The sequence below is a fragment of the Molossus molossus genome, unplaced genomic scaffold (genome assembly GCF_014108415.1).
Source record: "Molossus molossus isolate mMolMol1 unplaced genomic scaffold, mMolMol1.p scaffold_m16_p_2, whole genome shotgun sequence".
Lineage (NCBI taxonomy): Eukaryota > Metazoa > Chordata > Mammalia > Chiroptera > Molossidae > Molossus > Molossus molossus.
The window spans coordinates 20,515,660-20,659,838 of record NW_023425355.1 but is presented as its reverse complement, the minus strand read 5'-3'; positions in this window follow the sequence as shown (position 1 = coordinate 20,659,838).

Genomic DNA, 144,179 nt, shown 5'->3' with positions numbered 1-144,179 from the left:
CCCTCACCAAAACTTGTTTGTGGATTTATTGATGGCAGCCATTCTGACAGGTCTGAGATGATATCTCATTGTGGTTTTAATTCACATCTCTCTGATGATTAGTCATGTTGAGCATTGTTTCATATGTCTATTGGCCATTTGTTTGTCTTTTTTGGAGAAGCGTCCATTCAGGTCCTTTGCCCATTTTTAATTAGATTGTTTTTTGTTTGTTTTGGTGTTGAGTTTTATAAGTCATTTATAAATTTTGGATATTAACCTCTTATCAGATGTATCATTGGCGTGTATGTTCCCCCATTCAATGGGCTGTCTTTCATTTTATTCATTGTTTCCATCCAGGACCCTGTGTATTCTCCCTATTCTGTAGGTCAGGAGTTGGCATGACAATATACATTCACATGTGCTTGTATTTTCATAAAGAAACAAAATAAACTAATAACAATGATTACCCATAGCAGGCATAGAAAATTATGGTCAGCAGACGTGCTGCCTATTTTTATAAATACAATTTTACTGCAATCCAACCATACCATTCGTTTCTGTATTACCTATGGCTCCTTTTGTACTATAATTTCAGAACTGAGTAATAGTAACAGAGACCACACAGCCTAAAAGATCTTTGCAGTCTTTTGGGATATATCTCATATATATTGAGTTCTCATTACATGTCACTTACTGTTTTTAGTTCTTTTTATACATTGTCTCAATCTTCACATCATCCCAAATTTAAAACTTCAGACCAGTCGTCTTTCTGAACTCCAGGCAAGAGCCAAGATTTGGAAGCAACCCAAGGGTCCATCTGTAAAAAACCCGTGGTGAATTTATAGAACTGCCTACTCAGCTTCTCCACTCAGATGTCTAATAGACATCTCAAACTCAGTTCCTCCCAAACTGAACTGTTGATTGTTCTCACACATACCCCTGCTCCATCCACAGCCTCCTTCACCTGGTTGGATAGCAATTCCATCCTTTTAGTGGCTTATGGGGAAACACTCAGAGTCCACCTTAACCTGTCTTTTCCTTTTACGTGGCATAATTTATCTATAAAATTGTCTAGAATCTGACCACTTCTACCATAGCCACCATAACCACCCTGTTCTGGTATTCTGGGCCACCATCATCTCTCACCTAGATCAATACAATAGCCTCTTCACTGATTTCCTTCTTTCTCCTTTTGCTCCTTCACAATCTATATCCACATTGTCATCAGAATTATCCCTTTGAATGCATGTTTGATTATGTCACTTCTATTCTAAGTACACCACAATGGCTCCCATTTTCATTCTGAGCAAAGGTTATTGTCCAAGTCTTTATCCATCGTAGGCCTACTCTGACCATCTTATTTAAAAGAAAAAGTATAGCCCAGCCAGTGTGGCTCAGTGGTTGAGCATCGACCCATGCACCAAGAGGTCACTGGTTCGATTCCCGGTAAGGACACATGCCCAGGTTGTGAGTCTGATCCCCAGTGAGGGGCATGCAGGAGGCGGCCAATCGATGTTCTCTCTCATCCATGTTTCTATCTCTCTCTCCCTCTCCCTTCCTCTCTCTCTAAAATCAATAAAGAAAAATATTTAAAAAAAAAAATTCTGTCTTTCAACTCCCACCCCAGGAGCACCCATCCCCTTACCCTGTTCAATAATTTATTTTTTCATTATCATTTTATTCTTTTAACATTATATTATTTCCCTATTTATGTTTTTTGTTTAGTATCTGTCCATGTGGTAAAAAGTAGACTCTCAATTAATTGTTGAATGAACGATTTCTGGAGATAGAGTATCATTTCTTTTCTTTTTTTTAGTCTTTTATTTTTTTAATTATTTTTTTTTATTAATTTGTTTTTGTTACAGATGTTTCTCCTTTTTCCCCCATTGATACTGTCCATCCCATGCCCAGCTTTGTTGTCTATGTTCATTGGTCATGCATACATGCATATAAGTTCTGTGGTTTATCTCCCCCCCACCCCCTCCTCTGAGGTTTGTCAGTCTGTACCCCACCTCTATGTCTCTGGGTCAGTTTTGTTCATCAGTTTGTTTAGTTCATTATATTCCAAAAATAAGTGAGATCGTGTGATATTTTTCTTTCTCTGCTTGGCTTGTCAGTATTATTTCTTCCCCCATTGTACAGAAGAGAAAACAAAGGTTCAGACAAGTTAATTGATTTGCCCCAGTGTCAGAAATTAATCAGGGACAAGGCAATAAATTAAACCCAGGTACCTCAGACTCTAAAGCTCATAGTCTAAACCACCTAATAACCTCATGCAATTTATAATACAGTGCTAGTCATGTTAACCTATGTGTATAGGTCAGACACAAGGGTCAGTAGTTGTCATGGAACTTGAATATAGCTCTCCAGAGAATACAGCAAGCAAGTGATGACATGGTGCCTTTTAGGGTGACAGTTTCTGATTTACCCTTACTGAGATAATGAGAGGAAGGCATACTTGAAGTTTTTTTTTTTTTTTTTTTTTTTTTACCATGAATGTACATTTTCTTTTTCATCTATTCACACAATAATGTTAATGATACTTACACCACGTCCAATAAAACATTTCCCACTTCCTGAGTTACAGAGTTATTTCATGGGTCAACATCCATTCCAGTTTCATGCCAAGGCATGGTGGAAGTGTTTAGGTAGCATCCTAAATAGAGCCAAGGAAATAGAAAACTGTTAAAATGTTGAGAGTAAGCCTTCAGCACCCCACTTTTAGGTGGGCTCCAACGCCTAATGCAGCCAAGGAGGCAGAGAGTGTACTGAAAGAATTCACAAAGTTTTCAAAAAATTACTGTGACCTAGCAATTCAGCTGTCTTACAAATGCCTCTAATGTTTTGCTCTGTCAACGCACTTACAGGATGGTGGCACTCAGAATATGTCCACAGTGTAGCTCCTCCTGGGATAGGGGGCCAGTGGGCTCTAGGGGAATGTGACCTTCATAGTTCCATGTGATTTTCAATTATCTGCTCAATGCCCAGTGAGAGTATACTAGGCCAGAGCCTTTTAAACTGGGTTCTAGGGTCCCTAAGGTGCTAAGTTCTGCATGATTTTTACAGGTGAATTTAAGACTATAGATACTTTCTAGATGTGCTAATATTTTTAAAAATGTTTTTATTGATTTTTTAGAGAGAGTGAGGAAGGGAGAGAGAGTCAGAAACATCAATGTGAGAGAGAAATATCCATAGGATGCCTCCTGCACGCCCCCTACTGGGGATCGAGCCCACAACCCAGGCATGTGCCCTGACTGGGAATCAAACTGGGACCTCTCAGTCCACGGGATGATGCTCAATCCACTGAGCCACACGAGCTGGGCAAAACGTGTTAATATTTTTAAAAATAACTTTTTGTGATTGCTGATTCTGTATCTAGTTTTTTCCTCATCTGCTCATCTCAATATTAGAGTCTTTTCTTTTGCCGAAAGTACAAGCAATATAAGAATATAGTGGTTTAGAAAACTGATTCTAGAATAAAATACCAGAATTCAAATCGTGACAGCCATTAGTTATCCTGATTAATCTGTTCAGTCATTGGTAAAATAGACAACTTCGAGAATTTAATTTGAGGATGTATTTAAAATGTTTAGTACAGTATTGACATTCTCTTACTTTTATATGCTCGCCAGTATGAGACAATACAATGAGGGGAAGCAGAGACTTGGAATCAGCAGGCATGGTTCTAGCTCCCCCGCTTTGCCATGGACCACTGTGAATCTTTAAATTAAGCAACTTAATTCCCCATCACCAGTTTCTTTCATCAGGATATCAGATTACTGAACTAAGAAATCTCTGAAGTTTCTTCCAGTTCTAACTATGAGCAATGTTAATATGATAGTCTATAATAGAGACCAATCCAGAACAAAGTTATAATATAATATTATTTCATTCTAGGCCTAAAATATATTTTACTTCATAAGAAATGCTGTGAAAAGAAAAGAGAAATTTTATTATAACACACATAAGATCTATTCCTGGATTTACTCTCTTGATTTTTGTCTTCTTATTGCAAGTTACACCACTTCCTTGAAGGGGCTAATTGGTTACCAACCAGCATGGATTTTGCTTCATAAAAAGAGGTGCATTATTGCCCGGCCCATGTGGCTCAGTGGTTGAGCGTTGTTCCATGGACTGAGAGGTCCTGGTTCAATTCCCAGTCACGGCATGTGCCTGAGTTGCGGGCACGATTCCCCATGCAGGAGGCAGCCATTTGATGTTTCTCTTTCTCATTGATGTTTATATCTCTTTCTCCCTTCTTCTCTCTCTAAAAAATCAATAAAAACCATGTCTATGCCCTGGCCAGTTTGACTCAGAGGTTGGAGCATCGGCCTGCGGACCAGAAAGTCCTGGGTTCAGTTCCTGCTAGGAACAAAACAAACAAACAAACAAACAAACAAACAAACAAAACCTGTTTAAAAAAATATGCATTATCAAACTTTCCCACTCATAATTAAATATGTTTTTCTCTTCAATATAAAGGTTATTTCACTTCAAAAAGTGCAAATCTTTAAGTTAGCAAAGAAAAATGAGTATTGTTTTATATTGTCACATGAGGATAGGAATTTACCATCTATTAAGTTTAAGGGGAACAAATGAAAAATTTGGATTGAGACAGTGCTCATAGTGAAAGTGACCTGATCCAACTAGAGACAGAAATGGAAAGAAGAATGTCCTTCTAGGTAGGTCTAAATGCCCAAATTATTCATAACTGGTCACCTTTAAGAATAAAAAAAATGCTGTATTAGTTAGCTTTGCTTTGTAACGAATGACCCAAGAATCTCAGTGGTCTACAATGCCAAATGTTTATTTATCAGTTATATTACATGGTAGGTGCAAATTGGAAGCAGCTCTGGTGCTCTTCCATGTCATTTATCCCTTCCTAGATCCAGGCTGAAGAGCCGCCCCCAAAACTGGACCGACTCTCCTGGCACGGTGATGGCAAGAGAGCTTGTGAAACCAAACAGTGGCTCTTAGAGATCTTTCTTAGAATTGGCACACTTTCAGTTGTGTTCATGTTTGTTGAGACAAAGCAAGTCACATGGTCAAACCTGATATCAACAGAGCAAGGAAGTATACTTCCTTCACACAAAGGTACAGTATTGACATCACATGGAAATGAGCAGCTATATAACTCCTCTTAAAAGGAAGGAACCAGGGAGTAATTAAGAACAAGGATACTAATGACAACCCTTTGCTTTCTGAGTCAGAAATGTTTATTTTTCTTTCTTCCACGTGCCAAATATGATCATAAATCTAGTTCACGTATTTTCTTTGCTAGCTGGTAAACTGCATGAAGACAAGGCCATGCCTATTTTACTAATCTGTTCTCAGCATTGTGCTTGAAAACATTGTAGCTGCTTAAAAATATTGTTTAATTAAAGAATGAAGGAATAAAGTGAAAATAGCCTGAATGAATAGCATATTTCCTTTTTACTTGGAAGGGTACAGGGAAAGTACCCATGAATTGGCAAAAGGCTCCATAAAGTTCAAGCATGGCTCGGAAGTGGATTTAATGACGTCGGTCTACTGGATTTCCCCCTCTGAATTGACATGTTTGTGTTCTGTAAGTGTCTGTGGAGAAATTGGTTTGATTCCAATGAAGGTTATGGTTTGTAGTGATATGTAGATCTGATTAATGATTAACTCCTCTCATCAGAAATAGAACATCTCAAAGTTCTTTCCTGGGTTGCAAATAAGTTCCCACGTAGCCTTGACAAAACAAAAGGAGAAAAAGCTTTCTGGGCCAATTTCTCCCCTCAATAAACTTCAATATACACCCACTGAAAGAGAAAATTTTGAAATTAGTACTTGAGGGTTTTACATTTTGTTGGCTTGATGCTATTCTGGAAAACAATAGACTTTTACCCACAAGATAAGAACAAACTGCCAAAATTTTTTCAAGAGAAGCATTGTCTTTGTTATATCTTGAATGTTAAGGCATTTTCCGCCCATGGTTTTTTTCGACCTTTTGAATATGTATTAATCACCGATAGATCCAAGGAGACAGAGATCATTATCTCCTTTGTAGTGATGATAATGCCAAGGGAGACAAAATGGCTTGCTGCGGGCAGAGTGAGACAGCTAGTCAGCAGCAGAGTCAGAAACAAAGTCCCTCTTTCCTAATTAACAGACTGCTGGTCTTACTTCCAAGGATTATGGTTTTGATATCCGTCGAAGTGCGGGGGTTCCTCTTCCCCACTGAGTGCTGCTGGGGGTGGACCTCTGATGATACCCTGAGATAAAGAATTTTCTGAGACTCACATGGGAGAATGCATGATTTTTATTTGCGTGGAATTAAATCCCTGTGTTTCAGAAGTCCCATTTTCCTTAGTCCAGTCATAGAAGAAGTACAGCTGAGGTTTCAGTAGAGCTAGAAGCAAAGCCAGTGTCCAGAGCTTCCTTTCCATGTTGGAGCTGGGTCCAGTTCAGCATCAGGCTAGTTGCAGTCCATTAGTCCATTGCATGTGGGGGCCCACATGGCTGTGGGCCACATGGAAGAATACCAGGAAGCCAAGTGTGAGCCATGAGCAAAGCGTGCTAAAAGGAACCAACAGAGTGAACTCCTTTGTTCAGGGGATTATATATTCCACAATTTCTGCACGCTTCTAGTGGCCACGTCCATTCTGGTCAATGACCTCTGTTCCTAGGTGTGACTGACAGCACATACCTTCTCTAGTCATCCCAAATTTACTGGACATGTGTCTCTCTTCCCTTTGTCCAGTCCCCTTCCTCTAATGTTTTGCAGAGAACATGTCTATAATGTCTGGTCTTCCCTTTGCTCCTTTCTTATTATTAATAACGAGTTAATTACAATGGTATCAGCTTCATCTCATGTTCCTTGGCACTGTTGGAACAGCTTGGATAGGGTAATAATATATTTTACATTATTGCAGGTCTGGTGAGCCCTTACTGCCTCAATGTAGTTGCTTACTATAATTGCATATTAGTAATCTTGAAAACTAGCAAAAGTGGGAATGCATATTCATATAATAATTTGCTACATTGTTTATAGCTTCTTTATTTGTTTGTTTTTTAAAATTTTTGTATTGCTTTTAGAGAGAGAGGAAGGGAGAGGGAGAGAGATAGAAACATCGATGAGAGAGGACATCGATTGGCTGCCTCTTGCATGCTCTCCACTGGGGATTGGGCCCATGACCTGGGCATGTGCCATGACTGGGAATCAAACCAACGACCTCTTGGTACATGGAATGACACTCAACCACTGAGCTACACTGGCCAGACTTTCTCTTTATACATAAGGACAGTTGAAATGCAAAGAAAGTTGCTGTTGGCCATTTTCACCAAGCCAGAAATGTGCTTTTCCTATGAGCATGCTATAATAATCAGTTCATTTCCACTTCACCCTTTGGTTGTTCAATCCAGAATGAAGAAAAGAAAATTTGTAGTGAAAAATAGGCAGCTTTTTGTTTTTGTATTGTTGCTACAGAGCAAAGATGTGAGTGTCTCGTTTTCTCTGTTATCATCAGTTTCTCTCTACTGGATCTTTCCTGCCATTAAAACATTTGAGAGAGAGAGAAAGAGTGGGGGAATATCCTGACCATACTTTCTAGTACAACTATGCCTAATTTTTCTCTCATTTTGTAGGAAAATACCTCAAAAGTGTTAGCTGTACCAGCTCTTTCCAATTTCTTTTCATTTTATCTTGAACCCATTTTAGGCAGGCTTTGCCATGAGCTGTTCATTAAATTGGCTGTGTCAAAGTTACCAGTAAAACCCATATTGCTAAATCCAGTGATCAATACTCAGTACTCATTTAATTGAACTTTCAGCAGCATTTAACACCGTTGCTAGTCCTTTCTCCTCTAAATACTATTTTTTAATTTGTTTTCAGAATGCCAAACACTTAATTTTCTTCCTACCTCGTTGGCCACCCCTACTTCATCTCCTTGGCTTATTCTTCCTCATCACCCAGATCTTAAAACACTCAAGTGACAAAGGACTCGGTATTTGATCCTCTTCTATCTAAACTCATGTCTTAAAATAAGATTCTATATATTGAATAACTTCCAAATGAGTATCTCCAGCCAAGACCTCTCCTCTGAAATGCAGGCTAATACAGTAAGCTGTATATTCTATGCCTCTACCTGGATGTTTTATAGGCAATCTACAACTCATCATAGTCAAAACCAGTACCCCGATAAATGCCCCCAAAATTGCTATTTCAGAAATCTTCCTCATTTTAATTAGTGGCAAGATTATTCTTCCAGTTTCTTAGACCAAATCCTTACAGTCGTCTTTTACCTTCTCTTTCTTCCACACACCAAGTTCAGCTTCCTCAACAAGCAAATCCTGTCTGCTCTACCTTCAAAATATAGTATATTAGGAATCTTACCATCTCCCATCGCCTCCACTGCCAGTACGTTGGTCCTTTATTATCGCTATAGCATCTGACCTGATCGGCCTGCTTCCCCCTCTCTCTCCTTTCCATCTCTTCTCAGCAGAACAGTCTAATGACCTTGTCAAAGCTGAAGCCAGCTCATGTCATGGCTCTACTTCAAAGTCTTCCAATGAAAGGGGTAAGTTAAAAACATCTTGAAAGACTTCTAATACTACCCGGAGTATAAGCTAAAGTGATACAGAATCTAGCTCCCTTTCGCTATCTGACATCACATCATATTACTCTCCCCATTCTTCACTCTATTTCAACTGTTCCCAAGAATGTGCATGCACCAGGCACAGATCTGCCTAATGGCTTTGCTGTTATTATTTTCTCTATCTGAGAATCTCGTATCCAAATATCTAGTAATTCACTCCCATACTTCATCCATGTCTTCATTCAACAGTCTACTTCACAGTGAAGCCTTCTCTGACCACCTGATAAAGAAAATGTAAAATTTCTTTTTTCCCCTCTGAACGTATTACCACCTAGAATATTATATATTTTGATTTTGTTGTTTACTCTCTGGCTTTCTCCACTAGGCTCAGAAAGTTAGAGATATTGTTTTGTTTTGCTTAACTGCTGGCACATAGAAGTGCTTATTCATATTAGTTGAAAGAGTGACCACATAAATGAATTAATTTGAGGGTAATAACAAACTAATAATTTATATACTATAACAATGAACTCTTGTTGACTATAAACCACCCCAAAATTTAATGTTTTAAAACAACAACTATTTACTTAGCTCATGATTTATTTATTTATTTTAAACTTTTTTTCTTTATTGATTTTAGAGAGGAAGGGAGAGGGAGAGAGAGAAACATCAATGAGAGAGAACATCGATTGGCTGCCTCCTGCATGCCCCCCACTGGGGATCGGGCCCACAACCTGGGCATGTGCACTGACTGGGAATCTAACCAGCGACCTCTTGGTGCGTGGGTCGATGCTGAACCACTGAGCCACACCAGCCGGACATGATTTTATTTATTAACAATTTTGTCTGAATTCAGGCTAGACAGTTCTGGTCCTGGCTGGGCTAACTATTGCATTTTAGTCATCTGCAGGCCAGCTAGGCAGTTTTCAGTCTTAGATTTAGGCTGCTGTGAGTGAAGCAAACGGCATCTGGACCACATGCTTGTCATCCTTGAGAAGGCTAGTCCAAACTATTCACTTGGTACCTGGACAGGGTTCTGAGAGAGAGAGAGCAGATGTGTGCAAGGCCTCTCAACACTAGATTTGGAATAGGCACAATTTCAGTTCAGCAACATCCAGTTCATCAAAGACAGTCCAAGAATTACCCAGATTCAAGGGATGGGGAAATTACCTCTTCTTAATGGAAAGTTTCAAAGTCACAATGCAAAGTTGCATGGATACAGGGAAAGGAATGAGCTCAGCCATTTTTGCAAATAATCTACAACTGCAGGCTACCAAGGGAAGAACAGAAATCCTCTCCAGGTCGCTTTCTGGAATAGAAACAGATGACCAACTCTCCTGTGTGGTTTAGTCTAAAATAAGAACCAAGCCCTGGCTTGTTTGGCTCGGCGGTTAGAGCGTCGGCCCACGGACCAGAGAGCCCTGGGTTTGGTTCCTGCTAAGGGCACGTACCTCAGTTGCAGTTTGTCCCCGTTCCCATAGGGTTGTGTAGGTGGCAGCCAGTTGATGTGTCTTTCTCACATCGATGTTTCTCTCTCTCTTCCTCCCTCTCTCCTTCTCGCTCTATCTGAAGATAAGTGCAAAAGTGTCCTCGGGTGAGGATTAAAAAATAAAAAAATAAAAATAAAAAATAAGAAATAAATAAATAAAATAAAACAAGAACCAATACTCCCTTAGTATCCATGAATCTTTCAATGAGACCATACTTTCCACTTAAGTAACCTGATCATACATTTTTTTTTTTTTATGTCACTTATGATTCTGGATCAATATTGTGAAACAACATAATAGAATGCAATAATAACGGCCATTTGTTAGCACTGACTCTTCCATTTTTAAATTCATCTCTTTCCGCACACATTTATGTGGAAGATAGTTCTCCATGGGTCCCTCATGTTTGCAAGTCTTCTGAGCAGAAGCACTATCACCTTTTATTCTAGCCCACATTCTCAAGTGTGTGTGTGTGTGTATATATATATATATATATATATATATATATATATATGGCAAATGCCTTTGGAAAATAAAAATACTGACTCCTTCCACAGCAAAGAGCAGGTTTGTTTACTCTCCAGTGTAATAAATGTAATGTCTCCTATTAGGGCAAAGTTCAAGCAGGTCTATTTACTACCCAGTGTAACAGATTCTGGTTCCCTAAGCTCAGTGCTCTTCAGCTCTGAGGCAGAGCAGGTCCATGTGCAGAATTCACCCAGGGCCACTCCATATCACCCCATGGAATCTGGAGGCCAGGGGAACTGATGTGAGCCCGAAAAGCACTGTGTTGTGAATAATAAAGTCATGACTCTGACCCAGTGATCCTTTGTTTTGTGCCAGTGTCCACGAAATGTAGCAAGCTAGCTCATATTGGTTAGCTTGCAAGTATGGTAAAATTCCAGAGCCTTCACAGTTTTTAATCATATGCATCATTTAAATAAATATGTATTTATTATTTAAAACAAATGGGCACACACCAGGTTATTTACAAATATGCTGAACATAAAAACATTACCACTTTTCTTTGATTCTCTACATTATAGTCTATTGTGGTTTGGCTGCCTTGGGAAAAATATCTTACATAAAAGTGAACTGTTCTAAATTTTTCTGTATGAATGGCCAAGAGACATATGAAGAAATGCTCAACTTCACTAATCATCAGAGAGATGCAAATTAAAACAACTCTAAGGTATCACTTCTCACCTGCCACAGTGGCCACCACAAATCATCAAACAACAAGTGCTGGCGAGGGTGTGGAGAAAAGGGGACTCTAGTGCACTGCTGGTGGGAACGCAGACTGGTGCAGCCACTATGGAAAACACTACGGTGTTACCTCAAAAAATTAAAAATTGAACTTCCATTTGACCCAGTGATCCCACTTCTAGGAATATACCCTAAGAAGCCTGAAACACCAATCAGAAAGAATATATGTACCCCCATGTTCATAGCAGCACTATTTACAATCGCTAAGACCTGGAAACAGCCCAAGTATCTGTCAGTGAAGTTAATATGACTAAGAGAAGTTTAACAAGGTCTGTACTCAAGAAGACATGAAAATTCAGGAAACTTTTCATATTTGGGGGAAGAAAAATAATAATAGAGTGTATATGACTAATATAAAAGCAAGAAAGAGGAGAAAAAGCAAGGTGATACAGTTGGGTTAAATATAAAACTAATAAGACATAGATAGAAGCCAAATATATCAACAACTACTTTAAAAGCAATTAATAATATAATTAAAAAACTAAAATTGTCAGAATGGATCAAAAACATATGTTCTTTAAGTGGAAATCGAGGGACACATTAAATATAAGGAAAAAGGGGGACATCTGTAATAATTTCAACAATAATGATAAATTAAAAATAAATAAATAAAAACGATGGTGAAAGACGTACCATGTAAGCCATAATCAATAGAAAAATTGATATGGCTACAGTAACATGAAACAAAAAGAGTTTATGGTAAAACACTTTAATAGAGAATTAAATGGACATTGAATAATACTAAAAAGTCCCAAATTCCACTTGAGGGACATGTGTAAGTACTTGACCACTAGTCCTCAGAATTGTTAGGTTAATTAAAAACAAGAAAATTCTAAGAAATTGTCATAGCCTAAAGTAGTTTAAGGCAATATGATGACTAAACTGTAAGGTGGTATCCTGGATGAGATACTGGAACAGTAAAAGTATGTTAGGGAAAAATTAAGGAGATATGGACAAAGTATAGAGTTTAATGTATCAATCTAGGATCATTAATTATAAGAAATGTACCATACTATTATAAGATTTTAATAATAGGGCAACCGGGATGTGGAAAACTTTCTGTACTATCTTTTCAATTTTTGGTAATTTAAATTATTTGAAAATGAAAATTTTATCAAAAGTGATACATAACACAAATAACTCATGTCCAGCTTTAAAAAAACACAAAAAAAACTGCTAAAAATCCATAAAGAAAAACACAGTGAAGATGGCAGCAGAGATCAATGCAGTACTCACCTCCTCCCACAACCACATCAAAATTACAACTACACTACACAACAACTGCCATTCAGGACCACCTGAAGTCTAGCTGAGCAGAAGCCCTACAACTAAGGATATACAGAAGAGGACACATCCAAATTAGTAGGAGGGGCAAAGATGCAGAATGGGCTGGTCCCACACCAAAGCTGGTTAAAAATCAGCAGGGACATCTCAGCTGCAGAGGTACCCCATGAGGAGTGAGGGATCACAGGCCCACACCATATGCCCAGGATTCCAGTGCCAGGAAGAGAAGTTCGCATAACTTCAGGCTGTAAAAACCAGAGGGGCTGTGGGTGAATGAGACGGAGGGCTTAGAGTCCCAGGCAGTTCCTCTTAAAGGGGCTGTGCATGGACTTGCTTGGACTCACTCCCACTGAGCTCTAGCACTCAGCCAGCAGCTCGAAAAGCACCAGGGACATAGAGAGAGGAAATGCACTGTTTGACTTCAGGGAGAGAGCTGGAGAAGCAGCTTTCTCCCAGACAGATGTGCTGGCAGAGGCCATTGTTCCTTTTCTTTCTTTTTTTAAAAATTTTTTATTTATTTTTTTGTTACAGATATTTCTCCTTTTTTACCCCATTGGCACCCCCCCTCTCCACCCTACCCCCGCCCCGTCCCCGGCTTAGTTGTCCATGTCCATTGGTTATGCATACATGCATATAAGTTCTGTGGTTTATCTCTTCCCACCCTCCTACCCCCTCTTCTGAGGGATGTCAGTCTGTGCCCTACTTCCATGTTTCTGGATCTACTGTATTCCTCAGACTGTTATGTTCATTATATTCTGTATATAAGTGAGATCATGTGGTATTTGTCTTTTTCTGCTTGGCTTATTTCACTTAGGATAATACTTTCCAGGTCCCTCCATGTCATCTCAAAGGGTAATAGATATCTCTTTCTTACAGCTGCATAGTACTCCATTGTATATATGTACCACGGCTTTTTTATCCATTCGTCTACTGATGGACACTTGGGCTGTTTCCAGATCTTAGCTATTGTAAATAGTGCTGCTATGAACATAGGGGTACATATATTCTTTCTGATTGGTGTTTCAGGCTTCTTAGGGTATATTCCTAGAAGCGGGATCACTGGGTCAAATTCCTCCACAGAGTTGGTAGGCAGGTGTCATATTTGAGTCTCTGTCAGTCTGGCTCACACTGTACAGCCCGCCCTGGTGATTCCCTGAGAACCATCCCCACCCAACTTTTGGGCCCACTTGAGGTCTTTCCAGTGGATTTTCCCATAAGAAAGGCCTGTCTTGGCTCATGCTTCAGATTTTCCTAAAATCTCTCAGACAAGCAACATCTTACTTTGGTGTGCCGCGTACCTCTCACTAAGTGGCCCCAGCCCCAGCGCTATTGGCAGCTGGCCTTGGTTTGTGGCTTGGCCTCTTCTGGGGCCCTCAAAGCCCAGCACATGGAAAGAAACACAGGGAAGCAGCCAAAATGAGAGCAGAAAGAAACATGTCCCAAATGAAAGCACAGAACAAAACTCCAGAAAAAGAACTAAACAAAATGGAGACAAGCAATTGACCAGATATAGAGCTCAAAACACTGGTTATAGCCCTGGCCAGTGTGGCTCAGTGGTTGGAGCATTGTCTTGTACACTGAAAGGTGGTGCGTTTGGTTCCTGGTCAGGGCATTTATCCAGGTTGTGGGTTCAAACCCCAGTTGGGGTACTCATTTTCTTCTCACTAGTATTACAAGATGAATTATACATTTGAAAAAGCAGTATACTTATTTGCTCCTGTGGTTGACCTTGGGAATGCTATGCTAAGTGGAAAAGTCAGAAAAAGCTAAGAACCATATGATTTCACTCATATGTGGGATATGAAACTGAAACTCATAGACACAGACAACAGTATGGTGGCTGCCAGAGGGAAGGTGGTTGGGGGCTAGTGAAGGGTAAAAGGGGCCAACTATATGGTGATGGAATATGATTTGACTTTGGCTGGTGGGCACACAATGCAATATACAGATGCTGTCTCATAGAAACGTACACTTGAAACCTATATAATCTTATTAACCAATATCACCCCAATGAATTTAATAAAAAAGTAAAAAGAAATATTCATGCCAAAAGGAATTCTCTTTTAGGGGGCAATTTTATATTGGATTCAGTGATACATTCTTTAGCTGGTGATTTTATTTTATGTATGTATTATTCTTTAACTACAACTTGAATGTGCATTACATCCACTGTCAATAGATAGCAATTACTTGTCTGCCAAGTTTATTGTAGAAGCATTTAAAAGGCAAATAGATTAAATCATAAATGCATCTGTTTCCCTAGAACCCAGTGAAGCGTAAAAATCTTGTAAAGTTGGATGAAAGTCTGACAAACATCAATATTTAGAAAGAAGCTCCACATTTCTGGCCTTTAGTCATTAAATTTCTAGCCATGCATTTCAAATGGTATATACAGTGAGTCACTGTGAAGTATCAAGCAACATATAAAATCTGTAATAGACTTCTGAGGTAAAGAAAATTCAATCTCGCCGTGCACGGCCTTAGAAACTCTGCAGCCGGCTAGGCTAGGCTCTCCGCTGGAGCCGCACAGACTCGCAGCCGGCTAGGCTAGGCTCTCTGCTGAAGCCGCACAGACTCGCAGACCCCAGGCAAATCGGTGGGACCGGGGAACGCGGTGGAGATTTAACGCTACCGCCTCCCTCCCTGCCGTGCACGGCCTTGGAAACTCTGCAGCCGGCTAGGCTAGGCTCTCCGCTGGAGCCGCACAGACTCCTGGCCCCCAAGGAACTGGGCGGGACCAGGGAACTCGGAGGGACCGGGGAACTAGGCGGAAAATTAATTCTGCTGCCTCCCCTCCTGCCGTGCAAGGCCCTGTAGCCGCTGAAGCCGCACAGACTCCTGGCCCCCAGGCAACTCGGTGGGACCGGGGAACGCGGCGGAAAATTAAGTCTACCGCCTCACTCCCTGCCGAGCACGGCCCTGGAAACTCTGCAGCCGCTGAAGCCCCACGGACTCACGGCCCCCAGGGAACTGGGCGGGACCAGGGAACTTGGCTGGAAATTATTCCCACCACCTCCCTTGCCACCCTGCATGGGCCCTCCTAACGCTATAGCCTGCTAAACTCTCCGCTGGAGCCACACAGACTCCCGGAGAACAGGGGACTTGGCGGGATTAAAGTGGGTCCTCCCTGGTGCATCCAAACCCAGGAGAGGGAGCCACAAACAGCAAAACACGAACACCCACTGGGAAAACTTGGCAGACTCCAAAGCCCACTGTGATAACCAAAATGGTGAGAAACAGAAACAAAAGCCAAATGAAAGATCAAGAGACCTCTACAGAAGATGAAATAAATGAGGTGCAGTTAAGCAAGTTAACAGAACTAGAATTTAGAGCCATGATGTTGCGGAAGCTCAACAGCATGTGTAAGGACATGAGCAACATGAGTAAAGACATAGAAATGTTGAAAATAAACCATCTGGAAATGAAAAACCAACAGGAAGAAATGAAGAATGACATATCAGAAATAAAAAACACACTGGAAGGTCTAAAAAGCAGAGTAGGGGAAGCTGAGGACCGGATCAGTGAATTAGAGGACAGGCTAGAAGAAATCAACCAATCAGAAAACCAAAAGGAAAAAAAGATTAAGAAACAAGAAGAGAGCTTAAGAGAATTGTGGGACAACTGGAAACGTAATAATATTCGTATCATAGGAGTCCCTGAAGAAGAAGAAAGTAAGCGAGGGCTAGAGAATATATTCAAAGAAATAGTGACAGAAAACTTCCCTAATTTGGTGAAGGAAGAAGGCATTCAAGTTCAAGAAGCTCAGAGAGCCCCAAGTAAGAAGAACCCAAACAGGCCCACACCAAGACACATAGTAATCAAACTGCCAAAAATTCAAGACAAAGAGAGAATCCTAAAAGCAGCAAGAGATAAGCAACAGGTTACCTACAAAGGAACCCCCATAAGGCTCTCAGCTGACTTCTCACAAGAAACATTACAGGCTCGAAGGGAATGGCATGAAGTAATCAAGGTCATGAAAAACAAGGATCTGAATCCAAGACTACTCTACCCAGCAAGGCTATCGTTCAAAATAGAAGGTCAAATAAAGAGCTTCCCAGACAAAATAAGGCTAAGGGAGTACATTAGCACCAAACCAGCACTGCAAGAAATGTTAAAAGGACTGCTGTAATTACCAGGAGAAATGGGGAGAAAAATAGAACCACACTAACAAAAATGGCAATAAATAAGTACATATCAATAACCACCTTAAATGTAAATGGACTGAATGCTCCCATAAAAAGACACAGAGTAGCTGATTGGATAAGAAAGCAAGACTCATCTATATGCTGTTTACAAGAAACCCACCTCACAACAAAAGACTCACACAGATTGAAAGTGAAGGGATGGAAAAAAATCTTTCAAGCAAATGGAAAAGAAAAAAAAGCTGGGGTAGCAATACTGATATCTGATAAAATAGACTTCAGATTGAAGGCCATAACTAGAGACAAAGAAGCCCACTACATAATATTGAAAGGATCTATCCAACAGGAAGATATAACATTGATAAACATATATGCACCCAATATAGGAGCACCAAAATATATTAAAAATCTTCTGGAGGACTTCCAAGGAGAAATCGATAGCAATACAATCATAACAGGGGACTTCAACACCCCGCTCACATCACTGGATAGATCCTCTAGACAAAAAATTAGCAAGGAAACAGAGACTCTAAATGAAGCACTAGACCAAATGGATTTAATAGATATCTACAGAGAACTACACCCCAAAACTACAGAATTCACATTCTTCTCAAGTGCACATGGAACATTCTCAAAGATAGACCACATGTTAGGGCACAAACTAAGTCTCTACAAGTTCAAGAAGATTGAAATTATAACAAGCATCTTCTCAGACCACAATGGTATGAAACTAGAAATCAATTGCAAGAAGAACATACAAAGACATTTTAACACATGGAAGCTAAATAGAATGTTATTAAACAATGAATGGGTCACCGAGGAAATCAAGGAAGAAATCAAAAACTTCCTGGAAACCAATGAAAATGAGGACACAACAATACAAAATCTATGGGATGCAGCAAAAGCAGTTCTGAGAGGGAAGTTTATAGCACTACAGGCCTACCTCAAAAAAGAAGAAAAATCTCTAATAGACTACCTAACCTCACAACTTAAAGAACTAGAGAGTAAACAAAAAGAAAACCCCAGAGCAAGCAGAAGAAAAGAAATAGTAAGGATCAGAGCAGAAATAAACGACATAGAGACCAAAAAAACAATCCAGAGGATCAATAAAACAAAGAGCTGGTTTTTTGAAAAGATAAACAAGATTGATGGACCCTTAGCTAGACTCACCAAGAAACAAAGAGAGAGAACCCAAATACATAAAATCAGAAATGAAACAGGAGAGATAACAACTGACCCTACAGAAATACAAAAGATCGTTAACAACTACTATGAAAAATTATACGGCAACAAATTCGAAAATCTAAGCGAAATGGACAAATTTTTAGAAACACATAGCCTCCCAAAATTGGATCAGATAGAGATTGAAAACTTGAACAGACCAATAACAACAGAGGAAATTGAAGATGTAATCAAGACTCTTCCAGCAAACAAAAGCCCAGGCCCAGATGGCTTCACAGGGGAGTTTTACCGAACATTCAAAGAAGAACTAATACCCATTCTCCTCAAACTATTTCAAAAAATTCAAGAAGAAGGAAGACTGCCAAACTCGTTTTATGAAGCCAGCATAACTTTAATTCCAAAACCAGAAAAAGACACAACAAAGAAAGAAAACTACAGGCCAATATCCCTGATGAACATAGATGCCAAAATCCTGAACAAAATACTAGCAAATCGAATCCAGCAATACACCAGAAAAATTATCCACCATGACCAGGTGGGATTCATCCCAGGGATGCAAGGCTGGTACAATATTCGCAAATCCATAAATGTGATACACCACATAAATAAATTGAAGAATAAAAACCACATGATCATATCAATAGATGCTGAAAAAGCCTTTGACAAAATCCAGCATCCATTTCTGATAAAAACGCTCACCAGTGTGGGAATTGAGGGATCATACCTAGACATAATAAAGGCCATATATGAAAGACCTACAGCCAACATCATACTCAATGGGCAAAAACTAAAAGCATTTCCCTTAAGAACAGGAACAAGGCAAGGATGCCCACTTTCGCCACTCCTATTTAACATAGTACTGGAAGTCTTAGCCACAGCAATCAGACAGGAAGAAAAATAAAAGGGATCCAAATTGGAAAGGAGGAAGTGAAAGTGTCATTATTTGCAGATGACATGATACTGTACATAGAAAATCCCAAAGACTCCACCAAAAGCTTACTAGACTTAATAAATGAATTTGGCAAAGTAGCAGGATACAAAATTAACGTCAAGAAATCGATGGCATTCTTATACACCAATGATGAACTCACAGAAAGAGAAACTAGGCAAACAATCCCATTTACCATTGCGGCAAAAAAATTAAGATACCTAGGAATAAACTTAACCAAAGAGATAAAGGACCTATTCGCAGAAAACTACAGATCTTTGAAAAATGAAATAGAGCAAGATGTAAAAAAGTGGAAGAACATACCCTGTTCATGGATTGGGAGAATTAACATCATTAAAATGTCCATATTACCCAAAGCAATCTATAGATTCAACGCAATCCCCATCAAAATACCAACGGCATACTTCAAAGAATTAGAACAATTACTTCAAAAGTTCATATGGAACCAAAAAAGGCCTCGAATAGCCACAGCAATCTTGAAAAGGAAGAACAAAGTTGGAGGGATCACAATACCAGATTTCAGGTTATACTACAAAGCCACCATAATCAAAACAGCCTGGTACTGGCACAAGAACAGGTATATAGACCAGTGGAACAGAATAGAGAACCCAGAAATGGACCCTAGGCAATATGCTCAATTAATATTTGACAAAGGTGGCAAGAGCATACAGTGGAGTAAGGACAGCCTCTTTAATAAATGGTGCTGGGAAAATTGGACAGCTACTTGCCGAAAAATGAAACTAGACCATCAACTTACACCCTACACCAAAATAAACTCAAAATGGATAAAAGACTTAAATGTAACCCATGAATCCATAAAAATCCTAGAGGAGACTGTGGGCAACAAAATCTCAGACATCATACGCAGCAGAATTTTTACTGACACATCACCTAAGGCAATAGAAACAAAGGAGAAAATGAACACATGGGACTACATCAAACTCAAAAGCTTCTGCACAGCGAAAGATACAATCATCAAAACGGAAAGGCTACCCACTGTATGGGAGAGCATAATTGCCAATGATATATCAGATAAGGGGTTAATTTCCAATACATATAGAGTGCTCACACAACTCCACAAAAGGAAGACAAAGAATCCAATTAAAAAATGGGCAGAGGAACTAAATAGACACCTCTCCAAACAGGACATACAAATGGCTAAGAGACATATGAAGAAATGTTCATCATCACTAATCATCAGAGAGATGCAAATCAAAACAACAATGAGGTATCACCTCACACCGGTCAGAATGGCCGCCATCAACAAATCATCAAACAACAAGTGTTGGCGAGGGTGTGGAGAAAAGGGGACTCTAGTACACTGTTGGTGGGAATGCAGACTGGTGCAGCCACTATGGAAAACAATATGGTGTCACCTCAAAAAATTAAAAATTGAACTCCCATTTGACCCAGTGATCCCACTTCTAGGAATATACCCTAAGAAGCCTGAAACACCAATCAGAAAGAATATATGTACCCCCATCTTTGTAGCAGCACTATTTACAATCGCTAAGATCTGGAAACAGCCCAAGTGCCCATCAGTAGACGAATGGATTAAAAAGCTGTGGTACATATACACAATGGAGTACTACGCAGCGGTAAGAAAGAAAGATCTCTTGTCCTTTGAGACTACATGGAGGGACCTGGAAAGCATCATCCTGAGTGAAACAAGCCAAGCAGAGAAAGACAAATTTCATATGATCTCACTGATTTCTGGAATATAATGAACATAACAGTTTGAGGACAATCCCCTAAGGAGTGGGGAGCTGAGAGAGGGATGAACAACAGAATTTATATGCATATAGGCATGAACAGTGGACATGGACAACAATCGGGGGAAGGGGCGGGGAGGGAAGGGGGAGGGGGGAACCACTGGGGGAAAAAAGGAGAATCATTTGTAACAAAAATTATTCAATAAAAAAAAATAAATAAATAAAAAAAAAAAAAAAAAAAAAAAAAAAAAAAAAAAAAGAAAATTCAATCTCCATGGAAAAGAAGAAAATAGAAAGGCCCGAAAATAGATAAAAGACAGTAGAGCTCACTATAGAGATTCTAATTCATTTGCTGCTCCTCAAAGTTCAATGAAAGAACTGATAGAAAAATATCAAAAATCCCAAAGTAAAGCTAAGCATAACATATATTTGGCTGTACTCTAAAAGATACATGGGATACCTTAATTTATTTTCAAAAGAAAAAAAAATGTGTGGCTTAGAGTGGCAAATTGTGATTTTTATCTTTCTGTCACTGTTTTTTTCTTCGTGGAAGAAAATAATTTGGAAAGAAAGGTAAATTATTGGAATTAAATCTAATATTTACATTAGATTTCTTACATAAGAAGGCAATTCTCTATATATAGATTATATTATTTGTTTCTTTATTATGTATAATATGATAATATAACAATAAATATGCATTATATTTATCATATAATATTTAAGAATATTACATATTATTCTTATATTTATATAGGATTTTCCCTCAAAATCCATGTTCATGTGGTTGTGTGCTAGGATCATTAATTATCAAAACAGGAAATGTGTTTAATTAGTGAATATGTTAGAAAGCACTTTTTAGAAATCACAATCTATTGACATACATTAAAATAATGTCAGTTGAAAATACTATACAGAACATAAGCTTAATTTCGAATTGAAATTCTGGCCAAAAAAAAATATTCTTTCACATGACGTAAGAGTGAAAAAGTAAGAAATATGGATAGTATTATGCTAAGTAAAATAAGCCGGTCAGAGAAAGACAAGTACAATATGATTTTACTCATATGTGGAATCTGATGAAAAGAAGAAATTAATGAAATAGAAACAGACTCATTGATGCAGAGAGCAGACTAACAATGTCAGAGGGGAGGGGGTTGGGGGGCTGGATAAAAAAGGTAAAGGTATTAAACAAAGGAAAAATACCACATGGACACAGACATCAGTATGGTGATTACCAGAGAAAAAGGGAGGTGGGGGGAGGTAGAAGAGGGTGAAGAGGGGATAAATGGTGATGGAAGGAGACTTGACTTGGCGTGGTGAACACAATACAATATACACAGGGTGTATTATAGAATTGTACCCAATAAATTCAATAAAAATTAAACAAAAACCAAATAATAATAAACATAAATTTATTTCCATTCCCTTGCCCTGAAATAGTAGCAACTGCCATAATCACCACCACTAGTACAAAAAAAAAGAAAGGTCAGTTGAGGGTGATTCTTCTATTGTGGCTAAGGTGGGTGTTACGTATTTATTTCTGCACTTCCTAAATTTGGAAGATTATGTCGACATGGATGCACACAAAGGATTTAGGAGGGGCCTCCAGTAATTACATATGGGACCATATGGAATGTTCATTTCCCCAGCTTAAGCATAAGCTTTAGTGAAGATATCCAAAATGGAAATGTCTAGTGAAGAAAGTTTCTGTTATGGCAAAATGTCTCACCCAGTGACAAGAAAAAAGGTAAACTCACTCTACCAAAACAACAACAACAATAATAGTAGAAAAAGAAAAGAAAGGTACTATAATGTCTAAGATTTATAACTCATAGAAGTCGATTGTTAAATGAATGCAGCCTGACCTATACTTAAAGCTCCGTCGTTGCAAATGAATGAAAGCTATAGAATCGGGGAGAACGGTGATCTTGAGCTGTAGCATGAAAACGAGGCTAATAAATCAATGCATACTTTTTTTGTTCTTGTGCGTCATCTCAAATTGCACACTGAGTCAGAGCAGCTGGGCTGTGATCTAAATCGGATAGTTAAACAGCCCAAAATAGCAGATCAACAGATTTCTGAGCCAGTGTTATTCATCATACAGACACAGTCATTAGATCAATGAGACACGAAGCTTGTATTTACAGAATAATAAACTTCCAGATGAAAGCTGGAAAAATTCAGTCTGACTCACAGATGTTTTGCCTATGTGAGGATATACATGGGGATATTTGGAAACATTCAGATGATTAACTATATTCTTTCGTTTTCTTGCAACTACTTTGCATTGTATAAACAGTCTTGGGTCTTCCTTAAGTTCTGATGTTCCCTATAATTTGCAAATGTTAAAACAGGGAGCAAAACCCTCCTAGGGAACATTTGGCAATGTTTGGAGACATTTTACTTGTCATATGTGGAGGAAGCGACTGGCTTCAACTGGTAGAGGCCAAGGATCTGCCAATATCTCACAATGCTCAGGACAGGCCTCACAACAAAGAACATTAGCTGAAGAACTAGATATCTAAAATTAACTGGCCATGCTCTATCCAGATGTGTCCAGATTAGAAATCAAAGTGCAAACAATGGAAAGCAAGCTTTACTGTAGGCTACTGTTTGGTAGCTCGAGTATTAATCTAAAGAATTAGGAAGACCCAGATGAACTGAAATTCTAGTTATTCCTGGGTTAGGAACACTGATGTTCTAGAGCCAACTGGTATGGGCTTGAGGTGACTTATATTTTCAGGAATTTTGTGAGCTAAGTGGCGTACCCTTAATTATCCTGAAATTGTCTGTGTCAAGAGTATTTCACATGGCAGAAACAAGTAAACACTACAGTCAGGATGTTACCCCTCCAACAGGGAAGCAGTTGTCAATCATTTGTCAGTGTACCACTGGTTAGATATTGTAAGATCATCTACCATCTACTTAACTCTATAAAAAAACCATTTTGTGTGTTCGATTTTATTTTATTTTATTTTTTTATTAATTTTAGAGAGAGGAAGGGAGAGGGAGAGAGATAGAAACATTGATGGGAGAGAACACTGACTGGCCGCCTCCTGCATGTCCCCCACTGGGGATCGGGCCCACAACCTGGGCATGTGCCCTAACCGGAAATCTAACCGGCAACCTGTTGGTGCATGGGTCAATACTTAACCACTGAGCCACACCAGCCAGGCAATGTGTGTCCAATTTTAAATACTATTTGTCAGTTTTTAGAATAATCTATTCTAATGCTGCTTTATATTTACATATGAAATATGAGTGTATTGCACTTTGACAATCAATGCCAACCTCCAATTACACCATCAATCCTAACAAAAGCTTTAATTGACCACTTTTTACAAAATAAGGCTAATGAAAATATTCTGCACTTGATTAGCCAAAGGCTAATTGTATAAATGCCTGCCATTAACTGGCACTATCAGTCTTGAAAAAGTGAAGATAAGTTTTAGTTAAGAAGAAAAAATTAGTTATTCTTTAAAAACTCAAAGTTGACAAATTCAAGCTATAAATTAGGCTATGATGAAGCTAAATTAATTTTCTCCCAAAAGGAAAACTCAGCAGCAGTAGAATGCCTATTTTACTCAAGAAATTCAAGTTCCAGTTATCTTGATTGGGAGATGAATAGAGAATTATAGCAGTTTCTCTTGATTTACCATATTAGCTTCTTTTCTCTCAAGCAAATATTAATTTCCAAATTCTATGACACATCTATGAAATACTAAGGCATCAGTATTTAAACTGACTATGTTAGGATTCAGAGATCTTTTTGAAAACCTGTTGCAAAGCAGTTGCTTGATCAGATAGTCCATTTTTGAGCTGAAAATATTTTGCTTTTTCCCATCAAACTTGGCACATTCTAATAGAATGTGAAATAAGAATAATTATCTTCTACAGCCTAACTTTTCACTGCTCAAGATTAAAAGTGAATTGAAAAATCTTATTTTTAAACAATTTTCAAAATGTCAGTTTAAAGAATCAATGTGCTCTGTAACTTCTAAACTGAATAAATGTAATCTTTATCACAACCCACATAACATGGCAGAACCCCTGACCCACTAGTATGCACTGTTATTCAAACAGGTGATAAAGAAACTATATATGTGTGTGTGTATTTATCTATCTATCTATCTATCTATCTATCTATCTATCTATCTATCTATCTTCTATATCTATATCTATATCTAAGTTCTAACAATCTTAGAAAAAGCATAGAAAATCCACTTGATTTTGTGAATTTACTTTAGTTAGCTGTAACAGTCTGTCTTTCTATATAGCTAAGAGATCTGGGATCATAAATAGAACACTATGCATAAAAGATCAAAGATCTATTATAGTTAATTCTATTGCTTACCATAAAAGAAGGGTAACTGATAGCAAAATTAGAAATCAAGCAAGATAATTGTCACCATATAGAATAATGATTAGGGGCTTGGATTTGAATATCACATCTGCCTGAGTTTAAATATTATCTTCACCCCTTATCATATGCCATGTGTAAGATGCTATCCATTTCAAGATGCATCATTATTTTATGCACCACTAAGAAAGAAAATAATAAAATTAGCAATTATACTTATTAAAGCCAAAGATTTTAAAGACATATCCCAATTTTAGAAATGTTAAAACATTAAATGTATCTTAGAATCAGTTTAAAATGGTCTTTAGTCCAGTCGGTGTGGCTTAGTGATTGAGCATTGACCCATGCACCAAGAGGTCACCGGTTTGATTCCCGATCAGGGCACATGCCCAGGTTGTGGGCCTGATCCCCAGTGGGGGGCATGCAGGAGGCGGCCAATTGATGTTCTCTCTCATCAATGTTTCTATCTCTCTCTCCCTCTCCCTTCCCCTCTCTCTAAAACCAATAAAGGATAAAATAAAATGGTCATTGATGCTCAGAGGTGTGACTCAGTGCATTGAGCATTGTCCCATGGACTGAGAGGTCCCAGTTCCATTCCCCATCAGGGCACATGCCCAAGTTGTGGGCTTGATCCCCAGTAGGAGGTGTGTAGGAGGCAACAGATCCATGTTTCTCTCTCACAGTGATGTTTCTATCTCTCTCTCCCTTCCTTTCTCTCTAAAAAATCAATAAGAAACCATATTTAAAATAATAAATAAATAAAATGCTCCTTGCTGTGTGACCCCAGTTTCATTATTTGTAAAATACAGCAGGTAGTACTTACCGTTATGCAGTTGTTGTGAGGACTAAATCAGGTTATATATGGATAATGTCTGCCAACAACTGAGAGCTCACTTTAGCACAGCAGAAGATTTATTACCTTGCAGGTAATTTTCATTATATTTCATTCAGTGCTCTGAATGCAAATACAAAATTATGAATTGCATTGTGGTCCATTAGCAGTTAAGACACTATTTGAAATATTGATATCAATATACCACTTTAAGCCAATAAGTTTTCAAGTGACACGCATTGAACCTCTATTACCAGTGAGAGGCAATATAGTATAGTAGTCTGTTTTTGAATCTTCCCTTTTTTACTTACTAGATTTGACTTTGGACAAGTTAAATAATTTTGCCTCATTTTTTTCTTATCTCTACAGTAGAAATACAGTTTGGGGGATTAAATGATGTAATGAATACAAAGTTTTAGAAAATGCCTGATGCTTTGTAAGCAACCTATAAATGATAAATTTGATTTTTCTATGTGCCAAGCACTGTTTAGAGGGATACACATACATCATTGAACAACAACAAATTCCTGCCTAGTGAATGTCATAGTACAGTAAAGAAAGACTGTAAAATAATAGGTAGTGTTATGTGCTATGAAGGAAAATAAAGCAGGATCGGGAACAGAAAGTGGTAGAAGTGCTATTTTTAGAAAGAGTTGTCAGAAAAACGATCTTGGAAGAGGCAGATATTTGAAAAAGCTGAATGAAGAGTAAATGCAAAAGTGCTTTAGGAAGGAATCAACTTGGCACACTGGAGAAAGAGCACAGTTGAGGTAGCTGGAGTTCAAGGAACTAGGTAAAGGGTGGTTTTCTGGAGAGTTGAACACTGAATATTTTTTATCAACTTTATTTTCAACTAGGTATGGATTTTGTCCCCAGAGGTAGTTCTCACATTACTCAGACCATATCCACACGCTCCATTATTGAAGGAGCATTAAAGCAATGCCACATTTTAAAAAATACAGTTTTTTTCTTTATTGATTTTAGAGAGAGAGAGGGAGAGAGATGAAAACATCAATGAGAGAGAACATCAATTGGCTGCCTCCTGCACGCCCCCCACTGGGGACTTGGCCCATATCCTGGGCATGTGCCCTGACAAGGAATCAAACCAGCGACCTCTTGGTACATGGGTCGATGCTCAACCACTGAGCCACACCAGCCTGGCAGCAATGCCACATTTACTACAAAAAGGCTGTAGCCCTGGCCAGTTTGGCTCAGCAGTTAGAGCATCGGCCTGCGGTCCAGAGAGACCTGGGTTTGGTTCCTGCTGAGGGCACGTACCTCGGTTGCAGTTTGTCCCCGGCCCCAGTAGGGGTTGTGTGGGTGGCAACCAGTCAATGTGTCTTTCTCACATCGATGTTTCTCTCTCTCTCTCTCCCTCCCTCTCTCCCTCCTGCTCTATCTGAAATGCAAAAATGTCCTCGGATAAGGATAAAAAAAAAAAAACCCTGTAAATAATATTGCTTTTCCTGGGTGCTTGATTCAGAAGAAATAACCCAACAGGCCAACATGGCTGAGCAGTACTAGATTTTTAATGAAAGCCATAAGCTCTGCATGCTTATTGGTGGAGGAAGGTGTTGATCAGCATCAACATTTTTTCACATGTTCAGTGTAACAAAGGTCCACATCACACTTTTTGTCATGGTCTCACAATTGAACTGTCATGCACCCAAATAATGATGGTTCGGTTTACAACAGACTGCATATACAGTGGTGGTCCCATACTTTACAATGAAGCTAAAAAATCCTATCACATCAGTGAAACTGTGGCCATCATGTCATAGTGTAAGTCATCACTCAGATGTCTGTGATGATGCTGGTGTAAACAAGCCTACTGCTCTTCCAGTCATGTAAAAGTATTGCATGCACAATGATGTACAGTGCATATCACATGAGAATAATAGTAAATAATCATGTTACTGGCTTACATATTTACTATACTGTACTTTTTTTTTTTTATCCTCACCCGAGGACATTTTTGCATTTCTCTTCAGATAGAGTGGGAGGGAGAGAGGGAGGAAGAGAGAGAGAGAAACATTGATGTGAGAGAGACACATCAAGTGGTTGTCACCCACATAACACCAACCAGGGCCGGGGACAAATTGCAACGGAGGTACATGCCCTTAGCGGGAACCAAACCTGGGACTCTCTGGTCCACGGGCCAACACTCTAACTGCTCAGCCAAACCAGCCAGGGCTATACTCTACTTTTAATAATTATTTTAGGGAGTATTCTTTCTGCTGATATAAAAAAAGCTTGGCTGTGAAACAGTATGCCATGTTCCATCGAGAGCTATTCCCAGTCCTCAAGCTCTATTCATGATCAGTGCCTTATGCAGTCACATCATTTTGTAATCTTTTATACCATATTTTAAAAAAGATTTTGTTTCCTTTATTGATTTTAGAGAGAGAGGAAGGGAGAGGGAGAGAGAGATAGAAACATCAATGAGAGAGAACATCGATTGGCCGCCTCCTGTATGCCCCCCACTGGGGATTGGGCCCACAACCTGGGCATGTGCCCTGACCAGGAATCAAACTGGTGACCTCTTGGTGCATGGGTTGACACTCAGCCAGTGAGCCACACCAGCTAGGCATATATACCATATTTTTACTGTACCTTTTCTATGTTTAGATACACAAGTACTTACCATTGTGTTACAATTGCCTACTATATTCAGTACAGTAACGTGTTTTATGGGTTTGTAGCCTCACGGGGTGGGGAACACCTGGCCCATGCATCGTATAAGGCCCAAGAAATCAATGCCAGCTAACATCACATGCCTCACCAAATTAGTCTGACCAAATATAGCAGCACATTTTTTTTTTTTAAATCCTCACCTGAGGATATTTTTCCATTTATTTTTAGATAGGGTGTGAGGGAGAGAGAGAGAAACATTGATATGAGGGAGATACATTGAGCAGTTGCCTCCCGCATGACCCCGACCAGGTCCAGGGACCGAACTGCAACTGAGGTATGTGCCCTTGACTGGAATTGAACCTGCAACTCTTTGAACTGAGAGCCGGTGCTCTAACTGCTGAGCCCAACCGGCCAGGGCTAGCAGGCTAATTTTTAAATTCATAAGTTTGTATGGTCTGCAAATAATGTTATAAATGTCCAAATGGCCCTTGGCAGAAAAAAGGTTCCCTACTCCTGAGAACAATATGTTATATCCTCTAGGTTTCTATAAGTGCAGTCTATGATGGTCACACAACAAAATCACCTAAAGATGCATTTCTTAGGTGGCATGCTATGTGAAATCAGTCAGGTGAAAAAGGACAAGAACCATATGATTTCACTCCTATATGGGATATAAAAACTGAAATCAACAAATAAACAAACCCAAAAAACAAAGAAAAACTCATAGACATAGACAACAGTATGGTGGTTACCAGAGAGGAAGGGGGTTGGAGGATAGTAAAAGGTAAAGGGAGTCAAATATGTGGAGAGGGAAGAAGATATGACTTTGGGTGCTGGGCACACAACAATATACATGATGTATTATAGAAATGTATTATAGATGATGTATTATAGAAATATACACTTGAAACTTATATAATCTTATAACCCATGTCACCCCAATAAATTTAATAATTAAATAATAGGAAAAATGCAAATTAATCAAATGAGCACATATAAAATCAAATAAAACAATTGTAAACATTCAAAAACCACCAGCACCCTGGTCGGTTTGGCTCAGAATGTCAGCCCATGGACCAATGAGTCGCAAGTTTGATTCCGGTCAAGGGCATGTAACTCGGTTGCAGTTCAGTCCCCGGCCCTGGTCGGGGTCATGTGGGAGGCAACCAGTCTATGTGGCTCTCTTACATCAATGTTTCTCTCTCACGTCGATTTTTCTCTCTCACATCGATGTTTCTCTCTCTCTCTCTTTCTCTCTCTCTCTCTCTCTGCCTCCCACTCTATCTGAAGATAAATAGAAAAAACAAAACAAAAACCACAATGTAAAAACCACCAGCTACTGTCTGGTACTGGTCCCTCAGCAATGGGGTATCTCAATCCAAGTTGCCATCATCGGCCCCTGTTGTTCCGGTGTTGCCTTTTTTTGTTGTGTGAACAGTGACCACAGGGAGCTGGCAGATTTGGCTAGTCTTCTTTCTCTGCCTCTTTGAGTAATAAACTCTTGTTGTATCTTTAGCCATCCATCAGAAAACTAAATAGATGCATTTCTCAGAACATATCTCTGTCATTAAATGACACATGACTGTAATTCAATTTTATGTCATCCTTACCTTTGAACTTCCTCTTATTATTTCACTTCTCTTTTGCCACTCCTCATTTCTCAAGGCTTTCTTTTACTTTCCTGGCTGTTATCAAAAAGTAAGATTCACTGATAAATCAAAACCATTCTTTCAGCAACTTCTTTTCTTCCCCACCAACCATTGTACAGGGGCTAATATGAGGGGAGGAAATAAAGAAAAACTAAGGATTTTAGTACAAGGGTTGATAAACAATGAAACAGCCTAAAGTTCAGAAACAGTAATCATCCAGGTTATTAAGGCAACAAGAATTGTTCCTGTTAAGACAAATATTTAGGCCTGCCCGGTGTGGCTCAGTGGTTGAGCATCGACCCATGCACCAAGAGGTCACCAGTTCGATTCCCAGTCAGGGCACCTGCCCAGGTTGTGGGCCCAATCCCCAGTGGGGGGCATGCAGGAGGCAGCCAATCCATGTTCTCTCTCATTGATGTTTCTATCTCTCTCTACCTCTCCCTTCCTGTCTCTCTAAAATCAATAAAGAAGACAAAAATTAAAAAAAAAACCATAAATATTTAGCTATAAATTTAGTGATTTTCAAAAATTTATCAATTAGTCTAAACATACTAGATCACTTTTTTTTGTTGTTTTTTTTTATCCTCACCCGAGGACATTTTTCCATTTTTCTGTTCAGATAGAGTGGGAGGGAGAGAGAGGAAGAGAGAGAGAGAGAAACATCGATGTGAAAGGAACACATCGAGTGGCTGCCACCCGCACGACCAACCAGGGCCGGGGACAAACTGCAACCGAGATACGTGCCCTTAGCGGGAACCGAACTGGGTCTCTCGGTACCGCAGGTCGACGCTCCAATCGCTGAGCCAAACCGGCCAGGGCTAGATCACTTTTTATCTCTCCCTTCCCAGCACCTCCAAATGAGGCTTTCCTTTATAATTTCTTAGCTCGCAAATATGTTTGTTACTGCTCCCTTCTTGGCCTAACCTCTCCTGGCCTAATCTTACGTACTCAAAAGCACACTTCTAATACTGAAGCAGGAGTCATCCTGTCAGAAGAGGACGCCCAGTCAAATGTGTAAACCATTAATAGGGAGCTAATTGAGCCAATTACTAGCATTTCTTAGATCTTCCACTTACCTATTCTTTCAAAATTGTTTGCTGTCTTACAAGTGGAAACACGCCGATTTCACATTTCCCTAGTGGAACTGCTCTCCTGCCGTAGGCTGAATATTTTGCAGATCCCTAGGTCATCAAATATGTCATTCTCTTTGCTTTATATAGTTAAGGCCTGTTTGAACATTTTTTAGATTTCTTCCATTAAATGGGTTTTGTATGAGACTATGGGATCTTGAGCGAAGAACCATGTATGTATTTTAAGAAAGTTGTTTTTAGGCAGACATTTTTTTTTAAACATATATTTTTTTCCTTTATTGATTTTAGAGGGAGGAAGGGAGAGGGAGAGGGAGATAGAACCATCGATGAGAGAGAACATCGATTGGCCGCCTCCTGCATGTCCCCCACCGGGGATCGGGCCCACAACCTGGGCATGTGCCCTGACTGGAAATCAAACTGGCAACCTCTTGGTGCATGGGTCGATGCTCAACCACTGAGCCACACCGGCCGGACTAGGCAGATATTTTATTTTATTTTATTATTATTATTTTTTTATCCTCACCCGAGGACATTTTTCCATTTTTTTGTACAGATAGAGTGGGAAGGAGAGAGAGGGAGAGAGAGAGAAAGAAATATCGATGTGAAAGGGACACATCGAGTGGCTGCCACCCGCACGACCAACCAGGGCCGGGGACAAACGGCAACCGAGGTACGTGCCCTTAGCGGGAACCGAACCCGGGTCTCTCTGGACAGCAGGCCAACGCTCTAACCGCTGAGCCAAACTGGCCAGGGCTAGGCAGATATTTTAAAGAAATACTCATTCTATGTTATTCAGGTTTAGAAAGATCCTCCAACTTCATCTTTCAATTTAGGCGTAGGATGACATAATTCACTAGCAAAATAATTATTTTGGTTAGTGGTAAACAACTGATAAATAGTTGTCCAAATGCGAGAGTATGATTTGGTCAAATACAGGTGCAAAAATGCTTTATTACTATTTATGGATTGTGTAGTTAACTTGGTTTACTTTTTACAGAAATCCCTGAAATTGAATTTGCATGTGAAGGTTGTTCATTATAGCACTATTTGTAATAGAAAAAGAATGGAAATGAGTCAAATATTTGTCGACAGGGTAAGATTAAAGAAACAATGCTAAATTGCACAGTAGAGTACTATGCAGCTGTAAAATGTAGTGAAGAATATCTCAGTCTACACTTATATAGAAATAGCCAATACACAATGTTATATATATATTTAAAAATCACTATAAATAACATGCCTCAACAATTCCATGATATCTTTATATTCTACACAGAACATTCCATTTTCTTTTTAAAAATATTTTTTAAAATGGAGTTTTAGAGCGAGAGGAAGGGAGAGGGAGAGAGAGAGAGAGAAACTTCAATCTGAGAGGGAAACATGGATTGGCTGCCTCCCACACACACCCTACTGGGTATTGAGCCTGCAACCCGGGGTTGTGACCTGACTGGGAATCGAACTGGCAACCTTTTGGTGCCCAGGAGGACACCAAACCAACTGAGCCACACCAGCCAGGGCCAGATTATTCTACTTTCTTGCACTTGCCACCTCTTCTCTCTTTTGTATGTATTTTATTATTGTTGCTTTTGTTTTGCTATACAGGCAGAGAATCATACTGTATCCCTACACCACTTTTTAATCCAGCAACACCTTTCCACTTAGATTATGATCATGTTACAAAAACGAATTGCTAAAATGAAGTATAAATATTGTTAACAGTTATGGTGTACCATGTGCTAGACAATGTACTATCTGCTGGGAAAAGAGATTAATATAACACAGACTCTACCCTCAAGAAACTCACAAACCAGTAGTATACTATTCGCAATATAGACATAATATACAAGTTTCAAAAATAGTTCAAAATAAGGTCTAATTAATTCTAATGGTGAAAGGCAGTGAGAATGATTAGAGAAGTTCTCCTAGAAATGACATTTGAGGATGAATAAATTGGTGTTGTCGTGATCAAGGGAGCATTCCCGACAGGAGTCGCTCACACACATTTGTGTCTTCCCACAATGCCAGGTTTATTAGGGAGAACTCCCCAAGGAGCCAATAGAGTAACACACAGGTTACACCAAGAGAGGGGAGTGATACATATACTCACTGGGAGAAGATACGTATACTCAACTTTCCCAAATCAGTGCAAACCAACCCAGGAAATCACTAGATGAAGAAGATTTTCTGGTGAACTTGTAGCTAAGGGCATTCAGAACAAGAGGATGTGAAGAAATACCAAGAACTAAACTATACAGGATACTGCAGCAATTTTCAAATGATGTGCTACAAGAATTTTGAAAACATGCAATACCTGACTATTTAATTAAGAGCACTGACGTCTTTTCCTTTAGACTGTCAAATAAAAAAATGACAGCAACCAATACAACAATAGCCATTCGGTGTGAATGAATCATTACACTGATATTTTAATTTTTTTTTTTTTTTTTGCAGATCAGCAAAAAATATAATATATTTCTTGTTGTGCCACAGAATGTTAGTAATTACTTTAGTGTGCCATGAAATGAAAAAGTTTGAAATCCCTGGTATAGAGACGCGATGACAAGAGGGCTGAAGATTTAGTCTAGCTATCAATCCATGAGATGCTCAAGAGTTTGGACTTCTTCCAGAAGTAGTGGAGAGTGAGTAAAGAATATCAAATAGGTCAGAGACAAACGTAGATAATTTTTGCAAGGATGGACAATAAAGAAGACCTATTAAAGAGAAAAATATGAATGACTGATAAATTAATAAAGATTAGTAGTATATAGTAACATATACTACACACATACACACACACACACATATTAGTATATAGTAGTATAGGAAAAAGATGAAGAACACATTTAAAGTAGCAGTAGTGGGAATGGAGAGGAGGAAATGAACTTGAGAAATATTTAGAAGGTAGATTTAAAAGGATATTGTGCCCTTGTAGATGTGGCAATGAGGAATAAAAAGGAGTTAAGGATAACCCTAAAATTATTGAGTGAGCCCTGGCCTGTTTTGTTTAGAGGTTGGAACATCGGCCTGTGGACCAGAGAGTCCCAGGTTCGGTTCCCGCTAGTGGCACGTACCAAAAAAAAAAAAAAAATTATTGAGTGAATAATTGCTCATAATCTTTTAATACTACTGTAGTAATTATTTGACTTAGTGTCATCTGATATGACTGAGATTAATCTGACACAATTTAATGTATTTATACTGGTGTAGTGCCTAGGGAATGCCAGCATTTACAGGCAGTGCAGATGAGCCTCAAAAGGTGCGTGCAGATAGGCAGGAGAAGAACCAAAAGAGAGCAAAGCTGTGAAAATCAACTGGTGAAATCAACTGATGACGTTTCAAGGAGCAGGGAGTACTCATGCAGGTTGAAAGCTACATCTGTTCAAGTAAATTCATTCATTAAAAAGTGATTGTTTTTGCCTGGCCGGTGTGGCTCAGTGGTTGAGCGTTCCACCCATGCACTGAGAGGTTGCCGGTTTGGTTCCCCATCAGGGTACGTGGTCAGGTTGTGGGCCCGATCCCCGGAGGGGCGGGGGTGGGGCAGTGTGCAGGAGGCAGTCAATCAATGTTCTCTCTCATCGATCTTTCTCTCTCTCCCTCTCCCTTCCTCTCACCCTAAAATCAATAAAGAAAAACTTAAAAAAAAAAAAAAGTGATTGTGTTTTGTTCAGGATCCAGGAATCACAGTTAACTGTAGCAAGAGTAGTATTCATGGAATGAAAAAGACATGGCGCTTTGTGCTAAGTTTTGAAGAGAACAGATGAACAGGAGAGAGATGAGCTCTAATGTGAATAACTCTATCTGGACCTGAGAGTAAATTAAGGGGTCTGGAAATTTCAATACATTTTTCTCCCACCCCCCTACTACTTGACATTTTAATTGCCTGATAGTTTCATAATGGCTTCATGGTTTTCCCATTTCTATCAATTAGGGTAAAATGTGTACATTAGTGGCTTGATAACATTTGCTTTAGAGTGAGTTTGAGCACTCACAGCTCCATCAACACAACGTAACACACACACACACACACACACACACACACACACACACACACAGAAAACTGTAATCAGAGAAAGTGAAGAGGAATGTTCACTTATCTTGCACATAATATTGTGGGAGCGGTGATTTTTGGCTTCAGCCTGGGGCTTTAAGGAATCTAGTTCCAGCCTATTTGTGTTACCTAAGGGTGAGGCAGAGATCACTCAGAACTGAAGGCAGAGGTTGGTTGTAGCAAGGGCCCAATTTATTGTTTGTCTAAAAGCTTCCCCCGTTTGTCTCTTTCTCCTCATGGGTAATCCAGAGATAGTGTTGAAAGGTGATATACATAGAAAAAATTTTCTGAAGTTACTGGAACATATATAATCTATAAAAATCCTTCTCTTTGATTCAGGCTGGGCCAGAACATTCCCTGACTTCCACAGCATATGCCTATGTCATGTCTGCAATAAAATATAAAATTCTACCTGCCAAATAGTCTCTGTTTTAATATACATTTCCTCAGGCCCCTAGGAATCATGGGCAGAAAGGGGAATGAATCCTGGTAGCTGTCAAGATATGCTGGAGGTGAGTGGGCAGATACCACTGAAGTGGTATGAGGGAATGAATGGGCTGGGAAGAGGGCTGAGTCTGTGGGATCAGTGAGTGGTCTTTGATATGTCTTGAGCTCCCACAGATGGGACCTGCTAAATCCTCTCTTTGAATTATTTAGTAGAGTGATTTCTTTGTTGAAGGAAGGATCCTGCTAGGTTTCCCAGGATGGATAGCAAGGATCCAAGGGATTGTCACTCTGAACTCGAAATACTCTGAGCCCAAAAGGCTTTGATCAGTCAGCACCAGCCTGAGAGTGTGTGTGTGTGTGTGTGAGAGAGAGAGAGAGAGACAGAGAGAGAAACAGAGAGAGAGCACGAGCCTGTGCATGTGTGAATGTTTATGTTGGGGAAGGGGTATTCAGGACATCCTATGAATTTTCTCAGTTCTAGTATGGAGGAGGGGATCTATGCCAAACACAACAGGTGGACAGAATAATTTGTGAGATAATTACACCAACTGTGTTCTCACCAGAAGTAAGTGACTATGGCCGTCTCTAACCCCTAGGAATAAAAGGAAACAGACTCTATGTTTACACATAGATAGATTCGTTAAAAAGGCAGGGGCTTTGGGGGTTCTGGGGACTTCAGTTTAGTTGAAAGGATGCCAAGGTGATTCAGAGGAGGAACCATTAAGGTGAATATTATTAATGGATCTAATTAGAAAAAAAAAAAAAAAAGAAACCACAACTGGTGGGATCACTGGAGAGTAAATTAATGCCCCAGGTCTGGGCATTGTGAACTGGGCTCATTTCTTTTTTTCTCTTTCTTTTTCTTTTTCTTTTTTATCCTCACCCGAGGGCATTTTAGAGTGGGAGGGAGAGAGGGAGGAAGAGAGAGAGAGAAACGTCAATGCAAGAGAGGCATATTGACACATCGACTGGCTGCCACCCACGTGTCCCCAACCGGGGCCAGGGCCAAAGTGCAACTGAAGTATGTGCCCTTAGCAGGAACCAAACCCGGGTCTCTCTGGTCCACGGGCCGACGCTCTAACTGCTGAGCCAAAGCAGTCAGGGCATTAATTGGGCTCATTTCAAGTTTTAGTCTGAGTAGTCTTTATGCATGTGCCAAACAAGTGATAGAGGAACCTTGAAAAATCTTCGCAGGAGGTGTGTGTGTGTGGAGACGTGGGTAGGCTAAACTTGAAAAGTTTCATTTGGCTGACAGGTAAAGATATATTCATTCCTTGGGCATTGAAAATGAATTCTTTTTAGAATTAACCCCTGCCTTGAATAATTATATTGTAACATTGGCAAAAGCAGATCTAATTTGGCGAACCATAAGAATCAGGTACGAATGTTCATTTCAAAGGTGCGAATCATTGTAAAACATTCCTTCATGAATGGCTAGTTTTGTAATTTTGGGGAGTTAACAATGTGTGCCATTTGAATCCAGTGAAGTAAGTCCTTATTAGGAAGAAGGTTATTACTACATTTTTGGAGGGTCATACAAGTGAGTAAAGGGCTCACAAGATTTGAATGGGAAACGTTCAGTCCTGCGTAGGTTTGCATTGATTCTTTTAACAGAAATATTACTACTTTTCAATTTTATTGTATGCAACTCCATTGCCATTTCTTTGCTATCAAAATGTGAGTCCTTATATATTTTGAACATTAATCTTTTATGAGATATACGGTTGGCAAACATTTTCTCCCATTCTGTAGGTTGACTTTTTACTCTGTTGATTGTTTCCTTTACTGTGCAGAAGCTAGATTTCTCCAAAGAAGACATACAAATGGCCAACAGATGTATGAAAAGATGTTCAACATCACTTATCAGGGAAACGCTAATGAAAACTAAAGTGAGCTATCACCTCACACCTGTTGAGATGGCTGTTATCAAAGAAACAAAAGGTAAGTGTAGGTGAGGATATGGAGGTATTGGAATCCTTATACACAGTTGGAGATCATCTAAAATGGCACAGCTGCTATGAAAAACAGTATGGCAATTCATCAATATTATAAAATAGAAATACTATGTGTTTCAGAAATTCCACATGTGGTTATATAGCTAAAGGAAACAAAATCTCTATCTTAAAAAGACATTAGCAAGCAGAACAGAAACAGACTCATAGATACAGAGAACTTTTTGTTGCTTGCCAGATGGGCAGGCGCTGGGGGGATGGGTGAAGAAGATGAAGGAATGAAGAAGTACAAATTGGTTGTTAGACTGATGAACCGCAAAGGGAAGGGGGGAGAGGGCGGGATGAGATAAACCAAAGAACTTCTATGCATGTATGCATAACCAATGGACACCAACAATAGACAATAGTGTGGGGAAAGCAGGAGGGGGACAGGATTGGGGAGGAGGAAGGTACATGGGGAAAAAGGGGGGACATCTGTAGTACATTCAACAATAAAGATGAGTTAAAACATTTTTAAATGTAAAAAAAAAGACATTTGCATCCCCATATTCATTGCAGTGTTATTTACAATAGCCAAGACATGGAAATGACTTAAGTATCCATCAAAGGATGAATGGATAAAGAGAATGTGATAAAGAGAATGTGATATATTATATATTTAATAGGATATTTTTCATGCATAAAAGAATAAAACCCTGTCATTTGCAACAATAGGAATGGACCTTGAGGACATTATGCTAAGTGAAATAAGTCAGACAAAGACAAATACTGTATGTAGAATCTTAAAGAAAAAAGTCATAGCAACAAAGAACAGATCGGTGTTTGCCAGAGGTCAGGGAGCGGAGAGTAGGGGAAATGAGTGAAGGTGGTTGAAATACAAAAACTTCTACTTATAAGATTAATCATTCTGGGGATGTTAACTGCAATTACCCATACTGTTTTGTATGTTTGAAAATTGCTAAGAGTGTAGATCATAAAATTTCTCATCACAAGAAAAAATGTAACTATGTGAGGCTCTGGATGTTAACTACATTTATTGTGTTAACTGCATTTTGCAATACATGCATATCTGCAAATCATTATACTGTATACCTGAAACTAATACAATGCTATATGTCAATTCTACCTCAATAAAATTTGGGGAAATAAATGCAGCTGATCTAGCGGGCACCCTGGAGGATGGAAGAGTGTAACACCAAAAGAAGGGATTATTTTGCATGTGTCTTTGCCCAAGTTTTTTTTATCCTCACCCAAGGACATTTTTCCATTTTTTGTTCAGATAGAGTGGGAAGGATAGAGAGGAAGAGACATGGACACATCGAGTGGCCAGGGACAAACTGCAACCGAGGTACGTGCCCTTAGCGGGAACCGAACCCAGGTCTCTCTGGTCCATGGGCCGACACTCTAACCACTGAGCCAAACCGGCCAGGGCTCTTTGCCCTACTTTTAAACCTTGGTTATTAATTCAATTGGTAAAACAATCTGACGACCAAACACAACTGATTTTCTGGCCATATTTAACAATCTAGCTGCTGGTTGGAAAACTGATAGAAGGGATGAAATAGCCACAAAAAAGCTATCTGAAGGTCAGGATGAGAAGAGTAATGTTTAGATCTTAAGTGAAACTTCACCCTGGCTGGTTTGGCTCAGCGGCTGGAGAGTCGATCTGCGGACCAGAGAAGCCCGGGTTTGGTTCCCGCTAGGGGCACGTACCAAAACAAAAATAAGCAAACAAAAAAAAAGTAGATTTTAAGTGAAATTTGAATTGCCAAAAATATTTGAGTAACACTTTGGAAGCTCTGAGTTAAACTTCTGATTTTTCGTCGGGCAGGTGTGTCTCAGTGGATTGAGCATGGTCCCACGGACTGAGAGGTCCTGGTTCACTTCCGAGGTCAGGGCACATGCTCAGGTTGTGGGCTGGATTCCCAGTAGGGGGCGTGCAGGAGGCAGCTGAGCCATTTCTCTCTCACTTGGATATTTCTATCTCTCCCCTCTCCATGTAAAAAATCAGTAAAAAAGTATTAAAAACAACCTGATATGTCAACTCATACAAAAGTAAAGATGAATATGTAATATAAGAAATTTAATATTTTTCAGTCCTGAAAGATATTTTTGTTATTCATTATCCTGACAATCTTATATAGACCAGGGAGAAACTTGTATTGAGTATTTTAATCTCTAGTATTTTTAAATAATGGGCTTAAATTAAAAGTAGCATGTTGTTAATCTCTGGCATATTTTTAATTCATTAAAAAAATCAGATATTTAAACTGAAACGGAAATAACTGAACTTTTTGGATTTCCCGTGTTACTTTTATTCAGAAAAGCTGAAATGAAACCAGAGATTACTGAATTATAAAGGCATGGAGACAGCAGCGTCTATGGAAGCGCTAACTGGAATCCCTGAAATTAACAACACACAACAGAGACACTACCTTGAAATAAGCAATGAGAATGGGGGGGGGAATGTAGAGGAAGGAAATAAATTTCAATTATGGGGGTCTCTTCCCTGAAGAATCGAGTAGGGTTAGGGGATAATTAACAGAGGAATGTAGGTGAATTTCAGTGTAAAAAGTCCTTGTATTAGCAAAGGTGAGGAAAAGGGAGCAACTTAGAGGAGGGAACCCAGGCAATGCGAGAAATGGAGAGGTCGAAGTAAAGGTATTACCAATACTTAGAGCCTTTATAACAAGTATGAAGAGTTTTAAGTCAACCAACTTATCCTAAACCCTATTCACTGATGTTTAAGACAGAATAGCTTTGAACGGTTGTCATCTGTATAACAGATGTCTTTTGTTCCTTTCATTTACTGCAAAAAGTTACTTGTGTCAAGTTTTGTAGGAAGGGAAAACATTTGCTTAGGATCTCTCCAACCCTCATCTGTATCTTCCATTACACACACACACATGCGTGCTCACGCATGCGCACACATGAGCACAGAGTATATAAACAAGAAGGTTAAGATTTGGCCAAGGCACCAAAAAAGTCTGTTTATGAACAATGTGAAGAGTCTAAGAATGATTCAAGATTAAGCAGATACAGGACCTGGATCCTCCCAGGACAAAGTGTGTGGGTTGCAGCAACAAGATCCTTCATCTTATCTCTCCTCTTAAATATTTCTCTACCACCTTTTGGTTAAGATGTAGTATTAAGCCCAGCTGGTGTGGGTCAGTGTTTGAGCATCAAACCATGCACCAACAGGTCACCAGTTCGATTCCCGGTCAGGGCATATACCCAGGTCGTGGGCCCAATCCCTAGTGGGGGGCATACTGGAGGTGGCCAATTGATGTTCTCGCTCATCGATGTTTCTATCTCTCTCTCCCTCTCCCTTCTTCTCTCTCCAAAATCAATAAAACTAAATAAAATAAAATAAAATAAAATAAAATAAAATGAAAAAGATGTAGTATTAAGTGAGTGGAAGGAATTAGGAGACATTTTAGGAATATTATATTTAGAGCTGGGTCTAATGGTTATGCAAGTTTCTTTTCTGCGGCTGACATGAACCAGAACATCACTGAATATCCATGGCTTATGATTTGCCCAATGCCAACAAAATTTCCTCTGGTTCTCCCAGGCAAACTGTCTGTCTTAAATCACTCTGGCAGATAAGGAAGAGGGGAAGAGCTGTCTGACTCAAATAATGGAGACAGTATAGTGTAGAGATCAATTAAGGATTATAAAAGTAATACCTACCTTCTATTTAGAATAATCTCTGGCATTGAGTAAGTACTATCTGTGTGTTTGATACATAAAAATTATGCTTAATGGACATCTTAAGTATACACTATTACTTCTAGAACCATAGCAAGAAAGGAGAAAGAGATACGGTGTGGAGGGTGGGAGTAAGGAAGTTACAGAGATAATGTTTCATTATATTTTTGTTTGATTTTGTTTCAAGATTGAATATATCCACAGGTTTATGAGCCAGAATGAATAAGTCAATGGACAGAGGTACAGACTCCTAAGCCCCAGTCATAGATAACAAATTTGAAATTTTATAGAGAGTACCACAATTCATATATATGCTTCTAATAACTTAATAAGGCCTACTCTGACTTTATTTATCCTCACCCAAGGACATTTTTACATTTATCTTCAGATAGAGTGGGAGGGAGAGAGGGAAGAAGAGAGAGAGAGAGAGAAACATCGATGTGAGAGAGACACATCCAGTGATTGCCACCCACATGACCCCAACCAGGGCCGGGGACAAACTGCAACTGAGGTACGTGCCCTTAGCGGAACCGAACCTGGGTCTCTCTGGTCCATGGTCCAATGCTCTAAGCGCTGAGCCAACCCGGCCAGGGCTACTCTGACTTTATTGGTCTCCCCACTACACTCAGCTCATCTTGACCTGTTCTTTTTCTTTGCTTTTTAATCTTTAAAGAAAGCAGTCTACCACACCCCATACCTCATTTATATGTGTCTGGAGTCTTGGAAGCTTGATGCCCTATGTTCTCCTATAAATGAACCTTGAGACTGTGTTAGGAGGTTCTAGTAGGGACGCGCAGCTCCTTGTATACCCTTGAAGGAAGAACAGGCCTCCTCTGGGAAGCTGGTCCTTTCCAGCCCAGCATGCAGCTTCAGGAGGGGCATCCATGCAACAGTGAGGGACACCCATCTAGGTGGCCAGATCCGCCGAATCAACCCTGAAGATTGATGGGGTGACAGATGTCACAGTCAGGTTGCCCTCACATCTCTCTTATTTTCACTTTTAACATAGAATCACTTTTTAACATACTGCTAGGGACTGAATCTCTTTCTCTGCCATGTGAGGATGCAGTGAACAAGAAGGAGGGCCCTCACTAAAAACCTGACCTTACTGGCACCCTGATCTCAGACTTCCAGTCTCTAGGGTGCTGAGAAATCAATTTTTATTGTTCAATCTTCCTATCTCTGATATTTTTATTACAGCAACCCAAGCTGACTAAGACATATCCTATGTAGTTTATTTTATTTTATTTTCCTTTATTGATTTTGAGAGAGAGGAAATGAGAGGGAGAGAGAGGTAGAAACATCGATGAGAGAACATCAATTGGCCACCACCTACACGCTCCCCACTGGGGATTGGGCCCACAACCTGGGCATGTGCCCTGACCGGGAATCGAACTAGTGATCTCTTGTTGCATGGGTCGACACTCAACCACTGAGCCACACCGGCCAGGCCCATGTAGTTTATTTATTTTTTTAAATTTATTATCTGTCTCCTCCTACTAGTATGTAAGCACCATGAAGACATGCTTTCTTTTTTCAATGCTGTATCAACACCTAGTTATAGTAGATGCTCAATAAATATTTGTTGAATATTTATTCCCATATCAGGTAGGAAAGATAGAAACCTCAATAGTGCCAGGAAGGAGGGAAAGGTAAGAGAGACTGGTCATTTCAGAAGTGGTCACTGTATCACGGAGAAGTGGCTGTCGACTTTTCTGCCCAGTGGAGCAACCATGTGTCTGTATTGACAGCGGGAGAATTGCAAAGTCTTTTAACTTCTTTGTGCCTTAATGAGTTATTTTGCTTCCCAATGTGGAGCGTTTTGTTTTTTTTTTCCTTCTTAATTCAACCCCATTTACCATTTTAATTCCCTCCCCCATATTTTTTTCCTGTAATTTTCTTTTTTAATTTTTAAAAAATGTGTTTTTATTGATTTTTTTAGAGAGAGAGGTAGGAACATTGATGTGAGAGAGAAACATCAATTGGCTGCCTCCCGCACGCCCCCTACTGGGGTTGAGCACACAACCCCGGCATGTGCCCTGACTGAGAATCAAACCAGGACCTCTCAGTCCATGGGATGACGCTCAACCCACTGAGCCATACCAGCTGGGCTCATCCTTGTTTTAGTCAAATACAAGTTTGTGTTCTTCGTTAAGTCATCAGTGAGGTCTGTTGGACCTGGCTTGGCACACAGTAGCCAAGAGATGACAAGGTGCAGAGAAAGAAATGTGTTGCTGGCAATAGGAGGCTATTTTTTAAAATATGTTTTTGTCTTTCTTTTTTTTTTTTTGATATTTTGTTCAGATAGAGTTGGGGGGGAGAGAGAGAGAGAGAGAAACATCGACGTGAAAGGGACACATCGAGTGGCTGCCACCCTAACAACCCAACCAGGGCCAGGGACAAACTGCAACTGAGGTACATGCCCTTAGCGGGAACCGAACCCGGGTCTCTCTGGACCGCAGGCCGACGCTCTAACCACTGAGCCAAACCGGCCAGGGCTTAAAATATGTTTTTATTAATGTTTTTAGAGAAAGAGACAGAAACATCCATGTGAGAGAGAAACATCCATCAGCTACCTCTTGCACACCCCGCATTGGGGATCAAGCCTGCAACCCGGGCATGTGCCCTGACCAGGAATTGAACTGGGACGTCTCAGTCCATGGGACGATGCTCCATCCACTGAGCCACACTACTGGGCCTGTCATTATTTTCATTAAATGTTTCATGTTTTGATCTTTTTGTATATCTGATTCAGTATGTTAATGAAGAGTGGAGCAGGCACAGCTGGCATTGATATCATGTGATAAAGTTAATCTGGAAATACAAAAGGGCTAATTTAAAAATATTTTATGATTAGAATTATTTGTAAGCCCATTTAAGATTCTCAAATAATTAAGATAATTAAATAATTGATTTAAGTGTTTTTATCTAATTTGCTTTTTACCTCTTTTCCCCAAATTGCATCTAATTCAACTATGTGAGATTTCAGAAAACAATAAGGAATTGTAAATTGGTAGAAAAATAAAATGAAATAAAAATAAAAAAATATAAAGTACAGAATAGGGATTATAGTCATTAATATTCTAACAACTATGCATGGTATCAGGTGGGTACTAGACTTATCAGGGTGATAACTTCGTAAGGTATATAAATGTCTAATACTATGTTGTGAACCTGAAACTAATATAATATTGTAATTGGAAAATAAATAAATTTTAAAAATATTACCTGAGTCAAACCAGAATGAACAGCGGAAATCAAAATACTACTCAATTTTCAATAATGTTACTTGAGTAAAACAAGTGATTTGATGAAGATTGATCAACCACTTACCATGTTTCTTAAATAAGAAAAAATAATTTGTAGCTTTTGTATACTGCTGAAAATTTAGACATAACACCTAAATAAAATAACTTACTGCATACACAGAGACAAAGAAAACAGAGGGAGAGGTAAATTGGTATGTGTGTTTAGGGAGCTGATTTATGAACAGTGCAATTAATGTTTTGGAATAAATCTATTTTGAAATAAAACCATTACTGAATTAGCCTTAGTATCCATCCATTGTGGATTATATTATAACAGGAAGACATCTGTGATGGTGAATTTTATTTATCAACTTGGCTAACCTATGGTGAGCAGCTGTTTAGTCAAACACTAATCGAAGTGTTTCCATAAACGTGCATTTAGATGTGCTTAATATTTACTTTAGTTTAAGTAAAGCATCTTACCGTGCATAGTGCCAGTGAGCCTCATCAAATCAGTTGATGGTCTGAAGAGCAAAGGTTTCCAAAGAAGAAGGGATTCTGCCTCCAGACTGCAATATAAAAATTCTACCTGAGTTTCCAGCCTTTGGACTCAAGAGTATCACGTGAACTCTTACCTGAAGGCTCACCCTACACCTTTCAGACTTCTCAGCCCCCGCATTTATCTTAACCAATTCCTTAGAATAAGTCTCTTTCTTTCTCTTTCATATATATGTAGATAGATATACTATATTAATGTCTATTCTATAAATATATTTATAGATTAATTAATACAATGTTATATTAATAACATTATATAATTATTAATATAGTAATAGTTGTATATAATTTATTAATGTATGCACAGAGAAAGACAACCATGACCACTAGAGGATCTTGATATAATTTGATTAAAAAAAAACATTGTTCCTGAATGTGACTATGTACCAGACACTGTGCTATATAGTTGGGATGTGGTGATGATGCATATAAATAAAAATGGCATGGTGGTAGGGCTTTTGGGCTGTTTCGTCCCCTGATGTACCCCAAGTACCTACAATAGTGAACAGGACACAGTAATCACTCAATATAAGTTTGTTGAAAATATATAGTTCTTGCCCTCAAGGAACTAAGAAATAACAGAAGAGACCAAAAAGTAAACAAGTAATTATATTGCAGTATATGTGTAACAAGGTTACAGTATAGTTCTGTATCTCCTTTAAAAACAAACACAAACTGCCCTGGCTGGTTTGGCTCAGCGGTTAGAGCGTCGGCCTGCGGTCCAGAGAGACCCAGGTTCGGTTCCCGCTAAGGGCACGTACCTCGGTTGCAGTTTGTCCCCGGCCCTGGTCGGTCGTGCGGGTGGCAGCCACTCGATGTGTTCCTTTCACATCGATGTTTCTCTCTCTCTCTCTGTTCCTCTCTCTCCCTCCCACTCTACCTGAACAAAAAATGGAAAAATGTCCTCGAGTGAGGATAAAAAAAAAACAAAAAACACAAACTTATTTATAGATCATGTCTGGAAGGAACCATCACAAAACTTGCTTTTAGGGGAAGGACCTAGATGACCAGGCATTAGGGGTGGATTTTCAATGAATATCCTTTTGAATTTTTTAACCACAGCAACTATTAATTTTTCAAAAATATTTTTAGAATCATAGATGCAATTGTTCAAGATTAAGTTTTTCTGAAGCAATATACTGTAAAACACCCGAAAAGAAAGAATCTGACAATATATGACTCAAGTAACTCACCATAACTGAAATTAAAAGGGCTTTATTAATGTATTTCTTTAAAATTTTTTTTCTTTTTCTCTATTGATTTTAGAGTGAAAGAAAGGGAGAGGTAGGAAGAGATAGAAACATGGATGAGAGAGAACATCGATTGGCCGCCTCCTGCATGCCCCCCACTGGGGATCCGGCCCACAACCTGGGCATGTGCCCCAACCGTGAATTGAACCGGTGACCTCCTGGTGCATGGGTCCGATGCTCGACCACTGAGCCATACTGGCAGGGCAAATTTCAAGTTCATATTATGACAAGCAAAAACTTTCAAAGTAACATAAAGGTTTAGGGTCATTAATGTATTTCTTAAAATTAAATTTGTTCAGTTAAATGACACAGTATCAGAGGCTATGCAAAACAAAATTATTTTACCAATAATTGTTCTACTTACTTTAAAGGTAAAAGTCAAAAGAAACTAACAGATATACTTATTTATTATCTAGCTGTTTCTTTTTCATCATCTCAAACAAAACATAATTCCCACATTCAGATTTTGGCATGAGTTTTAACCAGTGGAAATGTACAAAAGGAGCCCAGCAGCTTTCAAAGTCTCACTCTACATTATTTAATAACCTTGGAAAATTAAAGACACTGCATTTCTGAATGGAAATTGACAATGTGAATATTGCTTCAGTTTTGCCCCATTCTTAAACCATCAAGCGGAAAACTGTATGTATTATTTCCTTCCACTCAGGCAATCACTTTTGTTCACTAAATATTTATGCAAATGCTCCACAGAAGTTATCACACCAAATAAACAGTTTTATACTCCAGATTAACACTGCACCTTTTCAATGTCTTTGAAAAAAAGTTGAGTGTAAATTGGCAGTAATAACAGGCTTCCTTTAACTATTCTTCAGCAATGGTGAGGATCAGAATTATTTTCACAGGATCAAATAACTTCAGCCTTTTATGATAACCCATGAAAAAAGAGGTTAATGATTTGGAAAATTAAAAATAGAATTAAGCATATCAGTTGGATGAAAATCTACCATCAATGTTAAGTCACTAATAATGATATCTAATTACGTTCTTTAGGCTCCCAAGGAATTCAGAATTCTGAATCATTGTCTATGAATAATTGATTGTCCGATACAGGCTCATGCTAGTTTTATAAGATGTGAAAGAGTAGGAAGTAAATGAGCCCTCAAAGTGAGGGGAGCAGTAGATATTGCAGAACTTGGGCTATGGTTTTAGGGCTATTTCCTGCCAAGAGTCCATGCTTTCTAATTTCCTAAATGAAGGTTCATTGGATAGCCTTTACAAAGTATTTATTTTTTAAAATTCCTTTTTTATGGATTTTTTTTTGTTTTGTTTTAGAGAGAGAGGAAGGGAGAGATAGAAACAATGATGTGAGAGAGAAACATCAATCAGCTGCCTCCTGCACGCCCCCTACTGGAAATCGAGCTCACAACCCAGGCACGTGCCCTGACCTGGAACCGAACAGGACCTCTCAGTCCGTGGGACAATGCTCAATCCACTGAGACACACCGGCCTGGCAGTATCTATTTTTCAATAAATTGAAATCTCTTTCCATTTGGACATGAGTTTAACCACACCCAGGTTTTAACACTATTCGGTTTCAATATTCCTCTGCTACCTTAAAATGTTGTGGCGCGAGAGAACCAAGAGCCCACCAGAGCCAAATTAAAGCGAAATAGAGAGCAAAGCCAGCCTGCAACTGATCCCGAGTTCTCGGAGATTAGCCTCGACTTTCAGCTACTTTTTTTATTTTACAGGGGGCTTGTTACAAACTTCTGCAACTGGCATTTCTTGTTGGCCTTGAGGGGGAGCAAGTAAGCAAGTCCAGAAGCAGAGGCAGTTAGCGATAAGCTGGAGGGAATGGAGGTGGGAGGGAGCTGAGGCAGAAGGGAACTGGGTGAACTGGGTTGGCACGCATCTGTCCCGCTATTCATTCTATTTTCTAAGTTCTGAAAAATAACAAATTTGCTTAGAGGACAAGTACATTTAGAGGAGTACCAGACCAGCTGGTACTTCCTCAGTTTGCCTCTGAAAGCTTCATAGTTGGTCTTTTGTATTATTTAATCAGGACAAAGTGATATGAGCAGGCCAGTACAAGAAAAGAGTCTTAAAATCATCGACTGGTTTTTATTAGTTCATATAGCGTTAGTGTCCCTGAGAGGGTTAGAAATGATACAGAAAACCAAAGCTTTCCCCTTAAACTATCTATTTTCAGGGTAGTTGTATTCTTCAAATTCAGAAATCATTACCTTTACAATAAAATTAAAAATTTGCACTCTTAACATGTAACCAAAGAAATGTCCATTGAGTTAAAAAATAGCTCTCAAATGAGTATACTTTAAAAATAAAAACTACCTGGTGCTGACAAGGATGTAAAGAGACAGAATTGCTGTCATTTACTGCTGTTAAGAGTGGAAAATTAGACCACTTTCCTGGAAAACACTTTATCAAAACATATTGTCTTAGAAATAATCATATCTTCTGGCCCCAAATCTGTCTTATGGTAAATTCGAAGAAATAATGACAGATTACCTAAAACATGTGGGACAAAAGATGTTCAAGGTAATGTGATCAGTCTTAGGAAAGAAAAACATTTTCTTTTTCTTTTCTGATTCACACTTTGCTGTATCTTTTATAAATATCACATAATATGTAGCTATTACACTGAGATGTTGGAAAAGTAAACACATGGGCAATATAAGTCTTTCAGGTTCAACCTAAGTTTTTCCTGGAAAAGTATTTTAACTACTATGATCCCAAAGAGTGGGATATGATAATATTTAAAAAAATTTTTTTCTTTATTGATTTTTAGAGAGAGAGGAAGGAAGAGGGAGAGAGAGATAGAAACATCGATGAGAGAGAACATCAATTGGCCACCTCCTGCATGCCCCCCACTGGGGATCGGGCCCACAACCTGGGCATGTGCCCTGACTGGGAATCGAACCAGGGACCTCTGGGCATGGGTTGATGCTCAACCACTGAGTCACATGGGCTGGGCTCACTTATCTTTTCAAGCAATACCTTCATTTTGGTTTAAAATATGATGTAGTTTTTATTTTTTTACTAAACAAAGAAAGAGAGCTTCTTTCTACTAGTGACATTTCCAGAAAGCATTCTGATGATTCACAGAGAATTTCGAGCAATAATCTATAGATGAACCAATGGATAACACAGAGCCGCAAGAAAGGTGGGCATAGTCTATTTGGAAAATTAAATGAAAAAGTATATATTACAGTTTATTCTAGACCTGCTCTCAAGTTCACTAGACCTACTCTGATTTCTTTTTAGTTGTGGGCTCCTGGGCCTCTGATTTTCTTTAGGTCCTTTTTTTTTCTTTTTAATATATTTAAAAATTACAGTTGACATATTAGCCTGGCCAGTGTGGCTCAGTGGTTGAGCATCGACTCATGCACCAAGAGGTCACCGGTTCGATTCCTGGTCAGGGTACATGCCCAGGTTGTGGGCCCGATCCCCAGTGGGGGGCATACAGGAGGCAGCCAATCAATGTTCTCTCTCATCAATGTTTCTGTCTCTTTCTGCCTCTCCCTTCCTCTCTCTCTGAAATAAATAAAGAAGAAAAATTTAAAAAATAAAATAAAGTTACAGTTGACATATTAGATTAGATTTAGGTGTACATAACCCAGTGATTAAACATTTATATAACTTATAAAATGATCACCCTGATAAATCTAGTACCCACCTTCCATCATGCATAGTTATTACAATGTTATTGACTATATTCCCTATGGTGTACTTAATATCCTGTGACTATTCTGTGCCCCTCATACCAGTCTCGATGTGGGTCCTTCTTTATATTTTTAGTTATAGGACTTCTGATCAGATAGATTTCTGGTGATTATGAATGATGGCTCTTCTGTAGTTTGCTTTTTTAAAAAATATGTTTTTATCGAAGTTTTTAGAGAGAGAAGAAGGGAGAAAGAGATAGAAACATCAATGTGAGAGACAAACATCAATCATCTGCTTCCTGCACGCCCCCTACTGGGGATCAAGCCCTCAACCTGGTCATGTGCCCTGACTCGGAATCAAAACTGGACCTCTCAATCTATGGGACGATGCTCAATCCACTGACCCACACTGGCCAGGCTGTAGTTTACTTTTACTTTTGATGTTGTTATGGGAGACGGCAGGTACTGTATTTACTTACTCTACCATCTTGACTGGAAACTCTATTTTTCTGAGTGTATTTACATATATGTATAAATACACACAGATACTAGGTTTATTTCCAAGAAAAAAATACCTATCTTTATTCACACAAAATATTGTGCATGAATATTCATAGCATCATTATGTATAATAGGTAGTTTTGGATATAACTCAAATTCCATCAACTGATGAGTGGGTAAACAAAATATATCTATACAATGGGATATTATGAGGCAATGAAAAAGAATTAAACACTTATATATGCTTACAACATGGATGAATCTTGTAAACACTATGCTAAATGAAAAAAGCCAGACACAAAGGGCCACATATTGTATGTTTCCATATATATGAAAATCCCGAATATGGAAGTCTGTAGAGACAGAATGGTTATCTAGGGCCTGCAGAGGGTGAGAAGTTGAAGGGACAATGGCTAATCATTTTAAGGTGATGAAAATATTCCAAAACTGAGTGTGGTCTTGGTGGTACAAATCTGTGAATAAATGAAAGGCCTATGAGTTGTATGAATATACTAATTAAATCCAGGAGAACTAGAAATGTCTTATGATATGCCATAAAATTCAAGCCAACACCATTTCACAATTTTTTCATCCCATGAGACCTCACTTGGGGTTTACCTCCTGTGTCTGCTGGGCACAAAGTTCAAAATGGTTGGTTGTAGATTGGTTTTATTAATAAACAACTGATTAGTCTGCTTAAGCTGGATTTCCATCTTAGGTTTATTATAACTTTTGAATTCTCCCTGGTAATTATTTAGAAATTTGGGAAAACGAGTTTCCTTCCTTTAGGCCACTGTGTTACCTCAAAGGAATAGGTGAGCTCCAGTGGAGAATAGAGGTTAAAGAAATAGGGAATGTCCTATTTTATGTGCATAGGAACAGTAATTCTAAAGAACATAAGGAGGCAATATGGAAGGTGTTCAGTTAAGGTAATATGAAATTATTTCCATAGGTCATATGGAGATCCAGAGCATGATTGGTATGTGGCTACATGCCTTAAATCAGTTTTGTGTGAAGTATGTATATTTTTTCTAGTCCTTACACAATGCATGACACATAAGTCATCAAATGACTGTTGAATAAATTAAAAATTTTTTTTTTCTTTATTAATGTTTAGAGAGAGGAAGGGAGAGGGAGAGATAGAAACATCGATGAGAGAGAACATCGATTGACTGCCTCCTGCACGTACCCCACTGGGGATCAGGCCCAAAAACTGGGCATGTGCCCTGACCGGGAATCGAATTGGTAACCTCTTGGTGCAGGGGTCAATGCTCAACCACTGAGCCGGGCTCATTTTGTTTCTTACAATACTAAGAGGTTGATAATCTTATCCTTAATTTTAAAATGGAGAAACAGAGGCTCATAAATGTTCTACAACAAGATCACACAACTAGTAAGAGCTGGCATTTTAATCAGGCTTCTTTGTCTCCAAAGCACGTGCACTTTAACCAGTGGTCAAGGTCAGTTAAAGGAAGAATACATTCAGAAGATGTGAGAGAAATAAACAGCACCGCTTCAAGTAGCTGTTTTGCTCAATTACGATTGAGAAATTTTTCTTATGTCTGTGTGACTCATGGAAACTATAACTTTGTACTGGTATACTGCATACTCATATTGAGATATAAATATTGCTTTTGCCTCACTTCAAGACTCTCTCATAAGCTTAAATGAATCATTTCTGAAAATAGCACTTCAGTTTCTCTTATGATGTTACCTGAAGTGATTTACTCATGCATGCATTCAGTGACTCATTTATTTATGCATTTCAAAAGATGTATGTTAAAAAAAAATCTATGATCACTTATTATGAGTCAGGCATTGGGATGCCAAATTTTCTTTAGCAGTTTATCAGAGGCTAAAAGAAAGATAACATAGGCACCCTCTAAACTTTTCAAATCTAGCAGGGCACACATTACTGAAGAAAATAATTTGAAATATGCTCCCTCAAAATACTGACTATAACAGGGCAAGCATAAAAGATGTCACAGCACAGGAAAAACTGTAATGTGATATGTGGTACTGAATTTATATTATAAAATATTGATGTGAATAGAATAAGATCTTCAAAGTCAGGAAAGAGAAGCCAGAAGAAGAAAAATAGTTGAACTCACTAGAGTATTTGAAATTCTTTCTTTCTTTCTTTCTTTCTTTCTTTCTTTCTTTCTTTCTTTCTTTCTTTCTTTCTTTCTTTCTTTCTTGCTTTCTTTCTTGCTTTCTTTACCATAATTATGCTTCAGTTTATTGAGAACAGTTTTAAATATTACATTTTTTAAATTTATTATTATGATTTTTTTGTTACAGATGTTTCTCCTTTTTTACCCCATTGGCACCCCCCTTCCCAACCTCCCCCACCCCATCCGCAGCTTTGTTGTCCATTGGTCATGCATACATGCATATAAGTTCTGTGGTTTATTTCTCCCCACCCTCACACCCCCTCTTGTGAGGGATGTCAGTCTGTACCCTACTACAATGTTTCTGGGTCTACCGTATTCCTCACACTGTTATGTTCATTATATTCCACATATAAGTGAGATCATGTGGTATTTGTCTTTTTCTGCTTGGCTTATTTCACTTAAGATGATACTTTCCAGGTCCCTCCATGTCGTCACAAAGGATAAGAGATCTCTCTTTCTTACAGCTGCATAGTACTCCATTGTGTATATGTACCACTGCTTTTTTATCCATTCGTCTACTAATGGACACTTGGGCTGTTTCCAGATCTTAGCTATTGTAAATAGTGCTGCTATGAACATGGGGGTACATATATTCTTCCTGATTGGTGTTTCAGGCTTCGTAGGGTATATTCCTCGAAGCAGGATCACTGGGTCAAATGGAAGTTCAATTTTTAATTTTTTGAGGTAACACCATAGTGTTTTCCATAGCGGCTGCACAAGTCTGCATTCCCACCAGCAGTGTACTAGAGTTCCCTTTTCTCCACACCCTCGCCAACACTTGTTTGATGATTTGTTGATGGCAGCCATTCTGACAGGTGTGAGGTGATACCTCATTGTTGTTTTAATTTGCATCTCTCTGCTGATTAGTGATGTTGAGCATTTCTTCATATGTCTCTTGGCCATTTGTATGTCCTGTTTGGAGAAGTGTCTATTCAGCTCCTCTGCCCATTTTTTAATTGGGTTCTTTGTCTTTCTTTTGTGGAGTTGTATGAGTACACTATACATTTTGAAAATTAACCCCTTATCTGATGTATCATTGGTAATGATGTTCTCCCATAGAATGGGTTGCCTTTCCATTTTGATAGTTGTTTCTTTTGCTGTGCAGAAGCTTTTTAGTTTGATGTAGTCTCATGTGTTCATTTTTTTTCTTTGGTTCTGTTGCCTTAGGTGATGTATCAGTGAAAATTCTGCTGCGTATGATGTCCGAAATATTGATGCCTACATTTTCTTCTAGAATTTTTATGAATTCACGGGTCACATTCAATTCTTTTATCCATTTTGAGTTCATTTTTGTGTATGGTGTAAGTTGATGGTGTAGTTTCATTTTTTGGCATGTAGCTGTCCAATTTTCCCAACACCATTTTTAAAGAGGTTGTCTTTACTCCACTGTATGCTCTTGCCACCTTTGTCAAATATTAATTGAGCATATTGCCTTGGGCCCATTTCTGGGTTCTCAGTTGTGTTCCACTGGTCTATATGCCTCTTCTTGTGCCAGTACCAGGCTGTTTTGGTTACAGTCGCTTTGTAGTATAACCTGATATCTGGTATAGTGATCTACGTTGTCCTTCGTTTTCAAAATTGCTGTGGCTATTCGGGGTCTTTTTGGGTTGCATATGAACTTTTGAAGTATTTGTTCTAGTTCTGTGAAATATGTCACTGGTATTTTGATGGGGATTGCTTTGAATCTATAGATTGCTTTGGGTAGTATGGACATTTTAATTATGTTAATTCTTCTAATCCATGAACAAGATATGTGATTCCACTTTTTAATATCTTCCTCTGTTTCTTTTTTCAATATCCTGTAGTTTTCTGAGAATATGTCCTTTACTTCTTTGGTTAAGTTTATTCCTAGGTATCTTAATTTTTTGCCACGATGGTAAATGGGATTGTATTTTCAGTTTCTCTTTCTGTGAGTTCATCATTGGTGTATATGAATGCCCTCGATTTCTTGACATTAATTTTGTATCCTGCTACTTTGCCAAATGCATTTATTAAGTCTAGTAGATTTTTGATGGAGTCTTTAGGGTTTTCTATGTATAGTATCATGTCATCTGCAAATAATGACAGTTTCACTTCCTCCTTTCCAATTTGGATCCCTTTTTTTTTCTTCCTGTCTGATTGCTGTGGCTAAGATTTCCAGTACTATGTTAAATTAGAGTGGAGAAAGTGGACATCCCTGTCTCATTTTTGTTCTTAAGGGAAATGTTTTTAGTTTCTGCCCATTGAGTATGATGTTGGCTGTAGGTCTTTCATATATGGCCTTCATTATGGCAAGATATGATCCCTCTATTCCCACATTGCTGAGCGTTTTTATCAGAAATGAATGCTGGATTTTGTCAAATGCTTTTTCAGCATCTATTGATATGATCATGTGGTTTTTATTCTTCATTTTGTTTATGTAGTGTGTCACAGTTATTGATTTGTGAATATCGTACCAGCCTTGCATCCCTGGAATGAATCCCACTTGGTCATGGTAAATAATTTTTTTTGATGTATTGCTGGATTCGATTTGCTAGTATTTTCTTCTGGATTTAGGCATCTGTGTTCATGAGGGATATTGGCCTGTAGATATCTTTCTTTCTAGTGTCTTTATCTGGTTTTGGAATTAGAATTATGCTGGGCTCATAGAACGAGTTTGGAAGTCTTTCTTCTTGGAGAATTTTTTGAAATTGAGGAGAATGGATGTTAGTTCTTCTTTGAATGTTCAGTAAAACTCCCCTGTGAGGCCATCTGGGCCTGGGCTTTTGTTTGCTGGGAGAGTCTTGATTACCTCTTCAATTTCCTTAGTTGTTCTTGGTCTGTTCAAGTTTTCTATCTCTTTCCGGTTTAGTTTTGGGAGACTGTGTGTTTCTAGAAATTTGTCCATTTTGCTTAGATTGTCGAATTCGTTGCCATATAGTTGTTCATAGTAGCTGTTAACAATCGTTTGTATTTCTGTGGTGTCGGTTTTTACTTCTCTTTCATTTCTGATTTTGTGTATTTGAGTTCTCTCTCTTTGTTTCTTGGTAAGTCTAGCTAAGGGTCCATCAATCTTGTTTATCTTTTCGAAAAACCAGCTCTTTGTTTCATTGATCCTTTGGATTGTTTTTTTGGACTCTATGTCATATATTTCTGCTCTGATTTTTATTATTTCCTTCCTTCTACTTGCTCTGGGGTTTTCTTTTTGTTTGCTTTCTAATTCTTTAAGCTGTGAGGTTACACAGTCAATTAAAATTTTTTCTTGTTTCTTGAGGTAGGCCTCTAGTGCTATGAACTTCCCTCTCAGAACTGCTTTTGCTGCATCCCATAGATTTTGTGTTGTGTGTTCATTTTCATTGGTTTCCAGGAAGTTTTTAATTTCTTCCTTGATTTGCTCGGTAACCTGTTCATTGTTTAATAACACACTATTTAGCCTCCATGTGTTGAAATGTCTTTGCATGTTCTTGTTGCAATTGATTTCTAATTCATGCCATTGTGATCTGATTAGATGCTTGATATGATTTCAGTCTTCTTGAACTTGTAGAGATTTAGTTTGTGTCCTATCATGTGGTCTATCTTTGAGAATGTCCCATGAGACAGAAAATCTCCTGAGAAGAATGTGAATTCTGTAGTTTTGGGGTGTAATTCTCTGTAGAAATCTATAAAATCCATTTGGTCTAGTGCTTCTTTTAGAGTCTCTGTTTCCTTGCTAATTTTTTTGTTTAGAGGATCTATCCAGTGGTGTCAACGGAGTGTGGAAGTCCCCTGCTATGATTGTATTGCTGTTGATTTCTCCATGTAAGTCCTCCAGAAGATTTTTAATATACTTTGGTGCTCCTATATTGGGTGCATATATGTTTATCAAGGTTATATATTCCTGCTGGATAGTTCCTTTCAACATTATGTAGTGGCCTTCTTTGTCTCTAGTTATGGCTTTCATTTTGAAATCTATTTTATCAGATATGAGTATTGCTATCCCAGCTTTTTTTTGCTTTCTGTTTGCTTGGAAAATTTTTTTCCATCCCTTCACTTTCAACCTATGTGAGTCTTTTGTTGTGAGGTGGGTCTCTTGTAAATAACATATAAATGAGTCATGCTTTCTTATCCAATCAGCTACTCTCTGTCTTTTTATCAGAGCATTCAGTGCATTTACATTTAAGGTGATTATTGATATGTACTTGTTTATTGCCATTTTTGTTTCGTGTGGTTATTTTCTTTTCTATTTCTTTTACTAATTACAATAGTCCTTCATTCATAAATGTCCGTTGGAAATGCTTGACATAAAGGTACCAGATGTTTACGATGTTTTTACTGGTGAACATCACTGAGATTGATTCATATAGTACTGTTTTTTAAAGATTATAACTGAGACCTCATCAGTACAACCATGAAATAATTGTAACAAAAAGATTTTGAGCACCAAGTAGCGTTTAAGAAAACGAGTTGCATTGGGATTTCGAATGTCAAATCTTAAAAATAGATTTGAAAGGTTTTGAGGGAAGGAACACAAAACCACTGACAGTTGGAAATCTGCTATTTCGTGCTCTTTATTCTTCACAGAATAACGATGAGTCGGAAACATGTATTTATCACCATAGCAATTCTAATGTTCCTGACAATGGACTTACCAGGCACACCAGAGTGATTATATCACCTCGTGCTTGTTTTGTGCTAATGTATTCCCTTAGCCTTTTTTTTTTTTTTTTTTTTTTTGTCTGGGAAGCTCTTTATTTGACCTCCTATTTTGAATGATAGCCTTGCTGGGTAGAGTAGTCTTGGATTCAGATCCTTGCTTTTCATGACCTTGTTTACTTCATGCCATTCCCTTCTGGCCAGTTGTGTTTCTTGTGAGAAGTCAGCTGAGATCCTTATGGGGTTTTCTTTGTAGGTAACTTGTTGCTTATCTCTTGCTGTCTTTAGGATTCTCTGTTTGTCTTTAATTTTGGCATTTTAATTACTATGTGTCTTGGTGTGGGCCTGTTTGGGTTCTTCTTACTTGGGGCTCTCTGTGCTTCTTAAACTTGAATGCCTTCTTCCTTCACCAAATTAGAGAAGTTTTCTGTCACTATTTCTTTGAATGTATTCTCTGACCCTTGCTCATTTTCTTCTTCTTCAGGGACTCCTATGATGCGAATATTATTACGTTTCCAGTTGTCCCACAGTTCTCTTAAGCTGTCTTCCTGTTTTTTTAATTGTTTTTTCCTTTTGGTTTTCTGATTGGTTGATTTTTTTCTACCCTGTCTTCTAATTCACTGATCCGGTCCTCAGCTTTCTCTGCTCTGCTCTTTAGACCTTCCAATGTGGTTTTCAGTACTGATACGTCATTTTTTATCTCTTCTTGGTGGTTTTTAATTTCCAATTGGTTTATTTTCAGCATCTTAATGTCCTTAATCATGCTGTTGAGCTTCCTCAAGATCATGGCTCTGAATTCTAGCTCTGTTAACATGCCTAACTGCTCCACATTGATCTCATCTTCAGTGGAGGTCTCTTGTTTTTTCATTTGGGTTTTGTTTCTGTGTTTCACCATTTTGGTTATCACAGTGGGCTTTGGAGCCTGCCAAGTTTTCTCTGTGGGTGTTATTGTTCTGCTGTTTGTGGCTCCCTCTCCTGGGTTTAGATGAGCAAGGGAGGACTCACGTTAAACACCACTGTCAAATCTTACTTTCCTGGTTAAAGTTGCTAGCCCTGGAAAGGTGCTGTTATCCTCTAGCTTTTTGCTTGGACGCTTGCAGTCGAGGTTACTTGAAGAGTTTTTGGTTGTCAGTGGATTGAGAAACTCCCTCAGGTGCTCAGCATAAGGGTATTTCCCGAGGGTGGGGCAGATGCTGGTTGTTAATGAGCCTCAATTAGCATTTCAATGGCCCACAGGGTGGGGTTGGATCTCCAAGGGAGGGGCTGATGCCTCTCCCCAGAGCCCTGGGAAGGAGCTACCAGGATCAATTCAGTGTCCCTGGTTATATGGTCCTTGCAAGCTGCTCTTGTTTTACTTTTTCCCGTCGGGTTGTCTGCGTTATAGTTGTAATTTCAGTTTGGTTCTGGGAGACAGTCTGTGTAGCTTACGTTCACTCTGCCACCATTTTGGAATCCCTCAAATTTATTATTTCTTAAAATGAGTGTGTATTTATCTTATTTATACAATCTTCATCAAATGTTGCCACAAATGCCAACTTTCTCTTCTTCCTTTATTATAATAAAGTATTATCCCAAGATATTTTAATGACTTTACAGTTTTTATGTTTAAGAAGCATAATGAAAACATGCCCTACATTACCTTTTTAATTTAGCCACTTACAGAAACCATGTGGAATATTTCTACAATTTCCTCAGTAAAGGAAACCCAAATAAATTAAGTCATATCGGTGTAGGGGTGTGTGTGTGTGTGTGCTCTTAAAATTCAATATTTACTATATAATTTCTTTCTCTTGCCAGCATGGAACATATAAATGTGACTTGATTTTTGCTTTATAGCATCTGATTTAAAGAGTCAAACAAAAACAACCTTGAGAGATAGTCAATAAAAAAGAATGCATTCTAAAACATGCTTCTGTTATTTTCCTCTGGGGCTGTTTATACTTTTGAAGCTTTCTTCAATGTCCTTTCAGGTCAGTTCCATTGTATAATGCAGGGATAGTTCTGTGTCCTACTTGAGTACATAACTGAACAGGGTCCATCACAGGCCAGTGCAATATGACGTTAGTCCTAAAGAAGAGTCCTGTTGTTGTCTTGGATTTGTTTTTCCTGAATAACAGTGTAAGAGTCCACTAGAGAAAACTGGTGCTTTTGCCTTCAGAGGTGATGTAATCACTCTAGTGTCCTTGGTAAGTCCGTTGTCAGGAACATTAGAATTGCTATGGTGATAAATACATGTTTCCGACTCATCTTTATTCTGTGAAGAATAAAGAGCATGAAATAGCAGATTTCCAAATGTCAGTGGTTTTGTGTTCCCCCCTTCACTTCAAAACCTTTCAAATCTATTTTTTAAGATTTGACATTCCAAATCCCAATGCAACTCATTTTATTAAACGCTACTTGGTGCTCAAAATCTTTTTGTTACAATTATTTCATGGTTGTACTGATGAGGTCTCAGTTATAATCTTTAAAAAACAGTATTATATGAATCAATCTCAGTGATGTTCACCAGTAAAAACATCGTAAACATCTGGTGTCATGACATTTATGCCAAGCATTTTCAACGGACATTTATGAATGAAGACACCTGACATATGAAAAACTTTAAATAGTCAAGGTTGGATTAAATAATGGAGGAAAAATAAGAACCTTTACTATGGCACTTGAATTATGACCAGTAAAATGGTTATTTCATTGATGTTGATTGTTAAGGATGGTGACATTTGACAATTCTTGCGTTGACAACTGACTCACATTTCCTTTGTGAGACTATATGGAAGATGTGGACATAAAAAGGAAGGGTAGATAACTAAAACTGAAAACCCAATTTAGTGATTAGGGGAGTGCATATCAAATACACGTTGAACTTGTATTGAAATATACAAAGAACTTTTAAAGCTCAACAATAAAAAAACAAAGAACCCAATGAACAAATGGACAAAACATCTGGATATCTCACCAGAGCAGAATACTGGTGGCAAATAAGCATAGAAAAAGATGCTACCCATCATATGAAATCAGGGAACTGAAAATTAAACCTATGACACAGTACTACTACCTACTAGAAGGGCTAAAATCCAAATAACTGACAAATACTGGCTAGGATATAGAAGAACAAAAACACACATTTATTGCTGGTGGGAAGTAAAAATGGTACAATTATTTTGGAAGACAGTTTGGTTGTTTCTTACAAAACTAAACATACATTTACCATACAACCTCACTCTTTGGTATTTACCCAAATGAGCTGAAAAGTTCTGTCCAGAAAGAATAGCTGCGCACAGATGTTTATAACAAACTTATTTACAATTGCCGAAACTTGGAAAAACCAAGACATCCTTTGCTAGTTGAATGGGTAAACAAAGTGTGGTACGTCCATGCTTAGTGATGAAAAAGGAAACAAGCTATCAAACCACAAAAGTCAAGTAGAAACAGTCACAGCATATTGCTAGGTGAAAGGTGCTAATCGGAAAGGCTACATAATGTATGATTCCAACTATATGACACTCTGAAAAAGGCAAAGCTATGGAGAAAATCAAATAATGTGATGGTTGCCCTGACTGATTTGGCTAAGCAGTTAGAGCATCAGTCCATGGACCAAAGGGTTGCAGGTTCGATTCCTGGTCAGGGCACATGCCCAGGTTGTGGGCCAAATCCCCAGTAGGGAGCATGCAGGGGGCAGCCAATTGATGTTCTCTCTCATCAATGTTTCTATCTCTCTGCCTGTCCCTTCCCCTCTCTCTCTAAAATCAATAATGAAAAAAAATAGTAATAAAATGTTAATATTGGTTATATTTGGATGGTGGGATTCTAAGTTACTGTATTTTTATTTTCATCTTAATGTTTTTATTTGTATTTCTTATTTTCTACAATGTACATGTAATGTTTCTATAATCTTACAACGGTTGTTAAAAAAGGATTAAAATGTTTATAAGGTCTTTATGATCGTTTGGATGACTGTTTTGTTTCTTACTGTTGTCTGCTTTTATTCCACAGGTTTTATTTGAGTGCTTTTGTGTACCCATTATTGTGAACACTTAGAGACATTTAATGTACATGCAGCATTTTATCTTCTCTCTCTCATTCCCTCCCTCCTTCCTTTCTTTCTTCTTTCCTTCTTTCCTTTCTTCTCGGCTATATGTCAGACACTGTAAAAAGTATTAGATTTACAAAAGAGCATACCCTTAAAGGTCTCTGCTCTCCTGTAACTCACAGTCCAGACAGGTAACAAACACCTACCCAGACATTTATAATACAGTATCCAGGTGGTATTTCACAGCATGGTAGAAATAGACATTTCTCAAGTAATAAATAAAAGTCTCAGAGAAGAAAGCAAAGGATGTACATAAATAATTAACCACCCATTCCGCACCAGGCAATGTACTGAATGCTATATAGGTATATAGCATTTAACTTAAGTCTCAGAAACATAACTCTCCCAGTTTTCCCCATCTCAGTAAAGGGCAACCCCATCCACCTGATTCAAGCCACATAAGATTTCTCTTAATTTCTCCTCATATCTCTCTCTGCCTGCCTCACATCCAATCCACCAGCAATCTCATCAATCTGACTTCTAAAATACATAGAACCCAATTCCACCCCTTTCTCTCCATTGTCGTCACTACCACTGTAGTCCAAAATGTCATCATCTCTCACCCGGATGATGTCATCTTCTCTCATCTAGTCTCCTTGATTCCATTCCTTATCCTCTTCCAATTCATTCTCCATATAGTACCCAGAGGCATCTCATAAAATGCAAAGTAGATCATGTCTTTCCTGCTTGAAATCCCTCTAATGATGTTTCATTAGACAGACCATATGACTTGGCCTCACTTACCTCTTCAATCTTAGCTTCTTCCATTGATCCCTTAGTTCACACATCTCTAACCATATTGGGTTTCTTCCTCTTAGTTTGTTTCCACATTAGGGCCTTTGCAGTTGCTGTTACTTCTTCCTGGAATGCTATGCCTGATGATTTTACCATATTAGCAAGCCTTCTTTTTACTAAGGTCCAGCTCAAATGCCATTTTCTTGTGTTAAAAAAAAAATAAGTGCAGACAGCCGATTGTATACTATTCTTCCTAGTTCACTGGTTTGAAGGAAAGGCAAGGTAGCTGGAAATAGAGACAAGGTCAAATAAATATTTTTTTTAATGTGGATGGAACTGAAGTATGCCATGGTTAAGTTTAATATGAGGTTCAATTTCTTATTTTCTTTTCTTTTTGAAAAAATTTTCTTCATTGATTTGAGAGAGAGAAGAAGGGAGAGGGAGAGAGAGAGAGCAACATCGATGAGAGAGAGCATCTACTGGCCGCCTCCTACATGCCCCCCACTGGGGATTTGGCCCACAACTGGGCATGTGCCCTGACCGGGAATTGAACCGGCAACCTCTTGGTGCATGGGTCGATGCTCAACCACTGAGCCACACTGGCCGGGCAAGCGTCAATTATTTAATTTCATACGTTTGTTATTGCTTCCACTCTTTATATATTTGTTTTTTTTTTTATCTTCAGAAGTTATAAAAGAACAGTTGGTATTTTGTGTTTATGGTTACAAACCCAATCTAAGAAATCCAAGTCATCAAGATTCCCCACACTGAGCTTCCATAAACTTTCATATTATGTACAACAGGGGTTCTCCAGGCATGGCAATGAAAGAGATCACTCTATCTGCCTCGAATGACCATCACCATGAAAAGGTATTACAAAAGATAGCTTATTCTCTTCTTTCTTATAGAAACCCCATCTCTTGTTCCTGTTTTCAAAGAGGACACTGTAACATATGGAAATAAAGGAAAAACAAAACAAACATTTAAATTAAGAAAATACTTAGTTTAAATAAGTCATAGAATATTACGCAAAATACTACCTGTTTTGGTTGTCTGCAGTTTGTAGGGGGAAAAAATCAACAAGATCTTCATGTGGAAAAATGAAGACTTTAATGCTTACTTATTTCCTCGCTGCCAGGGCCCAAGAACTCTATCTTGTACCAGGTTCCTAAATGCCAAGCTGGGATATGGCAGAGTGGAACTGGAACTTCTGGCAGAAAAAGGGAAGGATGATGAAAGCATTGTCTTAGCCAAACAGGAGTGGTCTGGTAGACTGCTTCAGGGAGATAGAAGATTAAAGACCTTTACAGCTCAAAACCTTGATGTGAGGTCCTAGAGAGGAGAGGGCACAACCTAAACAAGGAAAATTAGGGAGTTGCTAAGTCACCACTTTCATTAGGCTCTCAACTCAGTGGAGAGAAATTAGTTGTGACATGAGCAGTTCCTCTAGACTGTTCCAACAAGCTCACCAGAATTTTAAGATAGGAGAGATAACTATTTATTTTCATTCATGAATAGCAAGAAAAGCACAATGAGTACATTGCTCTTGATTTTCTTCTAAAGAGATAATGTACTTTAAGAGGTCCAGTAATCAGCTTAGCTGGTGTGGCTCAGTGGTTGAGCATCAACCCTTGCACCAAGAGATTGCCGGTTCAATTCCTAGTCAGGACACAGGCCCAGGTTGTGGGCCCAATCCCCAGTGGGGGGCATGCAGGAGGCAGTCAATTGATGTTCTCTCTCATCCATGTTTCTAGCTCTCTGTCCCTCTCCCTTCCGCTCTCTCTAAAAATAAATAAAGAAAAAGTTAAATAAAAAGAGATCAGTAATCAAAGTAGAGCATTACATGCATGGAGAATCTACACAGTCTTTCAGTTGGACAAGCTCGATTTTAATATTGAAAAGAAAATTTACAATACAAAACAGATATTCATTTCAAGTTTTCACAAATGGATTTTTTTCAAGTGCCTTAATGTCACATCGCTTTTTTTAAAAGAAAATTATAAACAGACATAGGGAGTTTGTGATACACTAAAAAAAAAAAAAAAAAAAAAAAAAAAAAATCTGGCTTTTAAAAAATGTGTGAGTATATATCTAACACACAAACGTCAATTTTTAAAATTGTCATTAAAAATCAAAATCTATAACTATCCACCTTATTCTGGACATTAGGCTGCCACATCATTACAAGAAGACTCTATAATATAAATAGAACACAAAAGTCCACGAGTAATTTGAACAAGGTTGAAGCTGTAACTGAACTAAAAAGTTAAAGAATATCAACAACCTAGATATTATTATATGCATCGATTATTAAAGCTGATATAGGACCTGTCACATTTTACACACTCATTTAGGGTTCAAGTGATATTTGCGCAAGAGTAAAACGTGTTGAATAGGAATGAACCAGTAGAAACAGATACAACATACTTTTCTGTTTTCTCATGGGATTTTCTTTAACTAAATATAATATCTTATTAAAATTTGGTGTCTTCCATATTGAGAAGAGTAGGTACGTTCTTCATTGTATTTGGCAGTAATGGTCTCAACAACTTCAGACTGGCCTTCTTTACTTTTTTTAAAAATTTTTCTTTATTTATTTGAGAAAGAGAGGAAGGGAGACACAGAGAGAGAGAAACATCAATGATAGAGAACATCGAATGGCCGCCTCCTGCATGCCCCCCAATGGGGATCAGGCCCACAACCTGAACATGTGTCCTGACCGGGAATCAAACTGGCGACCTCCTGGTGCATGGGTCGATGCTCAACCACTGAGCCACACTGGCTGGGCTCTCCTTCACTTCTCCATGGCTCAAGTGTCTGTAGGTTAAAATGAAAGAAACAGAAAACTTAAAACTAAATATTTTGGGGGGTCTGTCAATTATCAAGGTGTAGGGCTAAGTAAGTGATGAATTCTATGAGCCAGTCTGCTTCCGGGGGGCTGGAAAGCCAGGCTTTGGCCAGGAGTACAGAAAAGCTAACTAGCCCTCCTGGGGACTGAATCCTCAACTTCTGCTTCATTAAAGCACAACTCAAACCAAGTGAACTAACCAGCCCCTGGAAAAGGTTCAGTCTCAATGAACAAATTCATTTTACATTTGGAAAATGCTAAGAGTTGATGTATGAAACCCACAGAGATTAAATGGAAGCTGTTCAGAATCAGCCAAGAGGGAATCTCACAGGAGCCCCAAGAGGTTAGAAATATGGTCAGGAGATAACTAAAATTCATCTTGAGTCAAAGCCAGACAACCTCATAGATCTGCAGCCAAATCCTCCCAGACAGAAGCAATTGTGAAATGAGAGGCTTTTGTAGAACAGCAAAATCCAAAGACCAAGTGGCAGGAGTTTTCAGCTAATATGCAGCGATATAGTAAGGGCTTAAAGTGGGTTCTATATTTAGAGATGAGTTTAAAGGACGGTACATTGGTCAGAGGAATTGAGAGACTCAAAGGAAAAGAGATTTCCGTCTATCAGAAAAACAATAAATAACACTGCATTGTCAAATAATCACAAATTAACCATTCACCCAAATTGTTCTTATTTTGGTCACTGTTATTTTATTATTATAAAAAGTAGAATTGTGAGTACTTGTTATGTACCAAACACTGCAGGAAAGCTTTGTCTGAATGGATCCTTAAAATCGTCCTGTGATGTAGGCACTGTTTTAATCCTATTTTATGGATAAAACTTCAGCACGGAGAGATGTAACACAGAGAAAATGGAAGTATATGTTTTTGTTAACATAAGAAATTTATCTTTAGTGGAATGTTTATTTAAATTAAAATTTTATTCATTTCATATAAGAAACATATTTCTTAAATTTTATGTGTTCAAGACTATGGCTCAATAATTGTTTTGAAAACATCAAAGTCTCTAAAATAACTGATATTATGAAGGTGATCTTAAAAGCAGGAGGAAGAGAAGTTAAATATAGACTCAGGTGGCCCTGGCTGGTTTGGCTCAGTTGTTAGAACGTCGGCCTGTAGACCAAAGAGTGGAGGGTTTCATCCTGGTCAAAGGCACGTACTTTGGTTGCGATTCATCCCGCTGTGGTCAGGGTCATGCAGGAGGCAACCAATCCATATGTGTCTCTCTCACATCGATGTTTTTCTTTCTCCCTCTTTCTCCCTCCATCCCTGACATTCTATCTGAAGATAAATAGAAAATAATATCCTTGGGTGAAGATTAAAAAAGTATTCATGGTCATGAAACTTCTCCTTACCAAAAACGAATAATTGAAACTTCCAAAAGTTCCTTCAAAGCGCACCCTTTCCAGCTCACCCTCCCCCACTGGACTTCCCATTGTACCTCTTGAGGTCCCCTATCCCATCTGTAAAGTATGCCTTTTAGAAGTAGTCAACAAACTAAATAAATGAAAAAAACACATGCTCTCAAATATTTTCATTCCAACTTCTAGCTTAAATCATAATTTTATAACTTTTCCAATAATCCAAATAATTTCTATTAGCTTAAAATTTCTCATACTGGCCAGTCCACAATGCCAACACAATGACGCATGTTGGCACTCGGCAACACAAAAGAGGACTTTCACAAGATGATAACCATGCTGGCACCCTGATCTTGAACTTGTAGCTTCCAGAACAATGAGAGCTGGATGTTACTTGCAAAAGCCTTCAAACATCTTTCTTTAGACTTTTAAATTGTGGCCTGGGATTCCAAAATGGCGGCGGAGTGAATGGAAGCTACACAGACCGTCTCCCAGGACCAAACTGGAATTACAACTAAAACACAGACAAATCGAAGGGAAAAAGCAACAGAAAAGCAGCTTGTGAGAACCATATAACCAGGGACACTGAATCAATCCTGGTAGGATTGGGAAGGCACGAGATGGGGGCTGGGAGCCTATGGTTGGCAGCTTGGCAGTGGCCTTAGCTGTGAGCAGCAACCTCTGGTTAAACTCCCAAGTGGCTCCTCAGTGTAGAGCCAGAACAGAGGCAAAAATAGCCTCAGCCACTCACCTTGGGTTTCAGGAGAGGGAGGGTGGACTGGACTGGAACTGTGTGTGGACACTCGGGATTTGGAAGGGGCTCAGAGTTTTTGGTGAGTTCCAGCCATGCAAGACGGTGGCCATCTTGCTCCTTCTCAGGGCTCTGGGGAGAGGCAGTGGCCCCTCCCTCAGAGATTCAACCCCCACCCTGAGGGCCACTGAAATGCTAATTGAGGCTCACTAACAACCAGCATCAGCCCCACCCTCAGGAAAACCCCTTATGCTGAGCACCTGAGAGAGTTTTTCAATCAACTGACAACCCAAAACTCTTCAAGTAACCTGGACTATTAGCCTCCAGGCAAAAAGCTAGAAGATAGCAGTACCATTCCTGGGCTAGCAACTCTACCAAGAAAGTAAGACTTGACAGTGGTGTTTAATGTGGGTCCTCCCTCACTCATCTATGCCCAGGAGAGGGAGTCACAAACAGCAGAACACCAACACCCACAGAGAAAACTTGATAGGCTCCAAAGCCCACTGTTATAGCCAAAATGGTGAAACACAGAAACAAAAGACAAATGAAAGAACAAGAGACCTCTACTGAAGATGAGATCAATGTGGAGCAGTTAGGCATGTTAACAGAGCTAGAATTCAGAGCTATGAATTTGAGGAAGCTCAACATCATATGTAAGGACATAGAGATGCTGAAAATAAACCTGTTGGAAATTAAAAAACACCAAGAAGAGATAAAAAAATGATGTATCAGTACTGAAAACCACATTGGAAGGTCTAAAGAGCAGAGCAGAGCAGAGCAGAGGAAGCTGAGGACCGGATCAGTGAATTAGAAAACAAGGTAGAAAAAAAAAATCAACTAATCAGAAAACCAGAAGGAAAAAACAATTAAAAAACAGGAAGACAGCTTAAGAGAACTGTGGGACAACTGGAAATGTAATAATATTTGCATCATAGGAGTCCCCGAAGAAGAAGAAAATGAGCAAGGGTTAGAGAATATATTCAAAGAAATAGTGACAGAAAACGATTCTAATTTGGTGAAGGAAGAAGGCATTCAAGTTCAAGAAGCACAGAGAGCCCCAAGTAAGAAGAACCCAAACAGGCCCACACCAAGACACATAGTAATTAAAATGCCAAAAATTAAAGACAAACATAGAATCCTAAAGGCAGCAAGAGATAAGCAACAAGTTACCTACAAAGGAAACCCCATAAGGATCTCAGCTGACTTCTCACAAGAAACACAACAGGCCAGAAGGGAATGGCATGACGTAATCAAGGTCATGAAAAGCAAGGATCTGAATTCAAGACTACTCTACCCAGCAAGGCTGTCATTCAAATTAGAAGGTCAATTAAAGAGATTCCCAGACCAAAAAAAAAAAAAAAAAGGCTAAGGGAATACATTAGCACCAAACCAGCCCTACAAGAAATGATAAGAGGACTGCTGTAATTAGTAGAAGAAATAGGAAGAAAAACATAACCAAACTAAACAAAAATATAGCAATAAATAAGTACATATCAATAATCACCTTAAATGTAACTGAACTGAGTGCTCCCATAAAAAGACACAGAGTAGCTGATTAGATAAGAAAGCATGACACATCTATAGGTTGTTAACAAGAGACCCACCTCACAACAAAAGACTCACATAGGTTGAAAGTGAAGGGATGGAAAAAAATTTTTTCAAGCAAATGGAAAACAAACAAAAAAGCTGGGGTAGCAATATTCATATCTCATAAAATAGATTTCAAAATGAAGGCCATAACTAGAGACAAAGAAGGCCACAACATAATATTGAAAAGATCTATTCAACAGAAAGATATAACCTTCATAAACATATATGCACCCAATATAGGAGCACCAAAATATATTAAAAATCTTCTAGAGGACTTCCAAGGAGAAATCAACAGCAATACAATCACAGCAGGGACTTCAACACCTCATTGACACCACTGGATAGATCCTCTAGGCAAACAATTAGCAAGGAAAGAGAGACTCTAAAAGAAACACTAGAACAAATGGATTTAATACATATCTACAGAGAATTACACCCCAAAACTACAGAATTCACATTCTTCTCAAGAGACATTCTGTCTCATGGGACATTCTCAAAGATAGACCACATGATAGGACACAAACTAACTCTCTACAAGTTCAAGAAGATTGAAATCATATCAAGCATCTTCTCAGATCACAATGGCATGAAACAAGAAATCAATTGCAACAAAAACAAGCAAAAACATTTGAACACATGGAGGCTAAATAGCATGTTATTAAACAATGAATGGGTTACATTGGAGATCAAGGAAGAAATTAAAACCTTCCTGGAAACCAATGAAAATGAACACACAACAATACAAAATCTATGGGATGCAGCAAAAGCAGTTCTGAGAGGGAAGTTCATAGCACTAGAGGCCTACCTCAAGAAACAAGAAATATTTCTAATTGACTATCTAAACTCACAACTTAAAGAATTAGAAAGCAAACAAAAAGAAATCCACAGAGAAAGTAGAAGGAAGGAAATAGTAAAGATAAAGATCAGAGCAGAAATAAATGGCATAAAGACCAAAAAAAAAAAAAACAATTCAATGGATCAATGAAACAAAGAGCTGTTTTTTCGAAAAGATAAACAAGATTGATGGACCCTTAGCTAGACTCACCAAGAAACAAAGAGAGAGAAGCAAAATGCACAAAATCAGAAATGAAAAAGGAGAAGTAACAACTGACACCACAGAAATACAAAAGATCGTTAAAAGCCACTATGAACAATTATATGGCAACAAATTTGACAATCTAAGTGAAATGGACAAATTTCTAGAAACACACAGTCTCCCATAACTGAACCAGGAAGAGATAGAAAACTTGAACAGACCAATAACAACTAAGGAAATTGAAGAGGTAATCAAGACTCTCCCAGCAAACAAAAGCCCAGGCCCAGATGGCTTCACGGGACAGTTTTACTGAATATTCAAAGAACTAACACCCATTCTTCTAAAACTATTTCAAAAAATTCAAGAAGAAGGACGACTTCCCAACTCTTTTTAGAGGCCAGCATAATCCTCAGTCGCAAACCAGAAAAGGACACCACAGAGAAAGAAAACTGCAGGCCAATATCCCTGATGAACATAGATGCCAAAATTCTGAACAAAATACTAGCAAATTGGATCCATCAATACATCAAAAAAAAATTATTCACCAGGACCAAGTCGGATTCATTCCAGGGATGCAAGGCTGGTACAATATTCGCAAATCAATAACTGTGATACACCACATAAATAAAATGAAGAATAAAAACCACATGATCATATCAATAGACATTGAAAAAGCATTCGACAAAATCCAGCATCCATATCTGATAAAAATGCTCAGCAATGTGGGAATAGAGGGATCATGTCTCGACATAATAAAGACCATATATGAAAGACCTACAGCCAACATCATACTCAATGGGCAGAAACTAAAAACATTTCCCTTAAGAACAGGAACAAGACAGGGGTGTCCATTTTCACCACTCTTATTTAACATTGTACTGGAAGTCTTAGCCACAGCAATCAGACAGGAAGAAAAAATAAAAGGGTTCCAAATTGGAAAGGAGTAAGTGAAACTGTCCTTATTTGCAGATGACATGATATTATACATAGAAAACCCTAAAGACTCCATCAATAATCTACTAGACTTAATAAATGCATTTGGCAAAGTAGCAGGATACAAAATTATCGTCAAGAAATCGATGACATTCGTATACACCAATGATGAACTCACAGAAAGAGAAACTAAGAACACAATCCCATTTACCATTGTAGCAAAAAAATTAAGATAGCTAGAAATAAACTTAACCAAAGAAGTAGAGGACCTATTTGCAGAAAACTACAGATCACTGAAAAAAAAATAGAGGAAGAGATAAAAAAGTGGAAGCACATACCTTGTTCATGGATTGGAAGAATTAACATCTTTAAAATGTCCATATTACCCAAAGCAATCTATAGATTTAATGCAATCCCCATCAAAATACCAATGACGTGTTTCACAGAACTAGAACAAATACTTCAAAAGTTCATATGAACCCAAAACGACCTCGAATAGCCACAGCAATTTTGAAAACAAAGGACAAAATAGATCACAATACCAGATATCAGGCTATAGTACAAAGCGACTGTAATCAAAACAGCCTAGTACTGGCACAAGAATAGGCGTATAGACCAGTGGAACACAACTGAGAACCCAGAAATGGACCCCAGGCAATATGCTCAATTAATATTTGACAAAGGTGGCAAGAGCATACAGTGGAGTAAAGACAGCCTCTTAAATAAATGGTGTTGGGAAAATTGGACATCTACATGCCAAAAAATGAAACTACACCATTAACTTACACCATACACAAAAATGAACTCAAAATGGATAAAAGACTTGAATGTGACCGGTGAATCCATAAAAATTCTGGAAGAAAATGTAGGCAACAAAATTTTGGACATCATACGCAGCAGAATTTTCACTGATACATCCCTAAGGCAACAGAAACAAAGAAAAAAATGAACACATTGGAGGACATCAAACTGAAAATCTTCTGCACAGCAAAAGAAAGAACCATCAAAATGGAAAGGCAACCCACTGTATGGGAGAACATCATTGCCAATGATAAGTCATATAAGGGGTTAATTTCCAAAATATATAGAGTACTCGGACAACTCCACAAAAGGAAGACAAAGAACCCAATTAAAAATGGGCAGAGGAGCTGAATAGACACCTCTCCAAACAGGACATACAAATGGCCAAGAGACATATGAAGAAATGCTCAACATCACTAATCTTCAGAGAGATGCAAATTAAAACACCAATGAGGTATCACCTCACACCTGTCAGAATGGCCACCATCAACAAATCATCAAACAACAAGTGTTGTCGAGGGTATGGAGAAAAGGAGACTTTAGTACACTGCTGGTGAGAATGCAGACTGGTGCAGCCACTATGGAAAACACTATGGTGTTACCTCAAAAAATTAAAAATTGAACTTCCATTTGACCCAGTGATCCCCTTCTAGAAATACACCCTAAGAAGCCTGAAACACCAACCAGAAAGAATATATGTACCCCCATGTTCATAGAAGCACTATTTACAATAGCTAAGATCTGGAAACAGCCCAACTGTCCATCAGTAGATGAATGGATAAAAAAGCAGTGGTACATATACACAATGGAGTACTATGCAGCTGTAAGAAAGATAGATGTCTTATCATTTAAAATGATTTGGAGGGACCTGGAAAGTATTATCCTGAATGAAACAAGCCAAGCAGCAAAAGACAAATACCACATGATCTCACTTATATATGGAATATAATGAATATAATAGTCTTAGGAATAGGGTAGACCCAGAAACATGGAAGTAGGTTATATACTGACACCCTCAGAAGAGGGGGTGGGGAGGTGGGAAGAGATAAATTACAGAACTTATATGCATGTATGCATAACCAATGGACATGGACAACAATGCTGGTGCTGGGGTGGGGTGGATGGGGAGGAGGGTGTCAATGGGGTAAAAAAGGAGAAACATCTGTAACAAAAATAAAATAAAAATAAATAAATCCCCCCCAAAATTTTTCTCATATTGTTGAAAATGTAACACAGATCCTAGAAAATAATAATAAAACCTGAACACCCTATTTTAGTTAGCTGTAAATGTACATTAATGGACAATTTATCAATTGGGTGTATTGATAGTATACATTTTTATACATGTTTTCATGATTATTTTGTTTGAATTCAATGACTTGGTATCCAGAGTATTTTACAAAAGAGATGCAAAAGTTACAAACCAGCCCTGGTCATTTTTGCTCAGTGGTTGGAGCATCGGCCTGCAGTGCAGAAAGACCCCGGTTCGGTTCCTGCTAAGGGCGCGTGCCTCAGTTGCAGTTTGTCCCCGGACCTGGTTGGGTCATGCGGGTGGCGGCCACTCGATGTGTCCCTTTCTCGTCGATGTTTCTCTCTATCTTTCTCCCTCTCACTCTATCTGAACAACAACAACAACAAAAAGTTACAATACAAAGAGTAAAGAGTATTATTCTTCACATCACTGTCTAATGTCAAATATCCTACTTAATGTGGCCTTCCCTACTTTGCAATGCTTATTATTTTGCACAATTTAGCATGAATTTTAATGTGGAGCATTCATCCAAGTTATAGGATATATCCTTATTACAAAAAATGTTCACTTATAAATAACAGAAATATTTTAAATGATCATGTAACAAGAACAGAATAAAGGAAGAGTATAGAGAAATGTTAAAAATAAAGATAATATACATGCCCTGGCCGGGTTGGCTCAGTGGTTAGAAATTCGGGCCCAGGGACCAAAGAGTCACGGGTTTGACTCCTGTCAAAGACATGTACCTGGGTTGTGGTTCATTTCCGGCCCTGGTTGGGGTCATGCGGGAAGCAACCAGTCAATGAATCTCTCTCACTTTGATATCTCTCTCTCTCTCTCTCTCTCTCTCTCTCTCTCTCTCTCTCTCTCTCTCCCCCCCCTTCCTCTCAGTCTATCTGAAGATAAATGGAGAAATACCCTCAGGTGAGGATTAAAAACAAAGATAATATACATACTGAAAAGACTTTGGCTAATTTTCATTCAGAGATGTGCACCTCCTTTTGACTTGAATGTGTTGTACATGAATATATAAAAAGCATTCTACGTAGTCATATTTCTACAAGGAATATGGAAATATGCAGTGTCCATCTGTAATAACACAAACAACTTCACAGGGCATAAATGAACAATTTCACTTCTTGATACTCTTAAGAGTTACAAAGTAAATTTCCACCTCAAAATTCTCCATGTAGTAAAATATAAGTATATTTACCAACATACTTAATGTTTCCATTCGCTCACTCATCCTGCTAGAAACATACTGGTAGGAAATAGATTGATATCAATTATTAGATACACCAGGCAAATTAACTAATCACCCAGATTTATTTCAACAAATATTTATTTAGAGCCTCAGCTTCATCATTTGTTAAATGGTGATAATAATAGGGCCTACCTAAGAAAAATTTGGTAAAATTAAGAAAAATAATGCCTGTAAAGATCTCAGTACAGTGCCTGGCATATAATAATTGTTCAATAATGTTATCTATTATGACTGTTATTCTATTTAATAAAATAATACAAATAGAAAGTAGAATATGATAAATATGCCCCCAAATATACAAAGTTCTAGGGGATTCAAAGGATTGTGACAAGTTTTAGGATTGGGAAAAAAAAGGTATTTAAAAAAAATTTATATATGAAATTCAAATTTCAATTCCATATAACCCATCAGGGATGTAAAGGAGTCTGACAGGTGGTAATGAACATGTCTATGGCCATTTCTACACAGGCAGAACAAGAATGATCAGAGTTCAGAAGTGAAATATACATAGTATAAGTTGGAGATGATAAATGTTCCATTCTTGTTGGATTCCTGGGTAGTAATGGAAGAAGGAAAAGACAAAGCAGAAGAGGTAAAATGGGTCATTATGAAGCAGCGAATTCAATTCAAATGATAAGCGTCTTTGCTTAATTTGAGATGCAGTGGGAAAGGTACAAAAGACTGCTGAGCAAGGGAGTTGCAGGATCAATACAGCAATTAGTGAGGTGCATTTTAAGAAAATAGATCATGGAAAAGATATTGCAACAGTCTATTACAGAAAGGATATGAGGGTCTAACCAACAAAATTGGTGATAAGAATAAAAAGTACAAGAAAGGAAAGACAGATTTTGTTAGGGTAAATCCTGCAAGATTTGACAACACATAAGTAGACATGAGGGGTTAATTTCCAATATATAGAGAGTGCTCATACAACTCCACAAAAGGAAGACAAAGAGCCCAATTAAAAAATGGGCAAAGGAACTAAATAGACACCTCTCCAAACAGGACATACAAATGGCCAAGAGACATATGAAGAAAGGCTCAACATCACTAATCATCAGAGAGATGCAAATTAAAACAACAATGAGGTATCACCTCACACCTGTCAGAATGGCTGCCATCAACAAATCATCAAACAACATGTGTTGGTGAGGGTGTGGAGAAAAGCGGACTCTAGTACACTGCTGGTGGGAATGCAGACTGGTGCAGCCACTATGGAAAACACTATGGTGTTACCTCAAAAAATTAAAAATTGAACTTCCATTTGACCCAGTGATCCCCTTCTAGGAATATACCCTAAGAAGCCTGAAACACCAATCAGAAAGAATATATGTACCCCCATGTTTGTAGCAGCACTATTTACAATCGGTAAGATCTGGAAACAGCCCAAGTGTCCATCAGTAGACAAATGGATAAAAAAGCGATGGTACATATACACAATGGAGTACGGTGCAGCTATAAGAAAGAAAGATCTCTTATCCTTTGAGACGACATGGAGCGACCTGGAAAATGTTATCCTAAGTGAAACAAGCCAAATAGAGAAAGACAAGTATCATATGATCTCACTTATTTGTGGAATATAATGAACATAACAGTCTGAGGAATGGGGTAGTCCCAGAGACGTGGAAGTGGGGTACAGACTGACAATCCCCAGAAGAGGAGGTGGTAGGGGAGAGATAAACCACAGAACTTATATGCATGTGTGCATGAACAGTGGACATGTACAACAAAGCTGGGGACAGGGCGGGGAGGGAGGGGGAGGGGGGAATCAGTGGGGGAAAAAGGAGAAACATCTGTAACAAAAATTAAGTAATTAAAAAAATAAAAAGAAAAAAAAAGAAAACCAAGTCCCTAAAAAAAAAAAAAAAAAAAAAGATAGACATGAGGAAAGAGGAGAAGGGGGATAGATGTAAAATTTCTTCATTTAGAATCACAAATTATGTTGAAAATTGTTATTCCCAACATTGGGAGAAATCTCAATCAAGATCTAAGGGACATGATATTAAAATAGAAACCAGGATCAAAAGTGAGAACTGCAGTCTGGCCAGTGTGGCTCAGTGGTTGAGCGTCGACCCATGCACCAAGAGGTTGCTGGTTCCATTCCTGGTCAGGGCACATGCCCAGGTTGTGGGCCCGATCCCCAGTGCGGGGCATGCAGGAGGCGGCCAATTGATGTGCTCTCTCATTGATGTTTCTGTCTTTCTCTCTCTCTCCCTTCTTTTCTCTCGCTCAAATCAATAAAGAAAAAAATGTTTTTAAATGAGAACTGCAGCCCATGAAATAGAAGATGGTTCATCTTAATGACCTATACCAGCGAAACAAACAAACTATAATAAATGGGCTGGGAAATTAACATAATATCTGTATTTTCACTGCTAGCATACAAAGATAGTGCATATTTTTCAGGAAACTATAATTTTTTTATTAAACCATCATTTAAAATAAGTTAATTTGTGGTCTTCCACTTCTCCTATTTCTATACTGATTAGAGATCCTTTGGCAATATATTATAATAAATAGTGGGTCCAATGATCATCAAGCTCCAGAATTGCTGGACCAAAGTGTGAGATGTGACAGTTTTAACATTCACATCTAGTGTGTTTTTAGCCACATTGGCACTTTCCCTTCTCTGTAATGCCGGGGGGAAAATTCAAATTAAAAAAAAAGGAAAAATTATTTCCAGTGCTTCCATAGAAATTATTTTCCAACGTCTAGGAAAATGTTATTTGTTATAAAAGGCAGTGACATTTGGAAGGCATTATCAGTGAAAACTTTACTCTTAAATATGTATCTGTAGCCTCTTCCATTCTTTAGCACAAATGATACATGTATAATAAAATCCTAAAATGTGTGACCATAGTTACTTGTGAATGTTCACATTCTTATCAAATAAATAGTTGCATAGCAGATTCCAATGATTACTATGAGCATTTTGTACTCAATAGAGAAGTGACGAGAAACCATTTCTAAATTAAATTACAAATAACTCTATATTCAATATATCATCTTTCCCTTATATTTTTTTGCTAGATAACAATTCTTTTTGATAACTATACCTTAAGCTATTAAAGAATAATTGAATAAATATTTAGCCATCTTTATTGGTTTGGTTATTATTAAACACTTTGTAATTAAAATGAAAGGAAATGTTATCCAGATGAAATAGAATTTTAATATAGCTATATAAATGACATAGAGTCTACTATCCATGATTTTAAAAATATAATAGATTAACCCTGGCCAGCTTTCTCAGTGGTTAGAGCGTTGGCCCGTGGACCAGAGAGTCCCGGGTTGGGTTCCCACTAAGGGCATGTACCTCAGTTGCAGTCTGTCCCCGGCCCCGGTTGGGGTCGTGTGGGTGACAGCCCCTCGATGTGTGTCTCTCTCACATCGATGTTTCCCTGTCTCTCTCCCTCCCTCTCCCCCTCCCACTCTGTCTGAAGATAAATGCAAAAATGTCCTCGGGTGAAGATTAAAAAAAAAATATATATATATATATAAAATAGATTAATATTCAAGTGTTCAAGTACATTTTGTCATCATTTAGAGTTCATCAATATATTATTCACAAATTACACTTTTAAAATTAGCATATTCACACAGTAACAGTGCATTTTAAAAGGTTTTGCAAGGCTAATATAAAAAAGAGCATAAGCAGAGATGAATCTAAAAATTTCCAGTAGCTCCAATACTTAGAGTTAAGATCAATAATTAACTGTCAAAGCAGTGATAAAAAATTAAGATCATCATTTGGGTGGCTTTTTAAAAATTATTTATTTATTTATTTTTTATCTTCACCCAAGGACATATTTCCATTTTTTTGTTGTTCAGATAGAGTTCGAGGGAGAGAAAGAGAAACACCACCCGCACGACCCAACCAGGGCCGGGGACAAACTGCAACCGAGGTACGTGCCCTTAGCGGGAACCAAACCCGGGTCTCTCTGGACCGCAGGCCGACGCTCTAACAGCTGAGCCAAACCTACCAGGGCTTGGGTGGCTTTATATTTAATCCACCAATATATTTTCTTTTCCCTGGAGCATCCATTTTGGTTCATATAATTTCCAACTTTTGATGCATTACTAAGGTAGATCGAATATCATCTTTAGTTGTCTGTCAAAATTGTGTTTATGGCCCTGGCCAGTTTGGCTCAGCGGTTAGAGCATTGGCCTGTGGTCCAGAGAGACCCAGGTTCGGTTCTCGTTAAGGGCACATTCCTTGGTTGCAGTTTGTCCCCGGCCTGATTGGGTCATGTAGGTGGCAACCACTCGATGTGTCCCTTTCACGTCGATGATGTCTCTCTCTCTCTCTCTCTCTCTCTCTCTCCCCCCCACTCTATCTGAACAACAACAACAAAAATGTGTTTATGTTTTTTTCTTCCTTTTACTCTAAGGATTCTACGTTTCCATTCTGTGCCAGAGTCTTCTCTTCCATATTTTTTTTCCATGATCTATAAAACAGATTATGCTTCTGATGATGTAATGGTATTTCTGTCTTTTAAACAAGTAGGTGCCATGGAGATACTTAGCATTCTTAGCATTAGAATGCTAAGTATTATTCTAATATTATCTGGATTGTTGCCTATATTCCTCCCACAGTTTCAGGTTCTCTTTCAAGTTCTTCTGGCTGGTTCTTTAGCTAGGCAGAAACAATGGTTTGATTCATTTCAATTAGAAAACTGTTTTATAAATCATCAAAATGACCCATCCCACATGGCCATGATTCCATTGTGTTACTAAGATAGCTTCAATGATAATCAAGTTACTTTGTGGTCAATTCTAGTTCTTTTAAGAAGGTTTACCCAGTGGAATATTGATCACTGTAATGTAACATAGGTGTCATTTGTAATTTTGGGTACATTTTGCTGGCCACATGGGTAGATTTTTATTAATTTTTTGTAACCAAATTTGGAATTGATATGTAGCTCATTATAACAGAAAATTGTGCAGATGTATCTTTTTCAGAAACAATATGACATTGGTTTATGCCTGATGATATTAGACTCATTACCTACTTAAATATAAATCTAAGACATCCAACACTTGAGGGAGTACCACATAAAGCCAAATAAAACAGACAAAAAACTAGAATTTTGCAGCTCTCCAAATGTGTACACAAGTGTACATAAAATTGTTGGCTGCCATACTTGATAGAAATTTCTGTAATTTTGCTATTATGTATAAGTAACAGATTTAATATAAAACTTTATTAAATGTATCCATTTCTTCTAGGTTATTCCATTTTTTTTCATGTATAATTGTTCATATTCTTTTATTATCCTTTGTTCCTCTATGGTATCAGTTGTAATGTGTCTTCTTTCATTTATAATTTGATTTGAGCCCTAATGCTATTTTCTTAGACTAACTAGGTATTTGTCAATTTTGTTCATCTTTACCAAAAAAAAATATTAATTTTGTTGATCTTTTCCATTGTCTTCTGAGTCAACTATTTCATTTATTTCTGCTTTAATCTTTAATATTTCTTCCTTCTGCTAGGTTCGAGCTTAGTTTGCTCTTTTTTCCTAGTTCTGTGAGGTGTCAGGTTGGTTTGTTTATTTAAGCTTTTTTCCTGAATGTAGGTATTTATCACTATAAACTTCTCCCTTAGAATTGCTTTGGCATATCTCATAAGTTTTGGCATTATGTGTTTCCATTTTCGCTTGTCTCAAGATTTTTTAATATCCTTTCTTGAATTTTTTCCTTTGAGTCATTGGTTGTTCGGAGGTGTGCTGTTTAGTGTCCACGAATTTGTGAAATTTCCAATGTTCCTGCTGTTATTGGCAGCCCATGTAGGCCACTGCGGACAGCACACTAATATTAGCAGCCAGGCCATCTCTGCTGGATTGGGGGAAGGTACACAGCTTTAAACACTTGGACACTCCTCTGAAGACAGCAACACCCAAGGTTAAAATAAACTATAGGCTCTTAGCACCCAGCCTGGCTTTGGAGGATTTGAGAGAAGGCACAAAATCCTCCCAAATGCAACAAAATGCATGAACCTGGAGGCCGTTAAGCTAAGTGAAATAAGTCAGTTGCCAAAAAATAAATCCTGTATTATCTTACTGATATGTGGAATCTGAAACAGTCAATCTCACAGAAGCAAACGGTAGAATGGTGATTTTCAGGGGCTGAGGGGGGTGAAACTGAGGAGGTGATGATCAAAGGGTACAGAGTTTCAGTCCTACAAAATAAGTTCTGGAAATATACCTTACAGCATGTGCCTATAGCTAACAATATTGTATTATATACTTAAAGTTTGCTAAGAGGGTATATCTTATATTAACTATTCTTAAAATAAGTTTTTTTTTTCCTTTGTTGATTTTTAGAGAGAGAGGAAGAAAGAGATAGAAAGAAACATTGATGAGCAAGAACATCAATTGGCTGCCTCCTGCATGCCCCCCACTGGGGATCGGGCCCACAACCTGGGCATGTGCCCTGACCAGGAATCAAACTGGCAACCTCTTGGTGCATGGGTTGATGCTCAACCACTGAGCCACAGCAGCTAGGCATATTAAATATACTTAATAGACACACACGCACACAAATAATAGTGAAGAGGGTGGGAGGTATTACTGGGAGGTGATGGATAAGTCTGCAACCTTGATGGTAGTGATGTTTTCATGAATATATTTATATGACCACACCCATCGAGTTGTATGCAATGAATATATACAGCTTTGTACATGTCAGCCATACATCAGTAAAATAGCTTAAAAAATAAAATAAAACTGGAAAAAAACTTTACCAAAATAAATCTAAAAATATTGTATTGACAACTTTGTAATAAAAATAATAATGCATATGGCAGAAAATCCAAACAATAAACAAAATACTTTTTTTTTTATCCTCACTTGAGGACATTTTTTCATTTTTTTGTTCAGATAGAGTGGAAGGGAGAGAGAGGAACAGAGAGAGAAAGAGAAACATTGACGTGAAAGGGACACATTTAGTGGCTGCCACCCACACAACCCAACCAGGACCGGGGACAAACTGCAACCGAAGTACGTGCCCTTAGCGGGAACCGAACCTGGGTCTCTATGGACTGCATGCCAAAGCTCTAACCGCTGAGCCAAATGGGCCAGAGCTAAACAAAATATTTTTAAAACTTTATTTTTTAAATTTATTTATTTATTTTTTATTGGTTTTAAAGAGAAGAAGGGAGAGGGAGAGAGAGATACAAACATTGATGAGAGAGAACATCGATTGGCCGCCTCCTGCATGTCCCCCACTGGGGATTGGGCCCACAACTTGGGCATGTGCCCTGACTGGGAAATGAGGTGGTGACCTCTCGGTGCATGGGTTGATGCTCAACCACTGAGCCACCCTGGCCAGGCAACAAAATATTTTTAAAAGTTCTATTTTTTCCCCTCCCTCCCAGAGAAATCTACTATAAATAATGTGTGTCTCATGCTAAATAATTTGTGTATTGCAAATATAGATACAAATATATACATATTAAAGAAAAATATACAAGGTGGACATATTTTACATATATATATATATATATATATGTAAAACAGGACTGATCCGTACTGATTATTATATACACTGTTTTTTCACATAATGTATTGTGGGTATTTTCCTGCAGCAGTGTATATAGATCACTCTAATTCTTTCCAAAGATTATTGGTATACATTTTCATGAGTATACTAAATTCATGTTTTCAATCACTCATTTACAAACAAGTTATTTTCAGCCTTTATTATTTCAGTAATAGAACAATACTTGCACAAGTATGTTGACGTACATTTGTGAGTTTATTGCACAATGATAAACCAGAGCAACTTCGTAATGGAGGGATTTACATGAAACTTTTGAATTTAAATTGACATATATTGAAATATTATCCTCTAAGATTGAAGCAATATGTAATTCCACAAAGAATATACGAGTGTTTATTTTCATACATCCTCAATAAATTTAGGTAGGATTAAGCGTTTTTTATTTTATAACTTTTAACTTAAAATGGTATCACGTCATATCATTGGTTTTAATTTGATTTTATTTATTAATGATTGATGTTGAGAAAAATTTTAAACATTCCTTGTTTATTGATACTTATTTTTCTAGAGCGCTATAAACATACCCTTTGCCCCAGTTTTCTATTGTATTATTCATATTGTTATGTTTTTCATTTATAAGCACTCTTTGCTCATTCAGGAAAATTTATCTTAACATATAACATTCTTCAGTTTGTCATTTGATACTTTAATGGTATTTTTCAATTAAATACATTTTAAGTTGCATTGGTCAATTTTATAGAATTTTATTTATGGCTTTCGAACCTTATGATACTCTTCCTCAGGCCAAGTTAGAAAGAAAATGCCTGTGTTTATTTCTGGTACTGTTTTCTTTGTTTTAACAGCTTTATTGAAGTATAAATTACCTACAACAAACTGCACATTTTAAAAATATACATTTTGATAAGATTTTAAATATGTATACACCTGTGAAATCATCCCCACAATCAAAATAATGAATATATCCATAACCCATAAAAGTTACAAAATAGTTATGGGATGTAAATTACTGCATAGGAAACACAGTCGATAATATTATAATAATCATGGATAGTGCCATGTGGGTACTAAATATATTGGGAAAATCAATTAGTAAATTATATAATTGCCTAACCACTTTGCTGTACACCTGAAACTAATATAATATTGAGTGTCTACTGTAATTAAAAAATAAAATTTAAAAACCTTTTCAGGTGACCCTCTTTCCTCCACCTCCACCTCCCATTTCCAGGAAACCAACTACATGCTTTGGGTCAGCATAGATTAGTTTGCATTTCTAGAATGTTATGTAAGCAAAATCATCCAACATATATATTTTTGGCATAGATACTTTCACTCAGCATAATTATTTTGACATTAATTCATGTTGCTGTGTGTAGCAATAATTAATTCCTTTATATTGTTGCATGATATTCCATTGTATAAATGTAAGAAAATTGGTTTATCAATTCACCTGCTGATGCACATTTGGTTTTTTTTTGTTTTTTTTCAGTTTTTGATTATTACAGAACAAGCTGTAAAATGTACATCTCCATTTATGAACATATGCTGTCATTTCTTTGGATAAATATCTAAAATTGGAATGGCAGAATCATAATGTAGGTGTATGTTTAACATTTTAGAAACTACCAAAATATTTTCCAAAGTAGTCACACAATTTTATATGTCAACTATCACAGTATAAGAATTCTATTTTTTCTACATCCTCATCAACATTTGCTGTGACACTCTTTATCATTTTAGTTATCCTAGCATATGTGCAATTATATCATATTGTGGATTTAATTTGCATTTCTTTAAAGAATAATGACATTGAGCTTCTTTATATATGTATATTGTCATCTGTATATTTCTTTGATGAAATATGTTTAAATATTTTGCTCATTTTTTAAAAACTTGGTAGTTTTCTTATATTAAGTTTTGAGAGTTCTTTGTACATTCTGGATACAAGTCCTGTATTAGCTACGTGATTTACAAATACTCTTTTTCAGTCCAAAGCTTGTATTTTCATTCACTTAAGACTTGTCTTTAAAAAAATAGAGGTTCTTAACTTTGATGAAATCCAATTTATCATTCTTTTATTTTATAGATTGTGCATTTGGTGTTATAGTAATTTTTGCTTAACCCAATATCACAAAGATTATCTCAATTTTTTATTCTAGAACTTTTATAGATTTAGGCTTATAATTTATACTGAGTTAAGTTTTGTATTATACTATGAGGTATGGATTGAGGTGTGTTTTTTCTTTTAATGATTTTTGAGAGAGAGGAAAGAAGAGGGAGAGAGAGATTGAAATACCAATGAGAGAGAAACATCAACTTTGATCCGCTGCCTCCTGCACAGCCCCTATTGAGGATCAAGCCAGCAATCCAGGCATGTGCCCTGACCGGGAATCAAGTGACTTCTTGGTCCATGGCTTGACACTAAACCACTCAGCCACACTGGCCAGGCTGTTTTTGTGTGTTTTTTAATTCTCACCTGATGATATGCTTTTATTTATTTTTATTTATTTAATTAATAAATTTATTTTTGTTACAGATGTTTCTCCTTTTTCCCCCACTGATTTGCTCCTCCCCATCCCTCCCCACCCTGTCCCCAGTTTTGTTGTCCATGTCCATTGTTCATGCATATAAGTTCTGTGGTTTATCTCTCCCCCATCAACCCCTCTTCTGGGGATTGTCAGTCTGTACCCCACTTCCACGTCTCTGGGACTTCCCCATTCCTCAGACTGTTATGTTCATTATATTCCACAAATAAGTGAGATCATGTGATATTTGTCTTTCTCTGCTTGGCTTGTTTGGCTTAGGATAATACTCTCCAGGTCCCCCCATGTCGTCTCAAAGGATAAGAGATCTTTCTTTCTTACAGCTGCGTAGTACTCCATTGTGTATATGTACCACTGCTTTTTTATCCATTCGTCTACTGATGGACACTTGGGCTGTTTCCAGATCTTAGCTATTGTAAATAGTGGTGCTACGAACATGGGGGTACATATATTCTTTCTGATTGGTGTTTCAGGCTTCTTAGGGTATATTCCTAGAAGTGAGATCACTGGTCAAATGTTTTTTCATTTTTAATGTTTTGTTTTTTTTTAAGAGAGAGAGAAACATTGCTGTGAGAAGAAAAATAGATCAGGAGATGCCCCAACTAGGGATTGAACCTGCAACCTTTAGGGTATAGGAATATGATTCAACCAACTGAGCCACCAGTCTAGGGCTGGATTGAAGTATTTTTTAAACATCTTGTAAATTAACCTTAATTTGTTTCAGCACCATTTGTTGAAAAGCCTATTCTTTTATTTGTTGACAATTTTGCAAGTGGTTTAACTACCTTTCTACTATTTTCTATTTGTCTTATCTCTCTTTTGTTATTTTTCTCCTATTTTCTACCTCTTTTTTATTAACTAATTGTTATGGTTCTACTTTATATCCTTTGTTATTAGTGATACTTTTTCTTCATTATTCAGTTATTTCAGGTTTTATAGTATACTGCTTTAACTTACCCTACATTCAGGAAGTGTTATACTACACATTTACTAACCTTTGGGCTACAGTACATTGTTACTATTTTTGCATTGAACAATCAATTACCTTTTAAAATAAATTTAAATAGAACTATATATTTATTTTTGCCCACATAGTTACCATTTCTGCTGCTCTCAATTCCTTGTGGAGATCCAGGTTTATGTCTGGTATCATTTTCCTTTTGCTCAAAGGACTTCATTTAACATTTTATGTGGTGCAGGTCTGAGTCTGATGTGATAAATTCTTTCATCCTTTCTATATCAGAAAAAGTTTTATTGTTCCTTTGTTTTGAAAGCATTTTCATTAAGTTTAGAATGATATAGTTGAAAGTTTTCTAAATATTATATTGATACGTTTGCTTAGGAGTTGGTCCCTCTTACTAGTGTATAATACCCTCAAGGTTAAGGACTGTGCATTGTACATCTTTGTACCTCCAGTATTTTAACCTGCTCATGGCAGATACTCAATAAATATTTGTTGAACTAATAGATACATTTTCTTTATGTACTTTAAAGATGTTCTTCCACTGTCTTCTTGATTGCTTGTTTCTGATGAGAAATCTGCTACCCCCATCCCGTAGCAGCTGTTAAGATTTTCTCCTTACCATTGTTTTTAAACAATTTGAGCTTGATATATCTTGGTGTGTTTTCTTCATGTTTCTTGTGTTTGAAGTTTGTTGAAATTCTTTAATCTCTAGGATTAGAATTTTTATAAAATTTGCATCATTTATCGCCTTTAACCCTTCAAGTAATGTTTCTGCCTTACCTCCTTTGAAGACTACTTATACACATTTATTTAGCTACTTGGAAATTATACCACAGTGCAATGATGATGTGTTAATTGTTTCCATCTTTTATTTTTCTGTTTCATTTGTGATAGTTTCTATTGAAATAGAAACAGGCTCTGTATTCAGGTTCACTAACATTTTCTTCTAAATATCTTATCTGTAATTAACCTCAACTAGCATATTATTATTATTTTTACTTCATACACTATATTTTTTAACACTAGCCGGTCAACTTGGGTCTTTTTAAAAATATAACTTCCATGTCTCTACTTAACAGGGGCAGTCTTTCCTCTAACTTCTTGCACATTAGAAATCTACCCATGTCAAATAAATATTCTTATCTACAAAATTTTTCATGAGTGTAGAATGGATTTTTTTCCTAATTATAGGTTGCATTTTTACACTTCCTTGCATGCATGGTATGTTTTATTAGATGCCAGATATTGTAAATTTTTTCTTTTAGAGTGATGTATATTTTTATATTTCTATAAATGTTGTTGATCTTTGGGCCAGGATAATAACATTATGTAACCACAATTTGATCCTTTTGGTTACTACTTTTAAACTTTGTTAGGCAGGAATAGAATTATGTTCATTAGTCTGGGGTTGTGTTTTTCCAAGTACTATGCAGGTCCCTTCTTAATAATGAGAATTAAATGAAGAAAAATGTCAAGCAATTTGCTAGGAATGGCACGATTCCCATATAGAGGGGAGTAATGTTAGAGATATACTGAAATAGGCAGGCCATTCTTTATGATGCAATAATATGGTGAGACATACCATATAGAAAACACTACTACAAAGTGTGTCTGGATTCAATATCACCAACTAGAAGGCAGAAGCCGAACTAAGTTCAGATATGTTTTGCTTAGACCAGAAGAGATTTTTTTTTTCTGAATTCATTGACAATATTTTTAAATGGTAGGTTTCAATGAAAAACATTTAATGTTTTACTTCTCTAGAAAAGTATAAGAAAATATAACAGTGAATTCTCCTCACATATCAATATTTGGTTAGGGTACTTCATTTCAATTTTTTAATTCCTGGCCTTTATAAGCATTTCAGTTTGTCACCACTGGTCTAGTGGGGGAAAGTGGGTTAATCATGATAGTAAAGCAGAATAGTAAGACTGGAAAGGCATGACTAACTCAGAGCATAAATATACATATGTAGAGAAAAGGGAGATTAGTATGTATTGAGTATCTATTATGTCCCAGGTGTAAAATTTAGTCATCCCAACAGTATTATAATTTAGATAGAAACATCACCATTGTAGAGTTAAGAAAACTGGGGCCTATAATAATCAGAAAACTTACCTAAGACTAGTTGGCAAGTTGCTAAAGCACATTTTAAATACTTGTATAACACCCCCTAAACACTTCCCCTTTTTATGGATTCCCAAATCTGTTTATGGTAACAGATTCATCTGTTTGACTATAAAAATGCTTGCTTGCAGCTCTGGTCAGTGTGACTCAATTTCTTGAGCATCTTTGCTGAACACTGAAAGGTCAGCAGTTTGATCCCAGGTCAGGGCACATGCCCACATGTTGCATCTTAATCCCTGGTCAGGGCATGTATGGAGGCAGCTGATAGATGTTTCTCTCCCACATCGATGGTTCTCTCTCTCTTTCTTCCTCTCTTTTCCTCTTTGTTTAAAATCAATACAGACTTATTTTTAAAAATGCTGGTTTCCAAGCACTGTCCCTGGACTTAGAGTCAGTAATTCAGTAGATCCGTGGAGGTTCTTTAGTGAGAACCTGCCTTTTGCAAAGTTCTTAGGTGATTTCTGATGCAGCTGGTCTACAAACTAATATTTGGGAAATAGTTGTTTTACCTTTCATGAAGAAATCTGATTGCAAGACATTCTTTGGACTCAATCCTGTAGGATCTGAGGAACTAAAACAAGTTTCTAAGCAAATGAATGATATGAACAAATGTGTATTTCAGAAATATCATTCTAGCAGCAGCCAAGTGGAGAACAAATTTGAGGGCAGAGACTGGAAACAATCTCAGTAAGAAGATGACTGCAGTAGTCCAAGCAAGGAATGATGAGTTTTGAATGAAAGCACTACTGGTAGGACTCACTTCAGTGTTATCCTCAGACTCCATTGTATTCAGGCAAGATTGTGTTCTGACAAGATCTTTTTGATATTTACACTTAAAAAAAAAAAAAAAAAAAGCCCATAGTGCAATGTGTCTCACATCTGCTGGGGAGAGCCCAATTGGACACGTGACTTCCCAACTCTGTTTTCCATGACAGTATGTTGGTAGTTTAAAATCAGCTATGGTAGAAGTATTTACACAGTGGAAATAGTAAATACTACAAATCAGAACTTTTATTGTTTTGGAAAGTCAGCTGGCTATTAAATATTTACCAACACACCTCTGAATTTAAGCTCCCTTGGACAGAGACCAAAGTAAATTTTGGATAATAAATCCTCAACCCTAATGTGGTTCCAATATTCTCTTCCATGAAAATACTGTGTATGTTGAAAGTTAATTTTGCACAAAATTATTGAATTTCTCTACTTAAGTTACTTTATGTGTCTATTATTATAGATGCATTTTAGGAATTTTGAGTGGGCTAGCCTCCACACAAGAATTAAAAAGAAAAAAATAACATTGGTGATAAGCCAGTAGGCTCTTGATTCTCATTAAATAAATTTGTTTCTAGCCAAGTGGCCTGTAAAATCCAAGCATGAGGTCATTCAAAGCACTTTTATTAAATTTAACACTTAAATAATTACACATTTTGTTTTATTTTTCTTGTCTTTATTTTTTTTTATTAATTAATTTTTGTTACAGATGTTTCTCCTTTTTCCTTCACTTATTCCCCTCTCCCTCTTCCTCCCTGCCCTGTCCCCAGCTTTGTTCATGCTTACATGCGTATAAGTTCTGTGGTTTATCTCTCCCCCATTAACCCCTCTTCTGGGGATTGTCATTCTGTACCCCACTTCCACATGTCTGGGACTACCCATTCCTCAGACTGTTATGTTCATTATATTCCACAAATAACTGAGATCATGTGATACTTGTCTTTCTCTGCTTGACTTGTTTCACTTAGGATGATACTTTCCAGGTCCCTCCATGTAGTCTCATAGGATAAGAGATCTTTCTTTCTTACAGCTGCACAGTACTCCATTGTGTATATGTACCACTGATTTTTTATCCATTTGTCTACTGATGGACACTTGGGCTGTTTCCAGATCTTAGCTATTGTAAATAGTGCTGCTATGAACATGGGGGTACATATATTCTTTCTGATTGGTGTTTTGGGCTTCTTAGGGTATATTCCTAGAGGTGGGATCACTGGGTTAAATGGAAGTTCAATTTTTAATTTTTTGAGGTAGTACCATATTTTTTCCATAGTGGCTGCACCAGTCTGCATTTCCACCAGCAGTGTACTAAAGTCCCCTGTTCTCCACACCCTCGCTAACACTTGTTGTTGGATGATTTGTTGATGGTGGCCATTCTGACAGGTGTGAGGTGATACCTCATTGTTGTTTTCATTTGCATCTATATGATGATTAGTGATGTTCAACATTTCTTCATATGTCTCTTACCCATTTGAATGTCCTGTTTGGAGAGGTGTCTATTTAGTTCCTCTGCCCATTTTTTAATTGGGTTCTTTGTCTTCCTTTTGTTGAGTTGTATGAACACTCTATATATATTGGAAATTAACCTCTTATCTCATATATCATCGGCAATTATGCTCTCCCATACAGTGGGTAGCCTTTCCGTTTTGATGATTGTGTCTTTTGCTGTGCAGAAGCCATTGAGTTTGATGTAGTCCCATGTGTTCGTTTTCTCCCTTGTTTCTATTGCCTTAGGTGATGTATCAGTGAAAAATCTGCTGCGTATGATGTCTGAAATTTTGTTGCCTACAGTTTCTTCTAGGATTTTTATGGATTTATTAAAGTCTTTTATCCATTTTGAGTTTATTCTTGTGTAGGGTGTAAGTTGATGGTCTAGTTTCATTTTTCTGCGCGTAGCTGTCCAATTTTCCCAACATCATGTATTAAAGAGGCTGTCCTTACTCCACTGTATGCTCTTGCCACCTTTGTCAAATATTAATTGAGAATATTGCCTTGGGTCCATTTCTGAGTTTTCTGTTCTGCTATGCCTGTTCTTGTGCCAGTACCAGGCTGTTTTGATTACAGTGGCTTTGTAGTATAACCTGAAATCTGGTAATGTGATCCCTCCAACTTTGTTCTTCCTTTTCAAGATTGCTGAGGCTATTCAAGGTCTTTTTTGGTTCCATATGAACTTTTGAAGTACTTGTTCTAATTCTGTGAAGTATGCCGTTGGTATTTTGATGGGGATTGCATTGAATCTGTAGATTGCTTTGGGTAGTATGAACATTTTAATGATGTTAATTCTTCCAATCCATGAACAGGGTATGTGCTTCCACTTTTTTATATCATCCTTTATTTCTTTTTTTAAAGACTTGTAGTTTTCTGCGAATAGGTCCTTTATTTCTTGGGTTAAGTTTATTCCTAGTTATCTTAATTTTTTTGCCACAATGGTAAATGGGATTGTTTTCTTAGTTTCTCTTTCTGTGAGTTCTTCATTGGTGTGTAAGAATGCCATCGATTTCTTGACATTAATTTTGTATCCTGCTACTTTGCCAAATTCATTTATTAAGTCAAGTAAACTTTTGATGGAGTCTTTGGGGTTTTCTACGTATAGTATCATGTCATCTGCAAATAATGACAGTTTCACTTCCTCCTTTCCAATTTGGATCCCTTTATTTTTTCTTCCTGTCTGATTGCTGTGGCTAAGACTTCCAGTACTATGTTAAACAAGAGTGGTGAAAGTGGGCATCCTTGCCTTGTACCTGTTCTTAAGGAAAATGGTTTTAATTTTTGCCCATTGAGTATGATATTGCCTGCAGGTCTTTCATATATGGTCTTTATTATGTCGAGATATGATCCCTCTATTCCCACATTGCTGAGCGTTTTAATCAGAAACAGATGCTGGATTTTGTCGTAGGCTTTTTCGGCATCTATTGATATGATCATGTGGTCTTTATTTTTCAGTTTATTTATGTGGTGTATCACGTTTATTGATTTGCGAATATTGTACCAGCCTTGCATCCCTGCGATGAATCTCACTTGGTCATGGTGGATAATTTTTTTGGTGTATTGCTGGATCAGGTTTGCTAGTATTTTGTTCAGGATTTTGGCGTCTATATTCATCAGGGATATTAGCCTGTAGTTGTCTTTCTTTGTAGTGTCTTTTTCTGGTTTGGGAATTAGAATTATGCTGGCTTCTTAAAACGAGTTTGGAAGTCTTCCTTCTTCTTGACTTTTTTGAAATAGTTTGTGGAGAATGGGTGGTAGTTCGTCTTTGAATGTTTGGTAAAACTTCCCCATGAAGCCATCGGGGCCTGGGCTCTTGTTTTCTGGGAGAGTCTTGATTACATCTTCAATTTCTTCTATTGTTATTAGTCTCTTCAAGTTTTCTATCTCTTCCTGGTGCAGTTTTGGGAGACTATGTTTTTCTAGAAATTTGTCCATTTCGCTTAGATTGTCGAATTTGTTGCCATATAATTGTTCACAGTAGTTGTTAACGATCTTTTGTATTTCTGTGGTGTCAGTTGTTACTTCTCCTCTTTCATTTCTGATTTTGTGCATTTGGCTTCTCTCTCTTTGTTTCTTGGTGAGTCTAGCTAAGGGTCCATCAATCTTGTTCATCTTTTCGAAAAACCAGCTGTTTGTTTCATTGATCCTTTGAATTGTTTTTTAGGTCTCTATGTCTTTTATTTGTGCTCTGATCTTTACTATTTCCTTCCTTCTACTTGCTCTGGGGTTTTCTCTTTGTTTGCTCTCTAGTTCTTTAAGTTTTCAGGTTAGATAGTCTATTAGAGATTTTTCCTGTTTTTTGAGGTAGGCCTGTAGTGCTATGAACTTCCCTCTCAGAACTGCCTTCGCTGCATCCCATAGATTTTGTGTTGTTGTGTGTTCATTTTCATTGTTTTCCAGGAAGTTTTTAATTTTTTCCTTGATGTCCTCGGTAACACATTCATTGTTTAATAACATGCTATTTAGCTTTCACGTGTTCAAATGTCTTTGAATGTTCTTCTTGCAATTGATTTCTAGTTTCATGCCATTGTGATCTGAGAAAATGCTTGATATGATTTCAATCTTTTTGAACTTGTAGAGACTTAGTTTGTGCCCTAACATGTGGTCTATCTTTGAGAATGTCCCATGTGCACTTGAGAAGAATGTCAATTCTGTACTTTTGGGGTGTAATTCTCTGTAGATATGTATTAAATCCATTTGGTCTAGTGCTTCATTTAGAGTCTCTTTTTCCTTGCTAATTTTTTGTGTAGAGGATCTATACAGTGATGTCAGTGGGGTGTTGAAGTCCCCTGCTATGATTGTATTGCTATTGATTTCTCCTTTGAAGTCCTCCTGAAGATTTTTAATATATTTTGGTGCTCCTATATTGGGTACATATATGTTTATCAAGGTTGTATCTTCCTGTTTGTTAGATCCTTTCAATATTATGTAGTGGCCTTCTTTGTCTCTAGTTATGGCCTTCATTTTGAAATCTATTTTATCAGATATGAGCATTGCTACCCCAGCTTTTTTTTGCTTTCTGTTTGCTTGGAAGATTTTTTCCATCCCTTCACTTTCAACCTATCTGAGTCTTTTGTTGTGAGGTGGGTCTCTTTTTAACAACATATAGATGAGTCATGCTTTCTTATCCAATCAGCTACTCTGAATCACACACATTTTAAAATGTAGAATGAAAACTCAATTGAACCATGACAGTTACTTTTTATTTATTTAATTTTTTAATTAAAATTTTAAATTGATTTTAGAGAGAGAGGAAGGGAGAGGGAGAGAGAAATAGAAACATTGATTGTCCACCTCCTGCATGCCCCCACATTGGGGATCAGGCCCACAACCTGGGCATGTGCCCTGACCAAGAATTGAACTGGCGACCTCTCGGTGCATGGCTTATGCTCAACCACTGAGCCACACCGGCCAGGCAATAGTTACATTTGAAGTAGAACACTTTTCACTGTATTGTCTCCTAAAATCTTACACTGAGATTATCAATGTCAACCTATATACACATACGACAGGTATAAATGTTTAAGACAATGTAAATTCAAATATTAAATCTGCATCTCTTGGATTATAACACTGTTTTTCAATATTAATGATATCTACTTACCTAAAAACATTAGTCTCTTGAGGAATAGCTATTGCATAAAGGCATGTTAATCAGATTTATGATACACTATACTATTTTGAATTAACTAAAGCACTCATATTGCCAATACTCAATCATTCAAAATGGGGAGAACCAAATGAATTATGTATATTTCTAAATTTGTAGCCCAACACTGCCTCCATTTAGCGATGTAATCTTCAACTAGTTACTTTACCTTTCTGCATTCTCATTTAGAAAATAAATAATAGCTATCTTGTAGATTTATGTTAATTAAATGAAATACATATATAAGCCATGTAACAGAGTCTGACATATGGTAAGTGCTCCATAAATAGTAGGTGATATTTTTGAATTGGTTATCATTGTTGTTACCATAGTAAAATAGGCTTTTAGGATGTCAATTTAAACATCCAGAGACTATTCTTTAAATAAATATCGTCAATATTTATTTCTTAGTCAATAGAGCTGGTAGGAGGTGGCAAGTCTAAGTGGTTAAGAGCGTGTCCTCTAGAGCTAGGCTACCTGGATTATTATCTTGGCTGTCCTATTTGGTGGCTATGTGGGACTCTTTTCTGCACTTTAATTTCATCAGCATAATTGTATTTATCACAAACAATTATTGTGAAGAATAAATTATTCATTATTTAAAATAGTTAGCAATATTCCTGGCACATAATAAGTACTCAGAAGTGTCAAAATATTCAAAACTGTAACAAGTTGATGATATTTCAAATACTTTTCATTTTTAATTACAGTTGACATACAATATTATAGTGTTTCAGGTGTTTTGCACAGTGGTTAGACATTTATATAACATTTATATAATTTACCAAGTGATTGCCTCAAAATACATTCTTTTTTTTTTTGGTACATGCCCTTAGCGGGAACCGAACCCAGGATTCTCTGGTCTGCAGGCTGATGCTACAACCACTGATCCAAACCGGCCAGGGCAAAAAAATATGTTTTTTTTTATTCAGAACAGCTGGAGTATATCATAAGCTGATTAATGCATTTAAGCTGCTATAGCAGTTCTTAAAGGGAATGTTGATTTGAGATAAAAAGTGTTTTTGTAAGTATCATTAATAGTAGATTGGAGCATTGTTATTATTATCTGAAGTTGCTTGCTCCCTTGTTTTCATGCACTACTTCCCTTCTTCATCCCTGGACTGGTTACTTCTGCTTGATGAGGACCAAGAATGATACCAAAATGACAATTTTGTCCAGGCTTTGGGAGATATTTTTAATTTAGACAAATTTCCATGGCCTGTGGACAGGATCTAGTTTCAGAAGTTAGTAGGAGTTGAGTAGTTTAATTGGGCCTACTGCCAGACTGGAAAAAAGCCCAAGACCCAAGGAAGAAACTAAAATTTTAGTAATGATGTAACATATATAAATTTGAGTCTGAAGGTAGGTATCTTTATAAACTGGATCAAAATAAGAGTGGAATAAAATTGCTGATATTTAGGGACTATACAAATAACTAAGTATCACACCTTGTGGACTCTATATTCTAGGTGCTAATTGTTTAGTAGATGAGGATGGCTAAACTATTTAGAGGATGAGGATGGAATGGAAGGTTGGAAAGAACAGAGGGACCCAACACTTATAATTGGACCACTAGATCATGAAATCTATTTAATGACTGGCTACAGCTGTTTGTATATTTTCTGTCTATGTATCACTAGCAAATAGAATTAACCAACAGACATATTTAGAGAGAAAAACAAACACAAAGTAAATAAGACAGCAATTTAAAAATCCACTTCTTGGTTCTCCATGAGTTTATCTAGACAGGAGACCTGTGTGATGCCACTTGATACATTCAAAAGCCCATTTCTTCTAAGAATGATGCTATCCCTTCGTTCTGTCCTACTGTGCCTATTTAAGAAAAAGCTATTACCTAAAAAGTAATATATTATGGCCATAGTTTTCTAGGTGTTCAGTAAAAAATATTATGCTGAATAAATTTAAGATGATGAAATCATTCATTCTCACTTGTCATTTAGATATCTCTTGTGAACAGAAATAAAATTGGTTTGATAAGATTAACTATTCAGAAACTTGGTCCATGTTTTCATGAGCCAAAGAATGAAAAAGTATTAGTTTCTTTGCTAAATGGGTCATCATAACCTAGTGCAACAACTAAGACAGGCAAGGTTCTTCAGTAACATCTAATTCAGTCATAATCACATCACCACAGATACAGTGAAGATGCATAGGTGATAGTCTTTAAGAATTAAATGTCTTTCTTAGTATTGTGATTTACATCTCAACTATCTAAAATCAATTGTGCTTTTTAAATGAAATATCTTTAATTTATAAGGCATTTACTAAAGTTAAGAATATAAAAATTATTTTAAATTATTCAATTAAAATATTGTCATTCTAATATATTTCTTTTAGGTGAGCATGCATGCATATAATTCATATAGATAATTATATGTACATGAAAATATTCTTGATTATAATTAAGAAAATATTTTAAACCAATATTATATTAGATTAAATTTAATATGTTGACATGATCTTATTGCTATTCTAACTTTCCCTAAAAATCTGTTTTCTAAACAGATTAAGAATTCTATTTTTAACCAACAATGAAATTAAATATAAATCAGGACTTATACTTGAACCAAGATGTAATAACAGTAACTAGATTTACCTACCCGCATGAAACAACCAAAAGTTGAATAAGATATATGAAAGAATAATTTTCAAGACACTGGACATCAATCAACAAAGAACAATGATTCATAAGAGACATGAAACAAATGAGATCTATAATTGTCTCCATGTATTGCCTTAAGAGAGCGTCTAGACCATAGGACAGAGACGCAGATTCCAGACTGAGTTCAGTAGACTTTCTAATTTGGGGAGATATTGTTGAGAGCAACTAAGACCAAGTTGGCTAGAGTTGATAGGACAGACCAGAGAAAAGAGATTTGGTACATAGGGAAAACTGTGGAGACATTCAGAGTTTTCCTCAAGAATTCAGCCGATATGTGCACAATGATTAGTACATATGTGTGATTCAAATACCTATGTCCAGAGAAAGAATCATCAGAAATAATTAGAAGTATTGATGGTTGGCACTCACATAGGGCTGAAAATAGCGACTACTCCCATCAAACTGGAAAATGTCTTTATTCATGGGGCATTGGGTAGAGTACCCAGAATAATTTTGTCTCAATAGTGGGATATAGTTATACTTAGCCTAAGATCTATTCTTGTCATACCCAACAAATCTGAAGAGCAAGACCAAAATAATCAAACTGCTCTCAAATAACTTAACTGTGACCAAGAACAAACTTTTTGAAGATTTACGGGAACAAAAAATCCCAATAGGGTATTACAACGTCTGGCATCCAATAAAAAAAATATAAGGCAAGCAAATGGCAAAAAAATGTAACCCATAAAAAGGAGAAAATCTGACCACAGACTAACACAGATGCTGGAATTAGGTTAAAAGTAAATTGTATATTTATTTATTTATTTGATATTTATTTAATATGTATGTATATGTATATTTATTTAATATGTTCAAAAGTAAAATAGAGACAAGGAAGATAAAAAAAAAAAAAGCCACCCAGCCCTGGTCTGTGTGGCTCAATTGGTTGAGCATCGCCCCATGCATTGGACACTGGTTAGATTCTAGGTCAGGGCACATACCCTGGTTGCGGATTGGATCCCCTGTTGGAGCGCATGTGGGAGGCAACCAATTGATGTTTCTCTCTTACATCAATGTTTTTCTCTCTCTCTCTCTTTCTTTCTTTCTCTCTCTCTTTCCCATTCCTTAAAATCAATAAAAAATATCAAAACAAACAAATCCACCCAAATCAAACTTTTAGGAATAAAAATGACAGTATGTGAGATGAAAAATACACAGATAGGATTATAATGACAGTTTAGGAAAGGAAGGACTGGTGAATTTGAAAGTATAACAGTAGAAACTATCCAAATGAAACACAAAAAGTAAAGAGAATTTAAAAAATAATAAACAGAATACCTGTAAACTTTGGGACAACATCAAATATATATATGATTGGAGTTCCTGAAAAAAAGAAGATAAATGAGGGACAGAAAAAAAATATTGAAAATATACTAGTTAAAAATTGTGCAAATTTAATGAGAACCCTTGTATTTGTTTACTAAAGCTGTGTCAGTCTGTTCAGACTGCTATAACAAAAATACCAGAAACCGAGTGACTTAAACAACAGTTTTTCATTTCTCATAGTTCTAGAGGCTGGAAAGCCAAGATCAAGGCACCAGTAGATTTCGTGTCTGATGAGGGCTCACTTCCTGGTTCATGGATGGCTGTCTGCTTGTTGTATCATCACATGGTGGAAAGAATGAAAGAGCTCTCTGGAGTATCTTATATAATGGTACTGATTATTCATGAGGGCTCAACCTTCATGATCCAATCACCTCCCAAAGATCCCACTTTTTTTAAAAAATTTTTTCTTCATTGATTTTAGAGAGAGAGGAAGGGAGAGGGAGAGAGAGATAGAAACATCCAAGAACATCGATTGGCCGCCTCCTGCATGCCCCCCACTGGGGATCAGGCCCACAACCTGGGCATGTGCCCTGACCGGGAATCGAACCAGAGACATTTTGGTGCATGGGTCGACGCTCAACCACTGAGCCATACCGGCCGAAGAAAAGTCTCACTTTTTAATACCATCACATTTGAAGTTAGGATTTCATTTGAATTTTAGTGGGACACAAATATTCAGTTCATATTTTTCTGCCCCTAGGCAGAATATTACACAATTATTGAGGCTGAGAATTGCCAAGATCTTCTGTCTGCAAATTGGAAATCCAGGAAAGCTTATAGTTTAATTCATTCTGAGTCTGAAGGCCTGAGAATTAAGATAACCAGTGGTGTAAATCCCAGCCCAAGGGCAATGAAAGATCAAATAAGATGTCCCAGTTCATGCAGTGAGGCAGGAAAAGGAGTGAATTTTCTTCCTCCAATTTCTGCTCTATTTCAGCCAGCCCTCAATGAATTGGATGATGTCCAATCACATTGGGGAATTCAATCCACTTTGCTGAGTCCACCAATGTGGAAGCTAATCTCATCCACAAACACCCTCATGGATATACCCAGAAATAAAGTTTAATCTGCCCTCTCAATTGCCAGTCAGATGGACACAGAAAATCAACCATCACGAGCTTTCATAAGAGAATCCCACAAACAGGGTGGTTTAAAAAACAGAAATTTATTTTTTTCACAGTTATGGACTCCAGAAGCCCAAGATCAGGCTTGGTTCCTCCTGAGGCCCCTTTCCTTGGCCTGAGGATAGCAACCTTCTCAGTGTGTCCTCACATGGGTTTTCTTCTGTGGGCACACATTCCTGGTATCTGTTCGTGTCTCCAAATTTCCTCTTAAAAGAACAGCAGTCAGATTGGGTTAAAGCCCACTCTGACAGCCTCGTTTTAACTGCATCACCTCTCTGAAGGATCTATCTCCAAATACACTCTGAGGGACTGATGGTTAGGGTTTCAACACACGATTGTGGGGAAAACAATTCAGCCTATAACAACTATAAACCCACAGATCCAAGTTCAATAAACCACGAGCTCAGATAAAACAAAAACAAAAAACAGAGAAAACTATACCAAGGCCAAAAAATAATTATACTGATCAAAAATAGTGGTAAAAAGAAAATCTTCAAAGCAGTGACTGGCAAGCAAAACAATACCTAGAGTGGAAAATAAGAGAAGAGTTATGGCAAGTTTATTTTTGGAAATAAAAGCAAAGGATACTGAAGCAAGAGCATTAAAGTACTGAAACAAACACACTGTCAACGTACAATGCTATGCCCAGAGAAAACACCTTTCAGAAATAAAGGTAAAATAATGAGTTTTCCAGGGAAGGACTTCATCACCAGCAGATCTATACCACCAGCAAAGTAAAAAAAAAAAAGGCCTTTGTGCAGAAGGAAAATATGGGTTTTCAGAAAAATATGAAGAGTACAGAAAATGGTAACTGCATGGGTGACTACACAAGACTGTTTTTGAATTATTCAACTCTGTTCAAAAGATAATACACTCTTTTTAATTTTATCCTCACCCTAGGACATTTTTGGGTTTCAGATAGAGGGGGAGGGAGAGAGGGAGGAAGAGAGACAGAAATATCAATGTGAGAGAGATACATCGACTGGTTGCCACCCCCAGGACCCCAACTGGGGCGGGGACAAACTGCAACTGAGGTACGTGCCCTTAGGGGAAACCGGACCCTGGACTCTCTGGTCCGCGGGCTGATGCTCTAACTGCTGAGCCAAACCAGCAGGGCAGATAATACACTCTTTAAACAAAAATTACAGCAATGTAAATAAAGTTTATAACCTAGGCAAAAGTATAATGTATGACAAAAGTAGTATAAAATATACCTGAAATCATGTATCACTTAAAGTTAAATTGTGATAAATTGAATATGTATGCTGTAAAATCTACAAAAACTTCTAAAATAAGAAAACAAATAATTATGTGTAATAAGCCGAATTAAGGAAAAAATTGAAGCATAAAAATATTCAATCTTAATAGGAAATAGGGCAAAGAGAAGAGGGAACAGAAAACTAGGAAGAAAGTAGAAAACTAATAGTAAGAAGAGACAAGAGCTTTAAACCCAACCATGTAAATAAACTCATTAAATAAAAATGGTCAAAAGACCCCAAATAAAAATCAGAGAGATTAATTTGGATAAAAATGTAAGACCCAATTATATGTTGTTTATAAGAAACCCACTTTAAATGAAAAGATACAGCCTGGCCAGTGTGGCCCAGTGCACTAAGAGGTCACCAGTTTGAATCCTGGTCAGGGCACATGCCCAGGATGTGGGCCCAATCCCCAGTGGGGGACATGCAGGAGGTTGTTAATTGATGGTCTCTCTCACTGATGCTTCTATCTCTCTCTCCCTCTCTCTCCTCTCTTTTAAAAATCATAAAGAAAAATAAATTTTAAAGTAAATGGAGGGAATAGATAAAGCATTTTAATAGTAATCAAAAGGATACTCTTGTGGTTAGATTAACAACAGATGAAAGAGATTTGATAACTTTATAATAAATTATACTTTTTCCTTTTTATTTAATTTATTTGGGTGACACTGGTTAACAAATATACAGGTTTCAGGTGCACAATTCCACAACATATCATCTGTACACTGTATTGTGTGTTCTCCACCTCAAATCAAGTCTCCGTCCATCATCATTTATCCCTCCATCTCCTCCTCCGCCTCATTCTACTTCCACCTTCTCCAGTAATCACCACACCATAGTTTGTGTCCATTAGATTTTTCTCCTTTTCTTTTTGGCTCAATCCCTTCACCTCCCGACAACAACCCCTCCCCCCACCAGAGCTGTCTGTCTGCTCTCTCTGAGTCTCTCTCTATTTTGCTTAGTAGTTCAGTTTGTTCATTGAATTCCATATGAGTGAAATTATATGGTACTTGTCTTTCTCTAACTGGCTTATGTCACTTAGCAAAATGTTCTCTAGGTCCATCCATGTTGTCACAAATGTAAAATTTCCTTCTTTTTTATGGCTGAGTAGTATTCCATTGTGTAAATGTACAACAGCTTTTTTTAAAATGTGTTTTTATTTTATTTATTTATTTTTTAAAATATGTTTTTATTGGTTTTTTAGAGAGAGAGAGGAAGGGAGAGAGAGAGAGAAACATCGATGTGAGAGAGAAACATTGGCCATCGGCCTCCTGCATGCCTCCTACTGGGAATCAAGCCCACAACCCGGTCATGAGCCCTGACCAGGATTGAACTGGGACCTCTCAGTCCCTGGGACAACACTCAATCCATTGAGCTTTTCTGTCCACTCATTTACTGATGGGCACTTGGGCTGCTTCCAAATCTTGGCTATTGTAAACAATGCTGCAATGAACACAGGGGTGCATATATTCTTTTGAATTAGCGTTTCAAGTTTCTTCAGATAAAGTCCCAGCAGTGGAATTGCTGGGTCAAAAGGCATTTCCATTTTTAATTTTTCGAGGAAACTCCATACTGCTTGTTCTTGAGGACCTAAAACTCTCTCATATCACAGTGGTTTATGATGCTCTAAAGGGCCACAGCCCATAAACAGATATACAGTATATCTGTGGTATGAAATGTCATGGGAGGTGGTAATTATAAAAATGTATAAGTGTATTCTTTGGGGAAAACATAATTTTTAAAAAGTTGGAAAACACTGCACAATGAGATTGCAAATCCAGTTTCTGGTACAAGGAATAGGAAGATGACCACCTTATCTCTGTGAGTATTCCTTTTCGTAATAGATGGTGAAATTGGGTATTTCATTTGGTATGCATATCTTTTTGGTTTCCTGAGATAAGGAAGGGGTTAGGAATAGGAGTGGAATAAGTGATCCATTTAACTTATGGTGCTAGATTAATAATTCCCCCAACATCAATCCTCCACATCCTTCTCTACACCACTCTATTGAATTCATGTGGCTGATTATTTATTTGAAGATAAAACACTTCAAGTTTTGCCTGGTACAAGAATATCAAATCAACTGACAAGAATTCCCAAAGGTAAAGGTAAATGGTAAGACACTGAGGAAAAACTCTGGGAAATGCTGAGAAAATTCTGCAAAACAATGCCAATGTCAAAGATGTACACTATTTTTTTTCTAAGGGTCATTCTCCAAGTAGTGTTGTCACAGCCTTCCTTAACATGCTCAAAATTGAACAAGAATGGTACAGGTAAAATAAATAAATAAATAAATAAATAAATAAAAAATAAAGCCCTGGCCGGTTTGGCTCAGCGGTTAGAGCGCCAGCCTGCGGTCCTGAGAGACCCGGGTTCGGTTCCCGCTAAGGGCGTGTACCTTGGTTGCAGTTTGTCCCTGGCTCTGGTCAGTCGTGCGGGTGGCAGCCACTCGATGTGTCTCTTCACATCGATGTTTTTCTCTCTCTCTCCTTTCCTCTCTCTCCCTCCCACTCTACCTGAACAAAAAATGGAAAAATGTCCTCGGGTGAGGATAAAAAAAAAAAAAAAAAAAAAAAAGAATGGTACAGGTGCCAGCCATTTGGATGGTTTATTAATGAGCCAGGCTTTCTTGAAGAAGTCCTTCCTCTGTTCCAGCTGTGGACCTGAGCCAAGTGACTGATGTATATAAAAATCTCTTCCTGGGCCCCATAGTTTCTGATCCTCACATTAGGGTCTCACAGAGCAAATGCGATCTGAAACCGAGAAACACAAATAGGGTAAGGCAAAGCCATGCTTTTTCTTTTTAAGATGTAGTGTATTAACAATATGCAGATAATGGTTGCCAACTTCAGATTATATATAACAGAACAGCAAATAGCCAGGCTTTTAAGAAATGCTTTCAAATGGACTTCAACAGCATTCATGGTTAGTTCAGGGAAATGACAACGGTTGGCTAGAGTGGAAATGGCTTTAAAAGCATTGGAGTGCAAACCCTGATATAAATGATCTCCAATAATTGCACTGTAAGTGAAAAAAAGCAGTTCAGTCCAAGCTCGGTAAATTCCTGATTATTCAGGACAGCATTATTCAGATGAATAATTACCAATCCTTATTAATCTCCCTCTTTTTTCCCTGCTTCTGCTCATTTCCCTTTTTATTATTACCTTCACCCTAGGTGAAGAAGAAGCACAAAAATAGGTGAGCTGCAGTTCCATGCATTTTGCCTCTCATTAACAGTCCTTTTCAAAAGGATAGACTAAAACAACAGCTAGAGCCTGGCCGGTGTGGCTCAGTGGTTGAGGGTCAACCCATGCACCAAGAGGTTGCTGGTTCGAATCCCAGTCAAGGCACATGTCCAGATTTTGGGCCTGATCTCAGTGGGGGGCATGCAGGAGGCAGCCAATAAATGTTCTCTCTCATCAATGCTTCTATCTATCTCCCTCTTCCTTCCTCTCTCCCTAAAATCAATAAAAAAAAATATTAAAAAATAAATGAAACAGCTAGAGCACTAGCAGAAGATGAAAAAAATTGTTTTCTTTATTGATTTTTAGAGAGGAAGGGAGAGGGAGAGAGAGCTAGAAACATGGATGAGAGAGAACATCTATTGGCTGCCTCCTGCATGCTCCCCACTGGGGATCGGGCCCACAACCTGGGCATGTGTCCTGACTGGGAATCTAACCTGCGACCTCTTGGTGCATGGGTCGATGCTCAACCACTGAGCCACACCAGCTGGGAATGAAAGATTTTTATAATTTCCCTTTATCATGAATTTTTAAAAACCTTTTTTTGTACTGGATTTCATTGGGATAAGTGTATAATATTTTTCATATTGCTTATGATAATAAAATGATAAAAAATAAACCTTTTTTCTCATCAGAATATAAATATAAAGGTATGTTGGTAACATCACATTTGCTAGGGGTCGAAGCACAGCCAATGGCACCTTTAATAGCTATGTATGATATTAGATTAAGATAAAATAAGAATTTTTTTTTCCTGTCATTGGGTGGTGATAGAAATACAACTTTTTTTTTTTTTTATTCAGGTCAGTGGGAGGGAGAGAGAAAGAGGAACAGAGAGAGAGAGAGAAACATCGATGTGAAAGGAACACACCGAGTGGCTGCCACCCGCATAACCGACCAGGGCCGGGGACAAACTGCAACCGATGTACATGCCCTTAGCGGGAACCGAACCCGGGTCTCTCTGGACCGCAGGCCGACGCTCCAGTCGCTGAGCCAAACCAGCCAGGGCAGAAATACAACTTTTTAAGGAAATTATATAAATGTAGTAATCCCTTGGGTGCACAAGAATTGTGGTGTTATCAAATATTATATTAATGTATTCAAATGTACATTCAATTTGAAAAGTGAAAATGATCATCGAGTCCTTAGTTTTTAATCTCACATCAATTAATTAAAATTGCACTGCCCTTTGAGAAAAGAAAATATTAAGCATTCTTTTTATGATAGTAGATTATGCCCATTCAATAAATTATTTAAACAATGACAACTACTCAAAAGAAACTTGGAGGTGGCTTAGGAGTCTGTAGAATTTCCAAGTAGCACTATGTTTAGTTTGGTAATACTGTCAAACAATTTAAATTGACTTCATCCTTGTCTTAGTTAAATTTTTTTTTTCTTTATTGATTTGAGAGAGAGGGGAAGAGGGAGAGACAGAGAGAAACATCGATGAGACAGAACATCGACTGGCTGCCCCCCACTGGGGATCAGGCCCACAACCTGGGCATGTGTCCTGACCGGGAATCGAACCAGCGACCTCTTGGTGCATGGGTGGATGCTCAACCACTGAGCCACACAGGCTGGACAACTTTATCCTTAGCTTATTAAAATCTAAACTTTACATCTTGCTCTAGAACTATGTATTAGTTACCTCTTGCTGTTTAAAAAATATTGTCTCAAAATTTAGTGGCTTAAAACAACAAATATTTGGTATCTCTCAGTCCCTGTGGGTCAGGAATTCAGGTTTGCATAGCTGAGTCCTCTGGCTCTGGGTCAGAGTGTGGTGTGGGCAGAGGCTAAAGTCACCTTAAGGCTGGGCTAGGGTGGGTTGGGGGGAGGTCTGATGCCAACCTTACCCACATGGTCGTTAGCAGAACTCAGTTCTTCTGGAGTTGCAAGACTGAGGACCCAAGTTCATCCCTGGAAGTTGGGTGAAGGCCTTTCTCAATTTCCGTACATATAGGCCTCTCCAGAGGGCAGCTCAAAAGATGGCAGCTGGTTTCATCAAAGCAAATAGTGATAGAGCAGCTAAGGACAGCAAGAGGAAAAGAAACTAGAATCTTTTTCTATCCATTCTCAAAAGTATCACTTTTGCCGTATTCTATTTATTAGAAGCAAGTCATAAGGTCCAGCCCACATTTAAGGGGAAAGGAATTCACAGGGACCTGAATACCAGGAGATGGGGACAATGAAAACTGTTTCAGGAGCTGCGTTCCACAAACTGATACAAAAATGATGTTAAATTCTATTTAAGAAAATAGTAATCAAATAGTAAAACAACTACCTTAGTTTTTCTTGATGTCTGGCTCTAAAATAAATAAAAGGTAAAGCCTCTGGTGAAAGTTAATAGTTCATCAGCCAGGCCGGCGTGGCTCAGTGGTTGAGCGTCTACCCATGCACCAAGAGGTCACTGGTTCGATTCCTGGTCGGGGCACATGCCCAGGTTGTGGGCTCAATCCCCAGTGGGGGGCATGCAGGAGGCAGCCAATTGATGTTCTTTCTCATCGATGTTTCTGTCTCTCCCTCTCCCTTCCTTTCTCTTTCTCTAATATCAATAAAGAAGAAAAATGAACATAACAGTCTGAGTAACAGGGTAGACTCAAAGACATGGAAGTAGGGTACAGACTGACAATCCTCAGAAGGGGGGGGGGGATAAACCACAGAACTTACATGCATGTATGCATAACCAATGGACATGGACAACAAAGCTGGGGATGGGGTGGGGGGAATGGGAAGGAGGGTGTCAATGGGAGGGGCAGGAGAAACATCAGTAACAAAAATAAATAAAACAGACAAAAAAAAAAAAGAAAATATGTGATTCCTTAGCTCAGGTAAGTTAAAGTGGACATGATAAAATAACTAGCTACTAATGAGAAATTTGGATACTGTGGTGACTCATGGGGAAAATGAATGACCTCTCCCTGACTTTACCTTCATTTATCAAGGTACCAATTCAGTTCATTTTCAATTAGTTGAATTCACAATCGTGTTGATGAGTTATTCTCAAAACATTCATAATTTCTCTTGTTCCTTTTGTCCCTTATAAAACACTTTTGTGAGAAAAATTGAGTTAATGACAGAGTCTGTGTTTATTGACTAGTTTCCCTTAGAAATTAATTGGCCCGAATAAGAAAAGGAATCTTTAGCAGATTCTAAGAGGTTCCAAACTTTCTTGGTTCATTCTGCCCTTCGTAGCTCAGTAATTTTTGATAAATCTTTAGGTCAAAATAAATATCTATTATACTTATTGAGGAGATATACATATTATCATGAATGAATATATAATATAATTTAATATAAGAGTTATAGTGAGGATTTACTATTTTTATCCTACAAACTTACTGGCTATTTAATAAAACAATACACATAAGTTGAAAGAAAAAAATAATATTGTTATTTAATTCTGAAATAACCACAATTACTTAGTAATGGGGTGTAGGTGCCTGTTGGCCAAGCTGTAATTTCTCAAATCTTGAAATTGAATCTATCACTGACTCCTTCATTTTCTGTTCCACGTTGACTTGTGAATGGTATTTGCTATTTATCAGAGCAACCACTGAAAACTTGGTTTTCACTTCTTTGTATATACTTTGATTTAATTATTGTTCTTTCTAATTAGTTTTTAAATTGAATTTATTGGGGTACAGGTTTCACATGTACAACCCAATAAAACATCATTTGCACACTGTATCATGTGCTCATTGCTCTAATCAGTTTCTTCCCCATATTCTCTGCCTTTGCCCACCTCCTCCTACTCCCTATCTCCCTTTTTCAAGATATGATATCATGGGAAAGAATGGAGTATGATCTAAAGTTGAAATGATGAACTACTTCACGCAGGTAGTTTACACAGTGTGAGACTGATACTGGGTTTTGCTGTGTTTCTCTTGAAAATGTATAACATTCTGCAGCATCACAATGAGTTTTATGCTTTGCTCTTTGGTGTCTTGGTGCACAATTCAGGACTGATGAGTACAAAAAAAAAGTTCAAATAGCCGCATCAATAAGAAGAACGCTAAGTAGACCCTCCGGAGTACCTCAAATAATTAGGAAAGTCACCTAAAATGATTTGAAGCTTTACAGGAGTGATCACAGAAGTAAATCACAGAGATCAATGAGAAAATGGTTTGGGGTATGACAAAGATTGCCACTGAATGATACAATCATTGCTCTCCATTGTACTTGACCTCAGTCAATCCAGATCAACTCTCGGTGATACATCAAAAGGCTTTGTGGTACTTTGGAAAAGCAAAGGTGCATAGATTTCACCCCAGATCAACTAAATCTGATTCTCCAGGAGTAAAGCTTAGACGTCAGTATTTCAAAATAGTAACCCTTGCTGTGGCTTCAAGATCGCTAACCACTTCTAGATACATGTGGCCAAAGATTTATCCTTCTATCTGACACATGCCTATCTCTTCAGCTTTTTCTACCATACTACTTGTTACTTTCTTATGCTTTATGTTCTAACCACCAGTGATATACTCTCCCTATAATGCCATGAGATCTAGTTCCTGAAATAATGGAATCCATGAAGAAATTTGCAAACATGTTAAGTATATTCCACACAGTGTTGAGGAAACAACCTCTGGAAGCCATTTAATGCACACTGCTGGTCTATGAATCTTTGACTCATATGAATAATTGGTATTAGGTGTTTAAGAGCATAGACTTTGGAGTTAAACTTGGGATTGAGTATTTCAGATTGATTGTCCACTAGCTATGGACCATAGGCAAGTTACTAATCCTCTCTGAGACTGCTTCCTTCTGAAAATCATTTCTCTCTAAAATTGATCCTCACCCTGGCTGGTATGGCTCAGCAGCAAGAGCATCGCCCACGGACTGAAGAGTCCCAGGTTCAATTCTGGCCAAGGACACGTACCTCGGTTGCAGTTTGTCCCCGACCCCAACTGGGGTCGTGTAGGTGGCAACCAGTCAATGTGTCTCTCTCACATAAATGTCTCTCTCTCTCCTCCTCTCTCCCTCCCACTCTATCTGAAGATTAATGTAAAAATATCCTAGGGTGAAGATAAAAATAAATAAATAAATAAATAAATAAATAAATAAATAAATAAATAAAATTGATCCTCATTTTTTACAGATTCTATATTTGCAATTTCACCTACCCATTACAGTTCATTTGTAACCCCAAAGTCAAAACTTGTGGTGCTTTTCTAGTCATTTGTGGATGTGTGAAGAGGGATGAAATATTTGATTCTCCTGATGTGCATGTAGTCAGCTGAGGTTGAACAAGGTGGTGATCTGCCTTTTTGTTTCAGCTCTCACCCTGTAAACATGTCTTTTTCGTGGTCTATTCAGTGCCACACTCTTCACATCAGTGTGCTGAAGTGATGTCTAGTGTTCCTAAGCACAAGAAGTCTGTAAGATGTAAGAATTAAGGAGGAAATAGTTCATATCTGAGTTGTAGTGCTGTTGGCTGCAAGTTCATTGCTAATAAATCAACAATATATATTAAGTAAGGTGTCTTTAAACAGGAAAACACAGTCTGGTCGGTGTGGCTCAGTGGTTGACCAAGAAGTCGCCAGTTCAATTCCTGGTCAGGACACATGCCCAGGTTGTGGGCCCGATCCCCAGTGGGGGGCATGCAGGAGGCGGCCAGTTGATGTTCTCTCTCATCCATGTTTCTATCTCTCTCTCCCTCTCCCTTCCTTTCTCTCTAAAACCAATAAAAGAAAAAAAAATTATATAAACAGAAAAACACAGAAAACAAGATTATTTGTTGATCAGTCGATGAGTATTCTGTGACCAGGAAAACTAATCCTACATTTTGCCTAGGCATGGCAATTCAGAATTTGCTAATTCAGTGTTTGTAGTGATTGTATAGAACAAAACTACCATAAATAACTAGAATCAACTGTATACCTAAAGGTTATTGCTAAGAATAAAGAAAATCATGTACAAAATACTTAGCATTGTATTAATAGTGTGGGTAGTTTTGCAGACTAAACTGTTTCCAGCCAGTGCAGAAATCTTTCAGGCCATTGGAAAAGCATATTTCCACCTCAATACACTAAATGACTCTTTCTTGCCTCAGGCAATATGAGAATGTGGCTCAATGGCACATATATAGAAGTAGCGTTATACCAAGCAGTGACCTACTCATAAAGAAACATTTCAAGTTCAATGCAAAGCTGTTGTCCCTTGTCAACTTTTGTCCTAAACCACACATTCTGCAAACTCCATTGGATAGCTTTTCCTGTAGGTGCATTTATTTTTCTGACTTTAATTTCAGTGGCCCATATGCATTTTCTAACATTCCTACAGGTTTGCCTTTGTTCCTCAGCAATAGAAGTAACACAGGCTAATTTAACAGTCACTGATGTTTATTCCTAATATCATAATTTAAAATAACATCCTATTTATTTATCAATTCTTCCAGACTTCAAAAATACTTATTAAATGCAAACACAAAATCAAAATAACTGTTCAAAAGTTATCCTTTTGCATATGTGAGTTTGCAGATATGTGTGCATAAGATTTTTCTAGTGATATACCTAACTGCTATAAGGAAATGCTGTTCTTGAATTTTTCAAGAGATTGATGTTTATACATACATGTAACCGACTGCTGCCAAGATAATTGTCAAAATTCTTCAGATATATGTATTTTTGACAGCTAAAACCCCAGAACTTATTTTTACTGATTTTCTAATTTGCAACATTTTATATTCCTGACATTTATTAACTGCTTTGTTATATATTTTTAGTGGCACAGCAAGGCTGAGAAACCAGCGCTCTCTGGAAAGGCCACAAAATAATGACTTCTACAACAAAAAGCTAAATGCTGCCCATATTTTAGAGAGAAAAAAAACAAAAACATGAAACCTCCATTCGAGCCTAGAAATCATGTATACAAGATTTTGATTTTGTTTGTCACTCCCACACAAATTCTAAGAACTGCTAGTCTATACCAATCAAAAGACTCTTGAGTGTTTTTCTCAAGTGTCTTGGAATATTGCTTTGAATCTAGCCATGGCAACCAACTGTGAAAACAGAAACTTAAAAGCTAGCTAGTTTACCACTTTTTACGCTTCAAACTAAAAGTTTTAAGTAATTAATGCAAATATAGAGGACACAAAATATTTTGCACTTGATTTAATTTCCACGTCTAGCACTAGTTCAATGTTAGTCCTTATTTCTAAAACATTGACAATGGACAGCGAAGCGCAATCTAGTCAACATTAAAATCAAGTCAAATTTAGCCAGCTGTGTGGCTCAGTGGATTAAGCATGGTCCTATGGACTGAGAGGTCCCGGTTTAAGTCCCGGTCAGGGCACATGCCTGGTTTGTAGGCTCCATCCCCAGTGAGGGTCCTGCAGGAGGCAGCTGATTGATGTTTCCCTCTCACATGGATGTTTCTATCTCTCTCTTCCTTCCTCTCTCTTTAAAAAAATCAATAAAAACATATTTTTAAAAAATCAAGTCAAATTTATACTCTGTCTCATTCCTTCCACTCTATTTTTAGAATCAGTCCTCATCCACATGTGCCTACTGTCCCTATGTTGTACCTGTTCCCTCTTTAGGACTCTCCATTGTCTTTGAACCTTTATCAAGTACATAAAGATGACCCCCTTTCACACACGGCAGTGGGCTGAATGAAGAGGGAGAGATAGCTACGCTGACAATGACCAGAGAAAAAAACATGATTGCAGTTCCTGAGTTCTGCCAAGGCCATTTTCAGGGACATGTTCAAGGACACAATGATGATCTCCCTGAAATGTAAGACTTTTGTTCCCAGGCAATCCTACCAAGTTGAAGAAATCCGTTTCTTAAAATATGGAAGACTGAATTCAACGATATGATTTGTTCTCTACATGACATGTTCAAGGATCACATAATTATATTCGAATGCATCTTTTATGTACAGAGCAAAATGAGAAAGTAAGGAAGATGTAATTACAATCAACATAAAGCTAGGTGTATTTAATTTAAAGAAATGTATTTTTTTTCTGAAGCAATATTCTTTGTATATTTTCAATGTTCACACATTCTTTCCTTGTGAAGTTTGTAATAGTGACATTTTAAAATATCATTACTTAGAAAATAAATGTTGACAACTTCATATGAAATATAAACATCTGTGTACCTTAGTCCGTGCCATGCCAACTGACCATGGAAACACACACACACATGCACACACGCACACACTCAACAAAAAGGATTAGGTCCATTTAGGTCTTTAACACCATACAGACAAAACCAACTGGTTAATAGGAGTTTTGCCTACTTATAAAGGCATTAAATATACACATTATAAATATCCCTTATCTATAACTATTGAGCAACAATAACAATTTTAAGACAAAGCCATGATTTCATTAACATAGATACTGATATTACCCTAAACATCACCTCTGTTCTGCTGTTTGGTTATACAATGTTTAGTCAAGCTAACATCATATACAACCTAAAACAACCACTAAAATAATAAAACACAGAATTATATCTAATAAGCCAACTAAAGAAAAAAATGAGTTATTACAATATTAAATTAATTCCAAATAAGTCAGAAAAAGGGGAAATAAGAACAAAGGTCACATGAGAAATATAAAAAGACAAATATCAACAGGATGGATTTAATCCTACAGATATCAATCATATCCTTAAATACAATGGTCTAAATGCCCCGATTGAAAGTCAGACATTGTAAAAAAAAATAAAGAAGCCAGAGATTTTCATATTGGATAAATAAAGCAAAACTTAACTATATGCTGCCTAATTGGAACCTACTGTAAATATAAATACACACATATATTCAAAGTAGCAGCTGGTCCAGCCAGTGTGGCTCAGTGCATTGAGTGTCATCTCATGGACTGAGAGGTCTTTGTTCAATTCCTGGTCAGGGCACATGCCTGGGTTGTGGGCTCGATCCCCAGTAGGCGGGAGGCGGCCAATTGATGTATCTCTCTCATATGGATGTTTCTATCTCTCTCTCCCTTCCTCGCTCTCTGCAAAATCAATAAAAACATATTTTTTTAAAAAGTAAGAGGATGTATATTAGTTTGCTGAAGCTTCTGTAACCAAAAGTACCGACATTTAGTTGACTTAAAACAACAGCAATACATCATCTCATAGTTCTGAAAATTAGAAGTCTGTAAACAAGATGTGAACAGGGCCATGCTTCCTCTAAAACTCTGGGGAAAGTTTTTCCTTGCCTTTTCCTAGCTTCTTGTGGTTGTTGGAAGTCCTTGGCATTCCTTCGCTACAGCAGCATCAGGCCATTCCCTGCTTCTGTCTTCTGTCTGTGTCTTCACATCATCTTTCCTCTGTGTCCACATTCCTCTTTTCTATAGGGACTGGTCATATTGGATTAGGGTTCACTGTAAGAACCTGACTTGAACTCTGTTAAGACCCTATTTCTAAATAAGGTCACACTGTGTCTTCTGGAGTTTGGGAGTTCAATCTATCCTTTTGGGAGGACGCAATTCAACCCATAATATGTAGGAAAAGATATACCATGTTAACATTAATCAAAAGAAAGCTGAAGTGTCTATATTAAAATCAGCCAAAGTAGATTTCAGAGCAAAGGATATTACTAAAGGTAAAGATGGTAATTTTATAATATTAAAATCATTAACCCATAAAGAAAACATAAAAATTCTAAACATTTATATACCTAATAACAGGTACCAAATACACCAAGCAAGAATTCATAGAAAAGGAAGGAGAAATAGACCCATAATTGCAGTCAGAGTTTTCAATTCTTCTCTCTTGGTAATTGATAGAACAATTAGAAAATGAACAACAATGTAACAGATGAACAATACTACTGATCCACTGGGCCCTATTGACAATTATAATATTCTCCACCCAACAACAGCAAACTATACATTATTTTCAAATTTTCATGAATATTGACCAAGATAGACCATATTCTGGGCCATAAAATAAGTCTCAGTGAATTTAAAAGAATTCAAGTCATATCAAGATGCCTTCTGACCACACAGGACTAAAATAGAAACAAATAACAGAAAATTCTCTGGAAAATCTTGAAGTATTTACATACTGTAGGGGAGGAAAATGTTTTCCTGAACTATCTCACAGTCCCTGCCTGGGTCTGAAAATTAAACTCACAAAGACAGATTGTCAGGAGAAAAGAATACAAATTTTATTTATTTTTTACAAGGACATGGGAGTCTTTATAAGAGAATGAAAACCAGCGTAGGAAGTTTTTATACCTTCTAGACGAGGGAAAAATAAATTTGTGAAGAATAACAAGACAAAGGGGTTTGGGCTAGGGGTAGTAAATGGTGAAAAAGTAACCAGGAATATAAGTATTTACTTAACAAGGTTTGTTTATACAGATCCCACCCACCCCCAAATTAGGAAAGAAGGGTGAGGTGTGTGGGTGAGGTCAGAGTGACCTTCTTGCTTCTTCATTTTCTCAGAATCCTTCAGCTTAAGATGTTCAATGTGTCAAGATGACATATTTTAGAGTAGTGTGTCCTGAACTCTATCAAAACTAAACACCACACTTCTAAATAGCCCATGTGCAAATACTGATTTCAAATGTTACATTAGGAAGGATTGTGAATTAAATAAAAATAAAAATATAGCATATTTGTGAGATTCCACTAGACCAGAACTTATGGAAAAATGGATAGGACTCAATGCTTATATTAGAAAAGAAGAATGGTCTCTTTCGAAGGACCTCTAGAAATATATATATATATATATATATATATATATATATATATATATATAAAGTAAATGCATGCCAAATTATATATAAGGAAAAATATATTAAGATCATCATGGAAATCAATATAAGAAAACAGAAAAACAATAGACATGAAAGACTGTTATACTGAAAACTTTGATAAATACCTGAGACAAATTAAAAAACAATTAAATAAATAGAGAGATACACCATGCTCATGGTTTGAAAGAGTCAATATTGTTAAGGTTTTTAACAATACTGTTAACAATATTTAATGATAAGATTGTTGATATTCTCTCCAAATGGGTCTATAGAGTCAACATAATCCCAATTAAAATTCCAGCTGGCTTTTTGCAGAAATTGACAAACTGATCCTGAAATTCATATAGAAATGAAAATAATCCATATTAGTCAAACAATTTTTTTTAAAAAAAGAACAAAGTTGGATTACTAATGCTACCTTCTTTCAGGTCTAATAAAGCTACTATAATCAAGACCATATTCTTTGATATAAACTAGATCCATGGAACAGAATAAAGAGTCTAAATATAAAATCACACACACACACAACTTTTTTTTTTTCCCTTCACCATTTATCAACCCTATACCCTCCTCCACCTCGAACCATATCACTCCCCTAACTTAATTTTGACATGCTTTCTCAACTCAGTGGAGAAAGAATCTTTTCTTGTTTTCAGTTAATGGTGAGGGACCAAGTAGCTATGCATATCTTTAAAATTATACATATTCCATTTATATGGTTCAATCATTACACGCCTGTTTTTTTTTAATCCTCATCCAAGGATATCTTTATTGATTTTAGAGAGAAGAAGGGAAAGAGAAATATTGATGTGAGAGAGAAACATCAACCGGTTGTCTCCCATACACACCCCGACTGGGACTCCAACCCACAACCCAGGCATGTACTTTGGCTCGGAATCAGACCAGGAACATTTTGGTGCACAGGACGATGTTGCAACCAACTAAGCCACACCAGCCTGGGCTCCACTCCTAGGTTTTTATCCAAGAGTAATAAAAGCATGTGTTCATACAAAAACTTATACATAAATATCCATACATTTTTCTTTGTAATCCAAGAACTAGAAACAACTCAAATGTACAGTGAGTGTGTAAACAAACTGTGGAATTCATATACTATGGAATACTGCTCAGCAATGAAAAGTAATAACCTGTAAATTCAGGTTATAAAATAGGTGAATTTCAAAATAATTATGGTTAGTGGAAAAAGTCAGAAAAAGTAAATACTACACAATTCCATTTATTTAAAACTCTAGAAAATGTAAAACATTCTTCAATGGCAAAAAGTAGGTCAGTGGTTGCCTGTGAAGGTTGGGGGTTAAGAATTACAAAGGGATACTAGGAAACTCTTGGGGGAAGTTGGATATATTCTTTATGTTGACTTTATGATGGTTTCACTATTGTAAATAGATGTTAAGACTGGAAAACTGTATATTTTAAACATGTGCAATTTATTGTATGACAATTTCATCTCAATAAAACTATTGTTTCTAAAAGATTACAGTTATTACTGTTTTTGTAGTTTACAAAGGAATTTTTTATTGTTGACACTATTACAGATGCCCCTTCCCCGCCTTTGCCCACCTCCGCACACCCCCACCCCCGCCCTCTACAGTCATTATTTCTAACAGCTGCTCAGATAGTTCTACTATGTACATAGGGTTGACAACCAGAGATCTAGTTCATCCCAAGGTAGAATACTGTTGACTGCTTAGGCATCCGCATAAAATCTTTCCCATTTTTTTAACTTAAATTTTTATTTTGAGAAATGTTAAGTAAGACCAGTTCCTGCTATTTATTTTATTAATTTATTTTTGTTACAGATGTTTCTAATTTTTTCCCCATTGACACCCTCCTCTCCATCCCCTCACCCCGTACCCCACTTTGTTGTCCATGTCCATCAGTTATGCGTACATGCATGTAAGTTCTGTGGTTTATCTCTTTCCTCCCTCTACCACCCCCTCTTCTATGGGTTGTCAGTCTGTACCCTACTTCCACGTCTCTGGGTCTATCTTATTCCTCAGACTGTTATGTCATTATATTCCACAAATAAGTGAGATCATGTGATATTTGTCTTTCTCTGCTTGGCTTGTTTCGCTTAGGATAATACTTTCCAGGTCCTTCCATGTCATTTCAAAGGATAAGAGATCTTTCTTTCTTACAGCTGCATAGTACTCCATTGTATATATGTACCACACCTTTTTTATCCATTCGTCTACTGATGGACACTTGGGCTGTTTCTAGGTCTTAGCTATTATAAATAGTGCTGCTATGAACATGGGGTTACATATATTCTTTCTGATTGGTATTTCAGGCTTCTTAGGGTATATTCCTAGAAGTGGGATCACTGGGTCAAATGCAATTCAATTTTTAATTTTTTGAGGTAACACCATATTGTTTTCCTTCGTGGCTTCACCAGTCTGTATTCCCACCAGCAGTGTACTAGAGTCCCCTTTTCTCCACACCCTCGCCAGCACTTGTTGTTTGATGCTTTGTTGATGGTGGCCATTCTGACAGGTGTGAGGTGATACCTCATTGTTGTTTTCATTTGCATCTCTCTGATGATTAGTGATGTTGAGCATTTCTTCATATGTCTCTTGGCCATTTGTATGTCCTGTTTAGAGAGGTGTCTATTTAGTTTCTCTGCCCATTTTTTTTAGTTGGGTTCTTTGTCTTTCTTTTGTTGAGTTGTATGAGCACTATATATATTTTGGAAATTAACCCCTTATCTGATGTATTATTGGCAATTATGCTCTCCCATACAGTGGGCTACCTTTCCATTTTGATGGTTGTTTCTTTTGCTGTGCAGAAGCTTTTCAGTTTGATGTAGTCCCATGTGTTCACTTTTACCTTTGTTTCTGTTGCCTTAGGTGATGTATCAGTGAAAATTCTGCTGCATATGATGTCTGAAATTTTGTTGCCTACGTTTTCTTCTAGGATTTTTATTTATTGATTTTTTTTTAGAGAGAGAGACATAGAAACATAGATTTCAGAGAGAAATATCAATTAGCTGCCTCTTGCATGCCTCCTAATGGGAATCGAGCTCATAACCTGGGCATGTGCCCTGACCGGGAATCAAACCGGGACCTCTCAGTCCATGGGATGACGCTCCACCTTCTGAGCCACGCCAGCCAGGCAACGACAATTTGTACACACTCCTACTTGTACCCTTTCCCAAAGTGGTTGAGGTCACCATACATTCCTCCACATCATAATGATCACACAATTGATACGTCTGAAAGGGAGCTATGACTATGAAGTATAGCTCCTTCACAAGAAAATACCATTAGAAAATAGCTCAAGCACTTCTTTGGAAAGACTTTCATGCCCCCACTCCCTGATTGGGAATAAGGACCCAAGTAACTCATACTTTGATGTTAGCCTACCTGAAACTATTGTCTACCTCAACTCCCAACAGATTGTCCTGCTGATCCAAACTTACCATTCAGAGTAAAACACTAAGCTCTCGGGTACTTTTGTCCTAATCTTGATGATACATTGGACTTTGCCATCTGTGATATACTTACATAAAAATAAAAGAGAACATTCATTTTGCTTAAATTACCATTATTATGTGTGCTCATTCACTAGAGAATTCTAATTCACCAGATGACTGCCCAAAATTCACTTTTTGTTCTGGAAACTTATTATACAAACCAGTTTTAAAGAAATCAAGCAAATGTATTCCTTGGAATCAACAAATGGAATTCATAGAAAATAAGGAGTAATATAGTATCGTGATTACAGTTGCCCCTTGAATAACATGGGAGTTAGGGGTGCTGACCCCTTTCACAATTGAAAATCCATGTTTAACTTTTGATTCCCTCCAAACTTAAGTATAGCCATCCCTCTGTATCTGAAGGGTATTGGTTTCAGGCCCCCTGTAGATACCAAATTCCATGGATGCTCAAGCACCTTTACATAAAACAGTATAATACAATGAATACAGTCAGCCCTCCTCACCCACAGAGTCCCTACCAGGGATCGAAAGTAATGTTTTCAATTCATGCTTGGTTGAATCCATAGATGTGTAACTCAGGGACAGGGAGTATATTAATAAAAAAAAAATGTATATAAGTGGAACCATGTGATTCAAAGCCATATTGTTCAAGGGTCAAATGTGGTTAACTCTCCTGTTTAACTGAGTTTCCTTACGTACTATTCATAAATAGTAAATATATAAACATAATAATTTTAATAGCATAAAATATGGTTATCACTAAAACCAAAATACACATACTTCTTTTATTTTAAAATGTAGCTGAATATCTAAAAGAATATCATTATAGCCCGGCTGGTGTGGCTCAGTGGTTGAGCGTCAACCCATGCACCAAGAGGTCACCAGTTCGATTTCCGGTCAGGACACATGCCCAGGTTGTGGGCCAGATCCCTGGTGGGGGGGTGGGCCCAAGGAGGCCAATAGATGTTCTCTCTCATCATTGTTTCTCTCTCTCTCCCTCTCCCTTCCTCTCTCTCTAAAATTAATAAAAGAAAAAAATATCATTATAAATAGCAGCAATTGATCTACATTCTTGTAAACTAAATTCAGTTTATTTAACCACTTTGGTATTTCAGATTCTGGGTAAATGGAATTTTACTATATATTTTTTACTAATTATATTTACTATAATTTTACTATATTGTTATTATTATTTTTATATTCTCTTGGAGTTTAAAAATAGAACTGTTCAGGGAGATTATACACATGTACAGACTCATACATAAATTCATATACACACACACAAATATACTTTATTTGCACTGTGTAGATTTCATGAAAACAAAGACTTTTGCAATTTCATGCCTTTCTCTCATTGCTAAAATGATTTGAAATGTTCTGTTTCTGTGACTGTCATTCAGCATACACATATCCAGCATCCAACCAGGAATGTGAGTCTTGACAGTTCCTGCCAAGGTAGTAATATTACTTCTAATTGCTCTTAGCTGGGTTTTCAATCCCTTGCAACAGGCAGGAACATCAACAAGGTCAACTAATTTATCTACTGTGGCATTGGCCCCGGCGTACGGTGAGAGTACATAAAAATACTGTAGAAACCATAGCTTTAGAAATAGGACTATAATAGAGTACAGCAAGAAAACATTAAATTTCTAAATAAATCTTTCGATAATTTTCAAATGCTTATTTTAGATGGGAACATCTCAGAACACAGAAATAGAAATTATTCAAATCCATTTTCTAAAAGCTGGGGAGTACAGTGTAATAGTTAAAAGCTTGGACTTTGGCTCAGTGTATTCATCTGTTAAATAAAGTTATCATTCCTAATACCAGGCTATGGTAAGAACTGAATTAAATATCACATATTACCAGCACCTAGCACTGAGCCTGTATATAGTTATAATTCTATATATTAAAACTACAATAATTTAGAATAAGGGTAGTATTCACCCTATAGACTGCCTTTGTTTCCAGAGACCTGGACAAGGTATCTTGATGTCAAATCTTATTTACCTGGGAAGTGTTTAAAACTATTATCTAATTAGACTATGCTTTTGAGGAAGATGTGAAAGTAGAATCATTCTTCATAAAATCAATTGCCTTGAATATTTATTCATAAGTGAAGATGCCCGTATATTTTTTTTTTATTGCAAAATAAGTTGTTAATATTCATTGTGTGACTTGCAACGCAGTACACTTGTGTTTGTGGGTGTCTACATGCAAAACTGAAGTCCTCTCATAGGGCAGTAGGTCTTCATAAGTTAGTTTACAGACATTTTTTCCTTTTGAACACATATGCTGAGAATGTACATGTGAGTGTCCACACAAACACTTCTGCACCCATATGTGTCTTTAAAGGCAAAAATCATATAACTGGGGCCAGAGAAATGTTTATATCAGAAACTAAGAAAAGTGTGTCCAATATAACTATGTAATTGCTTTAATAAGTGATGCCACCTTTAGGACTATACATCCATCCTTCCCTTATTCATTGAGGCTCAAGGAACATGTATAGCTTACTTAAGTATTCTGCCCATCAGAAAAATGTACAAACATAACACATTAATTCCATGTCACAACAATAAATAGTAAGACTGTGCTTAGGAGCCAGGGGGAGCTTATTTCTTCATTGCTTTTGTTTTGTTTAGGTTAAAAGGAATATTTCCCTAACGGTGTGACAGGCAGGGAAATATTTCATATCATGACCAATTGCTGATCCATTGTTTATGAAGCTTCCACAATGAGATACTGAATATAACTTCTCTGTATCACTTTATCCTGAATACTTTCTTTCACATAAAGGAATACAGCATAAATCATTAAATTGATCTGTTTTTATGACACTTATTCAACACTAAGCCTCTGGGCTGCCATTTCAAACTATCTTAATAAACATAACACTACCTTTCTAGTGGTTCATTGCTTTGCTTAAAAGACTGGATACCACCAATATCAGTTTAATAAACATAGCATGAACAGTCATTTTCTTCACAAACAATTCAAACAAAATGTCATGTAGAACCATCCTGTATGGAACAACACCAAGAAAATTTGTTCTAAGATTGAAAATGTGTGAGATGTTTATTGGCTTTGACTGAATGAGGAAAAAGGTATACAGATGTGTTGCTTAAAAGCAATAATACTGATAATGAACTGTGAAATATTTCATGTATGGCATTCACAAAGTGATTCAGTGGATATGTATAATGCCAGATGTCTAGAGATATGCAGTATAAATTGCCTTTCTGGCATTTTATGCATTCCTATTAAACATTTCATTAGGATCATTATTGTAGATTCGGTCACTCACCACTGAGGTTCTTCTGCACAGAATGCAGGGGATATGACTTTTGTCTAACAGTAGTCAAAATTCCTTCCACATCTGTATCCATTTCCCATCATCACTTATCCAATCTATACTCTTGACAAAATAAAAAACACTGGCTACCAAACATCTATTCGTCTTTTGTGATTAGTCTTTTTTATTAACTTATACATTTTTAAAACTATTTTATTTTATTTTTGTTACAGATGTTTCTCCTTTTTCCCCATTGACACCATTCTCCCATTCCCACCCACTCTGTCCCCGACTTTGTTGTCCATGTTCATTGGTTATGCGTACATGCATATAAGTTCTGTGGTATATCTCTTCCCTCCTCCCACAACCCTTTCTTCTGAGGGTTGTCAGTCTGTACCCTAGCTCTTTGGAACTACCTTATTCCTCAGACTGTTATGCTCATTATAATCCACAAATAAGTGAGATCATATGGTATATGTCTTTTTCTGCTCGACTTGTTTCGCTTAGGATAATACTTTCCAAGTCCCTCCATGTCATCTCAAAGGATAAGAGATCTTTCTTTCTTACAGCTGCATAGTACTCCATTGTGTATATATATCACAGCTTTTTTATCCATTCATCTACTGATGGACACTTGTGCTGTTTCCAGATATTAGATATTGCAAATAGTGTTGCTATGAACATAGGGGTACATATATTCTTTCAGATTGGTGTTTCAGGCTTCTTAGGGCATATTCCTAGAAGTGGGATCACTGGGTCAAATGCAATTCAATTTTTAATTTTTTGAGGTAACACCATAGCGTTTTCCATAGTGGCTGCACCAGTCTGCATTCCCACCAGCAGTGTACTAGAGTTCCCTTTTCTCCACACCTCGCCAACATGTGTTTGATGATTTGTTGATGGCAGCCATTCTGACGGGTGTGAGGTGAAAGTTTTCTGTCACTATTTCTTCAAATATATTCTCTAACCCTTGCTCATTTTCTTCTTCTTTGGGGACTCCTATGATGCGAATATTATTACGTGTCCAGTTCTCTTAAGCTGTCTTCCTGTTTTTTAATTGTTTTTTCCTTTTGGTTTTCTGATTGGTTGATTTTTTCTACCCTGTCTTCTAATTCACTAATCCAGATTTCAACTTTCTCTACACTGCTGTTTAGAACTTCTAATGTGTTCTTTATTTCTGATATGTCATTCTTGATTTCTTCTTGGTGGTTTTTAATTTCCAATAGGTTGATTTTCAACATTTCTATGTCTTTACTCATGGTGTTGATGTCCTTACTTATGCTGTTGAGCTTCTTCGAGATCATGGCTCTGAATTCTAGCTCTGCTAACTTCCTTAACTGCACCTCATTTATCTCATCTTCAGTAGAGGTCTCTGGTTCTTTCATTTGGCATTTGTTTCTTTGTTTCACCATTTTGACTATCACATTGGGCTTTGGAGCCTGCCAAATTTTCCCTGTAGGTGTTGGTGTTCTGCTATTTGTGGCTTCCTCTCCTGGGTCTTGATGAGTGTGAGAGGACTCATGTTAAACACCACTGTCAAGTGTTACTTTCCTGGGTAGAGTTGCAAGCCCAGGAATGGTACAGTTATCCTCTAGCTTTTTGCCTGGAGGCTATCAATAGCTGTTACTTGAAGAGCCTTGTGTTCTCAGTTGAATGAAAAACTCCCTTAAGTGTTCAGTGTTAGGGGATTTCTCGAGGGTGGGGCAGATGCAGGTTGTTAATGAGCCTCAATTTGCATTTCAATGGCCCATCTGGGTGGTGTTGAATCTCCGAGGGAGGGGCCGCCTCTCCTCAGAGCCCTGAGACGGTGTAAGATGGCCACTGTCCTGTGTGGCTGCAACTCAGCAAAAGCTTTGAGCACCCTCCAAATCCAGAGTGTCCCCACATAGTTCCAGTCCAGTTGCCCTCCCTCTGCTGGAGCCCAAGGTGAGTGGCTGTGGCTATTTTAGCGTCTGTCCCAGCTCTGCGCTGTGGAACCGCTTGGGAATGTAACCCCGAGGGCACTCCTCATAGCTAAGACTGCTGTTGTCTGTGGGCTCCCAGCCACCCCCTGTCATGCCTCCGCAATCCTACCAGGATCAATTCAGTGTCTCTGGTTATATGGTTTTTGCAAGCTGCTTTTCTGTTGCTTTTTCCTGAGGATTTGTCTTTATTTTAGTTGTAATTCCAGTTTTGTCCTAAGATATGGTCAGTGTAGCTTCCATTCACTCTGCCGCCATTTTGGAATCTCTATTAACTTATATTTTAACACACATTGTGGCATATACAGAAGTCTTGATTCTAGGCAAAGGCATCATTACAATTAAGGCCTTTAAAAAACATGGAATATTTAAAGGGTATCTACTGTGTGCCCAGGAAAACATTAAAGAGAATATAGCTTTTCCTGATCTTAAAATGAAGCTAAAGGGCAAAACCTAACACTTTTCATCATTTGACAAGCATTTTCTGAGCAACACATTTTTTTTTTTAACAGACCCACAGCTGGAAACCAGAGTTACTACAGTAGTATGATCCATGTATGCCCAAGTATCTATGGGAGAACAAAGAAGAGACATCATACAGGGATGGGCATGGAGAACATCAGGAAAGGCTCAAGACAAGTAAAGTTTGCACTGCACAATAGAGATATTTAGGGATTCCGCTGTCAAATTAGGATAAAATACAATACATGTTGAGGAGTTCAGAGAATAGAAATAGACAATAAAGTCTGATGTTAAATGATAACTCCAATTTTCAACCTAGAAGACTGTGATATTTATATCATCAACAGGACTAGCACATTTTAAAATATATATTTTTTTATTGATTTTAGAGAGAGTGGAAGGGAGAGGGGGAGAGAGAGAAACATCAATGAGATAGGAAAACATTGATCAGCTGCTTCCTACACTCACGTTGATTGATCCCACAACCTGGGCAGATGCCCTGACTGAAAATCAAACTGGTGACCCTTTTGGGGCATGGGACAACACTCAACCAACTGAGCCACACTGCCAGGGAAGGACTAGCACATTTTTAATAGGTGCTGCTTAGGAGACAATAATGGGCTCCTATTGGAGAGTTCTTTATTTCAAGTGATGGCAATATTTTCTGTTCAAAAATGAAAATAGAGGAAAGAAGCACAGGTGGACAATCAAGTCTGGATTTGGGAGCTGTGTGAATACAATCACATATAAATAAGTCATCATACTCTTTCTATGCTCAATCAGCTATTGCAATTCACCAAATTACTTCACTAACAATTGTTCAACTCATGGCTTCAACAAAGGAGCATTTATTTTATTTTATTTTTAATTTTTGACATTATTACAGATGCAAAGGAGCAGCTCTCATATTGGCCTGGTATTTGCATGCTCTCCCTTTGTAAAGCAAAGCAAATTTTGTAACGTAAAATAATATCCCTCATCAATAGCTAAGTTTATCTGGCAAATCTGCATCTCTGTGACCAATCTACTACAGCTCTAAGAGAGACAGCACGAAAATTCGTGTCTCTGCCCTTGTGAGTCTCAAGATAACAAACTCAAGCGTTTCACATCAGTCTAAGGCTGGATCGGTTTTGTAAACTACGTGTCAGAGAAAATTAGTGAAATTAACTGCAAAGCAGAAGCAAAACGATTTTTCAAACCTCTCAATTACCTGCCACAGTAATCAGTGGAGTGCAAAATAATGCTCCAAAGTTACTTAAGATGTTTCATGCTTTCTGCAGCCTCTACAAAAAAGATGAAATTATTATTAGCCTTATTTCCATTCTGTGTACTCCTTCACAATAAAAAAAAAAAATTTTCTTTATTGATTTTTAGAGAGAGAGAGAGAGAAACATTGATGAGAGAGAACATCGATTGGCCACCTCCTGCATGCCCCCCACTGGGGATTGGTCCCACAACCTGGGCATGTGTCCCGACCGGGAATCGAACCGGCGACCTCTTGGTGCATGGGTCCATGCTCAACCACTGAGCCACACCAGCCGGGCTCTCCTTCACATTTTGAGAGTTGTATCCATGAATGTTATATGTGATATTATCCTATCACCTGAAATTGCACCCAAATAGTCTTAGTTATAGAGCATAAACCACCAATCTGCTTCCTTTCTTTGTCAGATAAGACTGCTAATTGCACTAATATTTTACAAAGGAGGCAAAAACACAGTGAGTTTTCTCACATGCAGGGACATATTTATACTTTTCTAACTAACTCACTATTTCTGAAAAAAAATATTTAGTTGGCTGAGTTGAAAATATGGAAGTGATTATTTCTTCCTCAATTTAATTATTATCATCAAAGCCCTGAGTTCAAGTAGCTCTTCTATTCAGAGCTCTTTCTGTTTGAGCATATGTAATTTCTCATTCTTTTAGCCAAAAATCTCCCCTCTTGCAAAGTTTAAATTGACACAAAGATCTAGTACCTGCATCTGTGTTTATTCTTTTCTTTAAAATAAATACATGGAAAGAATAGGTCTTGATTTCATGAAAGGAAAAATGAAGGTTATATTTAAATTTAGAAAAGTTTTCCTCTGCAAGAAAGATATTGGAATTGGGAATGGCACTGTACATATATACTCAGAGTAGGCAGTATAAATGAGTTTAAGGTTAAGATGGATATACACTTGGAATCAATAAAGTTGGCTATGCTTGCTAAATAGCAAGATGCACCTGCTGAAAGGCAGCAGAATGGATTGATAGTACCTCTTTCCAACAATAAATTCCATGTTTCAGAGTAATATTTCATGGCTGGCAATCAGAATGGTGGTGGCACAGTTGGATTGATTGGCACTGAGCACAAAATTTTGTCAACAAATATGTTTCATGATTCATCATGGACTCACTGATTGATTGGATACTGGCTGCATACAAAAACGTTTTATAAGTCTATCACAGAAGGTTTCTGGAAACACATCGACAACACTAATTCATCAGCACAGTCACATACTGAAGATTGTAAAAAAAAAATGTCCTGGTAGTCATTGCTGTTCAGGACAGAGGCAAGAGCTTACTAAATAGATTCACATGCAATACTCAGGGTATCATCATCTCATTGAAGGTACAACCCATTGTTCTTGCTGGAAAAGTCTTTGCCAACTTTCTTTGTTCCCTATGCTTCATGCAACCACCAGTGGATGTTAGAAAGCCATGGAAGGAGAACTAACTCACCTCTAATACATCAAGGTGACTTTGGCCTTACTCTTCTTGTGGTACATAAGAGTAACTACAGTATAATGGGTAATAATGCTAGATTTGGACAAACTCAAACTCAAAAACCTGCCTTTGTTACTACGTATCTCTGTAAGGGAACATGTTATTTAACAATTCTAAGGTTCCCTTTCTTGGTCTGAAAATTGGAGATAATAATAACCTACATTGCAAAGATAAATTTAAATAACACAAACGCTCAAAGGTATTAGCTACTATTTAGCAGTTTTATTCACACAACACTGGCATTATAGTCCACAGCTTCTCCTCATAGGTCATGATGCTTCAAACCAGGTAGCTATCCCCAGCAGCTAAGAAATAATTCATGCAATACCCAAATCATCTTTGCACCCCTCAGCCACTGGCTGATTCACTGGGGATGTGACTGGTCATTTCTTCTCCAACATAAGGAGGCTATTGCTTACAAAAAAAAAGAAAAAGAAAAAAAAGACAAACAGTTTGACTTCTTGGTCCTCCATCCTCTTATTTAAACTTCAGTCAGTTGATCCATCTTTCAAGGACTCATCAATGAGAAAGTTCTAAAATCTAATTCTTTACAGTGATCTACAAAAACAGACCCTCTAAGACTTTGTGCAAAATCTATGTTTGCTTAAGGTGCTGTCATTTGTGAAAATCTATACAAAACAAAACAAAACCTGGTGGGGAAATGGAGAAAACATTTGCAGGTGACTGAGTTGCATAAACGCAGCACCAGGGAGCAGCAATAGCCCTAAGTAGTGCACAGCTGTTTGCTTAAAATTGTGGCAGACAGCCATCTTCTGCCTTTGAATTAAGGTATATGGATGCTTCTAGCTCATTCTTCTTTCTACACCCACTGTTAAGATGGAGAAGGCAATCTTTGATTCTTACTTGAATAATGCTTCAAGATTGAAAATCCAATGAATAAAACATAAACAAATAAAAAAGCTTGTATTTTTGTCGAACAATTAAAAACCATAACCTCAAAAATCAGCATCAACTAATAAGGTTTCATTAAATGGACATCATTCATCCCAAGTCTTCTGACCCCTTTTTCATCACTCCAAGATTTGTTATACTCTTAAATTTTCACAAAGAAATTGGGATCAGTCTTGGGCACTGCTGTGTTGAGCTGACATTGGACCTTATCTCACTGTCTCCTGGGTTGTATGGTAGATTTCAGCTCTGAGTATTCAGTAAGTGACTCCTGGCTATGACCTTAGGTGGCTCCCCACCTCCCAACTGATTACTTGATCATATTTTTTTTCTTATTCTTGACAAAATTATTAAGTCCTGGGTCACAGCCTTAGGCTGACTTGCAAACTTCTGAGAATATAAAGAGAATTCAGATGAATACACACACACCCACACACACTGAAACTTCCATATGCTTTGTATGAATTATCAAAAAACATTGAGAGTAACTAGGATTTTAGATAAATTATTAGATATCTAAACTCACTGCATATGCTGCCAACCCTCTACTGGTATCCATACTGGATGGATATCAAATTAAAATTCCACAGTAATTCAAATCTTTGATAAGTTTCTCTTTTCTGATGTTAAAAGAATACAAATTCTAAAACCACGGGAATCATTAGTTTCTTTTGTAATTTGTCATAGAGAACTGTCTAAACCAGAGATTTTTTTTTTAATCCAGGTAGATCCATGTATCACCCTGGGTGGCTTCTAAAATTGCACACTGCCCAACCCCCAATATGTCCCAATCTAAATACTGAACTCCCTCTCTCGGGACATACTGCACTCTCTAGTTGAGAATCTTTTTTCAACCCATTGTTGCTGATGAGAGTTTGAATATCATTTAGAGTTTTGGAGTTGGGAAAATGTTGAGAATCATTGACCTAGTATTTTCATTTATTTGTTCATTCAACCAACATTTATTGAATGCTTACAGGGTGGCATGCTCTTTAAACAAAAGATAAAAGAGAAAGAAATACAGAAACCAAATGTCCATTACTGTCATATTAGTAGATGTTCATTTTTTAAAATATGTTTTAATTGATTTTTTAGAGAGAGAGGAAGAGGGAGAGAGATAGAAACATTGTTGTGAGAGAGAAATATGGATTGGCTGCCTCCTGCATGCCTCCTGCATACCTCCTACTGGAGATTGAGTTCACAACCCGGGCATATGCCCTGACTGGGAATCAAACCTGGACCTTTTAGTTCATGGGATGGTGCTAAATCCACTGAACTACACTGGCCAGGCTGAAGATTTTTATTTTTGTCACCATTTTCTTACCTTCACTCCCAATAAGTAAAGTCAAATTTTATGAGCTGATGAAAGTAAATAATTATATAATTGATTATTTGCCTGACATATACCATTTTACCCTATCCATTATGTCATATTAAATGTTCAAGAGTAATGCCTTTAATATTTCACATTAAGTTAGTGAGCAATTATAGAAAAATGTGAAAATAATTCATACTTTTGATAAGTTACTGGTAAAATGATGAAATAATGTGATTCAAAATCAAAATAGATGTACTTGTAAAATTGAAAAATTATTCCTTTTAATCATCTTTTATCTTATTATAATGTTGCTATTTATATTCACAATCCATATTTTACATACTCTTTTCTATATCAAATAAATGTCTTTGTATTCTGGACATGAGATCATTTTATGTTAACAGAACAAGTAAACATTTCATAGTTCTTGTTTCACATTACAAATGGAATTTAAGATACTTTAATCATTTTACAGATTATGCTAAGAAACATATCAAGTATAGAATATTTTTAATCCCAACATTCAACTAGCATATACTTCCCTTGGTTTCTGTGAGAGAATTCCTGCCCTCCAAACAAGCCCCAACCAGGGTTTCATTAATTACCAAAAGGCTAAATTTATACATATAGACATCTATCACAAACCGTACAGTCAATATATACTGAGACCACATATCAGTAATAACTTATGTAACTAGGAGGATGAACGACATAATCACCAAATAAATAGACATTTTCACTGTATACTTGACAGCTTAATGACTTTTATTTTAATTAGAATACTGGCATTTTCAAATTAATTTCCTTTCTTTCTTTTGTCTTCTTTATCAGTCTGTTCCTTCCACATCAACTAGGAATTGTTTTCCATGTTAAACTCTCTTTCCTATTAGATACAACATACCTACAAGTGATAATTGATCTTCTCTCAAAAACTCAAGTTTAACTAAAAACCAAACAAAATTTCCTTTAAATCTAAAAGAAAAGACAACCTTGAAACATCCTCTTCTGTTTCTTTCTAATTTACACAGCAAAGAAATGTATGCCTCCATTTCCTCCATAGTTCAGGGTGAGGCAACACTTTCAAGGGCTGCAATATGGGATTCTGGGCAGACAAGCACTAAGAACAAAGGATAAAAGAAATTCTACTAAAAGGGGGGAGAGTGCTGTGCAGCCACTTACATTTTACATCATTTTCAAAGGCTGGCTCTGATTCTACTGTGTAAAATGCAAAATGACTCTTTCCTTGTAGAGCTACCAAAAGCATAGGACCCTTATCTCTTGATGGGGTAGAGGAGATGTGACTACCTCAACTCCAAATGCATAACTCCAAGATAAGAATTCTGCTTTTTATTAAAACCCAGAAATAAAAATTTTAAAAGCTCATATTATTATTGGAGAAATGTGTGGATGGAATTTCTCCATTGCTAGTGGGATTGGGGTTCTTGGGGTGCTGCTGGAATAAGCATTTCCAGAGGCCCCCTATGGGAGGAGGAAATGTGGTAGAAAGCTTTATTTGTGTGTAATTACTTCCCTGGGTTTCCAAAGTCCCATTTCCCTTAATCCAGTCCTGGAAGAGGTGCAGCTGGGGATTCAGCAGAGCTAGAAGCAAAGCCAGAGTCCAGAGTTTCTGTTCCATGGTGGAGCTAGGTCCAGCACAGCATCAGACTAGTCCTAGTCCATCAGTCCATTGTGTGGGGTCCACATGGCCATGAGTCATGTGTGTGAATTCAGGGGAGTGCTTCCCCTGCAACAAGAGAGTCTGGAGCCCAGTGCGCAAGAGAGAAGGAAATCCTTTGTTCAGGAATTTAAATATCTGAAATCTTCCCGCATTTGCAGTGGCTGTACCTACTCTGGCTGATGACCTATTCCCAGGTGTAACTGACAGGCAAATACCTTCCCTATTTCACCCAGATTTTAGTGGGCATGCGTCTATTTGGCCTTCCCTTTGCTCTTTGCAGTTATTAGTAACTAGGTTATTACAATGGTATCAATACCTCTTTTGCTTGAATCCAAGCTTTGATCCTCAATTTGTTCTCAATAAACAATTTGTAAAGACATAAATGATGTTATATGACTAGGCTTGGAATAATACCTAGGTGTTCTGTCTTGGGTTAATGCCCTCATTCAAAAGGCCATACTGATGGGTTTCTTTGTTAAACTGTAGCCTCTGAAAGTCAGATTCAAGTTCAAGTTTTTATAAAAGTTGCCAGGATATCAAAAGCAACTAGTTTGCAATGCTGGGTAGTGAAATGACTAAATGGAGGCTTGGGAATCACAGAGTCCCTTATTAGCTACACCTGCAAAATTCAGGCAATACTGTGTCAGAGCAGAATTTTGGGAGCATATAAGATCATTCGTGTGATAGAGCTGCCAAGTGTAACACATAAGAAACCTGTTAGATTTATTATAAAAAATAATTTATAATGTTTACCAAGATTCAGTCATGTTTGCTCTTATTCCCCTGACACTCTCCTACCCTCATCTTGAGAATCCCATCTATTCCCATGAATATGTCCCTCACATCTCTATGGCTAACTCTACTTTTTCCCCTGGGTACTAGCTTTATATATTTTTATAGACATTTCTCCCCGATATGAAGCCTGCACTATATTGATTGGGCTTAGACCCTCCTCTTCCAAGTCACCCTTCCTCCTGATTTTTCTGTTTCTGTTCATAGTCAATCAGATGTCAAATCTGTGAGTCATTTTTGGTTCCAACTTCTCCATCACCTCTATGTGCAGACTCTTGCCAACTAAAGGTAGTTTATGACCTCTAATGCCTGTGTTAACCTTATCACCTCTCTTCTATTCCCACTGTCTCTAATTACCTCACGCTTGTAAAGTGGAAGCTGATCATGTAGTCCACCAGCTTAAATACCATCTATTTCATGAAAACTGTCTTGATCCTCTATTTGCATGGAAATGCTCTAGCCTTTAAAACCCTCTAGTATCAATTATACTCTCCTTATGACACTTATTACTTCCTGGCTGGTATCAGAGTTTCTTTTACTTGCAGCAGTTGTACCATCTGTCTTCACTATTTTCAACATTTACAAATCCCAGCCTTGCAATACGGAACAAGAGAAACAGAAAAAATGATCAGATCCACAGGCAACAGAAAATACTGGAGTAGTTCCTACTGACTGCTGTGAAGTTTAAATTAGTTAATAGGTTTAATCTTATTAGAAAAATGCCTGGCACAATAAGGCCTAAATAAGTGTTCATTGTTATTATCATTCTGTGAAGCCTGGGAATTTTTTTTTTCTCTCTCTTGTAGGTTTCTGAAGTGAGTCTTGAATAGTGTGGGCATTCTGGAAATTAATCACAATCATTCAACATTGTGTTTCTCCTCAATAAGAGCAAATCAGTTCCACAGTAAATATTGCCAGGGCCTGAGTTATCTGTTATGAGAAGACTGCAGGGTCTTCTCACTCAAAAATACTTCTCCATCACCTCTACAATCCCTTCAACACAGGTACATGTTTCCTTAAAAGTGATTGAGATCCTGATTACAGGCAAATTTTTGTGTTAAATACTGCTTTTTTTTAAAGTAGGGTTTTCTATTAAAATGCAAATTTCCCAAGGAGAATTAACACTAAGTGATTCACACCTTAATGTAACCGAACTTGTCAATTTCTGTTTTCATGAACTGAGAAGGTCCTACTGAATGAGACTAATGAGAGGTCACCTTCTCAAGATAAACCTTGCTGCTTCATGATTTTGTCAAGGGCTGATTGGTCTTGACATATGCAGCTATTTTTTTCAGATGAAAAAAAAAAATGCCCTTGCAAAAGTGGTATTTTCTAGGTTTTTTTTTTTTTTTTTCAGATGTACCCAGGAAGAAAAAAGAGATGTGCAAATCCATACTTGCTGGAAAGTTTGTTGGAACAAAACTGATTGAGAACTTTGTCAGAAATAGTTCATCTTTACATAAAAATTAACCTTCCTCTGTTGCCAAAAATCACCCAGGCATTTTGTTATCTGCCAAAAAAGTGCTCAGAGGCATCTCTAACTTGCATAGCTGTTTCCAGCTTTAATTTTGAATTGACATTTGCTTTTTAATTGCCATAGATCTCTTCAGAAGCCCGTTTGCTTTGACTGTTTCTTGGATATGTAACCTGTCCTTTTTTTGAGTGAGGTTACTTTGTTCTTGCCTCAGCACAAGCACACTAAAATGGCAATAGGTTTCTTCTGTTATCAGTGGGGTGCTCTCCCCGTCCCCATCTGTTGCCAGTGGGAATGGGCTTCTTGCAATGTCATGAGAAAATGAATTTTCTGAGACTTGCATGGGGAGATGAGATATTTTAGAAAGCTTTATTTCTGTGGAATTAAACCCCTGAGTTTCCAATGTCCCATTTCCCTTAGTCTTGCCAAAGAAGAAGTCCCACTTTGCTTTTGGCAGAGCTAGGATTAAAGCTGTTGCCCATAGTTTCCGTTCGATGTTGGGGCACAGTCCAATTTAGCATCAGGCTAGCTTAGTTTGTGTTCCCCGTTGCAGTCCATCAGTCCATTAAGTGTGGGGTCTGCAGGGTCACATGGCTGTGGAGAGAATATAGACAAATGCAAGGGATACACGGGAGAGCCAAGAACTCCAAGAGCCAAGAGAGAGACAATTCCTTTGTTTGAGGATTATGTATCTCCAGATTTTCATGGGTTTGCAGTGGCCCTGCCCCCTCTAGCCAATGATCTCTGTTTCCAGGTTTGACTGACAGGCGCCTTGCCTATGTCACCTCAACTTTATCAGGCATGCACCCATCTCCCCTTTGTTGGACCCCTTCCCCCAGTAACCTTCAGGAAATGGACACTGCAGTGGTTCCCTCAGGAGTGTGAAGTTGCAGCTTCCTGGTGAAGCTGCCCTGATGACATGCCTATAATGTGTGGCCTTCCTTTTGTTCCTTTGCTGTTATTAATAACTAGCTGATTACAACAGTTTCATCTCCACAGCACAGAAATTACCATCTGAGAAGAAACTGTTGGGGATGGCCAAGCTCCAGAAAAAAAAGTGACACTTTGTGTTTCGTCCTCCTTCCTGATCCTGGCCAACATTTTTAGACAGATGAAATCAGGTCACCCTGAATGTCAAGAACTATCTAAGGAAGACAAGGATGCTAGCCATGGGATAAGGGAGAAAGGGAAAGAGAAAAGAAGGAAGAATGAGAGAAATTATGGCTTTGTTAAAAAAGAACCAACATTTAGGCCCAAAATGAAGTCATTTATATATAACTCATGTCATCAAACCCCGACTTAATACCTAACCTAATAGCAAATTCAGCCTTTCCCAGGAATGTACTCTTAACCAGTCAACCTAGAATTTCCTGGTCAACAGTAATGGGGTTATCTGCCTGTGAGACTCCATGTCTTGCTCTAAAGGAAAATAACACTGCTTGAATTAATCCTCTTTGTTAGTCCACACCCCATTTCTGCCTGTAAAAGTCTTTCATTTTGTACAACTCTTCAGAGCTCCTTGCTAATTCCTTTCCAAGAATCCTTGAATAAAGCCAATTAGATCTTCAAATTTATTCAGTTTAATTTTTTTCTTTATTGATTTTAGAGAGAGAGGAAGAAGAGGGAGAGAGATAAAAACATTGATGAGAGAGAACATCGATTGTCTGCCTCCTGCACGCCCCCCACTGGGGATCGGGCCTACAACCTGGGCATGGGCCCTGACCGGGAATCAAATTGGCGACCTCTTGGTGCATGGGTCAATGCTCAACCACTGAGCCACACCGGCCGGACTACTCAGTTGAATTTTATTTTTTAATAGCTTTCATACCTGCTATTGCTTCCCTTTAGAAGGAAAAAAAAATCTTACGCTGCTACTGGTTACTGCAGCAAGATTGGTTCAGTCACCATCATTTTTTGTAGTTGAAAATAGTTCTGGGCATACTTAGGCCACTCCTTTTCTTCTTTGTCCATTTATTTCAACACTTACCCAAGTGTAAACCTTTCCTTAGTCTCTTTGTGAGTCAGCTTCTTAACCTTAGGCAAGTCATTAACCTTCTTTCCATTTATTCATCTGAAAAATATGACCTAATGTTCTCCAGTGTTCCCCAGAATTTAGTCATATGAATAGCATCTTTACAATTTGTGCCATGTCTCTACACTCTTATTATGCTCTTACATATAATATCTCTTACACTATATAATTATTTTCTTAATGGGTTTCTTTAAAAAAAGACTAACTTTTGAAACCTCATACTAACCACAGGAAATGATATCAACAAAGGATCAGATGTGATATGCTAGCTATATCTTTCCAAGATACTTTAAAATAAACGTGTAACTTTCAAAATAAAAGGTTTGCCTGGTTGGTGTGGCTCAGTGGTTGAACATAGACCCATGCACCAGAAGGTGGCTGGTTCGATATCCGGTCAGGGCACATGACCAGGTTGTGGGCCTAATCCCCGTGGGGGGCATGCTGGAGGCGGCTAATCGGTGTTCTCTCTCATTGATGTTATGGGCTCTATCCCCAGTAGACAGCATGCAGGAGGCAGCTGATCAATGTTTCTCTCTCCCCCGTCTTCTCCCTCTAAAAGTTCAATTAAAAATTAATAAATAAAATAAACAATTTTCCTAGATCGCCTACTTCATCTGATGTACCACTTCCCTTTGTGAGATTCTTACACAGTTAACTTGGTACCAAGGTTTGAAATCAGACAAGCCTGATATGACAACTGGCTCTGTCCCCTTATAGGTGACCTTGACAAGTCACCAATGCCTAACATAAGCTGTCAAGAGGTTGATTGATAAAATGTATGTTTAGGGTTGGCAGTCAATAAATGTTGGTTTTTCTCTCTACTTCAGTTTTTATATCTGTGAAATGCATCCTATTATAAATGGGAGAAGCATGAGCGTTGGAGTCTGGCCCACTGCATTAAAATCCCAGATCCAGTAACCTAAACTTTTTGAGATTTGATTGCCTCTTTTGCAACTGAAGATGATAATAACTAAATTGCTTGGGGTTATCATCAGGACCATAGATAATATATGTAAAATGCTTGAAACATGAAGCATTGTATTAATGGTAACCATTAATATTATTAATATTGTTCTCTTCAGTGCCCTATCCATATCATAGGCAAAGTAGAGGTAGGTATTATTCATTGAACAAATAGAAAACACCCCTATTATTTTCTATTTCATATTATGCCACTCTTCTTTATGTGCCTGATAATGTCCTTGGTAAATAATCAGGGCTCTATCACAGAAGCTATTGCTGGAAGCAGACAGTATCAATACCAGAATGAGAATGAGATGCTGTCAGGCAGGGTCCTCCAAAATAAGGCCCAACAGTTAATATCTGTAAAGTGCTAAGAATAAAGCCAGAGTGTATATGCACTCTGTAAGTGTTAAATGCACAATCTAAGGACCGAATAAACTAACCAAAAAGGAACTGTGGACTATAAAAAGAGAAAAATGATGCAATTATTGAATAATAAGGACCTACGCATGACCCCAAATGAAAAGAGATTAATGGAGAGGAGATCGTAAGGACAGAAGAAAACGGGAGACCCCTGTTCTTAGAGATTAGAAGATAAACTCACACAGGCAAACTGGCCTGGAGGGATCTTTGGATTCCTTTTAGCAAAGAAAAAAAAAAAAACACAAACAAGCAAAAATGGAATTAAAATGAAATGGAGCCTCACAAAGGGCTGTTTCTTCCTACACTGAGGTGGGAGTGCAGGAACTCAGGGCTAAAATAGATGTAATGATGAGCAATAATGTCATCTTTTCAAGGCTCAATCTCAGCAGCAGGCATTGATGGAAAAAAGCATTCTCCTTTTTTCTTTTCCCTGAATCAGACATTTTCCTATTATGAGTTGCTTTCTTTTTCGTCCAGAGTAATGTAAGTAGGCTTACCACATGGAAATGAAGAAAGCAAGTCTAGCTAATTAAAGAGAGGCTTCCAACCAAGCTTAAAAGTAGCAAAGTGTTTTCATGAATAACAAACTGATTCACTGTGTATAAAATATGAAACAGCATGATACAGGACAGCTTATTTTTGTAGCCACATTAAAAAAATTCATAAAAATAGTTGTTTTGAAGTAAAAAAAAAAAAAGTACTTAAAAGGAATACCTTTTGATTTTAGGGAGAAAACGTAGACATTATAAAGCCATTAGTGAAAAAATATACTAATTAAAATGTAGCTTCAAAAAAGTAGAAAATGAGTGAGTAGGCAGAAAATAGTTTGCAATGGTCTTTCAAAGCCCAGAATTCCATGATTTTTGAAAAACAACTTGTATGAGGTCAGTCATCACTAATCACCACACATCAAATGTTATTTTTTTTTAAGAAACAAATTCTTCAAATATTATTTGGCAATAATGGGCAACCTAAATAACTATGTTAAAGTGCTTGGTTGATTTCTTTGTTTTATGTCTTCCATTTCCTGTTATTTTATTTTATTTTTTTTTTATCTTATTGGCTTACCTATGTAGTCTCTTTTTAGCTTTCATTTAATTTTTCTAATTATAATCTACCATGTATGTTTTGGTTCCTTTCTCTTTGTTTCCTGATTTATAGCTGTATGTACACCTCCTCCATCTGTTTATACTCCTTACTCGTTCATTTGCTGCAAAACTAGTACAATAAAGAAGGTAGAAAATGGCCCTGGGTGGTTTGGCTCAGCGGTTAGAGTGTAGGCCTGTTGACCAGAGAATCCCAGGTTCGGTTCTCACTAAGGGCACGTACATCGGTTGCAGTTTGTCCCCAGCCCTGGTTGGGGTTGTGTGGGTGGCAGCCAGTCCTGTCTCTCTCACATCGATGTTTCTCTCTCTCCTCCCCCTCTCTCCCTCTCGCTCTATCTGAAGATAAATGCAAAAAGGTCCTCTGGTGAGGGTAAAAAAAAAAGAAGTTAGAAAATGAAGCTCAAAACTTCAATTGGTCCATTCCAAATCTTGACCTTGCCCTGCAGCATAATACTGAAATGTAAAGCTGTAGGACAAACCCTGGCAAATTGGTTTAACAATCAAAAGCTCCAAAACAATTAGACCATTGTCATACAGATAAAGATTTAGCATACAAGCTTCACAAAATAGATCTACATAATCAAAATAACATAGGACTTTGGGAAAATTATTGTAACAATGTCAGATAAAAATCCCTTCACCTTCTACTCTTTTTGACTAAAATTCTTCCCAAAGTCACTCTACCTAAGATTACGTAATAAATGAATACTATTTGAAGGCTTCAAACACTCACATTAAAATCAGAATTAGCAAATAAAGTTTTACATGTGTTGTCTCACATACCTATTTGACCATCTGATCTGCTCCAAAAGACACATGGCTTTTGCTACAAGAAAAACTCATATGATCCCCAAAGCAAAACAAATGTTTACTTTTTAAACACAAATCTGAAATTTCTATATTGCAACAAATATTTTATTTAGAAAATGATTTCACTCTGTTGTACAACCTGTATTTATTTGCTTGAATATTTCATTTATCTTAAGAAAATAAAATTTAATTCCTCCATAATGTTTATATTACTTAAATCTACTGGAGTTAACTACTACAAGTATATACAAAATTAAATAAATAAATGAATAAATGAATGAATGAATGAATGAATGAATAAATGAATAAATAAATAAAAATAAGGCCACTGTCCTTTACAATCTTAAATATGCTTAGAGATCAAGAGTTGTATACTCACTTGTTAGGCAAAGTAAGCATGACATTACAAAACGTTGATGACAATGTGAGCAATGAAACTCACGTGTACTGTGGCTGGATGGGAACCCTCATTCACTGAACTTGGGAGTGTAAATGGATACAAACAGTTAGGAAAGCCATTTCTGAGGTTAAAGATTTACATAGCCCAGCCCACCCTCCACCATTTCTTTCCTCGGGGTATACACTTGCGTATCTGAGAATATGTGAAATATTCCTAGTGACATCATTCATAATAGCCCACAACTGAAAACAGCCCAGTTTTCAATCATCAGTGAAATAGATGAAATAAAAATATGTATTTATACAGTGAAATACTGTACAATAACAAGACAAACTATAGTCACTTGTGAATGAATCTAACAAACATAAAAGAGACATCTGGGATGTTATCTATGTTCTTGACCTGAATGGTGGTTCTGCAAACCTTTGCTTTAAAATTCCTCCTTAATTTTGATGTATTACCATGTGTTCATTTTTTACTTTGCCTTAGGTGATGTATCAGTGAAAATTCTGCTGCATATGATGTCCGAAATATTGTTGCCTACATTTTCTTCTAGGATTTTTATGGATTCACGAGTCACATTTAAGTCTTTTATCCATTTTGAGTTTATTCTTGTGTATGGTGTAAGCTAATGGTCTAGTTTCATTTTTTTTGCATGTAGCTGTCCAACTTTCCCAACACCATTTATTAAAAAGGCTGGATTTACTCCATCAAACTAAAAACCTTCTGCACAGCAAAAGAAACAATCATCAAAATGGAAAGGGATCCCACTGTATGGGAGAGCATAATTGCCAATAATACACCAGATAAGGGGTTAATTTCCAAAATATGTAGAGTATTCATACAACTCAACAAAAGAAAGACAAAGAACCCAATTAAAAAATGGGCAGAGGACCTAAATAGACACCTCTCCAAACAGGACATACAAATGGTTAAGAGATATATGAAGAAATGCTCAATATCACTAATCATCAGAGAGATGCAAATTAAAACAACAATGAGATATCACCTCACACCTGTCAGAATGGCTGCCATCAACAAATCATCAAACAACAAGTGTTGGCGAGGGTGTGGAGAAAAGGGGACTCTAGTACACTGCTGGTGGGAATGCAGACTGGTGCAGCCATTATGGAAAACAATATGGTGTTACCTCAAAAAATTAAAAATTGAATTGCATTTGACCCAGTGATCCTGCTTCAAGGAATATGCCCTAATAAGCCTGAAACACCAATCAGAAAGAATATATGTACCCCCATGTTCATAGCAGCACTATTTACAATAGCTAAGATCCGGAAACAGCCCAAGTGTCCATCAGTAGATGAATGGATAAAAAAGCAGTGGTACATATACACAATGGAGTACTATGCATCTGTAAGAAAGAAAGACCTCTCATCCTTTGAGACAACATGGAGGGACCTGGAAAGTATCATCCTAAGTGGAACAAGCCAAACAGAGAAAAACAAGTATTACATGATCTCACTTATTTGTGGAATATAATGAACATAACAGTCTAAAGAATGAGGTAGTCCCAGAGACGTGGAAGTGGGGTACAGATTGACAATCCCCAGAATAGGGGATGGTGGGGGAGAGATAAACCACAGAACTTGTGTGCATGTATGCATGAACAGTGGACATGGACAACAAAGCTGGGGACAGGGCAGGGAGGGAGGGGGAAGGGGGAATCAAGGGGGAATCAGTGGGGGGAAAAAAGGAAACATCTGTAACTAAAATAAATTAATTAATTAAAAAAATAAAAACAAAAAATAAATAAATGAAATAAAATTCTTCCTTAAACTAGGAATCAGCAAACTATGACCTATGGACAAAATCCAGCCAGTTTTTATAAATAAAGATTTATTGGAGCACACACACACACACACAGAAGAGTTGCTCATAAGAAAAGGAGAAAAATAAAGATAAATGTATATGTTTCTATAGGACATCATAATTTAAAGAACCCAATGAGGTATGTACTTTTCAAATCATTCTTCTTAATTTCCATATATGATTGACTATGTGAAAGTAAGAGAAGAGATAACTTATTGAGATCATATAGAGAGCCAGAAGCAGCCCCACCATTTTTGTTTCTTTATTAATTTTAGAAAAAAAGGAAGAAGTAGGAAGAGACAGAAACATCTATGAGAGAAAACATCGATTGGCCACCTTCCACATGCCCCCCACTGGGGATCAGGCCCACAACCTGGGCATGTGCCCTGACCAGAATTGAACTGGTGACCTCTTGGCGGCACCACTATTTGAATGCACAGTTTCCTGTTTCTATTTTACTCTTGAATATATACAAGACATCCTTTGCACAAGTTTCCAAAAGAGAGCATTTTATTTAGGGTGAGTTGCATAGTATAGGATAGATTGTAGATCAGATTGAACTAAAATTTATGGGACACCTACTAAATAAACAACAGTGTCAATAAATTCTAAATGACTTCAAGATCTCATGAACTTCACTGCTAAATTTAATCAGAGACTCTGGTGAAGTAGAGGCTTAATCAAGAAATGTAACACAATTGGTGTAGGCAATTTTACATTTCATTTAGATTCAGATGGAGAGACCAGTTGAATTGAACAAAGAAAAGGAAGCACTCTGCGCCTGGCTGGGAAGACTCAGTTTTGTAAAGATGAGAATTCCACCTAGGTGCAATACATCTGCAATGAAAATCCAATGGGATTTTTGGGGAGAACTTAACATAGGACTTTGAAATGTATTTGGAAAAATAAACAGGTCACATTAGCCAGATAAATATTAGAAAGAATGTTACTAAATGTACATTTGCTTTGCAAGAGATCCAGTAAAATAAAGTAGCATGGATATGACAAGAAGCAGAGAAAAAAATTGAAGACTAGAAAAATCAAGAAAATACTCACACTTTGTTTTATTTCATTTATAATATGTTTTTATTGATTTTTTTTAAAAGGAAGAGGGAGAGAGAGATAGAAACATCGAGGGAAACATCAACATATATCAGCTGCCTCCTGCATGCTCCCTACTGGGGATCGAGCCCACAACCCGGGCATGTCCGGAAATTGAACCCGGACCTCTCAGTCCATGGGATGGTGCTCAATCTACTGAGCCACTTTGGCTGGGCCTCACACTTTATTTTAAATTTATATATAACAAAATTGGCATTTGAAATCACTGGGAGGAGTTTCAATTTTTTAATAGTCTTAGGCAAATTAGCTGTCCATTGAAAAGGATGTACAATTAAACTCTCATTCACAAATTCTAGATGAATTTAGAATTTACACATTAAAAATTAAATTGTGAAATAAATATAAGGAAAAAAAGAATATGTGTGTGTGTGTGTAGATATATAAAATTTTGGAATGGGAAAGGCAATTCTGAGCATAGTGTCAAGGAAGAATTCATAAAGGAAATGGAATAGCTATGGTTACATTATTTTAAAATATATTTATGTCCAAAATTTCTAAACAAACATAAAAAGCAACTGCAAACCCAGAAAAATTGCAACATATATGCCACAGGTTTAATAACCTAAATCTATAAACAGCCTCTACAGGTATAGTGAAATGAAAAATATAAAAAGGAAATAAAAAGGTGATGCAAAACCAAAGTGATACACATGCAATAACATGAGCCAATGTCTATTTAATCCTCATGATATTCCAAGTGTTGTGCTCAGAGCTTTACAAGAATTTTCTCATTTGGTCCTCAAAGCAATCCTGCGGAGAATATATTATAATTATATGCATTTGACATATGTGTCTCAGAAAGGTTAATGCCTGACCAGTGTGGCTCAGTGTTTGAGCATTTACCCATGCACCAGGAGGTTTCCGGTTCGAATCTTGGTCAGGGCACATGCCCAGGTTGTGGGCCTGATCCCCAGTGGGGACATGCAGGAGGCGGCCAAACGATGTTCTCTTCCATTGATGTTTCTATCTCTCTCTCCCTCTCCCTTCCTCTCTCTCTAAAAATCAATAAAGGGAAAACATTTTTCAAAAAAAGAAAGGTTTACTCACTTACCTGAATCATATGGTCCTAGTATTTAAGTTTTTAATCGCTACAATATGTATATTGCATTTCCAGTTGAAGAATTGAATCATGTTCAATTTCACCTGTAATCAGATAAATGTAAAATCCTAGTACTGCCACTCACCTTCCAAATAGTCATTTCAAATACATATTTTATATGAATATTGGCAGAGCTGAGGGAATGGACACCCTTGTAAACTACCAGTTGGAAGATAAACTGGTACCACGTTTCTCCAGGGTGGTTTGATAACATGTATTATAAGTATTAACATCAGGAGCTCAGTAGGACGTAGTAATAAGCCAAGAACTGTAAAAATAAACAACAAAAGAAAACCCATGGCTCTTGTGCATGCTTGGGACATTGTTGTATGAATGACAGGTTTGAAGGCAGAGGAAGAATGCATTTCCTTCTCCTTGGTTTCAATAATGGGAGCTGAAAGGCTGTTTAAATGCAGTAAATTGGTACCTTTCACAGTGGATAGTCAACCTAAGGTTGTTGATGTAGTTGGAAATAGAAATCAAGGTATATATTTACATTTAAAATGATTACCATTAGTAGCACTAAAATACAGAAACTTTAAAAGTGTTTAACTCTGGAGACTGGAAAAATGTAAAGAGTTTTACTTTTAGAGGAATTAGTATGCTTTCAGTTTCTGTTTATTTTTAATAATGTGTAGGCATTAATTTAATTTCAAAAATCTAGTTTAAAACAAGGGGAAAGGCGTCTACATCAGTAGAAAATTAGTTATATAAATTTAGTGTCCCTACACAATGGAATGCTATGATGTCATTGGAAAGAATGAGATAAGATCCTGAATAATTACATAAAAAAATAATAATAATGAAATATACATGAAACATTCATTGAGCACTTCCTAAAATATTTATTGAACACTTATTGAGTGACTGTTCTACGATTTCTCTGTGTATTCTAATTTAGTCATCTCTCAACTGCTCTATAAGAAATCTCAGCTCAGCTGGTGTGGTTCAGTGGTTGAGAGTTGACCCATGTACCCAGAGGTCACTGGTTCGATTCCCAGTCAGGACACATGCCCAGGGTGTGGGCCAGATCCCCAGTGGGGGGGCATGCAGGAGTTGGCCAATCGATGTTCTCTTTCATCGATGTTTCTGTCTCTCCCTCTCCCTTCCTGTCTCTTTATCAATAAAGAAAAAATATTAAAGAAAAAAAAAAAATCTCAGACACAGAGAGGCTAAATAAATTACCCAAGGTCACAGAGGTAGCAAATGGTAGAGTCTTGATTAAACCCAAGAGAGTGTGGCTCCATAGCCCATATGTTAAGTACTACACTCTACTGTTTTAATAGAAAGTGAAAAAGTAATTGTATAATATGTTTTTAAAACCGCATGTCTTTGTGTGTGTGTGTGTGCATGCATGTACCTGTGTGTAGAGGCTTTGTGGCATGTGGAGAGTGTGTGTAGTGCACATGACGTATCAAGTGATCTGTGTTTGTATGTATGTGCATGTGTGTATGTGTGTGTGAATACATGCATGCGTACAAATTGCATGTGTATATAGACTTTGAAAGTCTATACATTGAAGTGTTGTGAATGACCGGAAGGAAAATATTTTCTCTTACTTTCTACTTTTTTGTGGTGTTTCATTTTTCATTCTTACCTTATATTATTTTGTAATAAAATAATTAATAGCATCTTTAAAGATGATCCAAATGTTAAACCAAGCAATTCCGTTTCTAGGAACTGATTCTAAGGAGTAAAATATAAAATATATGGGCAAAGGTGCATATACAAAAATCAATCATATTCTCCATCCCTTAAGTGTGGGCTGTGCAGAGTGGCTTCCTTCCAAAGTGTAGAATATGGAAAGAGGAAAAAAAGAGGAGTTTTACTGTGATGCAACGTGCAAATGTTACCTCAGCCAGATGATCAAGGTTAATGTTAATAGTTACAAATCATGTTGATAATATGTACCCTTGCTATTATGTGATGAGAATGGCATTTGACCTCTGTACTTTTCCTCCCAAGAATGCACAGTCCTAATCTGATGAGAAAAGCATCAGACATCCCAGTAGAGAAACATTCTACAAAATAACCAATATTCCTCAAACTGTCAAGGTCATTGAAAACAAGGAAAGTCTGAGAAACCATCACTGCTAGAGCAGTGCCTAATGATAAATTGATGACTAACTGTAATGTGGTAGTCTATATGGAGCCCTGGAACAGAAAAATAACTTCAGGGAGACAAAAGGATATCTGAATAAAGTATGGACTTTTAATAAAAGTATATCATCACTGGTGCATTAATTGTGATAAATGAACCATTCTAATGAAGAACGATAATAGGAGAAATTGTGGGGTATATAGTAATTATCTGTATTATCTTAACAATTTTTCTGTAAATATGCAACTATTCTAAGACTAAAGTTTATTTAAAAAATAATCCCATCATTATGTATTATGACAAAAATAGATAAATAAAAGGAGTAATCCAATGTATAACAATATAAGAAGTGGTAGAATAACTGCTAGAATATCCATATGAGGGTATATAATGCAATACAACCATTCAAAAGTATGCCAAAGAAAAACTTTTATTATTATAGGAAAACAACATTATTTTTATGTACAAATTTTAGGCTACTGACTAGTGGATATAGTCTACTGAATATTTTTTTCTTGGCCTATCAAAATCCCATTTGTCCTACACAGAGGTCCAACTCAAGCCTGATTCCTCCAGTAATTCTCCCTGGGTATCCCAACCTTGTCTAAAATTATTTGCTGAACCCACTGATTAATCTTAAAACTACTTAACGTGGGATAACAAGACATTGTATGTCTGCTCTCAGTTTACAAGAATTATAGGGACTAACATGAAATGACATAAGGGATATAGTTAGCACAAATGTAGAATGTCAGAAACTAAAGAACCAATAATGTGTGGTCTTTGACAAGTAAATAACATTTTATTTATTTAAAAGTTTTTTTTTTTCTTTATTGATTT